At 37.8% G+C, this 111,404-nt stretch overlaps 15 protein-coding genes and 1 long non-coding RNA gene across 41 annotated transcripts; 10 read left to right on the top strand and 6 right to left on the bottom strand.

Annotated features, from left to right (window-relative positions):
• Positions 1–257: 257 nt before the first annotated feature.
• Osa (osa) lies at positions 258–40,612 on the bottom strand. Of its 7 annotated transcripts, none has more exons than XM_064073281.1 (12): positions 40,525–40,612; positions 32,114–32,389; positions 11,558–11,687; positions 7,164–8,078; positions 6,928–7,109; positions 6,424–6,468; positions 6,102–6,290; positions 5,673–6,042; positions 4,281–4,819; positions 4,068–4,215; positions 1,588–3,113; positions 258–1,455 (listed from the first exon to the last, which is right to left on the bottom strand). In XM_064073281.1, exons 1-12 carry the CDS (start codon positions 40,528–40,530, stop codon positions 685–687), a joined length of 5,097 nt encoding a protein of 1,698 aa, XP_063929351.1. In that variant the 5' UTR covers positions 40,531–40,612; the 3' UTR covers positions 258–684. The 7 variants fall into 7 exon arrangements, with proteins under 7 accessions (XP_063929351.1, XP_063929344.1, XP_063929345.1 ...); XM_064073274.1 differs by lacking the exon at positions 40,525–40,612 and adding an exon at positions 39,511–40,476; XM_064073275.1 differs by lacking the exon at positions 40,525–40,612 and adding an exon at positions 39,511–40,476 and having other exon boundaries at positions 4,068–4,212.
• A 285-nt stretch (positions 40,613–40,897) lies between these two features.
• On the bottom strand, positions 40,898–43,412 carry LOC135141628 (katanin p60 ATPase-containing subunit A-like 1). Its single transcript, XM_064072898.1, has 6 exons — positions 43,329–43,412; positions 42,987–43,209; positions 42,705–42,934; positions 42,250–42,659; positions 42,022–42,200; positions 40,898–41,966 (listed from the first exon to the last, which is right to left on the bottom strand). Exons 2-6 carry the CDS (start codon positions 43,161–43,163, stop codon positions 41,385–41,387), a joined length of 1,578 nt encoding a protein of 525 aa, XP_063928968.1. The 5' UTR covers positions 43,164–43,209; positions 43,329–43,412; the 3' UTR covers positions 40,898–41,384.
• A 62-nt stretch (positions 43,413–43,474) lies between these two features.
• Positions 43,475–44,484, top strand: LOC135141630 (RNA pseudouridylate synthase domain-containing protein 1-like). The gene is made up of 4 exons (XM_064072901.1): positions 43,475–43,666; positions 43,719–43,962; positions 44,009–44,267; positions 44,317–44,484. Exons 1-4 carry the CDS (start codon positions 43,490–43,492, stop codon positions 44,459–44,461), a joined length of 825 nt encoding a protein of 274 aa, XP_063928971.1. The 5' UTR covers positions 43,475–43,489; the 3' UTR covers positions 44,462–44,484.
• A 76-nt stretch (positions 44,485–44,560) lies between these two features.
• Positions 44,561–46,047, top strand: LOC135141631 (protein jagunal). The gene is made up of 4 exons (XM_064072902.1): positions 44,561–44,745; positions 44,855–44,996; positions 45,045–45,269; positions 45,319–46,047. Exons 1-4 carry the CDS (start codon positions 44,654–44,656, stop codon positions 45,439–45,441), a joined length of 582 nt encoding a protein of 193 aa, XP_063928972.1. The 5' UTR covers positions 44,561–44,653; the 3' UTR covers positions 45,442–46,047.
• Positions 46,048–47,001: 954 nt separating this feature from the next.
• LOC135141627 (monocarboxylate transporter 13) lies at positions 47,002–51,153 on the top strand. 4 transcript variants are annotated; one of them, XM_064072893.1, is made up of 5 exons: positions 47,002–48,068; positions 48,759–48,995; positions 49,044–49,170; positions 49,220–49,399; positions 49,448–51,153. In XM_064072893.1, the coding sequence occupies exons 1-5, from the start codon at positions 47,900–47,902 to the stop codon at positions 50,691–50,693; spliced, it is 1,959 nt and encodes a 652-aa protein (XP_063928963.1). In that variant the 5' UTR covers positions 47,002–47,899; the 3' UTR covers positions 50,694–51,153. The 4 variants fall into 4 exon arrangements, with proteins under 4 accessions (XP_063928963.1, XP_063928965.1, XP_063928967.1 ...); XM_064072895.1 differs by having other exon boundaries at positions 47,978–48,068; positions 49,044–49,121; XM_064072897.1 differs by lacking the exon at positions 47,002–48,068 and adding an exon at positions 48,127–48,621 and having other exon boundaries at positions 49,044–49,121.
• Positions 51,154–51,439: 286 nt separating this feature from the next.
• LOC135141632 (UPF0547 protein C16orf87 homolog) lies at positions 51,440–52,266 on the top strand. Its single transcript, XM_064072903.1, has 3 exons — positions 51,440–51,723; positions 51,771–51,938; positions 51,983–52,266. Exons 1-3 carry the CDS (start codon positions 51,688–51,690, stop codon positions 52,187–52,189), a joined length of 411 nt encoding a protein of 136 aa, XP_063928973.1. The 5' UTR covers positions 51,440–51,687; the 3' UTR covers positions 52,190–52,266.
• On the bottom strand, positions 52,189–53,206 carry LOC135141633 (uncharacterized). The gene is made up of 2 exons (XR_010282408.1): positions 53,119–53,206; positions 52,189–52,672 (listed from the first exon to the last, which is right to left on the bottom strand). It is a non-coding gene; the product is annotated as an uncharacterized LOC135141633 (long non-coding RNA).
• Positions 53,191–54,804, top strand: LOC135141629 (nischarin). 2 transcript variants are annotated; one of them, XM_064072900.1, is made up of 4 exons: positions 53,191–53,631; positions 53,679–53,870; positions 53,917–54,084; positions 54,141–54,804. In XM_064072900.1, the coding sequence occupies exons 1-4, from the start codon at positions 53,191–53,193 to the stop codon at positions 54,708–54,710; spliced, it is 1,371 nt and encodes a 456-aa protein (XP_063928970.1). In that variant the 3' UTR covers positions 54,711–54,804. The 2 variants fall into 2 exon arrangements, with proteins under 2 accessions (XP_063928970.1, XP_063928969.1); XM_064072899.1 differs by having other exon boundaries at positions 53,917–54,087.
• A 601-nt stretch (positions 54,805–55,405) lies between these two features.
• LOC135141720 (hrp65 protein-like) lies at positions 55,406–67,060 on the top strand. 3 transcript variants are annotated; one of them, XM_064073067.1, is made up of 7 exons: positions 55,406–55,692; positions 56,624–56,998; positions 57,055–57,225; positions 57,276–57,515; positions 57,568–58,018; positions 58,075–58,103; positions 66,901–67,060. In XM_064073067.1, exons 1-7 carry the CDS (start codon positions 55,531–55,533, stop codon positions 66,943–66,945), a joined length of 1,473 nt encoding a protein of 490 aa, XP_063929137.1. In that variant the 5' UTR covers positions 55,406–55,530; the 3' UTR covers positions 66,946–67,060. The 3 variants fall into 3 exon arrangements, with proteins under 3 accessions (XP_063929137.1, XP_063929136.1, XP_063929135.1); XM_064073066.1 differs by lacking the exon at positions 66,901–67,060 and adding an exon at positions 61,312–62,021; XM_064073065.1 differs by lacking the exon at positions 66,901–67,060 and adding an exon at positions 61,282–62,021.
• Positions 67,061–68,075: 1,015 nt separating this feature from the next.
• On the top strand, positions 68,076–71,286 carry LOC135141352 (protein MEMO1). The gene is made up of 7 exons (XM_064072389.1): positions 68,076–68,240; positions 68,323–68,404; positions 68,455–68,636; positions 70,026–70,137; positions 70,189–70,408; positions 70,537–70,641; positions 70,689–71,286. The coding sequence occupies exons 1-7, from the start codon at positions 68,192–68,194 to the stop codon at positions 70,824–70,826; spliced, it is 888 nt and encodes a 295-aa protein (XP_063928459.1). The 5' UTR covers positions 68,076–68,191; the 3' UTR covers positions 70,827–71,286.
• A 999-nt stretch (positions 71,287–72,285) lies between these two features.
• On the top strand, positions 72,286–78,982 carry LOC135141784 (BTB/POZ domain-containing protein 7). The gene is made up of 5 exons (XM_064073224.1): positions 72,286–73,018; positions 74,925–75,173; positions 75,224–76,039; positions 76,180–76,661; positions 76,714–78,982. Exons 2-5 carry the CDS (start codon positions 74,962–74,964, stop codon positions 77,835–77,837), a joined length of 2,634 nt encoding a protein of 877 aa, XP_063929294.1. The 5' UTR covers positions 72,286–73,018; positions 74,925–74,961; the 3' UTR covers positions 77,838–78,982.
• On the bottom strand, positions 78,918–80,721 carry LOC135141785 (uncharacterized). 2 transcript variants are annotated; one of them, XM_064073227.1, is made up of 5 exons: positions 80,632–80,721; positions 79,768–80,371; positions 79,671–79,712; positions 79,247–79,621; positions 78,918–79,192 (listed from the first exon to the last, which is right to left on the bottom strand). In XM_064073227.1, the coding sequence occupies exons 1-5, from the start codon at positions 80,647–80,649 to the stop codon at positions 79,011–79,013; spliced, it is 1,221 nt and encodes a 406-aa protein (XP_063929297.1). In that variant the 5' UTR covers positions 80,650–80,721; the 3' UTR covers positions 78,918–79,010. The 2 variants fall into 2 exon arrangements, with proteins under 2 accessions (XP_063929297.1, XP_063929296.1); XM_064073226.1 differs by having other exon boundaries at positions 78,918–79,621.
• Positions 80,722–80,907: 186 nt separating this feature from the next.
• LOC135141786 (actin-like protein 6B) lies at positions 80,908–83,023 on the top strand. 3 transcript variants are annotated; one of them, XM_064073230.1, is made up of 7 exons: positions 80,908–80,999; positions 81,056–81,235; positions 81,285–81,471; positions 81,744–81,957; positions 82,053–82,310; positions 82,360–82,461; positions 82,518–83,023. In XM_064073230.1, the coding sequence occupies exons 1-7, from the start codon at positions 80,975–80,977 to the stop codon at positions 82,683–82,685; spliced, it is 1,134 nt and encodes a 377-aa protein (XP_063929300.1). In that variant the 5' UTR covers positions 80,908–80,974; the 3' UTR covers positions 82,686–83,023. The 3 variants fall into 3 exon arrangements, with proteins under 3 accessions (XP_063929300.1, XP_063929299.1, XP_063929298.1); XM_064073229.1 differs by having other exon boundaries at positions 81,285–81,597; positions 82,360–82,455; XM_064073228.1 differs by having other exon boundaries at positions 81,285–81,597.
• Positions 83,024–83,141: 118 nt separating this feature from the next.
• Positions 83,142–97,495, bottom strand: LOC135141869 (battenin). Of its 11 annotated transcripts, none has more exons than XM_064073431.1 (10): positions 94,096–94,217; positions 90,715–90,761; positions 85,530–85,735; positions 85,227–85,345; positions 85,015–85,173; positions 84,831–84,968; positions 83,777–83,966; positions 83,575–83,724; positions 83,383–83,523; positions 83,142–83,330 (listed from the first exon to the last, which is right to left on the bottom strand). In XM_064073431.1, exons 2-10 carry the CDS (start codon positions 90,752–90,754, stop codon positions 83,193–83,195), a joined length of 1,281 nt encoding a protein of 426 aa, XP_063929501.1. In that variant the 5' UTR covers positions 90,755–90,761; positions 94,096–94,217; the 3' UTR covers positions 83,142–83,192. The 11 variants fall into 11 exon arrangements, with proteins under 11 accessions (XP_063929501.1, XP_063929499.1, XP_063929497.1 ...); XM_064073429.1 differs by lacking the exon at positions 94,096–94,217 and adding an exon at positions 93,367–93,392; XM_064073427.1 differs by lacking the exons at positions 90,715–90,761; positions 94,096–94,217 and adding exons at positions 87,848–87,926; positions 88,084–88,713.
• Positions 97,496–100,560: 3,065 nt separating this feature from the next.
• Positions 100,561–104,219, top strand: LOC135141575 (kinesin-like protein KIF11). Its single transcript, XM_064072798.1, has 7 exons — positions 100,561–100,732; positions 100,789–101,080; positions 101,385–101,539; positions 101,593–102,997; positions 103,046–103,345; positions 103,398–103,568; positions 103,621–104,219. The coding sequence occupies exons 1-7, from the start codon at positions 100,677–100,679 to the stop codon at positions 103,945–103,947; spliced, it is 2,706 nt and encodes a 901-aa protein (XP_063928868.1). The 5' UTR covers positions 100,561–100,676; the 3' UTR covers positions 103,948–104,219.
• Positions 104,220–108,188: 3,969 nt separating this feature from the next.
• LOC135141506 (dolichyl-diphosphooligosaccharide--protein glycosyltransferase subunit 1) lies at positions 108,189–109,755 on the bottom strand. Its single transcript, XM_064072657.1, has one exon. The coding sequence runs from the start codon at positions 109,663–109,665 to the stop codon at positions 108,286–108,288; it is 1,380 nt and encodes a 459-aa protein (XP_063928727.1). The 5' UTR covers positions 109,666–109,755; the 3' UTR covers positions 108,189–108,285.
• Between the last annotated feature and the right edge of the window lie 1,649 nt (positions 109,756–111,404).

The raw sequence follows: 111,404 nt of genomic DNA, 5'->3' as shown, positions 1-111,404 counted from the left end.
GTATTTAGCATTTACTTAATTTTTACAATATGCAATCATACATAAGATGAAATATACCTACAGCCAGAAAAATATCACCACATATTTTAAACTACATTTGAGTTCTAGAGCAAGACTGCCTTTTCTAATAACGCAAGTTTGCATTGTTTTACAGTCCATACTTGTTCATTAACAGAGTTCAATGTAACATCTAAAATGGGATGTATAAAACATTTTCTAAATATACATAGAAAATTAAAACTTGTATAAAAACACCATTTTCGGTACTTCCTTTGTACATTTATTTATTTCATTATCAGACATGTATAAAGCATTCGCACAGTAATACCAAACATGAAATAAGAGAACTGAGTGCGCAGGAAAATTAAAGGGGATGACCACCATACCAGGCAACTCGAGAGCTACAGCACTACCGTACTCTGTTATTCAAATTAATAAATACATAAGTAACATGGATGTTTGACATTTCCAGAAAGACGTATGTTGCTTAATTTACAAAATGGTACAATTATGGGTTACACTATGTGAATTCATTAGCTATCGGAGATCCGGATCTCACGGCGACTGTCGCCATTAGTCCCATCACACGCACACATACACACTGTTCATTGGTAAAGTTCAAGTATTCACGCTATACATAGGTCTGTACACCAGTCCAAGGCCGCAAGAGTATCTACAGAGGGATTAGCTGCGAGATATTTGAAATAGTACTTTGGAAAGCAGGAGGGCTACCTGCTGATCTAATATTTGACTCATGACGAGCGCCAACAGTCGGGATTCTTGTTGCACCAGCAGAGGTTTGTTATCCGGATGCCTCGCCAGAAACACTAACGTTGCCGCCGCCCTTCTCAGCATGTCCAAACTCGTCCCCATCGAATCCGGATTGTCTCGCAACGCGCCGATCCCGTGCTGGTTGGCCACCCCCAGTGCGCTTTGTTCGGCTTGCTCTATGAAGGCCACCAGCAGCGATACGCACGGAGTTTGCGACGCCACCGTCCGCGCCATGCTGCTGTCGGCCGCCGCCAGGTAGTGGAGCAGGTTGATGGAAAATTCGCGCAACACTTGATCTTCCGAGCGGCAGAGATGTTTCGTCAGCACCGCGCACAGCCGCTCCAGACGGGAGAACGGCGGCGTGGCTATCACCAGATCGACGTTATTGTTTGTTACACAGAGCTTGCACAAGGACTCCAACGCCAGCCGCTGAGGAGACAGCAGGGACGAAGGACCGACCGAGGCGAACGGGTCTTGACCGCTCGCCGACGGACAGATCGCCCAATGCAGCAGCCCGTCCAGTATAGGCCTCACTATTTCTTCTGGATACATGTTGAAGTCGATCTGACCCGAAATGTTGGCTATTGACACCAGTATGTTCTCTCGAATGTGAATCAGAAAATCCCACCACCATTCTGTTTCGCCTTGCAAACTGCTACATGAATCTGCGAAGTCCGCATCCTCCTGAAACACGCAAAAGTAACGTCAACTACGTTTAGGAACGCGCATGCGTTTGATTGATTCGAATCGTCCTCCAGTTGCGCATACCCGAACTGGAGTACGATAATTTCGTGGTGGTCGCGCGATTCGTCTTACCTCTCGGTCGTAATTTCGAGTTTTCTGGGTGCGAGGCGGATGCTCGTGATGGAGAAGCAACAACTTTCCTACTACCGCTAAGAAAGTCGAACTACGTGCGAACTCGCCCTCATTGCCGGGGACAAACGTAAGGCTCCTAAGAATATTAGATATGCAAACACATCTTTTGCCGATATTGTCCTGGCTTTCGGTGATCAGCACCAGACTCGCTTCATCTCTAGTGTATGCTTCGTCTTCGCAGTCCGACGAACGGCGACGTTTCAACGCGCCGACTGTGTCGCGCACTTGTGGTCCACTATCTTTCCCGCACTCCCCGTTCACACTACTCGCGTTCAGATCTACACTTTGTTCTTCACAGTTCGCTTTTTCACTCACTACCTCAGTCTTTACTTTATCAGTAGTCGTCTCTAAAGTGAGCACACCGTTCGCTTCCGACGAATCCTTTTTAATTCGAGATATCACATCACTTAATGTCTTTGTCCTACGTTTTTTGTCACTAGTTTTAGGAGGCGGTGGCGCTTCGTCGGGGGGCGGAGTTCGCTGCCTCTCCTCTATTGTATCCGCGACAGGTTTCTTGTCTTCTAACCGCCTATGAAACGGTATTCGGCCGAACTCCGCCTGAAACGTTGGAAGTATGTGATCGGCCCTCAATTGCCAAGGGTCGGTCGTCATATCCGCCAAAATACTAGCACCGGTAGCGTCACCCCTCACGTCCCAGTCTTTCTGATGATCCTGAATGAAGATTTCGTCGCTTCGATCTACCAACCTCACGGGATAACCTTTACGAGTTACGAATGTATAGTTGTTGGTATTCTGCAATAAAACTGATTTCAGGCTAGGATCTATCGGCGTCACCACGCCCCCTAGATCCACGTCAGTTTCGTCTGGTTTTTCCTCTCTCGGGAACGGGCCATCAAAAATATCGCTCAGTGCCCTCTGGAAGTGCTCGATCAAAATATCCAGAAGACCAGGCCACTGGTTCAACCCGAAATACCCAACGGACGAATCGTCGAACAATAAAACATTGAGTATATCTAAAGCGTAGGTGCTTTCAGATAACAGTCCCGAACGCAAACACATTATTATGCGCCAAGGATCCACTTGGCCGACGTCGGCCCTACACAATCTCTTTCGTCGGTACAAAACCGGCAACGTCGCTTCCACGCTATCCGGAGGAAAAGTTATTTCTCGTTTCGGTAACTGACTCTGCGAGTATGAGGTGTTCGACAAAGTCGCAGGTTGACTTCCCTTACCCCCTTGCGGAGGCATAATCGAGAAGGGCTTGCCGGGACGAGGACCCCCTAAAGGAGGCCTCAGCGGCGGGTTCTGACCCACACCGGGCGTCGGAATCGACGACCACTGCTGCTGACCTGACTGCGACGGCTGGTAGCCCTGATTGCCCGCAGGATAGCGATCCCACTGACCCGCCGGCCTACCGCCTCCTTGATTCCACTGCTGGCTGCCGACCTGCGGGCCCCCAGAAGCACCGTACTGGTTAGGTCGGTACTGGTTGTTGTTCGCCCACGCTGCAAACACAAAACGGTTTAAAAGTTTAAAACCTTCCTCGTTAAGTAAATCGGTAAGCGGCAAGCTATACGTTAGACGCAGTGGACTTAAGTCATGATTCAGCGCATGCGCAAACGAAGTGTGCGTGGGAAACTTTCAATACACGATAAAGTTCTAAGCGAAATTTTCAATCACGGCTGAAAAGAACTCTTAGCACTTCAATTTAGTTAGTAAAAACGTACATACGTAACATGGTTATCAAAATGAAAAGAAAAGTGATAAGTAGTTTAATGCACTTCTTCAGACAATAATCAAATAAAATACAAATAAATTACCGACTACTTTACGAGATAACATTTGGTGTTCTATCAATTGATAAACTTTAAGATTGAATCATTCATTTCCTTGTCGTACTTTCCGCGCAGAAAATATCAAAAAAGGCACAACAATACAGTCAACAATCGCACGAATGTCATCAATCTCGTATCACATAAGGTTTACTGGCATTATCGCGAATTTAACTATAAAAAGATAAGATAGACAACTAAGACGTATTTGTAGAAACCTTACTTAATTAAAACTCGCCTAATCTGAAATAGATGTTGAAAAAAATGCACAATGGACACTTACGTTTCTCGACTTTTTCTAACAAGATCTACTCGTCTTACCAAAAGAACATGTGACGTATACATTAAAACAAACGAACTACTATTTCGCTTATTTAAGACAACATACTGCGTCGAGAAGAAAAAGTCTTGTTGGAGTGAAGATGGAAAGCATTCATTCATTCTAAAGACACTTTGATGGCCGCCGCGTTTCACTTTACATTAGTTAGTTTGACGAAGCCATTCCTAATTTGGACTGCAGTACTATACATTAAGATGCCTTTACTTTATTGGATTGAACGGGTCGATGAGACATGTTTCGTGCTCAGCGCAGTATGTCAAGTCGTACGAAGCTTCCGAAATACGCACCATAAATCTGCGGTCTTTGCTGTCCATACTGATATGGCTGCTGATCTTTGGCGAAGTCTGGATGTCGCCTGGATTGCGGTGCAGGAGGAGGCATGTTCTTATTGGAAGCTGGCCCTCCTGGATAGTTCGCCGTAGCGGAAGGACCCTGCTGGTTGGAATAATCGTACGATTAGCGGATCGATCTTTTTGCGTGTGCGGAAAATATTGGCTTACTTGGTCCGGGCGGTAGTATTCCTGTTGCGTGTAGGGTCCTGCGGGAGGCTGCGACGTGGGCGGTCCCGTGTTACCCGGAGCACCGGTGTAGTTTGGCCTCGGCGTGTATGTGGATGTCGGTGCTGCGCCCATCGTATAACGATTGTATGGATCTTGTCCAGCCGCTGGTGGACCTGGAGTGTTGTTTGGATTGGGCGGCGGCGGTGCTCCTGAATCACCTGAATATGGAGGATACACTGGTCTAACGGCAGGCGGATAACCTGAACTAGCTGGGTACGAAGAATACTGATCTGGAGGAGCACCAGGAGCAGGACTTGGATACTGAGTGTATCCAGACTGTCCGGTATATCCCTGTGGTCTAGGTGGAGTGCCTGAAGGATAAGGAGGGTGCGGTCCACCTGGAAAGGGGCCACCCCGTGGTGGTGGACTGGGAGACACATCATCAAAAGGGTTTGAAACGCTTACGTTGTCGGCAGCCCCGCCTGCAGGGCTAGGACCCCCAGGGGCGGCATTGTTTAAATGATTAGCCCCTCCTGAACCTAAGAGAATATAAAATAACATGTACTACTCCGCTCCGTGCTCACTCAACACGTACAGGCTAAATCCACTAGAAGTTAACACTCGCAAATTCTCAACAACTAGCTCACCACCAAAAATTACAGCTTTTGGTGCTCAAAACCACTTCCTTGGCTACGTGCCGGTGCTGTTCTGGGGAATCGAGCATGAAAATGACATCAATGAAGTGTTCGCACGTGGAAGATGAAAACTTTCTATCGTCGCTTCGAAGTTTACGACGGTTAACACAAAAAAAAAAAAAAACAAAAAACAATAATAATAATAATTAATGTGGTACGGCACCAAAAATTATAATTCGATAATTCTTGATACTGAGATATTTACAATGTTAATTTGTAGTAGACTCATCCTGTAAAATACCAATCCACACCCACACACAATACAAGACCAAGATTCTATAACATACATATATCGCCGTAACTCTAATCGAAGCAAAAATCTGAATGAAATAGCACAACAAACTACAACAATAACTCTGCCATGAGACTTCCAATAAAACTCGACGGAATTCATTGTTTTGACTTAATCACCTACGTATTTAAATAATAGTTAATAATACATTTATGACAACGCTCGACTTTCAGATATGAATTAACAATCGATAAAGTGAAAGTAAATAAATAACAATGTATCAAAAAATAAATACCTTCAAATAGAGATAAATGATAATGCGACCATTGAAACATCACCGTCAATTAAAACAGCGCCCTTCGAAACAAACAAACACTGACCATCGAAAATACATCCAAACGTTTTTCTCAAGAGATAAGAGAATGCAACTTTTTACGTGTAAAAAGTGGCCATCGGGCAACTCACCTCCGTGTGGAGAAGGCGCGTTGGATTGTGACGAGGGCCGCTGCGGAGGGTTATATTCGGGATTTCCACCTGGTGGATAACCGTAACCGTAACCGTCCATCGAAGTTCCGCCGGATCCTGGTGGCGGAAAAGAATCCTGAGAATTGGAAGAGCCCGGTGAAGGCACCGAGGCAGCTTTAGCCGATTTCTTTTTTGAACTAGCTTCGACCTGATTGATTATAGGTTGAGGGTCGATACCGCCCCTGTCAAACTGGCATTCGTATGCTAGTAAATTTTTAGTGTAGTGTTTCCTTAAGGTGTAGGCGGCACTAGACGACGCTCCGATGCCCAACATACCGGCTATATCTTTCCACGTCTTGTTCTTTGTCACCTGAAAACGAAAATACGGTTCGGGTACAACATACGAGGAAAGTTATAGGTTGCCTATACCTCCATGAAGCCACCCCTGTCCTTGACATATACATACAAACGGAATAGATCAAGCGGATTCTTAGATATAGTAGGGCAAGTAGTGATAGGCGTTCTTCGTTCTTCCATGAAGGTGAGAAGTTTATCTAACCAAGCTCTTCTATCTGGACTGTCATCCATTTCGTATAGCTTACTGAGGCTGTCAGTTTTCTGGAAAAGCAATTTCAAGCAATGAGGAAAAATAAAGAACAGGGTTGACGGTCTAAGACAAGCACTACACAAAACATGCCTGGACATGCTACCACAAGCATTAGCACGACATTAAATAATATTATATATAAACCTTTGAGCGATACGTGTCCGGAGGAGGCACATGACTGTTAAACACCTGGAAACACCCGCCAGTTAGCTCAGTGAACACACTAAACAAACACAATTGACTTAAGCTTTTTGTTAAGTGGGAATCAAAACGGACCCACTGCAATTATTACGTTTCAAATCGACAATGAAAAATTGTATATAAATGCAGGTCCATACACAGTCATCAGTCACTAAGAACTCTGATCTACGGAAATAATGGTGGGTCTTCCAATTTTACTCAAAGATTAAAAAATTATAACAAAACAAATAAATAATAATAATAATAATAATAATTGAGTTACTTTTGCTGAATGCCACACAACTCGATCACACAATTTCAAATAATACTGTATGCATCTTAACAAAAATAACTTGTGTAGAGTGGTATACAAAACGAAATAATAATAATAATAATAAAAAAAATGTCGAAACACATATGATTGTGTGTGAACACTTACAATCCACTCGTTAGCGTCGTTGTACTTACAGGACTTGCGGGGGTCCGTGGCCAACTGGGACTGCTGAGTTCGTATTCGTCATGCATCGAGTTCATGCTTGCCGCGCCTGGCGATGGCACCGTGCTCTGTGGCGTCGTAGGGTGGCTGTAGTGGCCCATGTCATTTTTCCGATTCGATTTCGGCGTAGTACACTGGGGATCCTCGCCAGAAGCTGTAACCGAGAGTTAATAACCGTCCGACGTGAGTTGGCGGCGACCTTCATTACCTGCTGACGCGTTGGATAGGGTCGACTGCTGCGAGCCCTCGTCGATAGGCGTTCCGTCCGGCCCCGTCGTCACGACCGAAGTGACCGATCCTCCCGACGCCGTGGTCACGTGAGTGCTCATGCCCCCCTGCGCGGTGGTCGTGATGCCGTTATCCATCATTTCGGACCCCATCTGCGTGTGGGAGTTCGGTGTGGAGCTCGGTGGCGGCATGGGTCCGTCATGCGAATGGCTGTTCGGCATAAGCGGACTGCTCGCGGGCGGCATATTCGGCGGGCCCATCGTGGGAGGCGGACCCATGCCCGAGTGATGGTGGCCGGGTGGCGGCGGCCCCATGTGGTAGTTCTGCGGCGGGCTGGGGCTCGGCGGCGCCGAGCCGGACACGTTGCCGAAACCCATTTTGTGTTGCAGATGCGTTTTGAGGTAGTGCGGAGGTCTCGGCGGCCCCGGTGGGCCCGGCGACGGCGACCCGGGCGCCTGCGGAGGGCCGTTTCCCTTCGCCAGCGTGACCGGCCCCTGCCACGACTGCTGCTGGTACGGCGCGAACTGGGAGTTCGGCATGTGGTTGGACGACCGATTGGGATACTGCTGAGGGGACATGTTGTTGCTGGGCGGCGCCTGGGACGCCGGGGGGCCGTAGCCCTGGCCGGGGTACTGGATGTTGCCCTGGGGCCTCGGCGGGTAGCCGCTTTGCGGGTACTGCTGGTTGGGCTGGTAGAGCGGCATCTGCTGCCCGGTCGGGCCCGACACCATACCCGGATGGCCCTTATAACCGTGAACGTGGGCCGGATGGGGCGACGTGTGCTGCGCCGGATAGCTGCCCTGCGTTGCCATAGGCGAATGGCTCATTCGAGTTGATCCACTGCCATCGGATTGACCACTGGACGGCCGAGGAGGCATCGGAATGTTTTGCTGACCTGGAATAAGAATACACCATCTGCAACTATACCTCTGATACGGCTGACGGCTGAATGCTTCGAATTTGACACCTACGGGGAAACGCGTCGACGCCGTCGACCGCCGGCTGACAACGTTCGCATTCGCGTTTCGTTCGATCGCCCTTCGAAATGAGAAAAATTCACAACACTCCATTTTTAAAAACGCGCATGGCCTCAACTACAACGGCAAAACGAAATACGACGACTTATTTTTGGAATTCGAACCATTTAGAAAAGTGCAGCGTTAGGATTGGCGTAGGTGTGACTATACAGGTGAATGCCAGGTGACCAAGTAAACACCGATGATACAAACCTGTATCTCTTACACCATTAAAGATGTACTTATGAAGCGTCTCTAAGTCATTTAAAACCTACTTAGGTCACAGTGGTCAACATATTGACCCTGCCGTAATTAAAAAAAACACAGAACCTGCATACCTACGGTCGATCTAACGAAATGTTCAAAGTACTGACTACAATATCACAAGTTCTTTCGTACTTATTCGCATGCGAACGAACTTGAAAGACATTTTCAAAGATATTTTATTCCAGTGAAAGACGGGTGAGAAAAAAATTATCATTTTTACAACGTCGTTTTAATAACGGGGGAAACTTTGCAAACAATTCTTGTAAATATTTAGAGGCTTTACCAACTGCTTTTTGGCGTTTTGAATTCAATAAAGTTAAGTTCTTAATGGCACAAAGGAGACAAGTACGAAAGAATAAATATAATTCTCTTCAAAATCAACACGAAACAAACTTGGTCGCTGAACAACTTAAAAGACATTTTGAAATTTACCTTTATTATTCCATCCATATATATAATTACATGCAAACTGAGGTTCCCCGTGAAACGTCTAAAACAATGTATCTTTCTATAAGTGTTTGTTTCATTTTATTTCAGTAATAAAACCAGTGAATAATTTCGATTATAACCATTACAACGTACACACAACCACCCAAACAATCATTAATAATACACATTGACTTTCGTAATAAAACGGTACACTTAATCAACGAAATGTCATTCTAAAAACATAAAACGTACTGTTTCAAAAAACAATATTTAGAAGTGTGTTTTTCCACAATAAACATTTTTTGCAAACATTTTTCTTTTGGCAAAAAAATTAATTCACAAAGGTAAACTTTTTACAAAGTCAGCGTGTAAACGACAAAATAATGTTTTATTTAATTTAAAAGGGTCTCTTTGATGAGTGGACTTTATTTTCAAAAAAAGCTTTGTAAATATTTAGGCACATCACCAACTGTTCTTGACTACAATAAACTCTTTAATTACAAAGAAAAAAATGAGACAAAGATTAATATCCTTTTTTCAATTAATGTCACCAGAAACGTCGCTTTTAAATTCTTTGAAAGTACTGACTTTTTACATGTGTTGACACCTACCGCCCACGGGTTCCAACAACGCAAAGAAACTGACAAATTATAACACAGAATCCACGTATTTATGGACCCAGATGGGATAAAAAGAAATGATATGGAAGTTTTGAAAACATAGTATTTTTATCTTAATAGTACACTCTTGTGTATCCTTATACAAAATAATTTGTTTCCTACCGCACTTTCTTTTTGCAGTCTTCCCAAAGATAAAATGAAATTGCTATTTTTACTTTATTCCGAAGCCAACAACGAACGCGCGAGAAGAAAAATAATTATTTATTTAACCATGTCTTTTTAATAAAAAGGTAGACTGAACTTTAAAACACCCCTGCAAATATTTAGAGACTTTCCCAGCTCCTTTTTGATGTTTTGACTTTAATAAATGCTTTGTAACACAAAGGAGGAAACTCAGGGAAAGAATAAATCCTGTGTTCAGAATCAAAATAACCAAGGCACAAACTTTGCGTTTAAATAACTTATAAGTAATTTGGAAATTGTGTTCATTATTTTAATAACAAAGTTACGCATAGGGAAAGAATTCTAACGACGCAACGGATTAGCTAACAGCAAAAATGGCGCAGTCATATTTATAATCACACAAACGAAATAAGTTGCTTGTACGTTTATAAACGGCGAGAATATTTAGTTATTGAACGTCAATTTTCAAACAATATTCGAATACGTAAATATTAAATAGCAATGTGTTTGCGATTTTCTGCATATTTTTACAACAGCACTTATTCTAAAACGCAAGCAATCTAATCGAAATGTAGGACAAAACATATTGACTGGTGCCGAAGCTCATTTGCTACTCCAACGCAGAAATTTTCCTCTTTATCGACTCAAAAATCGACTTATTAAAAGAATCATTGTAGGCAAACAAAATTTTTTGTGGTTATAAAATATGTACTTTGCTATTACTAGAACATGAATAATAGAAACAATCACGAGCATAACAATGTTTTCCGTAAACGACAAACACATTAAATGTATGCCCTATAATTGAATATTGTTGTCAGTACGGGCAGGGAAACGTAGAAATTTAACGTTACTCCTCATAACGAGACAACATTTTTCGTGACAAACAGTACTTTGCCTCAAACTTTTTTAAATAAATGCATGGAAGAGAAATTAAGTGTCAGCACAGGCTTTTAATGTCCTTATAAAGAATTGATTTTCATTTCAAATTCAGTTGCTTAACTTTTTGTTACCGTAATTCGTTTAAAACTTTCAACGGCCAACATAATTTAAATATCAAACGGACGTTTATCGACATAATGTCGAACAAGTGAAGTTTGCGACTCGATCGATTTTCAATTGCTTGTTTGCAAAGTAAAAATCTCCACACGACTTGCCACAAATAATATAACACTCCATTTCTCAGCAAGCCGGTACGATAAGATCGTAAATCGGTTGTCGCTCGCGATCGTCTGCCTAAAAATTGCAACGACTTATTAACACCGGCGGCTGACTATAAAGTGCACTTCTAAAAAACGCGTTTCGTCTTAGTTCTAACGACGTTGTGTGAAGGTAGCGTAAAATCGACGAAACTAGAATTGAGCGGTCTACTAACACAAACGTAATGGCTAGACCGCTTAACTCAATATTGCTTTGTGAACGTTTCTTGAATAGGGTGAGGTTAAAGGTAAGACCAGCAACAATACTAAAACAAAGAGGCCACGTAACTTAATATAAATGGGTTTGAACCTCGCGGTTGTTACAAAAACAATACTGTCAAGCGAAGAAACCGACTTTGAATTCGAACGATTTCGATTTAAAATTTCAAAAAGCTGAATGCGAAAGCCGAGTTGTCGACTTGACCTCTCCACTCCAAAGTAGGTGTAAAGGGATGCAAGGAATTCATCCCAAGAAAGAGGAGATGCTGGTAAAGTGTGGTTTATTGTGCACCCGGAATGCCGGCTGAGGCAGTAAAATGTAGGTCAATGTTGAGGAGACCCGCATCCGCATTTTATCGAAGTTGCTCTCGGCAGTCAATGGGAGTGAGAGCACGTGGTTGGGGTTACACGCGAGTCACGTGGGAGAATGTATATACTGACCGACAGCAGGAGACATGGAGCGCGATCCCGTCGACCCCGTGGGAGAGGGTGTGGGCCTCATCCCTTGAGAGTTTGGGGTGCCCGGAGCTGGCCCTCCGGAACTGTCATTGCTGTTACCGCCGCTCAGGTCCTGAAACAGACAAAAATATCATTAGCACCGACGATCACGTGCCGAACAGAAAGCTAACAGGGGCGGAAGGCTGCCGCCTCCCCTCGCGGGAGGTGGACTCGGCCGCCCCGCCAGAACTCCCGGAGCAATTTGCATTCATTCAACTCATCACTCGTACATGAAATACGCGAGATGTTAAGCCTTGTTTACAATTGAAGGATAACAGATCGGTTGAATAATCCCCACAGACCCCGTTCCCAGCTTTCGAGGAGTTTTATCGTTCGTTTGATTGTTATACCAAGTTCTGGCGAAAAGCGGAATGGCGGCTCCCGACATAATCTCTTCCCTTCGCGACTTTAAACGCACTTTGTGAAAATACAGCTTATTTACAATGTGCGATCGACCAAAACGACATCAAGCGAGCAATTGATGTGCCACTATTTTCTTCGACGTATGGAACAACGGCATGTAGTTACGAAGACCAAAATAGTACTCCTTAACGTTTCTACTTCAAAAATTCCGTTCTGTTGTGGTGCGTGGCCCCAAATCTTATCGATTTTGATGGTCTGATCGTGATAATGTCGGAACCCTACCACAACGCTGCCCGCACCCTCCACGAGCTAATCCCGTTCATTTTACGACCCAATTACGACCTTGGACATAATTAATGAACCCACGTAAAAATAGAACAGAACAATCAAACAAGTGCATGTCTATTTTCATTCGTAGACGAAACGGGGTAGAAAGCATTGTTAAACACTCCCACCCACATTAACAAAAATAGCGATGTACCGTCTTATCAATTACCCCACATTATTGCCAAACCGCTGGCTTTTAGCGGTAATCGAATAACGTACTTGTCCCTGCGTTGTTTTAAAGTCAAATTATGTTGTTTACACATGAAAAAACTTACAAACATGCTAAACAAATGAAAAGATTAATTGACAAAACGTTAATTCAAATAGGTCCTATAAATCGTAAATTCAAAATGTGGTTTTAATGGATTTAAGCTTCAAGTTTACATCCTTTAATCCAGTCAAACCTCCGGCGATTCTTCAACTGAATATTCAGCGGTAGCACTAAGCTAAATTGAAATTTAACGCGTTGATAAAATAAAATTTGAGCAGCTACATGTCGATGGTGATTTAAATCAACACTCCATTGTAGCAGAAAGGTGTGCCCTAATATTACTATTTTTTCACAATTACCGTTACATATATATACTGTTATTCTCCTCCTTAACTATAGAAATTTAAAGTTCACAAATAATTAAAAACGATTGTACCTTTCTCGGGACACATAAGTTTAAATTCTCAAAGGTACCAACATGGTTGGCGAAAAGGGTTAACGTAATAGAAAAAACATGTTCTAAATTTGTTTTTGTGTCAACGATTCCAATACTTTGTAATACGGGTTTACTTTCGATAAATAAATGTACCATAATCCAGATAACCTCCTATCTGTTTTCTTGATTATTCGGTTCATTAAATGACGAGATTTAGTTTTGGGCGTGTGTGTGGAACACTAATTTCAGAGTGACAAAATAATCCGATACTTAACATTATCGTTATTATTATTATGAGTATTATTATCACATGGCCTGTCTGACAGGTAATGACACTAACTTCTGTTTTACACAACCTGTCATATTTTGTAGCCATCTATAACGATGCGATAATTTTCTGTTGTTATTTATAGAAAATGTTTTCTTTCATTTAAAAATCTCCACACTGTAATAAAAATTCTGATACTACTCTTGCAGCATCTTTAATCACACCATCAACTTCATAAAGCAATTCACTTTTATTTCCTCGGCAATAAAATGTCCAACTTCGTTCGCAGTATGTGTAATACGAAAACGCAAGTTTGGGTTAAACTTTAAGAATATAACGAAGATAAAAAATTAATGTCTTTATGCGCTGCAAAAAATTGATGACGTCATTCTAGAAAAATTATTGAACCCTGTTTTAAATAAAATAAATGTTAATACCCCAACGTCGAGTCGGTTCTTTGTAAACAATTTCGGGTGTTACTTTTTTCCATTGCGTGAACCTAAAGCAACAAAAACAACCAATTGGAAAACGGCGCAATCATGCGATCAATGTGTAATACCGCACATACTTTTGTTTCCACCCGTAATAAAAAAAATGTTAATATCGCTTGACGCTGTCTTGTGAGCGAAACTTCCAAGAACCGAGTTAAATTCCTCGTAAAATTATAAGCTGTTTTAAATTAGACCATCGTGTTTATTGCGCGAAGCTCACGTACGTCCTCGGTGTCCCTAAACAACGAGTTGAAAACCCTCCGAAAACGTGTGTCCTTTTCCAACAGCTGATTTTACGCTATTTATCCTACCCACCCCTCATCCCACAAGTCGGCCTTGCCCCTTTTAGGTCAGATTTAGAGAGGCTGCCGCTGCTGCTGGTAAATTTTCTGTTTACGGTTAACTTATTCCGACAATAAACAGGTTGTTAAGGCGGGACAAAGTGGAGAAGTCTGGATATGGAGTTTATGTCTCTATATTGTTAGATACAATCCGACGAACGATATTTATGAATATCCGATCGGATATCAAACAAAAGCACTTACTTTCGAATGGGTCGTTCCACGAATTCTTGGAAAATGTCGCGAGTGAAGATTTTACTGGAACTATATACAAAGTTTATGCTAAGCATACACAATACATTACCAAAATTGTTTTGGATAACTTCTACCATTCGATGGTTAGGAGGTCCTTAATTACCTCGTACTTGACACGACATTCTTATAATCACCCAGAAATCAGCTTTTTTGCATTATTGTAGCGGAGATAGAGGTGTACAGCCAACTGCAAACCTCAAAGTTACTGGAAAAACATTTAAAATACTGTGGAAAATCTAAAATGTTCGCCAACTATCGAACGAGTGTGTTTATTTATTTGCAAATGTCAAATTTGAATTAAATCGCACGTCGGAAACGGTAAGCGTAATTTATAGCTCGGTCAAAATAATACTCCAATTGTTTGTTGTTGTTCCGACAATTTAATGAATGAAACCAGCCAGGTTAATTAGGCTAGATAAGATTACGAATTTAAACGGCGAACGAAAAAAGAGGAGAAATCGTGTTTAATATTAATAACAAAGTCGTCATCCGATAATGGTAAGAGTGACGGTTTATCAAAAAGAATTGTAGTGTAGTGTGACGTCATAATATGAAATAAAATCGTTTATTATGCAAACAAAACAATGATTCACGTCTTGCATACAATCAAATTTATTACAAACTTAAACATACTCATTACGTACGATGAATAAACATTTCGTTATTAAAAAAAATCCGTCGAAATTCGTTACGTTGCGTTACGTCGAAACAACCTGTCCGGTGACAGCACGCCTATTTTCAATTTTCATTAACACATAAAAACTCAGTCACACTGACATCATTCCTTCTTTATTTACAATCGATAATTTTATTTTTAGATAACAACAAAATTAAATGTCAAACAAAACATAAGTTTCGTACAAGCACAAAAATTCGCTTAATAATTCATTGACCCGAAAAAAATGTTGAATAACTTTCGGTTTCGTCATTTTCCGCCAAGGTAAACAATTTGAACTGATAACATACCAGCAGCCGAGGAAAACAGTTGGCTCCGTTTCCACAGCGGGAACTAATCAAAATTCACTTACAAAACGGAACCGACCCAATATATATCATCGCAGAAAAAATCACGACAGCCTGGAATAAAACAAAAGCGCTTTGCGAAGTCAGAGCGCGGAGTCCGCTGGAAGATGTCAACTCCCGCCGCACGCCAGAGGGCGCTCGCGCCAGCGTAGATGCGACATTATGGCGTTATTGCAATATGCCATGTCATAACGTGTATTTCGATTCGGAAAATAGACGAAAACGTCCCGGACGATAAGACCAACCGAAGGTAGGTTAACAGATAACAGTCGATATGTCGTAAATGTAAATAACGAATTACGTCGGGTTAGCGGATACGTGTGGGTTAAGACGAAATCGCGTGCGGTTTTCCAATAAGAAAACGCAAGAAGAACGGCCAGGAATAATTCCAACACCGCAACTTCAATTTGTTAGAAAAAATTGCGACTTTTTGCTAACGTACAGGAAGACACGCAATGCATTACAGGAGATCGCGGCTTCCAGATCAAATTTTGCGGTGAAAAATAACCGACACTGTTGCAGATAATGATGCAGTAAACCATTAAATCCTCCGTTAGAATATGCAAAATTCCTTGTTATCGACGGAGCAATAATTAAGTCGGCCTGTAATTAAGTAGATGCAGTTTGCTGAAAAACCATGAATATGAAATTTATTACGCTTTTCCCGCGTCTTTATCTCAGCGGTAAGAAAATCGAGATAATGATGCTCGCAAGACAAATCTCAATCAGCCGGCGTCCTTGAGGATAACCGATTCCAGTTCCTGGAACTTTTACCGGCGTGCAAAAACTATGCATCCTTCGAGTTTCGCAAACAAATTAACACCACTTATATTTGAATTGTTTTTGTGGCTTTCTGAGGGGAAAAGTACACACGAGCACCGATCTCGAAGCTTATCTTGCGCCAATAATTTCGAGATAGCTCGAAATTGAAAACGATAATCTTTTCGGCAAATTCATAGAACAAGCTATTTGCTCGAGATTACATTGACAGCAATAAATGTCTACACTTTATCTAAACGGAATAAACATCTTAAAGAAATCGACATTTATGAAACAATTTGAATCGCCACATTATCGTTAGCTTTATATTTTATAAATGTTGAAGCAATTACCCCAACTGACCCTGTCATGTGTCGGCTCTTTTACATTCTATGGAACGTTTCGCTACGAGCTTACAGGAAATTATTCAATACTCGAGTAAAACATCTGCGAGTAAGGCGAGCTTGGAATACGGAAGTAATGGATTGAGGTTTAGTCAGAATAAAAACCCATCGAAACTAATTGATAACTCAAAAAGAATGGATCGGACAATCAGGAATGTCGGTTTTTGCCCGACCGAATGCCATTACAAAAGACACTATTTTAAATATGCCGCACAATTATTTCATTTTTGTATAACCGACTTGTGTTAAATTGTGGCAAAGAATTACTTTCACGTTTAATTATAAATATGACGGAACAGCTGTTACATTGCTCCAGACTACTGTAGGTTTAAATAGCAACTACGACTACACAGAAGCTTGAATGTGAATCATTATCGAAAAAACACACATTAGAGATAAGTAATTATGTAATAACAATGAACTGAGTAATAAAACATGTCATGAAGTAGACAATTAATAAAATTAACATTTTTGATAATGCATTGTCTAACAGTAAATATTTTGCAACAAAGATAACACTTTTATATTTACATTGCTTCGGTGTGTCGAGACACAAGAACTGACCCATTTCCAACCGAAACGGAATCTTTTCAAACCACAACTTATAACCAACGCCAAAAAAGATTTATTACACCCCATTCCGTCACACACGAAGGCGTAGAATCTCTAAAATAGAAGGACGTATACGATCAATCTTACAACATATACGCCACTAGGTGGTGAGAACTATTATGTCCACTGTAATTTATAACCTCCGACTACTCAAAATAAAAGTGCAACCGCACAATGTACCTTCAATTAGAATTTCAATTTACTAATTTTCCGTCGTTAGCCCGCCCTTCATTTCGGAACAAAGGAGCCAAATCTCGTTCTCCTCAAATCATAATTACCTGTACACAAACACTACCATTTCGAACTGCTTTGGTCCAATTTGGGCATTTAGCATCCCTAATCACGGTACAGTAACTATCAACAAATACATTCCGCACGATGAACTTAAAATTTAGAAACGTCAGCTTATCAAAGTCAATGACACGCATAATACAATTAACCTTAGGCGACAAGCCAACCACTTCCATAAATTGTGTACAATATTAATTCCAGCTCCTAACCAATTCCCCATAATTTCAACAAATTCCACTTACAAACAAGTAATTCCAAATTACATACAAGCATTTGCAATACGATTCCATCAAATCCAAGGAATTACTGAGAATTTAATAACAGTATTGCGATGTCTGCATAATTCAGTAACATATAATCAAATAACTATATAGGTGCGCCACCATCTTGTCGCCCATTACTGATCCAAAAAGTTGAAAAAGTAGGAAAAGTCCACATTTTGAACAAAATAGCCGGCAAATTCGCGTCGCAATTTACTAATTTTCCGTCGCTTCCTCTCTCTTCGTTCCATCGAAAATTGCGGCAATTCAAGCAAATCTGTTACATCATTCATCAAGTTTTACGAACGAGAAATAACATAAAGCTCTTCATCAACAAATACGTGACAAAAATAACCGTTTTTAAATTGGAGTGGATTAGAGAACAATTCAAAAAACACGCTCCCGGAGGGATATCGCGCTAGAAAAACGAATTAAACAAACGATTTCACCACCATCAGCAATCAATTGTGCAAGCCATGACGCGTGCACCTAAATTTCCACATTCACTTTATATCTTTTCTTGTTTTTTCGGTGCGTGTTGAAATTGAATTATTACGCCGAGTTATTTCCATGAGCAATTTTTCCCTTCTGAATAAACAGCGCCCAATGTTTAATGATAATAATAATTGTAATTTCCGGCCTGCGGCGCGCAAATATTAAAAAGGTTACCGGTGAGATAAACACCTCTTTGAGAATGTAATTCACTTTGCGTATGGCGTGTTGAAAAGCGTAAGGGCACGGTAACTCATTCCACAAGTCAGGGCCGCATTTACAAAAGTGCCGCCCCCAGGCACGAAAAAACGACGCCCCTGATGTTGACGTCGCTCGATAAATTAAACATAAAAGAACATAAACATAATTAAAATTTAGAAATTTGACCACACGAGAAAGAAAAATTTTCGGAAGCCAATACAATTCCAAACTGTGTTGTAAAATTTCGTACATTCGTAAAAGAGAAGAATAATCGGAAAAATCATGTCACAAATTGAAAGAAATGTGATCCAAATGCGGCAAGAACAAAGCAATAGAAGGCTTTCTCACAAGAGAGAATATACGTGTCATTGTTTTAGAAATATACTCTTACATACTTCCGGCTTTAACATAGTGAATATGCTAGACAAAAACATATAAATATATTAACTTTGATATATACACCTACAACCCTTCACATTTCAAATTTCGAAGTATTCGTTTCCGATAAACTAAAACGGGAAACCTGCACTCTCGTACCCTACTTGTCAACCGACGAAAAAATATGAACTCAGCCTGAATAACTTCGCTAACGCTTTGTAAATAAAGTTGTTTCCTTTATGAAAAAGACAGAGTAAAAAAACTGCAGCACATGTAATATGGTTGCAGGAATTTTTATTACGGTGTTCAGAATTTTAAGCGAATATTCTATAAATAACAACGGCAGCAAAATGTAATCGACATAGACAGTGACGACACATGACGGCTTTGTAAAAAGAGAAGTTGGTGTTATTATCTGCAATACAATGCGATAATATTCACAATGACGATAATGTTATCTATTTGATTACTATGGGATTTGTTAACGATACTATTGCGTACGGTGTGATTCTTCGCGGTGTTTTACACGCCATGAAAACGTCATTTATAATCGATCCATTAACGAATAGGTGTGAAGTAATATAATTGGAACGGACCGACGGACGGAAAAACGGCATTTTGGTATTTACAGTGAAAGGGTGTAGTGTTTACAAGCAAATACGGTCCTGTGCCGACCGCGGAGATGTAACCTTTCGGAGGAAACGGCCGCCGGTACCGGGAGGCTATTCTCGGATTCCCTTTCTTTTGTTTGTGTGTTGCGTAATCTGAATTGGCCACAAATCACCTGTTTGGCATAAATATGCAGGTTTTTCGACTCTCGCACACTAAACGGTCATTCCGGCAAACCGGATCTCTATGATAATGACTTTTGTGTGAAATGAGTGAATGGTCAGGTTGTATTGTGACGGGGGATGAGAGCCGGAGTTTGACGGTGGGTCCACGACCGGAAGTACTGGTTTATTTGTAATGCACGTTCGTCCTTAGCCCATTCACGAGGCACACGACAGGTGGTGGTGATGTTACTTATTTTATGCACAGCCGTCACAGACGACCCAGATTTAGATTAGGGTAGGTCTAGAAAGTTCATCCCGTATTATTCTGTGTAACGTCGGCCGACAACAGGACTTCATAGTCCGGACGCCTAATATAAATCATTCTGCTCTCGAGGGGTCAGCGATCTCCTACTTCACTCTTTCTTTCTAAAGGGGAGAGGAAAAACGAATCAAACGGCCGCCAATTTAACCTTACCGCCCGCCGCTCCCCGGAACACCCCGTCACATCCCGATCGATCCGACGAGGCCAAATCCAAACTAACACACATTTCAAACCCCAATAAATTAAACAGATCATATGGCCGACGGACACACGCCACCACCTACTCGTCCAATAATTAATGAATGCCGCCACTATCCCAGCGTACTCAATATTCAATCAACTTTTCAAGGCGCTACGATTTCGCCGTTTTCGACAAGGTTCGATAAATAAACGTATTTTTTGTTCGGCTGCCAGCTGTTACACGTTATTTAAGAACCGTAAACACTTTTTACGCGCAAGAACTGCTTTCATTTAAAATTTAAATGCCGACAGGTCCGAACCCCTACAACGCGATTTACGCAACGGCCAAAAATCATCACATGTTAACGCATTAAACCGCAGCATGCACGCCAACACCGGAAAACCTAGACCAGACACTCAAAATTCAACATCTTCCTCGAGTCGCACAAAAATCCACCCGAATCAAACATCAAGTTGTGGACCTACCTCATTGAGGACCTGCGATGTGACGATGTGTGAACTTGGGTACCACCTTAATATCTAAGCGTGGTCAGTGACCGTTTGTGCTAATAAGAGGTTCCTCCGACTTGCGTACAAGCCGTTTTGGGTGCGACTTGCGTACAAAATAATTCACAAATAAATTAATTTATCACGCAGTTCAGCCTGCGTGGAGCTTTTTATCTTTTATATATACATACAATTACATACAACCGCTGCGCAAACGATTTACACTTAAAAAAGCACGTAAGCGTAATTTTTGGATCCGAAATTTTTGTGATGATTTACACAAATTTTACTACAAGATCGGCACATTTGCAAAATAAATTACGTACACTGATCGGTGTCATTAAAAAGCGCGTTTTCATTAATTCAGATTCCGATGATGAGTTCGTGAAGTAATAAATTATGCAGACTCTTCTTAAGATATTTACATATTTGGCGCACTACTGATAAACACTGTTGTATCGTAGTGTTTACGAATGTCACAAGAAAAATCTACATAATTTATTACTTGATGGATCAGTTCACCGTAACTAATGAAATCGCGCCTTTAGACGTACTTTTCGGTACATTTTACAGCATGATGCATGCAAATTTAACTTTTTGCTGCATATTTTAAAACAGCTTTTAGACTAATTAGCGGGGTGCAAATTATATAATTTTAATAACAATTTACAATATTTTTCATTTTTGTTTGTCTTGCCTACAAAAATAAGCTCTAACATCGATTACTAGTGTTCTTAGAAACACTAGAAAATCAAACCAAACATAAACATTAATTGACCACATGCGGTTGATGACATCATTACAAATATTTTTACCTTTCTATATACACACGTATAATATTTGCTGCTATGACTTTCTTTAATAGATATGCCTAGTCATAAAGTCGAGAAAAAAGAATTTACAAAAATTCTCGAACAAGTAAATTAGTTTTTTATATCTTTTTTTTTAATGGAATGTTTTTTTTCTATGTTTTGTACATTATTTTTGCAAATATTTTTACTCTTTTACAAAATCCAAAAACACTTTCACATAATCATAATTAAAAGCGTTCAGGTAAAAATATTTACAAATATACACCATACAAACAATGCAATACAGCCAAATCTCATGTCAAATCTTAAACAAACATAATTTCAGAAACGTAAATAAAAAGATATATATAATTCTAGATAAAAAAAACTGCACATCACACCGTACAATTCTTAAGTAGCACCTACTGCACGTTGCACTTGCACACCTAAGCCAGATTTTTTCATAGAGAAAGCTTTTTTTCAAATGAGTGTACCATTTAAAGAGGTAAATTCCGTAAAAAACCTACAGTTGAAAGCCGCATTATCAATTCCAAATATTGAATATTTGCTGCGGTTTCGACTAAATTTATAGAGGATCGTAACAAATTAAATAAAAACCCAAATGAAGAAAATACTGAATGTTATTTAAATTTTAATCTTCAACTCAACCGCTTTTTTCTAAATCACCGGAAGTACTGCATACACGTTACCCTTATTTAATACACTTGATTAATTCTCCGTCTCCCTCTGTGTTGAACATTTAATTTGTCGGCCTATGCAATATACCTACAGTAACTAGAGACTGGTAGTTATTTGGTAATCTTTGAAAGGGAGGTTTCAATATCAAGATTACAATGAAACACGTGCTGAAGATTATTCTGGTAAACTACACCGTTTGTACCTGGAATGTGATATCGCTAAAAAAAAAAACACTCAAATCTGTCAACTTAAAAAGAAAAAAATCTGTTCTACTTCCGTATCTAAAACCTTGTTTAGCGTACGGCGCTAAATGATGTTTTATAATCCGTGGCTTTAGACTCTTTAAACACGGGTCGAAGATGTATTCAGGCTCATTAGTCACATCTTGTCTGCGTTCATGGGCACTCGTTTTTCAAATACTCGCTCCGCTCGTGCTTAAATCAACTCGTGACTAAAGAGACATTTATAAAACTTGTTACATAATATACTATTTTGTAATATAAATATAAACAATAACAGCAAATTTCAGAAGCAATCTCTGTGAAGAGTTCACGATGTCAACGTTTTCGGATCAATGTTCTCGTGTCTATAAACTAAAAAACACCATGTTCCCAAAATAACAAAATCTGAATAAGTGAGAATTAATTCAAGAGTAGAAATATGAAATGCAGATTCCCTTTTTGTGTACTTGAACCGCGAACGGAAAGCTACTCGACAATGTACAACTAAAACGTCGAAAAGCGTCATTTAGATCAAAATCTCTCAATCACTGTTTCTATAAATAAAACAGACGATAGAATTGTTATAATTTAATGATAAGCCGCTGTTACGGCACTGAAATAAAAGCCGAGTGCGTTAAACCAGAATCGATTGCAGCAAACACAAACAAAAATAAATCACGATTGGAGTGCACATTAAATCCCGGTGAAATTATGGAAAAACACGTCGTTTAGGCCGAATCTAATTTTTGTAAAATCTCCGGGGCGCGTGATTTTACACCGACGAACGGCAGGCGATTAACAAAACGCCGCAGTGTTCCAGCTCGCGCAGAGAAATCAATTTTGGAAACGTTCAAAAGAAACGAAAATTAATTTTACCAAACGATATATTTTTTAATTCCGGTTAAATAACATAAAAAAATTACACCAATATTTGACGCAAATAACGTCAAACGATTTCATACTTTTTTCCATCAATTTCCTCACACTATTCGTGCGAAAAAATACATCAAAGTGATTTGCTCAGCGGTCTAATTTATGGTATTTCAATACGAATTTCTTTATATATTTCTTGAAAATTACCAACGTATTCGCACTGCCTGAGTCGTGATTAAGAAAAAAATTGAAAAAAAACGCGTTAATAAAAATCAAACCGACAGCCTAAAAATGACTATGTATTCTTTCAATAGGTGGCAATTATCTGTTCAGTAATAAATAAGTAGAGTTTTCTTGAAATTTAAAATTTTTATCTTGGTCATGTTTTTATCATGCATTCGGTAAGATCATCACGGACGCAGAGCACTTCCATCCGATGCAATTGCACTTTTCTCTAATAAATGCGGCGAGTGTGACGTAACCTGACCTTGCCACACATCCGAGCCAATTATGCCGGTTTATTGTGTATTCAACTTCCAGCATCGGAATTCCACTCGATTCCTGATCATTTTATTTGATCATCTTCCCATGAAAGAAACGGCGAGCATTCATTCTTCTGTCGCATTAAATGTCCCAGACGGCATAATTCAACCGGTTGTTTATTCCGAACCCGTGCGATCAATGCCTATTTAAAAACAATCATTATTCAAGAAAATTACAGTGTTTAATAGCACGACCGCCCGAAAACGCATCAACGAATATGAAAAACCGCCCCTAATTGATAAAGGAATAAATTATGTACGACTCCATGGAAGCGCACCCCAGTTGGTCTCTTCTACTCCCTCATAATACGTGGATAATTGATAATTCGCTTCAAGGCCTGACCCCGCTTTTTTCCTACCCGAGCGAGCGAAGAATACCCCAATTTAATTTCGGTTGTATGAAGAGGATGATGACGTATTTCAAATCTAATTGCGACAAAAACATCCCGGATAATACAGTTCCGAGCCAACTGCGGCACAAATCGAACGAACGTCTCACAAAACGAACTAAATCTTCGCTGAATCGAAACACCAAACGCGACAATAACCAATCTAATGAATGTAATAATTGTCCGAGAAGTTGAAAATCGAACAAAAGATATTAATTAACTCTCACGTTGGTATTGTTTTGTACCACAAATTGCTTAACGTAGGTTTCGGATCGTTTTTACCATTACTGAAAATCTCATTGCTGTGATTCCCTTAATCGGCGGAACCTTTATCGCTTGAATATTTTTTAGCTAGAAGCCGAAATGGGTGCTACACTCATAATATCTACACTTCTATAAAAACATAAACTATCTACAAAATTTCCAGCAGCTCGTTGGTTACGAAAATGCAAATTTCCCATTCCCATTTGTCGGTGGTAACTTTACTAACGTTTCTATGAAACAATCAAAGCCAAGTTTATGCCAAATTTCAGAAAGTAAATCTCATTTGACATGTGCAATATGGCGTGCTGCATTGTGGGGTTTAATAATCCACCCCTACGTTTAGCTTTGCGAGTGAAGATCATCTTAAATAATAAATATTTGTAAATTAAATTTTAAATTTATCTCACACTAACTCATTTGTAATTTAAAATTTTAGTACACTTCATCTACAAAAATTGACAATGATTTCCACTGGTCTAAAAATCACTTCAGGAAATATAAATAACTTTTTTATTTGCTTAAAATGCAAAATTTTATAGTTTACTACAACCGGATATGGACCCAGGTCAGAACTGTTGCCCGACAAGGCACCTCAACTCCGTATCAAAATATTCAAAGAGGTACTAGGTGTATAACTAAATTTAACTCCCGAACGATTTATACCCGATACAACGTTTTGTGCCTTAATTATAAGTATTTAACAATAAATCATGAAATCAAAAATATAATAAATTATTCAAACAATCTTCCAAAGGGTAAACTGACTTGGGAGAGTTGGATGAGGCACACCGAAATTTCTGTATCTGTCAAGGCATTTTTGAGAAGTTTTTATTAATATGTATGGAAATTTTAATGTTGTATTTTCTTGCTTTTGTTACGGAGTTGTAATTGAATTTCCGAACTATGACAGATTTAAATTTAAATATTAAACCTATTCCCATTAGGATCCCAAGATGATTTATGTACACATATTAGTAATGAGACATTTGAGTTTTTTGCCTATTTTTAATAATTTTTATCTTCACGTGAAGTGCATTAGATTAAAAGATCCATCCGTTTTTTTATTTAGTTACAATTCGATGAAATGTTCCTCTTGAAGGTAAGAGTGTAGAAAATTAATAAAAAATGTCTTTGCCCAGTTCCACACCCTTATCACTTTGACGTGAAGTTGGGCGAAATTTTTGAAAACGTTGAATAATTGAGTAGTTCCCCGTTTCTTACGAAACAAGCTAAAACAAAAAATCTATAGCGTGTTTGGCACAATAACATTCATTAATGGTCGTAGCAGAACCGAAAAGCATTAAGTATACGTTTGCTACTCAATCACTAATTTAAAAACCGGCTCTCGGGTTAAATAACTGTATACCTCTTAAAAGAGAGTTTAAAAGCCGTTCGCCGGCAAAATTTGACAATTGTCCAACTTTCACAGACCGGCTATTACCAAACAGTCGGAGTTCCCACCACGCCGAAAAAATCGCAATCCCATTATGAAAGCTTAATCGTTTTAGATTGTCCGTTTTTGAAATTCCCGTTTTGTGTAAAAATCGTAAATTCGTTTTGTCCGGGCAATATTGTTTCGATTATGTAAATCTTGTTTTCCGAAGCAAGAAGGTTATTCAATAGGAATGTGTTTTATCCATAGATTTTATTTTAAAATGATGTATGGACAGGATAGACCATAAAAGCGAATAAGAAAGGAATCGTTTCCAGGTAAATTTGTAAATTGTTGACGCTCTGTTTTCCGAGTTAACCGAAATGAATAGTTGATGACTTTCACTCGGGTAAATATTTAACCGATAAACGCTGGTCCGAAAATCGATGTATGATGAATTCCAAAAACGAAAGTTGACGAGAAGTCGATAAAAAGGCCGAATTCGCCGCTCCGCTGCTCCAGCGGGGAAATGTGGCGAGTCGGTCCCCTGAATGAATCTCCTTGTATATGGTTCCGAGCGCGAGGGGACTCGGAATTGCAGCAGCTAGCTGTGGCAGTAACGCAAGCAGCAAGCAGGGCAGCGAGAGGTTATAAGAGTGCAACGTCACCAGAACGATCGAGAGGGCCGAGCCCGAGCAAAATGCAGTGCAGCGTACTGTAGCAAGCGGCGTTGCCGGCTCCACCAGAACCAATCAATACCGAGCGGCACTTAGCGGGTTAGATGGCAGTCGGCAACGCGGCAACGCTTCGCCAACACGACAGCGAGAGGCCTAGACGTAGGCCGAGGCACGCGGTGTGCTTATACGCAGGCCATGGCGGCGGCAAACAACTCCAACTACGTCGCCACATCAACTTGCCAACTCCCATTCCCATCAACGCAACGCATCAACGGACAAAAACGACGATACGGCACGACACCGCAACATAAATTCATTTCGCCCTCGGCCCGCCGATCCCCTAAGCGGCAAACTTCGACTTTAAATTCGAACGGCTCGCATCGCGGCGTCTGCTCCTAATGTCGACTGTCCGAACGAAACGTCACCCCATCAATCAAACCACTTAGACGGAAACGCAACTTTCTATAACGTCATCTCGCACAAATAAACGCCGACTCGATCGAATGACAAGATCAAAAATTAATTACGCGAACGTCAAGCGCGGCTTACGCCAATACGGCCTCCCGGCCGATGGATCGCTTAATCAAAACTTTAAACGCGTGTTATTGGACGCTCTGACGTTAAATTAAAGACCACACGGGCTTGGACGGCCATGCGAGTTTCCAACTCTACGGTCATGCGAATTTTCTCAACTAGGGATTGATTCGTGGTGAACCGTTTTAACTTGTAATGACACTACAATACATTCCGTGTTCATCGGTGGATGACGAAAATGCCAGAATGCAAATATCGTAACACCGTCGTCAAGATTTATTACTTTCCGGACGTACGCGGCAAACACAAGACAAATGTAATCGCAACTTAACAAACTACGTGCACCCTACGAGACAAATACCACAGATTCCGAGCAATATTAATTGGGAAAAGATTAAATTAATACCACTTCAGTTTACTCTAACCCCACTCCCACTATTCCACAAACTATAAATCTTAAAGGTCTTCTGAATTTAGAAACATTTCATTGTAGAAGTTCCCCGTTGTCAGTAAGTGCAAAAAGTCCATATACTCTGAAATTTTGAAAATACAAGTCTCAAAATCCAAAATAATCAGATTTCCAAAGTATCCAAGTCCTCAAAAAACTAGAATTTTTATATTCATTTTAAGTTAAAGAATATCAGATGTTCCATGCAATATTATACACAACGTTAAAACATTTCCAAAATCAGATATTGAACAACCTATGAATTTGACGAAAATGTCACTTGTGGACTAAATTTGAAAATATTTGTCAAATGATGACGTAATTATCTTAAAGTAACCACACTCCCGTTGTTCGACAAGTTCTACAAATGTTTAACGTCTTGAAAGTTCCATATATTCTCAAATTTTGAAAATCCGAATTTCAAAAACCAAAATATTTTGATTCCCATTTTAACAATTGTTCACTTTCGTGTCAAGATCAAAATAAAAATTCTGCAATTTCAAACATACGAAGTCAAAAGTTCCATATATTTGAATATCAATTTCTGCGTTGTCATTGACCTGATCCAAGAAATGTAATAATTCTCAATTGCATGTACGTTATGTACGGTCGTAAACACCCAACTTCCACTTCAACAAAACCTGCAAGAGCTTAAATAGCAATGCAAATATCATCAAATCGAAAAAAAAGAGCTTTTATCGAGTAACTAGTCTGACTAGACCGTGTAAAATCAGCCTCATCCAATCGAATCGAGTCAATACATACTATACCTTTCACAGTAAAATTATACAGTGTGTACAGCATTTACAGAAACACGTCTTCTAATTACCGTCGTCGTCAAATGCACAGTCTGCGAGCTTAAATGGCAAAGCGATTAACATATTAGAACAAACCTAAAATGGAAGTGTCGGCAAACAACTGTGTAAACACTTTTACGAGACATCTACACAAAATCGCCTTATACGAACCTTATCTGCGGATAAGCTCACAAACTTAATTAATCAGAAAAACCGTTTCAATTCGCCGCGTATTTTCCTCTTAGAACTTTATCTCGAAGCGACAACAAAGCGAGAGGGTGACACTTTTCAATGAAAAAAATTAAACGTGATGTCACCGAATCGTGCGTTTTGAATTATTCACTGTACGTAGTATTTGTGGGACAAACAACGAAAAACACTGAATGGATTGATGACGACAATATTAAAAAGTTTCGGGCTAGTCACGACTACCTAATCGCATATTAAAAAAAAAAAAGTTTCCTCATATACGAGTGTGAGAACCGTTAGGCATACACAAACGATGGCTTGTACAAAGCGAAGAGCTTATTTTCCAACGTTTTACATTGATTTTTCCAGCCGTGTGCCTCAAGCTATACAATTCTTTAATTTATATTTGTAAATTATACACGCTGGATGATTTCATTAAAGCCTACTCGGTTAAATCGGTTAAATATCTGGAAAAATCCTCAAACGTTATATTGCGCTGTCATCCACAGCTATAAACAGTGAAATGGAAAGCAAAAGCGAACCATCTTTCAAAAAAACTCAATAAACAGAATTATCAAATTTGGCAAGGAAACCGCTTGTTTCTCTACAGAAAAAAATATATAAATTATGGTTTTACCAGATAACCGGCACTTATTCTTTTGATTTATTGGATGAGTTTAACAAAAAAGGACCTTTTTCCACATATTATGTAGCCAATATATCGCGGAAATCACATCGATGTTACATTTAAAAAGTGACTTAAAGCTCGTCGCGTAACTATTACGTTATTTTTCAACCGAAAATTAATCAATAGCAATGCGGATAATTGACCACTTAGTTGTCCATTAAACGTTGAACGTGTCACTTCATAATACCATTTGACATGCATTACCACGAGACGTCACTGTCCTAAACTCATTACTTTCGACGAATTTTATTCATGTGACGTGTCACCGAAAACCAAACAAAACTAACGCGGATGACAAAAACAAGCCAAGTAATCGAGCCATTTCCGATAAACTTTATTCCCATAAATTAATATACCCTAAACCCTACCATTTATTTCGCGCAATTTAACTTTCATCATCTTATTCTTATTCACTTAGTGTCGGAAGTCTTCTAAATCGAAAACTTTCCTGAAGATTGACTTCAAACACCAATATAAATAAATTATCCCGAAATTCATCCAAAGAGATAAAACTTAATCAACTCCTTTAATAATGCAAACAACTCAACAGTTATTACTGGAATAATTACATTACACAAATCCGACACGAAATTTACTCGCTCTATATTTTTATACTTCTTTTTTACAGAATAAGCAATCAATATGGGAGATAACTCTGGACTTTCACCTTTTAAATATGGAACTCATGTTTAATAAACCCTCCAAAAACAAAATAATGTGATAAAGGTTTTGTCGTGTGAACTCGTGAACAAAGCACCTAACACATTCAAAAAAGACTAACCCTCGTTATATGGTTTATTGCTGATATGAAACTTCTCCTTTTTAAGCGATGTTTATGGATTTATGATCAAACCCCGGACTGGCAACTGCACGATACAAGCTTTGTCTGGAAAAAGGTTGATGAAAATTAATAAATTAACGAAGAGAAAACAAACTTCACTTGAGTGCTATCCCTAATTAACATTTATCATTCGATTAACTTTCAATGAAGTTTAAAGAAAATAGATCGCCTAATTTGAACAAACAATAACACTGAATTACGTAGTAATCTGAATTTTAAAATCATTAATTTACATTAATTACTCGTCAAATTTATTTAGAGAATTGTTTTATCGCGCATTCAGAAATTGAATATCGATGCTATAATTACCAAATACGAGTGGAGCTAAAATTGTTCCTTGACAAGTTCCACCCAACAGTTTTCATCTCAATAATAAATAAAATGCGAGTTAATTATTCACTAAATCTCCAATTCCAATATTGTCCACCTAATGAATAATATATTCTAGCAGTGTCAAATAACTTAGAAGGTCACGTGAAACAAATGCACATAATTTTCGATAATCTGAATGCATATTAATTTTTGGAAAAGATCGTAACTCTTGTATTTGTTATTTTTTCACGACAAAGAAAACAAAAGATTATACTTACACTTACATATACACATAAACTTTTTTCTTAAATGCACGTCACTCAAGTTTGACCAAAAATGTAAAACAACCACGAGAAAAAACCTTACTTATCTCTTATCATACTCAATCTATCAAAAACCGGTATCTCGATAAAGGAACCAGGAAAAATATAAAATGATTCTAAAACACCGAATTAAACACAACTACTCTACTATACTTTTTGCGTTATTCTGACGGACGATGCCAACCTTTGTCGTGACAATTAAGATAAGTTTTAGGGTAAATAGGAGTAAAATGCGATATTCACCGCCACAACAACAATAATAACAGTTCCTGTAGGACTTTAGATAACAAAGCTAAAATTATTATTTACGCAAATTACGCACACAAGTTAATCAATACTAACACTAAACAGAGCGGCGTAGATAATGCGAGCGAGTACGTTTAGAATTTTCGCTGCCATTTTTTAAACTTTCTTCATTGTTATTTCATTTAATAAATTTACGTCGTTATTTATTTGGTCAAAGATTAGATCTAAACTTTATGTTAGCTGTTGGCTAACAATGAAACATCATGAACGGGCACAATACAAGTTTTCCGTTGTACTGTAAATCAAGAAGCGAAATAAATGTTACTTACATCGTTACTACGCCTGGTTTATTGACAATGCTGACGTTTCACTCATCTAACCAATGAAAATTAATTGTACACTGATTTACGATTTCGTTAATCGTTGGCATCCTTAATCGCGGTGCAATATTAGTTTTTATAAAAATTCAATTCAAGTTTGTTGGAAGCTGGTGAAAAAAAATTATGGAAGTGATTCGTATTTTCGTGGAGTGTTAATCGTAGTGGACAGTCGTAACCGTAAAAATGAGAGCGCGCCTTTATATGGCCGGCGTCAGTGAACTTTTTATAAATCGGTTCTTGAATACTACCGGCGTTTACTAGTAGGTAATAAAATGAGTAATGAAACGGGTTATTTGAAAATGTTTTTCTTGAAAGTGATATAATGTCCATGTTTGTAATTGTCTTTATTGAAGTTTGTATTAGCCCACAAGTTGTATGTTTTATTTTTGTGAGTGTTTATTTTGAAAGCACAACGATGTATAACGATAGTATAGGAATGTCATTAAAAGTAGATTACGGCAGATGAGTGTAGATAAGTAAGTAGTAAGTGATAATATCCATCTGGATTGTGTATTTGAATTGTAAATGACGTAGATGAAAAATGTGAAGGAAAGTAAATTCGAGTGTAAATAGAGAGAGAAAGAGAGAGAGTACATACCGAATCGGTGCACTTGTTTATTTATTACGTTGTATTCGGGTAAATTCTCGAGCGCGTCACTAATTGAGATATTATGCATATAATTGGAGTCCCCACCATCGGGAGACCCACCCCACCCACAACAAAAACACGTGCTGTCTACATCGTCGGATCATAAAGGTCAAGAGCGCGGTTAATTATATCGCTCTGTTACGTAAGAGTTTATCACAATCAGCGGCGGCCGCTCAGGGGTGGCAGGGTGTGCGGCGAAAATCTCGCGTACGAGTACTACTTTACGTGCATGTCACTAAGCAACAAACGCGCTGAAACCAGACCTTGCTTGCAATTTTCTGGCTCGGGTAGAAAACGGCTCCGCCACCCGGTCGAAGTGCACGAGCCGCCACTGAGTGGCGCGCGAATGGAGGCGAGAAGGGCGACTTACCGCTGCATCGGGTGCGTGTGCGTTGGGGGTGGTCGGCTGCGCCGGCCTGCTCGGGAACGCCTGGTGCTGGGCCTGCTGGTGCTGGGGGCTCGGCGGCAGGCCGGGGCCGGGCGAGTGGCTGGGGGGCTGCGGCGAGGGCTGGCTGGCGGGGGCCGTGGTGTTCGGCGGGCCGGGGCTGCCGGGGCCGTGCTGCCCCGAGACCGGAGGGGCGGCCCAGCCCGCGCGGCTCTCCCCGTAGCCGGGGCTGGGCGCCGAGCCGCTGTACGCCGGCGAGAGCTGCAAAAAAGGGGCGTTCAGTCGGGGCACGCTAGCGTGGACGGAGCACCACCACGCTAGCGTGCACTTAGCGCCGGCACGTGGGCGCGGGGGTGACGCGATTGTTGCTAAACACGAGGGGTCGGAAACGCACAATAGCTCCCGTTGACCTACCGCAACACATTCCGCAATACAAGTTCGACTTTCTGACGCTCATAAATCACCACGGTATTCGGAGGACAAAGTGCACATTTAAATTATCACACTCTATTTCCCGACTAACCATTAAATGTCGCATTATTAGCACACTAAAACTGACGTCAGGAAACGTAACTGCGCGCTGTTCCTTAAAAGCCTTCCCTCGTAACGCGAATTACAACTATTGCATACCGACAATAAAGTAAATTTACGCCGACGATCACTACAATAAAACCAAAGGAAAACGACCAAAATACCGACCTAAAATTCGGCCTTCCACGGCCCGCCCACTTGCGATTCTCATCCCGACTCAACAACCGAACTCGCCTATTTATTATTATTATTATTATTATTAGATGTTAGTCTATAAATGTGAACCTAAATATACTAGTCTAAAACCAAAAATCGAGAAAAAGAATAGGACTTCACAAGTTGCACAAGCTAATTCTAAATCTGCAATCTTTTTTTCTGGCAAAAATGTAACCTCGTCAACCAATTACATGAAATTTTACAAATTGGATTTTAGATAACAATTTTTCTTTAAGTAAATGTCTTATTTTGTATGATTTTCTGCAAAAGAAACTATACAAAACTCACTTGACATACACCTTGTAAATTTTTTTTGACTTAAGCGGCTTAAGCCAAACCACCCATAAGTCAAACTGGCTATTGTAAGCTTTATGAACCCCCCATTGTTGCCATAATGGAGCTGTAAAGTTTTACTAAGAATATGTGAACTGAGTTAAGTTATACAATAGCTAGTTTGACTTACAAATTCTTTGGCTGAAGCCGCTCTAGTCATAGAATTTTTATAAGATGTATGTCAAGTGAGTTTTGTATATATTGGGCATTTTCACTTTTGATGATCACAAAAACTTAATTTTGTAGACCAGAATTACAGACCAACGATAAATTGGCAACCTTAAGTCAATAACAAGAAATTACTGCTTTACTTAGACTGAACGAAAAACTTACAGTACGAAAGGAAAGAAAACAATCCGTACAGCAGCGGACAGACAGACGGAAACGGAAGACCTATTTCTTCGGTACTCTAGGGGTCATGAAAGGTCGAGAAAACGTAAAAGTAGAGTCGGTCGACGGACTCGATTACAATTCGTCCTTCGCTTACGCTCGGGAAGTAAAAAGACCAAGAATAAAAGTAAAAAATACTTTTCTAGATTTGAAAAACGTAACACTTCAGAATAAAGGCGAGTGTTAGCAGATAAAAACGGGTGAGAGCGACTGAAGGATCTTGGAATGAAAAATCATGATTTAGTAAGAAGATCGGAAAAGCCTTTTTCGCCTCGTGTTCAATCGTATCTCGTATCTTGCAGGAAGTCCAGAATGAAGTGACAGCTACTTCAGGTGTACCACAAGGTTCCCACTTGGGTCCCCTATTATTAGCTTTTCAAAAATAACCTCCTGTGTCATCATGTCCTGTTTTAGCATATAACAACATACTACTATTGTAAAAAATTGGATCTCCTTGCAAGATGGTGTACTAGACACAATAAAATTCTTAATATTGCAAAATGTTTTGTTATATTTCAGGAGATCTTGTATCTTTTACAGACTTAATACTCGATATTTATTTAACCGACCAAAAAAAAAAAAAAGAGGACAGAATGAGTTATTTTTCCTCAAGTTCAACTTTTGTGGAACACTAGAACAGTGTACTGCATGTTTTTCTGCATTAAACTCCTTTTGGTCATTTTGGTTTGGTTTCCATTGTAAACACCACATGCTTTAAAACTGGCCACAATCCAACGACGTTTTATGAATATCCATCCTAAAGACTTGATGGTCCTTATCCGGAAGTGGGTGTAAGCCAGGATTCCTCATAACTCATAAATCGAATTCCGTTTAATGTTCCCAGAATTTCACCAAGATCCGTCGCCAGTTTCCACCTACCTATCATGAAAATCAACATTTTACATCGGCCACCATTTTTTTTTTTTTTTTTTAATATAGAAGTCACTGATTGGCATTTTTTGTTTATAATTAGTGAATAGAAAAACCTTTAAGCAAAGTATATAATGTGGACAATGAGCGCCCTATATGTGAGTGGTGCGATTTGACTTCAGTCCACGTCTGTCCAACAATTTCTTCGATGATGTTACATGAATAGGGATATTTAGGACTTTCTGGGACACACGGTAAAACCATTGTGTCCGACACAGTTTTTTCGAGGCCTCGACCCGCATCGGTGTCGATGGTATAGTTTTGGAAATTTCATTGTACCCTATAAAATTTTATTGACAATAACGAGACGGACAGTAGTACAATGGTAAGAAATATTTATGGCTCACACCAGTGCATCCGAATTTGCAGGAGAACATTTAGCAGGTAGTTGTACTCATAAAACAATGGTCATTTTCGTTCGTGAGTAACGATGGTCCCTGTCCGGACCCGGATTATTCTGGTTTCTAACATCTGGGGATTACCGGCACGCGACAAATTTAAGTTGTAAATATATCTTGCTATTGTACTACTATTCGCCTCGTTATTGCCAATAAAATTTTATCGGGTAGAAAGAAATTTCCAAAAACTTATATACAAAATTATATCATCTGCATTGGCATCCAAAATTTTTTACGGATGTACCATCATAATAAATTATATGAAGACTTAAATTAATGATTATAACCATGCTTTTCCTCTGAATCATATCGAAAGGACTTTAAAACCTGGAAATATTAAAACTACTAGAAATTTTAATGAGATACAAAAGTTACTATTATCAGTACTTGTATGTTTGACTTATAAATCAGCCGTAGCAACAATTTTTTATAAATTAATCATACAAGGCTTTATATACATAGATTTATCTGTTTCCTGTGAAATGTACGTACAAAAATGTAATTTAGATAATTGGTTTTCCAACAGTATTATTCTTAACTTTATCAAATTTACGGCTTCTTTGTAAAAAACACTCTTTGATGTTTCGCACCTAAAATGTCAACGGCAAATAACTTTTATTTTTAGAAGCCGACTTACAACATTATATGGAAACCGTAAAAACTAGAGATTTCGAATTTACTTTCAACAGCGTTTCGCAGTTTTCCTATTTTAAACAAAATGTCACCAAACACCATTTCACTCTAAAGACAAATATTTCACTGTCTTCGTACGAAAAATTACCACTTAGTTGAGTCAAAAATGGACAGTCTGCAACTGTTAATGATGAAAAAAGCCTGTTCGCAATCCCCAATATTTCTTTGATAAATGGTTATGACCGAACTGCGGTCGAATTTGGAGTACGAGTGTTACACGCCGACAATAAAATAAATTTATGCCGGGAATGATAAAAATAAAACGAAACGAAACTTCAGATGCACGAATGCAGAACGGAGAACAAGCCGGGAAAAGTACACGTCAAACTTTTCACATGTACATATAAAAGCCGCTCTCAACTCGGAATTCAACACCTTCACGTGTCAAACCGTCCAAATCAATAAACTATAAGAGACAGAAACAACTTCTGAAACATTCGAGAGTTCCGGGATAACTCTAACCGACAAAACCACCGTCGAGTTACGGATCTGCTGTTTGAAGATACACGTGAATGGAACAAATTTGATTTGCATTTCAACTAGAAATGTGCCAGTCTCAAGCAATTCCCCATACTACGACAAACCACCGGTTAAAGTGTCATAACCTGTTCAGAACGCGTGCTACAACTTATCGCTTTTCAAACTCTATTGTATTTTATTCCTTTGGGAAGCTCATTCTCGATTAGGGCTCAATTTATAAATACATTCCTACAGACAACTTCTGTATTGTAACTGACAGAAAACATTTTACGTTTCAAACTTTCTTAACACAACAATTCCTTTTTACCAGCATTCAGCGAATACTTCGAGCTTACACAAGGGTTTATACGAACCCACAAATATTTCGGAAATTTTATATAAAATAATCATTTTCAAATTGTTTTTGCAACTCTTGATTCAAATGAAGACCAAAGAAAAATCCTACAAGAATTTCCATGCTGAACGTGCACTTGAGTCAAACGTAGGAAGCCTTTGTAATCAAAAGTCTACTGTAGTTCAAAATTTATTCAGCTACACCAACTCCGCACTTCCACTCAATAAATAATTAAAAATGCTTTGCCTCAACTTTACTTTTCAATAAATATTTTAATATTGCGAGAAGTTTTCAAATTCATTTGCAAAAATTAATTTTAAATCCGCAGAATGTGACTAATTAATCTCATGTTGTTCAACTTCTTCCAACTTTTAAGACAAAATGTAAAATCATTATATCTCATTATATGAAGTTCCCAAACCTAAAGTTACATTTTTTTTTTTTAAATTTCTACTTCCGGAAAATACACAAAATTTGAGTTATGCACAGATTGTATTTTCCGCTAAACAAGGAGTCAACTTTAATAATAACCGCTTGTAAAACTGAATGGCATAGAAAGGGGATTGTTTACCAAAATGGTTATGTCAAAGAACAGGTGTCTCTATGTAAGAGATTTAGATAAGTAATCCTTTTGTCACGTTATTGGTCCCTGCAGTTTTACAACAGGTTGTTCCAGTTGAGTTGGTCACGACTATTAATGACACTCTAATATGCATTGGAAACATGGAAACGAATTTTCAAGTTTACTTGTACCAAAAAAAAATACTCCAAAATTTATAAATCTGAAACTTGAAACAAGGATATTTTGAACCATAAACTTTTTTTATAGTTTTGCGCTGTATTCCCTACGGTGAACATTTCAAGCCGCACTGAGAAACAAAAAAGGAAACATTCCAGTTTTATGGCGTGAAACCTTTGAAATGAAATTTAACTTCCTTGAGATTCAACGTCAATTTAATGGCGCAAAACGTACAATCGGTTTTAAATTATAATCAATTATGAGAATGGTGTCAACACAAGTATAAATCAATTATTTATTTGTTGACTTAACGGGAAAACGCGGAGTTTTAGATATGTGATTTATCAATTCTACAATGTTTAACTTGGCTCAAGTGACAATCAGGTGAAACAAACCGACAAACCGCGCCTGTTTTCGACGAGTTAAATACCGATAATGAAAAAGGCTCCTGGTGAGTGCTCGTTTGACGATTAATGAAAAATAAAACAGTGAGTAATTTTTCGAATGCAACTTCGTACTTCATGCGTAATAATAACTGACATGTCGACACGAATGCGACAAATTAAACATACACAGTACAAAGTTAAACAACTTAGCACTCAAACTCTTTATTTATGTTGCACGTAATTTTCGCTCTCTTCTTGTTTATAAATAAATACTCCACAAATTAATAAACATGTTGTTTAACACGAAACTTCACAACTGTGAAAATAAAAACAGCAACCGTTCGACATTTCAGTTATGAAAGTATCCAAAGCAAATAAACCAAATCGCGTAGAAATCATTGATGCCAAAATCGGAGCATCAAAGCCTCACACACATATAGGTTCATCGATGATTTAAGCAAATCGCTGTTAGAGTAACTCGGAAACTCGTAACTTGAATCGTTGTTCTGCACGTGGTGTTAAATAAACGCGTCGGATTCTGTACCCCCAATTATATTACACAAACGAAAGCTACTACGAGATCAAAAGTTTTATCAATGAAATCGTAGTACTCGCAATACAGTTGTTGTTTTCACTTGTGTTAAAAAATAGTAAGTGTTCGAGGTTGATTACTGAACTGGGTGATCTTCCGTCCGTAACTCAATACTATATTTAAAGGAGTGGACGGCGATAAATAACCATAAATGTGCTGATTCCCTTTTGTCGGCTTCCAGTTCTCAGCTGATAGAAATACACTGAACCAACCAGGACATTAATGAGACAGAGGAAAAAAGGCGGCAAGTTAAGAATCAAAAGACCACTACAATAACAAATAAATGTTTTTTTTTGTTTTTTAGTTTGACGAGATCGTTTGGTGTTATTGACACATTTTACGCATGGTCGTGGAAGAAAAAGATGCAAAATGAGAAACTTAATTTGGCTTATATGTATATTTGGGGAAAATTATACAGAGTGGATGAATTAACATACGTTCGTAGTAAGAGATTAAATATATCTAGTCGTCTGGGTGAAATTTATTAACGAATTATGATAATTTCATTTTTATGGTGGGTCTATCTTTCTTAATTGGTATTGTAATTAAAAAATAAAAACGTGTGTACACACAAAGAAAGCTCATTAAATGTTAAATTTAAACACGTTATTGTGGTGAATAACCTAAAATAGTAGAAAAGTAAACAAATACTTTTGGAATGTGTTATTTATTGCAAATGAAATTTCTAGTACTTCCTATTTACGATATCATTATTGAATAAGTATTGTTAAAGCAAGCTATAAATAACGTGTTGAGTCAGGTCGTTAATAAATTTCGTCTGATATTAGAGTTCGACCTGTAAAATAATAGCGCAGTTTCGTCGGTGTTTTAAGCCCCACACGTACGCATAAATTTAACAATGTAACGAAGAAAATAAACAAAAACGATCGTGTCGCGGTTTCGGTAAATATATATGTATCGGTGCGATTGTGAGAATCGATTTAGTCGAAATTTGCGAAAAACGCACGTAGAAGAGTCCGATCCCGGTCGGAAGGCGGAAAAGGGCAAGGAGCGACCCGAAAGCGTCCAACTTAAGGGGGTCGAAGGGCGGGCATATGTGGGAGTACGGGAACCGTTTGACGTCACATTTGCGACACGTCAGCTGATTGCATAATAACAAAGTGGGCGGTGCGGTAATCGTATGTCAGAGCAAGTTCAAGGACGGACTTAGCATGTTTAGATACACTTGAACAATTAACAAATGTATGCACCACCGAGGGTGCCGGCGACCGGCGGCCGTGCGACGGGTGCTCACGTGGAGACGTTCGCGGGGTCCGCGAGGTCTGAGACGCTCTCGACGCTTTTCCTGCCATGGGTCAGTTTAGGGAAAGCGGCGTCGGGCTCGCGGGCTGGGACTTACCGTGGGCTGGCTGCGGTAGGGCGCCGGCGGGACTCCCGGCGCCGCGGCAGGGGGCGTCCCGTAGGTGGGCAGCGCCTTCTGGGGCCAACCCTGGTTGTAGGGCTGGTCGGGGTGGCCGTAGCTGTTCTGGTAGCGATTGGGGGGCATCGGGTTGGAGCTCTGCAGCAGCTGGTTGAGCGTGGGGGTCGGGCCGGTGGGCTGCGAGAGGGCCTGCCCCGAGACGAACCGCTGCGTGTAGGGCGCCCCGGGGACCTTGGGGCCGAACGCCTGCCGCGGGCCGAACGCGTGGCCCTCGCTGTTGTGCACGTCGCGGCCGTAGAAGTAGTGGCCGTCGGCGGGGGGCTCGGCCGGGAAGGCGTCGGGGGGCGCGCCGGGCCCCGGCTCGGCGTCGGGTGCCTCGGGGGCCGCGGGCGCGGGGGCCCCGGCGGCGGCGGCCGGGCCGCCGCTGCCGTCCGGGCGATATTGACTCATTTCTGTGACGAGGTTCTTGCCGCCGGTGTTTTTCGCCTTGGCGACCGCTACACCGCCGCCTCCGCGAACTCCACTCTTATCGGTCCCATTTTGCAACAAGGAATTCCGCACGTTCAGATGCTGATCCGGCTGCACTTTCTCACAATTCACGTCATTTTGCTGCTTTTCGGCCTGCGTTGCAGCCATGTTAAGAAAAACGGCTGCGATCTAGCACGGCCGATCGTTGCCAACACCCCGCCGTTATAGTCAGCAGCGGATGCTTTCCTTCATTTTGGGAGCCCGATTCGCACCCGGGTCCTAGCAAACACATACTAGATTACTCACTTTAGCACTTTTCCGATTCTGTAAATAAATAACGCCACCAAACTTTTTGAATAATCCAAAATGATGGACACATCTGACACACACAACTTAATTCCGTATCTACTCCAATAACACGAAAGGAGGTTATGGGTAAAGCTCCGATTCCTACGCCAACATATTATCATGTAATTAACGCATTTCTAACACACACCCAATACAACTACGTCAAACATAACTCACCGACATTATTTATCAGCCATTTTTACTACAAAATTCTTCCTATCGTCGAATAAAACCCACACAAAAATCACAAAAACTCAGATCTACTTTTCGCCATCTTTAAGCTTACTCCATTGTGGCGCTGACTTCCACAGCCGACTTAGAAACGCGCGGATTTTTCACAGTCGACAGAACGAGCGCCAAATTTAAAAACACCATACAACCGAATTAACCTTAACCCATTCCTTTTCATCAATCAACGACCCCAAATCGATATCATAACTACCAATTAACAAGAATCCGACACTATCCCCCAACCGACACTGAATTAGACATTCATTCAAAATTTATCGCCCCAATAACATAAACGGGTCACCTAATAAAAACGCTCACATTTTACTGCATGTTTATTTCGTTAAATTGTATTCAAATGAATTGTTTATAAAATATACAATACACTGTTACTTAATAAAACATTTTTTTTTAAATCAAACAAACACCTGAACCACTCAAAACAAACGTAACATATGGCAATACTTTAATTATGACAAAACAACCAACTCGACCACTAACTGTATTTAAAAAACCTAACAAGTACATAAATGCAAAATTTTGTGGATTAATGGCATTTTATAATTCTACAAAGTGCAAAACATTTACTTGAATATATCAATAAATCTCGATGTCAATACAATAATAATAACAGTTATTAAAAAACTATATCAATAAAATTTCGATTTAATGAATCATTAAATAATTTTAAACACATGAACTCTAACCATAAGATTTTAGTAAGTAAAACTATAAAGCATTCAATAATATCACACAATTTTCAAAATCGCGCTTCAAACAACAAAAGGTTTCTCCAGAAGACGCGATCATCATGATGACCCAAACTCATTCATCCACTTCTCATACTTATCCAAGTCTTCTTTAGAAACACTTTTATTATTCTTAAGCAACGCTTCTTCAAAATCCCTATTAGTAACAGGCAGATCCAACTCTTCTTTAGGCAACTGTTTAATCTGATCAGGTCTTAAACCATAAATTTTTCTTCTCATCGACATCATGGAAGCATCTCTACAAACATTTGTTATATCAGCACCAGAAAAACCATCCAACTTTTCAGCAATGTCGTTCAAATTCACGTCAGGATCCAGCTTGACTTCTCTGAGATTTATTTTTAAAAGAGCCTCTCGACCCTCTTGAGTCGGTAAAGGTATGTATATACGTTTTTCCAAACGACGGCGAAGAGCCTCGTCTATGTCCCACGGGAAGTTAGTAGCAGCCAAAACCATCACCACCTTTCCAGGTTCATCATTATTAGCCGTTATTCCGTCCATTTGGACCAGTAGCTCAGATTTCACTCTTCTTGACGCTTCATGTTCAGATTCTGATCCTCGTCGCGAGCACAAAGAGTCAATTTCGTCAATAAATATTGTACTGGGGGCATAAAACCTAGCCTAAAGATTGTAATGTATAGTAAAAGTTTCCAGAAATTATTACAACCCTACTAACCATTTCAAACAAAAGTCTAACCATTTTCTCAGATTCGCCACGGTATTTTGATGTTAAAGTTGATGATGAAACGTTAAAAAACGTCGTGCCGCATTCTGTAGCCACAGCTTTAGCCAACATGGTTTTTCCAGTACCAGGTGGACCTACCATTAGAACTCCTTTCCAAGGCCTTCTTATACCTGAATGAATACATTATTGAATGCTAAATATAGTGTGTTAACGTCGTACCTGTAAAAAATTCTGGCATCCACATGGGAAGCACCACAGCTTCTTCAAGCAAACGTTTAGCTTCATGCAGATCTGCTATATCATCCCAATGAATGTTTGGGTTCTTTTGGACAATATCTCTTTCAAGAACGTCTGCTAATTCTCTTTCCATGCCGTGACATTCAAACTTCTTCTCTTCCTCTGGTTCCACTTTCTCATTTTTATCATTATTCTCTGCATCTTTTTCTTTATCAACCTTAGTAGCATCTGGGTTTCTTTCAGACTTTGATGAAGAAGGTCTGTCTTCCTTCTTTGCTGTTCTAGTTGGTCGAACTTCTGATCTTCTAGCAGTGTTTGAGGAGCTAGCTCTGGAAGTTCCTTTCTTGACTTCTGGTTTCTTCACATTGGACTGTCTCGGTTTATAGTTGTTTCTAAAATTCTTAATTATTGAAAGAAGTGAAATTTAGATTGACAACCTCTGGGTGTATCCATGATCTACAGGAGTTGGAGGAGGCCACACATCAGGATCATTCTGTTGCATTATAAAAGGATCTTCTGGTAAAATATCACCATAGTCTCTCACTGGTTCGTCTCTCAATCTTCTCGCTCCCAAAGGCACTTCTACATTAGTGTCTAAACGTAACGTTTGCAACATTGCTTTCAGAACTTTAATTTCATCATATTCCGAAGCAACTTTTTTCTGAACCTAGAAAGACTTGTTTAGTTGAAGATTGAATTGACAAGTATATTGTGCATACTTGTTGCCATTTACTCTTTCTTAATGGTTCTGGTATCATAAGAATTAATCTACTTATCATCTGAATGGACCCTTCATAATACACTTCAGCACTTTCGTAGTTCCCAAGCATTGTCATTTCTCGCGCCAGCGTTACATTATCACATATATCCCTAACAGTAACAGCCATCACTACCATGCCTGTATGTGGTCGAGGAATTTCTCGAAGAAATGTTCCCTGGAAACTGAAATGTGAGCATTCAACACATGTTCGATTTTTCCGCGGAAAATCAATCCACTCGAAAAAGCGTGACCGCAGCTTTAAGGCTCGGCCTCAACACTAAAGAAATGAAGTTTTTCTTACTTTATTTTCTTTCGAGTGCTAAATATAAATTTCTACAACAATTTTAGTCCGTGTTTGACACATTAGATTGACGTTTGACTTATACGATTAGAAAGTTTATTGATAAGAAAGCTACCAACTCATCTACATATTCCCCTAGATGTGACAACATAACCTCATAAATGTCACACTTTAAAATATTTTTTACAATAATAAAATTTTACAGCGTAATTTTAAATTTTTTATCGAAGTTATTTTATACGAATTACAAAAACACGAAAATCGTCCAAAAAAGCAACAATTTCATTATCGTGGATAAAGCGTACGATTTAAAAATCAACAGCAACAATAAAAATGAAGTACGCAGCGAGCACGAAACTTTCTTTTCGGAATAACCTGGTTTTATTTCAGCTAACACTTCAAACTTACATGAAAAAAAAACTTCCTTTACTAGCCTCGAACCATTTACATCATGAGTACTACTTTGTGCATCGTTTGGATTATTCCACAAGTGGCTTAATGTGCATACCAATACACAAAGAAGCATGTCAAGTGGCATCTAGAGCCATTCAAGAACGCCAGTGTAAAAAGTATTATGTGGCGCTAGTAAGGGGTTATCTATCTTCAAATTTACTTGACCTCAATTTCCCAATAGGTCTCTTTGTGGATAGCTGAGGCACCATTTGATATCTATTTTCTAGGAAGGGATGACAGCGTGACGGAAATTGAGAAAATGTGTGTACAGAACAATGGTAGAAGCGCTAGAACGCTTATTGTGACACTTGAAAGTGGACTGTTTGACTGTTATCCTACCACAAAAGTACTAGTGAGGCCTATTACTGGGCGCAGACATCAAATTAGGGTACATTGCTCAAATATAGGGCACACAATAGTAGGCGACTATACATATAGTAATAAAAAAGATGTAAAACCGGCGAGAATGTACCTACACGCATTGAGGTACTTTCCAAGTCTAAAATGAGTGTTGATGCTTATCCAGTTGTTTCAGATTGGTTATTCCTAATCAAATTGAAAATATAAACGTGCATACCTGCGATCCGTTTACTGAGAATGAAGTCCGTCTTTGGAACCCGCTTTTTCGACGTTATAGCGTCGCCGAAGGTTTAGAAAAAATCGACGCGTTTTTAAAGTAGACGTAAATATACTTTTAAACCATTGTTATTGTCTTATTTGAATTTGGTGTTGTTGGGGTTTTTGTCGGTGTGGGTTGGTATTGAGATTTCGCTCTCCTTGAAGTTGCATCTGGTACTTTCTGCCATCCGAGATGGAGAAAGACTAAAATTTATTATTAGGTTATTTGCTGCTGAATGTGTAAATAGTGAATAATGGCTACAAAGGGGCTGTATTACACCCCTCCGGGAACGGACGGGACAGATCATGCTTTTAGGCAACGCGTAGCACCCCAATATGCTTTAAGGTAAAAATATTCTAACCTAAAATTTAAGGCTACAAGTTCTATGCCAACATATTTGAGAGTGTGCCAAATTTTAAAATTGTTGAATAAATGCTAATGAGGATTGTTTTAGTGCTTTAAATAAATCGAGACTCAAATATTGTATATTTTTCCATTACCTGTTGTTTTTTGCAATGCTGGCAAAACTATCGGCTGATATTTTAGATAAATTAGATATTTTCATTTTAGAAATCGAAGAACTTAGCATTCCTCAGGTAAACGGTGTATTAGCAACTGCCGATTATACATAAAAACATTTGCAGCCTCTTTGGTGGGAATACATTTGGTGCATTAGTTTGTTACTCTCTTTCTTGGGTTTAACAGCAATCAAAGAAAACAGAGTTTCAATCATGAAACAATATGTGTCAGGGTTATGTCTTTTTGGATTCTTGCCATTATTCTATGCCATTATTTACTATTTTGGAGATGTATGGACGTATCTCACTTCAGACGATGAAGATGAACTGGAAGACATCCACATCTGGCAAGTAGGCGTGCTGACAACGTTCCAAACGCAGGCACAACGTTATGTTTTAGGGCTACCCATATGGATTGTTATGGTATGCATTTATTTTACTGGCCCTTCAAGTTCACACGTTTTCTGTTTACTTTGCCTGGAATCTGATTACTGCCTGGTCTAAGGGCGCGAAAAAATCCTAATCTCTGACAATCCCTTTGGTCAATTGTTTGATGCAAACAATACAATTGAAAAAGACAAAAATTTTCATCATTTTAAATTGATACAATACATTGTGTTCATGTTCTGTATTTACAGTGAAATCACTCTAAATGGAAAGTTTACATGTTATTTATTTGTAAAAGCTTGTTTATCTTTAGGGTAAAAGTGAAACTTTGTTGTCTAGTCAGTATTGACTTTTTTGTTTGATAAAAATTATATAATACGTTGTGCTTACATATTTTGTTATCACTTTGTTATCCCACTTTTTAGATATATATATATATATATATAATATGTATGTACGTACATGTATAGTAGACGATTTGTATATACACTGTCTGTCTTTTATAAAAATGTCTAACTTTGATAGCACCTTCTACAGATTTTGATTATATACAGTCTGTTTTTATATGAATATTCTATAAACGTAACGATGCAATAATAAGGGATAAGGTGTAGCTTATTTTTGAGATGATTTGGAGATTTCACTGTATTTTGTTCTGTACATTTCATTTTGGGGATAAGTATTTATGGAAAGGTGTGATTGTTGCAATATTTTCCTAATAATAAATATATTTTTAAATTAACTTGTTTTTTTCCTCGGGCTAACAAGACTTCAGATAACATTGATAGGTGACTGTCAATTTAAAGCCGACATATACTTGAGTAATCAACAAGTGGAGATATCGCTCTATTAGTACTTCCAATAACCCACCTAAAAGTAGAATGTAATAAATAATAAATATTGAACCTCCAATTTGAGCTGCCGAGATGTGTACACTCACATATTTATATAATTAATTCCGAACCTATATCTTTATTTGAGCGTCATTATCGAAGTTCTGTGAATATGTATAGGAAAACGATAACTGGGACCTATAATAATTACCTGACGAGATAAGATGGTTCTATTTATACCCTAATTACGTCGCATGCAAAAATCCAGTCAATGTCAATGCTCACCTTTGAACTTTTTCGCCAAATACCCCACTGTCAATGACCCCGCTTACGTTCCGGTTTAAACCGGCGAACTTGATTTTTGCACCTTTTTAAAAATTTATCAAGCGCTATCATCACCATAAATTATTGTTAAGACTACCAACAATTTCCGGCAACACCAGGACCTGGAAAATTTCGATCCCAAGGACGAAAATATTGATTCAAAAAATTCGACGCCTAAATCGCGTTTAACTCTCGCTAACGATTTCGTAACAAAAGAAAAAATTCCAGGTAATTAGCGCTTATACTATTAAGATGTAACTCAGAAACGCAAGAGGAATAACAATATTTGCGATAGTCGAGTATGTGATAATTCTTAAAAATAGTATAATTTTTATTTGCAATTTAATAACGTGTCATCCCACTTTATTATAATGGAACGAACATGTGATTATTTGCACATTATGTGCGAAGTGTGTCTGTGTATTAATTTACTAATAAAACTGCCTGACGCATTTTAAATTTGAGCATGGATTGTCCGAGTGACTAGAATTATGTAATTAAAAAAATGATAAAAAAGAGGGAACGTACGTAGTTGAATCAGCTTGAACCGCTGTAAAAATTACACGAAGGCATTATAGCTTTCTAAATTAATAATAATTGATCGTTCCTAGAAGAGGCTTTTTGGGTCCAGTTATTAAGAGCTGCGGGCAGTCCCGAATGACGTAATGAATTAGTAACGAAGCGCAGATAGTGATAAAACGCGTTGCTTAATTCAGTACTGAATTTACGAAACGAAATGTAAAAAACGATAAGAGCGTATTGTTTGGTGAAAGTCCCGGGGCAAAAGGGCTAAAATCGCGGTCATAGAAAGGAAAACAAATGAAATTGAGTGACGAAATGCGTAAGAGAGTTACGCAGAAATCCATCGCCGTTACATTTTATGGAATTTAGGAGTCGGCCGATAAACAGAATAATTAATGGTGATGCATGTGATGTTACTTTTAATTAAAGGCTATTTGCATTGCGAAAAGTGTCGGTGGTGCGGTGCGGCCGATAAACCGTGTAGATCGTGTGATAAATCTGTTTGTTTGAAAAGATCGCGATAATAGTGTTGTCGAATGTTCTAAGAATCGCACAAGGTAATATTAATGAGAGCATTGTGTAACGTAAAATAAATACTCCAATTGTGGCCTTCGTTCTATGTGCATAATCGGAATTCAGTTATCTGTTCAAAAACTCAATGACCAGCTGTTTGTGTTCGAAATAATTGTCCACTTACCGCCGCCCGCTTTGAGCGGAGCCATAAAATAACAGTGTATTTTTTGTGTGCGTTTTCAATAGGATTCAAGTCGGTTTGTGTTCTTACGATGATAAGTTTTTATCTGTAAATCATCAGCTGTTCGCGTACCGTTTCAGACTTTCAGGCACGTGTTCGTGCCTAACAGATCAGTCTAGTTGAACTTTTCTCCGGGACACTGTTAACAATAAACCGTAAAAATGTCCAACGAAAACAAACACGTGAACATCGACGTGCAAGAACCACTGCTCGAAAATTCCGGAAAAAAAACGCCACAGCCGCAAAGTGAAAATTCGCCAAAAATTGACGGCGAAACGAACAATTCACGCAAACAAAAACCACACGAAATGGAAAGAAAACGGACAAAAAGTACGTATTATCAGCTTTTATCGCTCTACAAACGTTGTATAAATCCTTTTCGCGATATATTCGCATTCGCCGTTTAAAATTTCTCAAAAACACCACGCGTACATCAAGTTCAATGTTATGCATAAATTAACCTACATTATCGATAAAGTCGCCTTTATCGATTGTCTGTATTTTCAGAAATCCTTTGACATCCCATAAATCGCTGATTACGAGCAAAATTAACGGAAAAAACGTTGCAGTAAATCATGCGAAATTCAATATACTCGCGCAAACCAGATTCAACCAGAAAAAAACACAAAAGTACGAAGTAATCAAACCCAAAGTGTAATTAATTCTATTTTTAACGTGTACGCTATACACCCCTTTGTAATTGTGTTGTGTGTCACAACGCAAGAACAAAGAACTGATTCACCAGTTTCGTACACACCATGATTGTCACGTCATCACCTCGCCGAGTTAAATTTGGCGCCAAATTCGTTATTGATTATTTAACAGCAAGATGTTTAGTTGCAAAATGTTCGCATTTCAACAATCTCGATGAGCTGATAAGCACGTAAGTTAATCGATGTTATCACAACTTTGAAAATCACTGCTAAAAAATCAAATTTCGAGTACTCGGTTATCGGGCCAAATAAAAATCCACCACTTTCCGTCACGTTTAAGATAATGACGATTAACAATGCAAAATAGGTGTGGCTATTATAGCCGAAGAGAATGAGAAAAAAATGGATAAGTGGAAGCTCGTTCCACCCGACGGTGGATGGGGTTGGTTAGTCCTCTTCGGCTCCACTCTAGTCAACGTCCTGGTGCCAGGTACAGTAAAATCATTCGGTGTTCTCTTCGTCGAATTCTTGGAGGCTTTCGAGGCTTCACCGGCAGCGGCGGCATGGATTCCGGCCCTCTGCTACTTCCTATACAGCTCTCTAGGTAGCCCCAAAACGCACACCTGCTTCACCACTAACCCAAATTTTTAAGGTCCCGTGTCCAGCCTCTTGTCCGTAAAGTATTCGTATCGAACGGTAACCCTAATCGGAGGAAGCTTCGCTGCGACAGGTATGATTTTAAGTTATTTCGCGGATTCGGTGGCATTTCTTTGTATAAGGTGAGTAGAATACTATTAGAAAATAATTTTTTTGACGTCGTGTTTCCAGCTATGGGGTCTTCGTCGGTACAGGTGCAGGTCTCTCTTTTCCTCCGACAGTGTACATCGTCACGAGCTACTTCTTGAGACTCCGCGGAGTAGCAAACGGGCTTTGCATTTCAGGCTCGGCTCTAGGCTCCATCATCCTACCGCCGATCCTTCGAGTCCTTCTCGAATTATACGGCTACAGGTAACACCTCACTTTTCCCATACACCAAATTACCTTTATTAACAACAGAGGCGCTGTATTACTCATGGGAGGTGTAACCCTAAACGTTTGGGTAGCCGCTTTGTTTTACGACCCAGTCGAAAAACACATGAAGAAAGTTCCAATCGAAACGCAAGAATCAGATTCCGAAGAACTAAGCCCTCTGAAGCCCAAATTCGTAATCAGTACAGAGGACAGCATGGCGTCGTTACCGCAAATCCCTCACAACGACTCCTTCTTGGAAAACTTGGACATCTCGTCGAACAACTTCAACAGGAGTGTTTCCAGTGCGGCGATGCAAAATTTCAAGACACCCACCAGTCGCGAAAGGAAGATCAGCATGCCCACTGGTCGTAACGAGCTCATCAAAGCCAAAGCCGGTGCCACAGGGTCACGTACTAACATGAATAGTTCATCAGCGCTACACGCGGTACCAGAGACTGGGAACGGTGCCATGGACTTGCAGTCCCAAGGGCGGCTGACGAGTTCAAGACGTCCGCGAGTTCCTCGCAGAAGCCCTTCTACGAGTTCCTTTCAGTATATAAGTACTCCGTATCACGGTAGCACTCTCACTCTGCAGCCCGAGACCTTCGCTAGTTCTTTCAGCTTAAGGTCCGCGCGCAAATCCGACGGGAAAGAACCCGAATCCAAGAAAAACAAATTCTTTGACATAACTCTCTTGAAGGATCCTCTCTATTTGGTCATCTTAATCTCGAACGCTACCAATGCCGTTAGCTACACGAATTTTATAATTCTTCTACCGTCTTTTGCACTTACTCTAGGTTATGACAAGAACGACGGGGCGTTGCTGCTTTCGATAGTGTCCGCTTTGGATCTCGTGGGAAGGATTGGCGGTTCGGCTTTGTCGGACTTGCAGCTGTGTCCGAAGGCTGCATATTTCATCGGCGGGCTCTTCGTATCGGGCATATCGCTCGCGGTCATGCCTTTTTTCACCGGATACGGCATGATCAGCGTGTGCTCTGCAATCTTTGGTTTAGCTTCTGGTATTTACGTGGGCGTTACTGCTGTGATAATGGCCGATATGCTGGGGGAGGAACGTTTACAGTCCACTTACGGTATATCGCTATTCGTTAACGGTATTTTACAATTAGTGGGGCCACCCATTTGTGGTATTTGGTTTGAAACGACTAAGTCCTACATTTCATTGTTTTGTACTTTAGGTGTCATTCTGGTCGTAGGTGCTGTTATTTGGGGTATCGTGCCCTTCATAAAAAAACCTCAAACCGAGGACAACGACGATGATGATTCGTCGTAATATTTTAGATAATTTCTTAATGTTCTAGTTTTTATTATTACACTTCTAAATGTGCAGTCCTTTTTTCTCGCATGTTAGGGAATTTTAGGAAATATTTAGTTCATGCGTATTTTGTACGTGAGTGTCGGCAAATCAAACAGGATCCGTTCTAACTGAGATTGCTAATTAAGCTCAAGTCATTTAAATGTATTATATTTGAGGTCTTCCTGACGCATTTTCTGACGCCCATGTTACAATCCATTATACCCCAGTAAATATTTATGTATTTATTAAGGAACATTAACAACTTTCCATATCAAAGAAGGTGCTGTCAAGTTTCGAGTATTTGTATTTTTATATCGTTATTTATATGAAAATATAAATTCAATTTACTTAATATAATAATTACATTGTGATATGAAAACATCTTAAGCGTTCTCTGTAGTTAAACGCATAATAAAATGTACACAATCAAAACCTACACCTGCACTATCTAAATCCTCACTTAACTAGCTGACGCGACACTGTCAAGGCCAAGAAATTTTGTCAAGATTTTCATTAATCCGAACTTAAGCGTTTTCAAAATAGAGTTAATATCACCTAGTTAATCCATTTATTATCGATAAACTTGCACTTGTATCACAACTCGTGCCGCCATTATCAAATTTCAAATTCTCGGCATGACATAAGCGCGTGCAACATAATCACGGTGAAAAATAAAAATCCCTAACATTTTTAGTCAACAATAACGAATCATTATTAAATTAACAAACAACTTTTACAACATCAATAATAAATCAACCTTGTGAAAATTATTTTGTTTTGAAGTAAAAAATTTCGTGTGGGGGAGTTGGCGGCAGTTGTTCTTTGACATTGACAGACGTTAATTAACGTCACAAAGCTAAACAAATTAATTTTTTCATTATATAAATACAGATTAATTTATTCGAGTTTTAATTTCAAAAACGGAAATGTATGTATTCAGTCACCATAAACATATGTAACCTTCAAAATAATGATTGCCAAAAATTGTCCAAAATGTGATCAGCAGGTAAAAACTATGAGCACCGTTTTCCGCTATTATTGAAATTTTATTAGGTACCGGTTGCATGTAAAGCTTGTCCATGTGGCCACTCATTTTTTAATTCGAGGAGAACAACGCGTGTGTTATCTCCAGGAGCAGACATACGAAGGCGCACCCAAAGAGTTCGCAGAGAAAAACCAAATTATTATGACGCCTTAGAGTACGACAAACAAATACGAAAGGTAAACGCAATTTTTAACGTTCTGTGCTCACACTATGGTTGTAGATAAAAACGCGGAATAGCGAATGTGAAAACGATGACGACGCCAGTAAAAAAGATCCAAATAAAATAAAACGAAAAAAAGTAAAAAAGGAAGACGACGAGGATGATGACGTTATCACTAATCTCTCGTCAGAAAAGCAAGTACAATGTTCGATTATCTTGGAAGAGTTGAATAGGAAGATGCAGTTAGTTACCTGGAAACCAACGTGAAGCAACATCACAATTGTTTATTTTCGACTGAGCCACATATTAGAGTAATTTACAATAATATACTGTATATAGAATGACTACTGTGTGTTTATTTTCTATATGTCTATTTTCGTCCCCTTCCAGTGAAATGCGGCAGCCACGTCTTCAGTTTTGTTAAAATTACTTTCCCGGTTTTTCCCCTTTTTCAGTCACTATCAAATTCCTCATCTATATCCTGTTTGATTACTACTGCGGGGTTTAAGTCTAATTTGGGTAAACCTGCTTGGTGTTTTTCATCAGGTACTTCGTGCGGTTTTCCCTCAAAGACAGAATCCGGACTCGTTTCTGGTTTCTCCGTTTTTTCTAAAGTTTTAGACAGTGTGGTTAAATTCATCCATTCGACGTCAGTTTGCATTATTTCTTTATTGATAGAATTACAAACTTTGGTTAAGTTTTTTCTCAGTACTAACAGTTTTATGTATTCACTGCGTGTTTGCTTCGGCCCTAGAAAATAACTCATGTTGTGTTATTAATTAACAAAGCTTAACCGTATCAAAAAAACAATTTAAAATTCATAAACCAGCAAGTCCAACAACAAACAACAATCGTGAACGTAGCTGAACAGTATAAACAACATTGAGGATAAATAAAATAATAAAATTTGACAAAATGCATGCTTTATTGTTTTCATATTTCAAGTAGGAGACTTTAGTATGTATTAAATCTGACTTAAAACATATTCAGTTGCTAAATATAACGAATTTTGAACTATTTTTTGCTGTATTTGTCAATCATTTACATTTTACGGTGTTGGCTACTTTGTATAGCAACACCCGTCAAAAGTGACATAAATGACATTTCATTTATAATTTATTACCGTGATGATTCTAACCTCCTAACTTACAAAAATTCATCGAATTTTGGGAGTGCTTTAATATGTTTTAATTTACCTTGATTCAGTAAGCAGTGGCACGAATTTCCTCCTCTTGTTACTAATGTAAATTTTCCAGATTTTCATCATTATGGCATGTTTCTGGTTTAATCAAAATGACACCCGAATTGAAATTCCGAGTGCAGAGGAAGTTAACAATGTTACCTATTATAAAATTATCGTCACTGTGGGAGAGATTAAGTGGCATGTCCTGCATCGTTACAGCGAATTTTTTGACCTGCACAATCAACTAGTTACCGATCATGGAGTGTCAAAAGATATTTTACCCTCAAAGAAAGTTATCAGAAACAAATGCCCTATTTTTATTGAGAGTCGACGTAAAGGTCTCGAGGAGTATTGTCAAAAAATTTTGAATTATTTAAAAAGGACCATGCCTAGAATATTTATTGAATTTTTTCATTTTCACATTTATGATATATTTTTTCTTTTACAAAATTTAGCATTGAGATTCTTTCTAGAAGCGGATCTTTTGCTATCATCAAGTAAGAGTTACGCTTTGACCCCGTTGGAAGTAAGAAGGTAACAATTAATTGCAGTTCAAACAGGAATTTGTTGTAGTTACATGCAGCAAGTGAGTGTTTAAAAAAGCCATTTCCTGCTGTTGAAAATACGGATAGTAGATATGATTTCACCCATGTGTTGGATTTGTACTCCCAGTTGAAGATTTTAACGATAAACGGAAGCGGCAGCCCATATCGGAATAGTAGCGTTATTCCAAATCAGTTACCATTTGATTTAGCGTCATTTAAGGTAAATTAATGATAATGTCAATATTTCTAGTGAGTTATTTTTTCAGGAATTGACTTCTCTGGTATTAATCAAAGTCTCCCTGGACAAGATTTTGTCTCTAGGGAATTTAAGGACCACATTACAAAAACTCTATGTACATAACACAAACATGAGTAGTATTAGCCAAATTTTGCAATGTGATGTCTTACACAAATGCAGTATAGATTCTAGTCAAGTAGTATAAAAATCCGTTTCTTTTGTAATAGAAATATTCATATTTTTATTTTTTAGATTTGGACCAATGTTACTGTAGTCAATTTCACCAACAATAATTTAATTGAAATCGACAAAACAATAAGTCTGGTGCCTAACTTGAAAACTTTAATACTTGACTCTAACAAAATTTCGTGTATATCAGGTCTAGCGGAATTATCAAATCTATCACACTTGAGTCTATCTAATAACTTAATATCAATGTGTAACCAATTGCACACGAAAATTGGTAACATTCTAACCTTGAACTTGTCACAAAACAGTATTTCTTCTCTTAAAGGTTTTAGAAAATTGTATTCCTTAGTTAATTTAGATTTAAGTTGTAACAAAATTGATGAAATTGAAGAAATCACACACCTGGGAGATCTACCTTGTTTAGAAAATTTGGTCCTGACTGGTAACTGCTTGGCAACGACCGTTGACTACAGAATTAAGGTCCTTGAACATTTTAAAGATAGAGCTAAAGATATATGTCTTGACAATGAAAAACCCACTCAAAACGAGATCGATAAAGTTTCCGTTTTGAGAGCTTTGAGAATTGTTAAAGAAGGCAAAGCTCCAGATCTGACAAACAACGCATATACCTGAGATAAGATATAGGTGTTTCTGTGTATTTATCGTTCCATTATTTTGATTGTATTATTGATTAATGATGTGATTAATAGAGATTATATATTACTCATATGTGATATTATTTTCAAGTTTTACCGTTTGAGAAGAACTTAATTTAATCTAGGCATATAATTTTAAAGTTCGATTTAAGTACCAGAAGTTTTACCGAAAAGGGTACACCTCGCAATAGAAACATGACAAGTTTTACAAATTCAGGAACAGAGTTGGAACTACAAGAAGACTATGCCAATTTATAACGACCTTAAGATTCATCGTTTTATTTATTTATATAAATGTATTAAATGTTTATAAACAATGATATGAATTGATTGACGATTATTCTTTAATTCTCAACCGTTGAACTGTAACCTAATTCTAAAAAAAAACTTACCGTAGTGTATTGTGTGTTGCCTAGTTTTACTTTTGTGATAACCATAGAGGTGATATCGGTAGTCATATTACCTCCATGCTTGTAACAGTAATCTCTGTGAATTTGTTTGTTTTCGACGTTCCAATAAAAACTTAGCCTCTCTTTTATAAATTGTGAATTAAAAGAAATCAACTGGAATTTCTACCCCAGACAATAAAGTTAATTTCAAATTTTCCGCCCCTCTTCATTCTCAGTTGCACCAATCAACTTCGTACGATTGGCACTACGGTTGGTATACCTGGTGCCGCCATTTGTCCGCGACGATTGCAACCGACGCGCAGATTCAGTCGAAGTCCTAGAAAACAAAATTTTGTTTTCTCTTTTGCTTTGTGTAGAATACGTGTTTTGTTAGTGAAAGAAAACGCAATGGCGAATCCGAAGCCTGAACCTGTAGCGGCGAAAGAGGAAAATGACGCTGATGCCCAACACGAACAGCCGGATAATCAACAGACCGGTCAACAAAACTTCGGTGGTCCCAAGCGTGGGGGCCACAACAACAGGTTCGGAAATCGGCGCCCTGGACCATACGTAAGTTTATTGAACTTAATAGGGTTATTTATGGTTTGTCGTAAAATACGGATTAAAACAAGATGGCCGTATGCGAAATTAAGAATGGCGAATTGAGATCATGGCCCTCTTGTGAATGATGAATGTTTTTGGTCAAAGGAGGGCTTTAATTAATTCATTAGAGAATTTAATTCAATTTGGTGCGGCTAATTCGCTGGAAACGAAGTTTGTGGTCACGTGGACATGGGCGGCTCGTCGGGGTTGGCGGCGGTTACAGTGGCCATAAAACCAAAATTTTATTTGGCGGATTTTGTGTGCTCGTTTTGTATGGACTCGCCTACTATGTTCGATTTATTAATAATTTACAGAGCGTATTTAATATTTACCAAGATAGGGTATCTTTAATAGAGGATTTTTAAAAACTGTTAAAATATTTAAATCAATCAATAGGTTGCTGTTGAATCTGTTTTAAGTAGGATTTATTTACCCCACGAACGTGTAGATCGTGATTGTGTTGTTTGATTTATGCTAAAATATTATCAGATGTCAGGAGAGATTATCAACCTACCTCACGCTATTTTTGTATAACAATAAAATTTTACAACCCACGAAGGTAAAAAGGTTCGTAAAACTTTTAAGTACATAACAGTTGGTTACCAAAGAGAACTTCATCCTATAGTGACTTTAACTGAGGTGTGAGAATTTCGTTTACAGTAACAGAATGTTGGCTTGTTTGTATTTGTATGCAGATATGTAGTTGACCTCCCAACATGATTTAATTATTTGATGAACAACGGTTTTCCTGAATACAAGACTCAGATTCCGTAGATTTCTATAGTATGTATGTATATTCGGGAGGGTCTTTACTATGGAATTAGTCTGAGCATTATTACTATTGAAACAAATTGAGTCTTAAATATGTTTATAATATGGCATTTTAATTGACTTGCAGCCTCAGCGCGGCGGCGGTCACGGCGGGGACAATTTCGGTAGACGCAGGGGTGGTGGTGCTGGCCCTCATGGCGGTCCAGGTCCTCATGGAGGTCACGGCGGCCATGGCGGTCCAAATCATAACGATCAGGGACCCATGGGACCACGTGGACCCATTGATAAAATCAATGATAAGCTTTCCAATATGGGTGGACCAACATTTGACTTACCTCCGCTAGAACAATCCGAGAAGAAATTTTCCGGGCGAACGCGTTTGTACGTCGGGAATATAGGAAATGAAGTAGATGAAAGCGAACTGAAAGAATTGTTTAGTCCGTATGGCGAGACAAGTGAATACTTCATCAACAAAGAAAAGAATTTTGCATTTGTTAGGGTGGTAAGTGTCGCTTGAAAGAAAAATTCAGTCGTTTGTATTGTGTTTGTTGTGTGTAGGATTATCGTATCAATGCCGAAAAGGCTAAAAGGGAACTGGATGGGATCCTCTTCAAAGGGAAAAATTTGAAAATCCGCTTTGCTCCAAATGGATCCACCATCAAAGTGAAGAATTTGACGAATTTCGTTTCAAATGAGTTGCTGTATTACGCTTTCTCTGTTTTTGGAGAGGTAATTAGGAAGTTCGAGTGGTTTTTGGAAATGAGTTTGTTGTTTAATAGGTGGAACGCTCATACGTCGTCGTCGACGAGCGTGGAAAACCTACTGGTGAAGGCGTCGTTGAATTCGCCCGCAAAGGGTGCGCTCTGCACGCAGTGCGCAAGTGTTCAGAAGGATGCTTCTTCTTGACCTCTTCACTTCGTCCCTGTATTGTCGAGAGTTATGAACCAAGTGACGATACAGACGGTTACCCGGAGAAGTATCTCCCTAAAAAGAATCCCGAATACTCCAAACACCGCGAAGTAATTTCGTCACTCACAATTTGCGGACTTCCCTCACCTCGCACTGTTTTAGGTCGGTCCTCGCTTCGCTGGTGTTAGTAGCTTCGAGCACGAGTATGGAATGCGTTGGAAGCAACTCCACGAGCTCTACGCTCAGAAAGAACAAGCCATGAAGAAAGAGTACGAGATGGAGAAAGAGAAATTGGAAGCTCAGATGGAGTTCGCGCGGTATGAACACGAAACTGAGATGTTACGTGACCAATTGCGTGCTCGCGAGATGGATAGAGACCGCCAAAAGCACGAATGGGAGATGAAGGAAAGAATGGCTGAAGAGCAGCGTCAGAGGAACGAAGAACAGATGCGTAGGCAGCAGGAGGAGATGCAGAATCGCATAATTCACCAAGAAGAGGAGTTGCGCAGACGCCAACAAGAGAATAACTTGTTCATGCAAGCCCATCAATTGGACAACATGCTTGAACAACAAGAGCAAGCTTATGACCAGCCTGCTGGAATGTACAACAACAGTAAGTTTGTTTTTGAATTCGTGACGATTTTAATTGATTGTTGATGTTTGTTGCAGTGAATCAAGATGGCGACGCTCCAGTTGTGGTAAGCATTAAACTGAATTTCTTTTTGTTAATGTTTTGGTTGGCTTTTATTATGAGTAATATCACAGCAAGTCAATTTTTTATGAAGAGAAATTTTTTGTTCTGTTCAAAATGTAGTTATATGGTTTTAGATTTATATTGACTTTTGTACACTCTGGGATTTTTCTCATTCTTCAAATGAATAATTGGGAAAAATTGCTCGGGTGGGTTTCGTTTGGCAGTTGATGGTAAAATTGTACGTGGCTACAATTTCTGAAGGTTGTTGTAAGTATGCGGATGCTTACTTTTTTTATGAAAAAACTGTTTGCTGTTGCGGTGAAATTCGATGTTGACTTTTGATAGAGTTATGACGTTACAAAAATTGTTACTTGTTTGATTAATTTTGTGTTCTTTTTTTTTGAAATAAACAGAAAAACGACATATATGAAGCTGTTTCTATTCTTATGGAATTATATTGCGCTTCGTGTCTAGTAATTTTGCTAATGTATTAGATAATTGTAAACGTATTTTTTTATTTTTTGGATTTTACCGTGTTTCAAATTCTGTATCAATATTTTCGAGTATAGACAGTCGTTAAATATGGGACAAACCCATTTTCTGTCTAATTTGATTTTCTTATACTTTTTTTACGTAAACAAACCGTAGTTGCTTTCGTTGTGTACCTGATTTTAGTGTAAATCAATTCACGAAATTGTTTTGAGATTTGTTCTCGCTTGATTTGACGTTAAAATGATCAGCAAAATGCAATTAAGCAATTTTTTGACAATGCGACAGCAACTACTGGATATTTGTAATAGACCAAAATTTAAACAATCAAGATATATTTGAACAAGAAGAAATGACAAGTTCCTGTTTTGAAGGTTAGTGCATATTAAATTTATTATTTTATATAAGACATTATCTTACTCAGCTTGATCGTTTGATGATGATAATAATAAAACAATCGTAATATGTCGTGCTTCTTCGGCGTTACCATGTCTTATTATTTATTTTGTCGTTTTCTTCAGTGAAAGTACGGTGTTAAATTGAAAACAAAGCATTTCTTTTCTTTTTTCTTTTTGTATTAACAAGGTCTCAATAAAGGTCTATATTGTCGTTACAATTAAAGGAAATTTTGAATTGAGATTTTAACATTTCATAATTGTTGGCTGAACAAACCCGATTATTTTTGGTTTCTATTATGTGGTTTTTAACTTCTGTCAGAATCATTTGATGTTTTCCTATTTACTATTTTTAAATCTGGAATATAAAGTTATGGTCCATTTCAGTTTTACACCAGCAAACTTTGGTACTAATTAAATTAAAACTTAATGAACAACAAATCTAGTGTTATTATTGGTTCGATAACACATGTTGTAGTCTCAATTAAGCTTCCGAGTGTAGTGTGTAATACAGTTGTTGCATCAATATGCACAAGAAGGCTAGAATAATGTGTACAATCATGTTTAAAGTTGGCAGGAAGTCGCATTCATTTGAAATGGACTATAACTAATTTTTCCTATTATTCTATATTAGTGTTTAACTTTAAATCGGAATTTGAGATCTTTTTAGCTATATAACGTACGTCCGTGTTTCAGTATAACCATACTGTTGGTGGAATTATAGACTCCTTCTTCAGACATTTATTCTTGTATCTAGAAAAGGAAGATAATGTTCATTTTTCGAGTCTTAATTACCAATAGTTAGTATTCAGCATAATTTGATGATATTCTGCGTATCGTCATCATTTTTCTAGCTGTGAACACTAAATCAAAAAGTGTTCAGTTGTAGATAATGACGCAAAAGACGTTTATTGTTGTATGAAATATGTTGAATTCCATACAAACTGAGTTGTATGTTATCGTTATCGTGTATGTTGCTCATTGCAAAGTTTGTGAATACGTCAATGAGTTATAAATCGAAAATACACAAACAGAAGGAAAGTTTCCATACGTTTTGCGTTCTAGCTGCACTAGGTAATATTTCGTATGCTTGAAATATCTGCACTACAGGTTGTGCTCTGCAGATACACCTTTGACTTTTATTCTGATACAATTGTTTTACTTCCATTATAAATTTTGAGCTGCACTTGAGCTAATGTAAATCTGTACGTGTAGCTATGTCTTGAACAGAAAAATTTTTATTCTAATATTGTCGCATTGATTGTATTACTATATATTTTATTAGAAGAACTACTTCTCTTTATTTTTATTTACATCTGTTTTAATCTGACCTAAATTGTTGTGTTCATTGAAACAAGTGTGGGCCGCTGTGTTTGGCTTATCGGGATATGTTTAATTTATTGTTGATCTGATTATCTTTTATAAATATTGTGATGCAACTCAACTTGATACCACTTATTAGAACTGCATTGCTTGCGTCGATATTCTTGCTGCGTGGGTCAGCACTAACACTTATTTTGTAACATCTGATTAAATAATTATAGAAACTAAAATAGTGAAAAATTTATTCAATAACAATGGATTATAAAAGGCATATATGTGGATATTTACTTTTTTCTGTTTTTATTTTTGTTATTGAAACTAAGCTCGGAATACGTTCGACAGTTTTTCTCCAAAAACAAGCTTCTCAATGTTCATCCATGCCCCATGGACACTGGTTACTCAATTCCCGACTTCTGGTTGTTTTGGTCTAGGTTTTTGGATGTGCTTCAGTTAGTTTTGAATGTTTTTCAGGTATGCAGCGTTTCTCATCTTCGGACTATTCACATTCACACAGGTCATAATATAAATTTTTTGAGATATTCTCAACGGTTTTTGAATTAGAAAATGGACTTTTTCAGTGTGAGGTCGTTTCACGAACTGGTCCAACTTACGTACAAATTTTTAATCGTGGATATTCTTGTCTCTCTATATGAAAATAATAGTGGATATTAAAAATTTCACGTTTGAAGTTGGCTATGTATTTTCAAATGTTGTTTGTGTTGCGGTTTTATTTTTATAACTGTGAAATATCTAGTCAAAGCCGGCTTCAAATGGATTTGTTAATAAATACATTAGTATTTGTGTCTATAATATTAGGCTACAACATTATAAAGACTTCCGAATCAGATCAATGATAAATTATTCATTTGAGTCAAAAACTGTAATAAAAAATGTCGAAGTAGTCTTCTAATTAATGAATATGATCGTATGTATGCGTTGCTTTATTGTTCTATCTGTAATATTATATTATATTAGGAACCAAAAGCTTTCATGAATTCTTACAAGCGCAACAACCACCGTTTCGAGGGACGTGGTGACATGGGCCCAACAGGGCCTCGTAATGGTGGCGGTGGTGGTAGAGGCCACTGGGTCAGCAACGATAATCGCCGTGACGATTTTCCACCTAAAAGGCGACGTTACTAGTTCACTTCACCATTCTCAAGAATTTTTTCTTCAAAACAATGAATCGATGACATAATTGTCATTCAGCAAATTTAAGTCGTTTCAAGTTTTCCTATGTTTATCAATATGACAATGTATGTGCGAATTTATGTTCAGTTGTGTTTTTCTCCGCACACTAAAGTCTAGTTTCACATACTCGTTTTCGTCCTCATCAAAAAATTCGGTTCATCTTACGAATAGATGGGTAAGTAGTGGAAGTTTTCGTTTTCGTTCGTTTTTATGCTCACGCGTTCCGTGTAGTTAATCGCTCGACGAAAAATGCCAGAAAATGTCAGAGCGGACACAAAATGCTTGCTGCAAGCTTGTTGTCGAAGCGCGTAAGGATTTTTTGTTTGGTTTGGTGTTTTTGGGGTGTTTTTCGCCGCAAGAATGTTTTCTGCTTTGAAAACGACACTCGTTATTCATCTATTTTTTGTATGGGCGGGGATGGACGGGATTTTTTGTGTTGAGCGATTTTTAATATAAGACTTCAAACGTAGGTTTTGAGTAATTTGTCAGTTTTAATATGTAGAATTAAAGCAAATTTAAAATAATGTGTTTTAAGTATGTCCTAATATATACCCAAAAACTCTATGTTTAGTCGCCGCCATTTTGAATGACTAACTTAAACAGAACCTGCATTTTGTCTTACTAGTAAACAGTGTTTAAGTTACGTCATTCTTAAGCTATATCTTAAGAAAACTTAGTCTCGCGTTATTTACCGAAGTTAGTACATTTTGTATAATAGTTAAAACTGCGGGGTTACAAGCTTCTAAGTGCATGCAATATTTAGTTGTAATGTGTTGCAGTGTACTAAATCTTAAATTCAAATTCAGTAACATCGATCAGTTTATCATGAGTCATGCAGAATAATTAACAGTCAAGTTTCGTGTTTATATCTATTTAGTAATGATGTACAAATCCATAAAAAGACATAATATACATTGTAAAAAAAGTTACTGTGTGATTTATAAAACCGTATCTGTCGCATTTTCTCGATATTAAAGCGTGCACTTAAATGACCACTTTTAAAACAACAAGTTTTAGCATTTAATCAAAATTGAATGTCGCTAATTCCATATTAAAAATTATTTCTGTGAAATTTCGACGAGCCAAGTGTTTATTGAGAAATTCCCATTTAAACTTTGCGTATCCTGCAAAGTGCTTTTCCAAATTAAAATTCAAGTGATCGTTGACTTTTCGCCGAACTCGTGGCTGAAATAATCAAAAGTATTACACGCTGTGAAGTTTTTTAATATCGGTCGTTCTGAACAATTTTTTTGTCAAACTTCCAGGCGATGGATGATTTCATAAATTCTGGAAATTATACACTTCTGGACCTTGTTTCAGTTTCCAATTGAAATCGTTAAATATATTTTCTAAGTTTGTTTTTTGATTTTTTTGACCTTTTTGTTTGTAAATAGATTAAAACAATGGTGTACAACTTCGTTGAAATAAAAAAAAAAATGGTTTCCAATTGTCTCCACTCTTCGTAAACGTAATGTGCGCAATTAATGTCTAATAAAGCTGTGTACAGACCACATTATCAACGGTTATAGTTACTGTGGGTCAGCGGCACTAAATTGAAAAAAAATTCTAAAATTTTCGTAATTATTAATTAACCAATCGATTTGAATTGTTGATAACGGAAAAATATGTTGGCAAAAACATGTTGATTGCATTTTTCCATTGGTCATGGGCATTGCGATACCCGGCCAATTTTCCAAGGTACCCTAATTATCCATAACATTAAATATTATGTTAAAACGGACAAAGTCGATACAATTGGCTTCGTCGGTTGCGGTCGCAGTAAAAGCGCGTGAACAACGAACATAGGGTTCCTATTGATTAGATTAAACATTGCCAAAGTTACAATAAAAAACGCGCAGCCGACAAAGTCACTTAAATGGACACGAGTAAAAATATAATTAATTTCGTTAGTAATTAGTTTAATTGGCTATAGTGTCATCATTCAAACAATTATATTGATATTTTTCTGCTTCTAATGAGAAAAATTTTGAGTTTTCGTAAGATTTGGTCAGGTTCGCGTGATTGTATTGCCATGAGGAATATTTTAAGCAGAATGGACATTAACGTCAGTCGTTTCTTCATTATTGCATTCATCTTCATATCCGCATCATGACTGAAGTACACCCGAAGAATCATCATTTAATAAATTATATGTACACTCCCCAATTCCGATAGTTTGAATGGTGTCCCAACTAACATTGTAGCCCATTTTATTTTATTCCTTTTTTTGTGGTTTCGGTTAATTTAGTATCATTTGTTTCTTTTAACGTTTCTCACTTTTAACATACATTTCTGGTACCCTGCATGAAATATTCTAATTTTCTTTTTTTTTAAATAGATTTAGTACCTAATATCAATCCTTTTTATTTAATTTCTAACAATTAACTAATGGATCAAGAAAATTATTATCAAATTCTACAGCAAAAGGTAAGATACTGACATTTTTTAACAACGCCTTAACGTATATTCTTTCGATTTCGAAGAACAAGGAAAGTTCGAACAAAACTGCTATTAATGGTTACATCACTAAAACATTTGAATTTGTTCAAAGGTGAAGGTTAAACTTGAATCCGTTTACTAACATTGCATCAAAACGACATCTTTCTTTCATTATTCCTTTTTTAACATCTTCCGCTTCTAATACCGAACCTACAAATGTTTTAGTGATTTTATCACATCGCATAAATATAAAGTCTGAGTAAGTTGTGTAAAGCAAATTGTATAACTAGTTCGTTCACTTATTTTGAAATGATATAAAATAGAGCACATCGTATTTATTTGTGTTTTTTTTTTTAATAGATTTGCGTGTCCAACAGTTGTTGTTTTCTGTTTTAAAATGTGATGCGTTCTTCTGTTTCAGTATCATTGTTGTAACGAATACGAAGTCTCCGACGACTCGAACAAAAATACGTGGCCGTGTTTTATGTATATGATAGATCATTCGAACCCGTATTTGCTCGATTTCGACGATTTTATGCAATCGCTTCAAAAATTTGCGCGATCGGACAATTTTTTGTACGATGTTTTCGTACGAAATTTTAAAAGAATTTTCTAACTGTTTTTCAATCAATAAATTACACGAATTGTTTGTTTTGTTTTGTAGCTTTCGTGGAAAATAAAGTTTGCGTTTTTGGAAAGATGTTTTCATTTTTGTACGTGGAGAAAATACAGTCGGTTGGGTTTCGCTGCCGGTGTATTAGTGGCATGGATTAAGCGACTTAAAAAAGAATAAAGAACGTGACTTTCCTCTGGTTTTTTTAATGTATAAATAAAATCGAAAGCCGTTTCTCGCTCAAGTTTTTTGTATCTGGAAATTCGGGGCAAAATCTCATTTTATGAGGATTACTTGGCTTCTTTCCGGCTATTTGTGGACTAATACTTGAATGAATTACACCAGTTGGAAGATCCTATCTATATCCATTTCTTCTTGTGGCTTTATATAAATTGTAATTCTTATTCCAATCACATTTCCTCAACTGGATGTTCCACTAAATAAATTGCGACACGAATTCTCCAATTTATGTGACTACTTACAAGAGGATTTCGTTGTATCGAAACAATCTCGTATGGTTTTGGTTTTTCCACACAAAAAAAAAAAATAAGATCTCGGCTCGTTGAGCTAATTTTAGGTCCCAAATGAACATTGAAACATGAAGACCGTGCCCTAATTATAAATGTCGACAGCCTCGGGGAAAGAAGATTTTTTAATTCCTTGAACAAACATTTACCTTAAAAAGTCCTGTAATTGATCGAGGACAGGAGTAAGTTTCGCTGTATTTTAAAATAGCCAGAAGTACGTGAACGTTTCGGAAACTTTATTTATAATGACCAGGTTTGTATTTTTTTGTTCAATTTTTAACTAAGTTATATGTAGAAATTTTATTTAGATATGACACTGTACGCAGAATTTGGTTGAAAGTTCGCATTTAATTATATATTGTCTCTTGTCTTCCTCCAAACACCGGTTCTCTAACATAACCTCTAAGAATATAGACAAGTTGAACGAGACCCAGAACTACGTGGATCCAAATTTACAATTTATTATTAAATGTATTCATGTCACGTACTGCTGGGTCGTCGCTACCAACTCAACTTCACAGAATTACGAGTCCGTTGATTTCGTATAGTTTGATAAAATTATTATTTATGTGATACGACGGTCGTTTAAACCCGTAGAAATAAATCGTGACAACTTAGCACAAATCGGCATTCTTTTATAATATTTTGATTAGCACCAATTGCTTAAATTTATAGTCAAACTTTGATTGTATGTCACATAATGTATTTATCATCGATATCTGCGTAGGATATAGTGGTTACTATAAAACTAGGACAATATATTTTATTCACTCGTTATTTATACTAATGTCTGTAGATGTTGGAATCAACCGTACAAAACTGAAGTATTCCTAAGTTTTCTCATATATATTTTAATGGAAATTTCCATAATATATACATTATCGCTTTTGAAATGGTAATTTCCATGAATTTTTTTCCTCGAAAATAAGTATCTTGAAGGGTATAAGCTGTTTAGAAACACATTTTTATAAGAGGGTTTATTTAAAAAATATAGACTACACCATTGTGATCTTTATGTGGTGATTTACTAAGACTTCTTATATACATTAGTAACACCAATGCTCATTGTGAAATCCTACTGTTATATCAGGCAATTTGTCATAAGTCATATAAAATACGAAAAAACGTCATTTCCTTCATTGGGTAAAGAGTTTTTCAACATGGAAGTGTCTCCAACCCCACGAATAATTCAACTGGTGAAACGTGTGTTAAATTATGAAAATTATTTTTTAATATAGTGTTTTTTAAATGACATTGAATACGTGAGTAAGATTTGGGGATGTTTGTTTTGAGTTTCTGCCATTACTGTTTATATTTTAAAAACGTACCGACATAATATGTCTCGTATTTCTCTGGTATCCTACATACAATCCGTAAATCTGATCCGTTGGGCCTTTGGGCATTTAAACTCGAAGCTTAACCGTTTGTACATGTTTGTGGAATGAAGGAAATGACGTCAGACGCTATATTATTTTATCGTTTTACAGCACCGCCAATGTTTTAAGATTGGTTTTAACTTTTCTGTTTCGTGTAATCAAAATTTTGATTGCTCCGGTGACTTAAAATAGTTTATAGAGAAGTCATAACGAGTGAATAGATCGTTTCACTTAAACTACATATATATAGTTCTTTTTCAAGGTATTGATTTGTATTTCATTCTTTTCTGAGATAACTTAAGCTAGTTTTAAAAATGACCAATTGGGATATCATCTAAATTTGATGTTTACATTTTCAACCAAAAGTATTTGATACTTTTTGTTTGTTCTTTTTTTTTGTATTCAATGTTGTTTAAAAAATGTACTAACTGTTGTTTGATGTTCACAGGTTTTGAAAATTTCTCATCCACAACGATGTGGACGGAAGGGTTGAAGAAAAACCGGATTTTCTAACGAAGCTGTGATTTTACTACTGTGATAATTTTGAAACGAAGTACCTGATGTTTGGAATTTATTTTATTTATTCAAATAAAAGTTTATGTACGTAATTGTGTGTTCCTTGATCCTTAACCCCCAACTGACCTTAGAGCGATTAAAATAAGCAAAACGAAGAACTAACCTCGAAAGGTAAGTGTAAGACAACGAAAAGCGATCAATTCTCAGCTAAATTGTAAAATTTTTGTACGCGATTTTGAATTTTTTCCAAAAAATCGTCAGTTTTTTTAAAGATTTATTAATTTCACAACAATCGGTAGGAGATTATGTGTCAAATATAATCCCCAACAGATGACAGAGATAAACAGATGTACTTTTTTATATTCTCGGAGCTATGAAACGTCCAAAAGGTGAAATTTGTCGTAAGAAAATAAAAATTGGTGACGTCATTTTACTTAAAAAGAAATTAAATATGTAAATGTAACTTCAGGACAAGTATGTGTTCTTTATTAGACAATTTAATGTTGCGTGACTAGTATGTAATAACCTGAAACAAAAATATTAAGTTATTTATGTATTTTTTTGATCATCACGAAATCTTGATGTATAATACATCACAGACACTGGCGAGGAGTTTTTTCAAATAGCACTTAAATAAAAGATGACCGAAATGATTGAAAAAAGCCAGTATGACAAAGTTACGTAACAAAAGTAGCGTTAAGAAGAGGCACAGTATTGTTTCTAAAAATAAAAAGTAGGAGTTTTGTTCCGTCTTCGTGTCTATAATAGTTATCTGTAGATAAAAAAGTGAAAGTTGCCTCGCCAAACAGCAATTTTGTAGATCGTAAAACGAATGAGCATCGACATGACATGGGTAGGGCATATAATATGAGAGTATGACTGTAATTACGTACTCCTCAATCCCACCCAAATCAACGTAATGACCTTGGAGTACCTCTAAAAACAACAATACACCAATTACCCTATTCCCCAGCAAATCCCCGTTCCCCACGGTGTAAAAAAAGCGAAAAAACCCATCGAGGGCAAACTTTGAAAGCAATTTATTTTGAACGGCAATAAAAATAACGCGTAGGCGCATGCGTGTTCGCAATTAGCTTCTCGTGTGCTCATGCGTATTATTGACGAATTTTCATGAAAAGTGTTGTCTATTTTAGCGAGTAATCTAGTATTAAAAATTGATCTGTTAGTTTGATTTCACGTTCGCGATTGCAGGCCACGAAAAAATGCCCGTTAGAAAGGCCATACATGCCGGTAGCTGGTACACGGATTCTGGTAAGTGTTGTCAAACATTGATCAGCTGTTTGTAGCTTATTGTTCACTTGGACATCGTGCCAATGACCTCTGTTTTGCTCAGGCCCCGAGCTGTCGAGACAACTGGAATACTGGCTCCACCAAGCTGACTTGATTCACGGGCCTGCTAGGGCCATCATCGCTCCGTGAGTTCTTCCCGACTCGAGTTAAAAATTATTTTCAACTTGTGTTTTAGACATGCTGGCTACCAGTACTGCGGGGCCTGCGGGGGGCACGCTTATAGGCAAGTGAGTCCTGTCGTGGTAAGGCGAATATTTATTTTAGGACCTTCTCACCATGTCCGTTTATCAGGATGTGCCTTGTCTACTGCAAGAAAATACAAAACTCCTCTTTACGACTTACATGTAGATTCACAAGGTAATAGAAACTTTCTTAATTTTTTTACCGTTGATAACATTCATTGGCGGGATTTTCGACTCCGAGTTAAGACCTAAAGCACTAACGGCTTATTTATCTCATCAGTAGCAATAATAATAAATACTTGCGGTAATCATGGATAATCCTTTGTGGTTTTACCTTGACGTCTGTTGATTATGACAGGTGTTAATCAAGGCACACTGGATTTCGAAACACCGGGATGATGTGATAACAACTTTCCAAAACATACGTACGTTATTATCATAGTTTCCGTTAATACAAAGTTAACTATTTTTTTTTTTACAATAGTAGACATTTTCTTTCATTTTGAATGACATTTAGTCATAGATTACTTGATGCAAAATTATTCTTGTTAAGACGTGCCACAGCATCCTAGATTTAAAAATAAATAAAACATCTGAGTCTGGTTATACTTTCATTGTCTTGTTTCTTTCTTACGTCCTCCTAAATTTAAATAAAGCAAATACTTCAGTATAAAATGGTGTTTGTTCACTTGGTACTGGTGTTTGCTAAGCTAATTCTTATTCTCATTTGAGATTAAAACGCGTTCAAAAACGTCCTATTTATTTGAAATTTTGCCGAACCCCCGTTAAAATTCGCAAACGGACGCCAATGGCCGCGGTATTTCCTTCCTTCGAAAAATGTGTAATAATCATGCACATATTTACAGCATGAGTCGGCAGTAATTACTTACGCTCGAGATCATCCAAGGTTGCAAAATATAGGGTGTCGCAAAGCACGTTTGCGACACTTTTAAATCCAAACTGTCACAAAATATTAACCAATTACGATCGAGCATTCAACCGCGAAAATTTAAATTTCGCATATATGTATACGGTTTGCGAAAAGAGCATCGTGGGTGACAGATCTTCCACATATTTGTTTTCGCATTTCGTGCTGCTGTTGAGCAATACTTTTTATGTAGGTCACATATCGCTTCCGCTGTCATGGTTAGAATTTTCATTAAAACTGAGATACACGTTTCGACGTCGCAATGTTTAATCTGGTAATAGAACCACCCAGTATTTTGAGATGAAATATTCATCGCCGTGTCACATCCAAGCTTAGTAATAAGCGTCTAGATTTCGAAATCAATCAGATGCAGTGTTTTTCGTCTCGCTCGAATAAACCCGGTGTATATTTCTATCGCTGTTTAATTCCTCTATATGTACATTCGTATACCTTTCAGTTTCAGTTGAGCTGAAATTTGAAATTCACGTCACCTGTCACGTTGTCTGATGTTTAATTTACTTCCCTCGAAATGTTCACGTATCCTCGTCCAAACAAAAAATCGATATGTGTTCATATCACACAATTTTGTGTTTTTAAATTAGTGTCTGAATCCCACTCAGTTTGTATGTTTTCCAGTAAACGGCGAACTAGAAATGACAGGTCAATTCGAATGGATGGATTTAGATACCGACGAAAACGAACACAGTATTGAAATGCATTTACCTTATATAGCGAAAGTTATGGAAAAGTGAGTGTTCGTATCGACACACGCATATAGATTACATTTTTTCCCCTTTAGTTACAAACACCAATTCACCATAGTACCTATACTCGTCGGATCTCTTAGTCCAGAACGGGAAGCTTGCTATGGAAGAATACTATCAAGTTATTTAGGAGACCCACAAAATCTTTTTATTATATCGTCAGACTTCTGCCACTGGGGCCACCGGTTTCGATACACGTACTACGACCGCTCGTACGGAAACATTTATCAGTCAATAGAAGAATTGGACCGTTTGGTACGTATCCTTCACGCTAAAACCTTTCGCATTAATAGATATTGTGTGACTCGGGCGGATGGATAGGTTTTGGCGTGCGACGCTTCCGCTTCGTTTGACTTAATAAATTGAGTGTATTTGTTTGACAGGGGATGAATATCATCGAAAATTTAAACCCGACGGATTTTACGAATTATTTGAAAAAATTCGGAAACACGATTTGCGGTAGGCACCCTATTGGAATACTTCTGCAGGTACGGTAGGCAGGTGGTGTATTCGTGTATGCTTTTTTTTCTTGCAGGCGGTGCAGGAGCTCCTGCGAAACGACAGTAGGCGAAACGCGAATTTAAAATTCCTAAAATATGCTCAGTCAAGTCAGTGTCGTAACATGAATGATTCGTCAGTGAGTTACGCATCGGCTGCCCTTGTGTTCGAGTAGTCAGTGGCCTTACAGCTATCACATGCATTGACTGTTATTAAAAGGAACACCTTCGATTTTCATTATTAAACGATAATGTGCAGAGCGAAGTTTGGTATCTACTAGGGTAATTCCGAAGGATTTGTTTACACAAGTATATTTTAACTCATTTAAGTTTTTGCGAGTAGTCGTAAGGGAACACCTAGCTTTATTTTCTAGATTGTAAAAATTGAGATGAATTTTATTGAAAATTCGTTCTCTGTAAAGCTAAATTCTAAAAATCGTTAGTTTAGTTGATTGTCTTAATTTACGCTTACCTGCCGTTTATACTAGTAAGTAAGGTTTTTTACTAAACGATTCCACTAAGTGACAATTGCATCACAGTGCTTGGATCAAAGTGGATGGTAGGGTATTGTTAATTTTGGTATTGTGTTTTGGGTGTATGTATCTATTTGAATAAATAAAAAACGTCAAAAATTAAGTTTATATGTTAGTTAATAAGTCATATTTGGCTTAACTCTATTTTTTATAACGATCTTGTGCAAGTTTATATTCGAACTCGGTCCAGAATTTTAATTTTAGAGAAAACCCAGGAAAGTGCATATGGTTCACTTATAGTCGTTAATTTTTCATATTTTAATCTCATTGTGATAATTTAATTCAGTGTTAATATTTGTTAAATGTGATGCTCGTTACTTTGTGACATGCATTTTAATTATATAAACATTGAAATTTCGCAATATTATAAGTATGTGTAGAACTAAGGAAGGTTGTGAAATTTTACACTGTAGGGCTTTCCCGAATTTAGGTTTATATACAGTGATGTCGCAACATTCATTTGTGCTTACAAGTCATAATTATCAGAAAACTGGATGTCGATTGCTTGGTAGTTGTATTTAAGAGTACCAAAATGTTAGCTACTAAATTCTGTATAGAGGGATACGGATGTGGGGAGTTTTGCTGTATAATTATTGACACTTCAGAAATATATATATATCATTTATAGGGCCAAAATTAGACGTTTGTGTTAAGTCGTCATAGGTTTTTGCATAATTAGCTTGAATTTTTGTAGGGATCGAAAGCGAATGAATTTCTATTTCGTTCATAATTAACTATATTTTCACCTTTACGTATGTTCGGATAGATTTTATGCTAAAATTAGGTATATAACGATATACAATAAATTTGTCCTGCTGTAGGCCTACTGTTTGTAAGCCTAAAGACTGTAAATTTACAATATGAAGTACATATGCCTTTAATCAATCAATCTATTGGATGTATAAACTGTGAATGCAATTTTATATCATTCTTGTAACACGAAATATATGTGAAAAATATTTTAACTGGTGTTTTTTTTCCGGCGTGACGTCAGACTCGTCGATTATCGACGAGTCGAGGGAAAGGCGGCTTAAGCCCGACGTCATCGCGTCGATGACGTCATATGTCCGCGTCTTATTAGCAAAAACACCCTATCGAGAAAACTCCTACTAATTTTGTACTTATTCCATTACCGTCTTTCCTTTTTTTGACAGGTGTCGATCGGTAGGCGGGGTGAAAGTGGGCGGAGCGTTTTTTTCAAATTTTTGCAAATTAGTTTTCGAGGTCAAAAAACGGATTTTAATATTTGCGTAAAATTTTCGAGCATATTTCGTAACGGTGCACGTTTTGCTTATGCGTTCAAATTTTTGGGTGTAAACGGGAGATGGGGAAATTCACTCCCCGGAAAATGACAGATCCGCGTTCTTCCGACTCGAATAAAATCATTCGAAATAATAATAGCGTCGATAAATAGCCGCAATAATAAAATTTTCTTGCAAATATTGACATGAATGATCGTGGCGAGTGGCGACCCAGTTTGGAGTTTGTGTAGCCGGTGTCAATGTAGGTGAAATGAAGTTGCTCCAAACAAGAGAAATCGTCGTCTGTGTTTCCCTATGTCTTAAGAAAACCGTAAATACAGTGCGTTTTCTGTGATAAAAAAACAAGTGTTGTGTTTATTGAGACGGTACAAGATGTAGGAAGTGCTGGTTCGGTCAAAATAAAACATTTCCAGTGTTTATGTGGCACAGATAATTGTTTTCCACTTGGACGATATAAACATGGCTACTACTCAGACTCTTAGAACTCTTTCGTTTTAAAAACACGCTGTATGGACGTTAATGGTACAAATACACAAGTACACGAAGAAATCAGTATGATTATGACATGCCCAGGTAAATAACCTCAGCGTCACTGGCAGCCCCCTTATATAACCTCAATCGCCTCTTTCGATTCGGATGCATGCACCTCGTGTTTACGAAGTCTTTTTTATTAAGTGTGTTAACCCCCGCAGCCCCAATGAACGATAATTTTTTTCGTTTTAGCCAAATCTAGCAACCCGACCTGTCACTCAAAATTTAAAGTGGCCACAGCACTCTTGATGTTTTTGATCCGGGCATACTATATTGGCAGAAATTGTGATACATTTTGATATTTACGATTTTTGTAATCGCATGCTACCAAAAATAGTGTCCTAGCTTCTGTTATGTTGTAACGTGTTTGTTTATACTGTGAAAATATTATGAATATGATAAAGTGTCATTTGACATACTTTTGATGTGGTGAGTGTAAGAAAATTTCAGTTGTTTTATCAAGATTCTTGCGTATTATTGAACATTCATTAATATGTGAGTCGACAATTATTCCTTTTTTGGCAGTAAACTTACACAGAACCTTGAATTTTTAATGACCGCTTTTGCAACGAGGGTTGTGCTTAATACCTTCCCAGTAACATATGTCAAAAGGTGCTCGTTTCGTATCGTATCAGTCGCTATCGTTACAATATGAACGAATATCGTAAATCCGAGGATTATATTAAAATTGAGTCTCTCGTTTCCGAGTCGAGGTTGGTCGTCGGTGGTGAAAACATACGTAGCGTATGTTTGTTTCCTCATTTAGCGCTTATTGGTTACCGCTAAGTGTAAAATGTACACAGTAACATTAAATTTGCTCAAGATAAGAAAATTTCACGCCTCTTGTGTACCCTTTTAATCATCAAACTTTCGGCGAGGCTAATAACAATAACCAAATGAGAGCCGTCACATCAGGAAAGTTTAATTTCGGTTGACACTACAGAGATTCTCGTAAAAAGCACATGTAGCATCAGTGTGGCGGTCACTGTGAGTTAATTAAGTCATTTATATTCATATTAAAATCTGAGAGTAAAATCGATGCAAAGTAAGGTTTTTTGTTTTATTTAATTACGATTCTTTGTGTTCACAACGTACGCCCGAGGTGACAAGTTGGTTGTCGATTCAAATTTAAAATTTTCCTTTTATATTTTTTTTGCCGACTCTCTGTACTCAAAGTCGCTAAAGCGCAATAGCAGAAAAATGGGGAAAAATAAATTTATCGCGGCAGGTTATTGCGTTTCTTTTGTTGTGTGAGTTTTTATGTAGTCAAGTTTGGAAACTGTTGAAATAGCTTTTGAGATGTTCAGGTTATTAACTTACGTGTTTTTGGCATAAAGAGGGAGCCTTTGAAGGGGTTACTGTTTTACGCACCACTCGGAGCTCGCGAATACGATATTCGCTCTTATTAACGCAAATTGTAAGTAAATATATTTACTTGCATGGGGATGTGTTGCGATGTGGTTGCGATTCCTGCTAACAACCGCAGCCGTAGATGCTGAAACATACATATACATCTAGCACGCCAATATAAGCAGCCCTCTTACTTGTTTCTCGGCTATTAATGTAGTCTGTTTTAAAGTGCCGTACAGATTATTACTCTAATTAGCGAAGTGTCGGAGTACGCTAGCAAACACTAAAAATCAGGTATGATCGTCGTTTTTTTTATTTTATTCGTGTTTATTGTGTGGTATTTAAAGTGCACTCGAACCGCCCGTAAAAATTTTCCTAAGTTTCAGTGCCTCTTCGGGTATCGAGGCAAATAGACGTTGGTAGGGATGCTAATTTAGAGTTTGTGAAGAAGCCGTCGGTGCGTGGACGACTACATCAAATAATTTCCCCCGTAATAACGATGTCCAACGAACGTTTTCTAGTGTCGTTCTGAGTAAATATAAGCGACTAAAAATTGGCCGTTCGTAAATCGATGTTATTTGTCTTGTTTGTTGTGTAGGCTGTGTCTGCATGTCAGGCTGTAGTCTGGGCAAAATATGAACTTATTTGGCTGCCTCTTTCCGTGTGCACTGCAGCACAGTTGGTGGAGTGTTGGAAACGAGCAGTGCATGACTGAAGAGTTTGTACACAGAATGGGCGTGAACGCTTCCACGGCACCCGGTGTCGAGGCTGTCCCCGTGCCAAACGGCATGGGAGTCGCGGACCCATGCACGCCTCCTTTCAGAGACACTATCGGAGTCATAGTCAGGTAAACCCTACCCGCCCTCACGCAACCCCCGCTCAAACTCGTCTTGCTAGGGAGCGCAAGAAGAAGGTTACCGGGTTCGCGACGCTAAAGAAGAAATTCATCCGCCGGAGGCGATCCTCGAAGGCCTGCGACCATGGCCGCATGCTCCGCGAACTGGTGGCCGACTGGAGCCCCTTGGAAGTGGCGGCTTTGCTGGAGGAGTACGAGGCCTTGGCCGCGTTGAAGGACCTCTGCGTGCAGGCGGAGCTGGCGCGTCCGCCCGCCGCCACTTTCAAGCAGGACCTCTCGGCCTTGTACGACTTCAAGTACTGCACCGACGCCGACCTGGTGTACCGAGGGGCCTGCTTCCCCATACACCGGGCACTGCTCTCCGCCAGGTGCCCGTACTTCAGGGACCTGCTGGCCGGCTGCCCTGGCTACGGGGCTCGAATATGTCTCGAACTGAGAACGGCCACCGTCGACGTGCAGCTGTTCTCGGCGCTGCTGCGGTATCTGTACACCGGAGATATATGTCCGCACGACACGAACATAGACATCAACCTGCTGAGGCGACTACGCGAGGAATTCGGAACGCCCAACGCGCTGGAAGCCGATCTGCGTTACTTACTCGAAAGCGGCGACTATGGCGACGCTGCGCTAGTGTTCACTTCCGACGGTTCTGACTGCCAGAGGCCCGATTCCGGTAGTTCGGAGTACGGATTCAGGCCAAAACTAGAATTACCATGCCATAAAGCGATCTTATCGGCGAGGTCGCCCTTTTTCCGCAACCTGCTGCAAAGGCGATCTCGAAGCGGAGAAGAACACACGGAAAGGGCTCTGCATATACCCACCAGGATCGTTCTCGACGAATCCGTCATACCGAAGCGGTAAGTCACGATCGGGGTTCAAGTCACGTTCCTTTAATATCTTCACTTAACCGCTGATGAAATAGCGGCATTTTGCTTCTTTAATTACTCCATTAACCATTACACTCTATTAAATCCTATCCGTTTTGAATTTTTTTTAGGTACGCTCGCGTTTTGTTGCACGCTATATACCTGGATCAAGTAGATCTGTCTCTGATATCGCGCGGCGGATGCGGCGGTGGCTTAGGAGAAGCCCAAGCGTTGACACACACAGGCCGAGCTCGCCCCTCACCACTCGAAGAAGCAATGGAACTGTATCAAATCGGACGATTCTTGGAATTAGATATTCTATCACAAGGCTGTGAAGATTTAATTTTAGAATGGTTGTCTCTAGAAACGCTTCCGACTGTACTCCAGTGGGCCAAACAACCGCACGGATCTGCCTGGGTCCACCGACAAGCACTGCATTTCCTCCGAGAAGAGTTCCAACCGGTCGCGCAATCGCCAGTGTTGCATCAATTGGACAAGGCTCACCTGATCGAAGTACTGAAAAGCCCGTTTCTACAAGCGAGCGAGCTCGAAATCCTCCACGCCGTGCTAAAATGGGGAGAGAACGAATTGGTCCGTAGAATGGAAGATCGAGGTAAGTGCCTGCCGCTTGTACCCCTCACCTCGCTAACCTCTTTGTTTTAAAGAACCGAATATAGTGAGCCACACTGCTCACTCCGTAGCCCGGAAGGGCGTGAAAAAGCGCGATTTGAGCGACGTGGAACTTCGCGAAATCCTGTCCGACTTGCTTCCTCTCGTCCGCATGGACCACGTATTACCTCCCAACAGCGATATACTAAATCAGGCTATTCGACGCGGTTTGGTCAGCACCCCTCCGAGTCACATGATCGGGGGCGATCGAGAGAACCTCCGCGTGAACGCGTGGATCCGGGGCGACAAAAACAACGGGCTCTTCGTCCAACCGCGGCTCTTCATGCCGTACTACGACGAAGTGAAGGTGTTGGTCGAGGACCAGTTGGTCCAAGAAGTAGAGATGATGCGTTTAAGACGGGCGAGGTACATGCCGGACATCCCGGATACGTTGTACATGGTCGAGGATAAGCCGCGCGTTCACGGTCCCGCTGGCGTCGACGTTTTGGCGTCGGTCCTGCCGGTGCCGGACCCAGCGGTGATGAACGCCATGTTGAAGCGGGAACAAAAACTGCGCCAATCGCCGAGTTGTCAACGTGCTCTTAACATGCCTTTATCGTCGCGGCACGAGATCAACCGCCAGATCAGGTTAAGAGTAGTAAGGGAGTTCAACTTACCCGATCCGGTAGCGGATATGCTTGAGAACTGCTACTGCGTACCGGATCCCAGCGACAGCGATATGGGAAACGTGAACGAGGGCCTGCAAATTTCGCCAAACAAAGGTCTAGCTCGAGCTTGCTATGGCCGCAATATGACTTTCCCCAGGCCCGGAGCGTATTCGCAGCGTCACGAATTACCGGCGATTATTCCGGAGGGAGAGTTTCGTTTTTCCAACGAGCCGGAGAGCAGTTCATGCAGCGACGGCCACTTGTCGGACATCATGCCGGATGTCGCAATGGCCACGGCTACGTTAGGTCAGATGCAGCTGCAGGAGCAGCAAGAGATGGAGCTGGATTTGGGCGACGGAGCCACGCACTTGCACGGTTCGATGGGGACCGCACCAGGGTTGCCGGGGTCTCTGCACCACCCACTTTCTTATCGTCGTTATCAACCTTCTACTTATCCTCATCTGAGGTCTGATTCGCAATCTTACCACACTCCTATGCCGCGATTTTTATAGTTTTAATTGTAATTCTTTGTTTCGCTTTCGTGTCTTGTACATAAAATGGAAAAGCATTCTTATCGGGAATAATATACATCTGTGATTTTCTGTGACGAGACATCTCTAGTTTAAAAATATTTATTAGATCTTTTTTTCCGAGACTGATTCGAGATTTTTGTTTACGATTGCAGATGATTAATGCCCGAGTAATACTAACGGTTGATTGTTTCATTGATCAACAAATTCCGTTAATTCTGTATTCATGTACCTGTGCGTGTCTTGTCTTAGATGTTGCTGTGTTGCTGTTACATGTAAATATATTTAGAGTCCAAGTGACGTCTCTTATACGGTGCGATTTTATCCACTACTAAGTGCAATGTGTACTTAAAACACTCTCATAACGACTATCATTAACTGTTTCAACAACGAACATTTCATTCTACAGTTTGCTTTCTTATTACGACTACAGTCAACGGTTATTTATTTTTTTATGCGACGCATTTTAATCTTCCAATTCTTAACGGAACTAAATTCTGAGTTACGGTCCAGTTGTTTACTGCATATCATCTTCTCGGAGAAAGCCGTGAACGTAACCTAAAACACTCACCCTTTATTGTTAGCGGAGGTGTTCGTGATGGGCTAAATGCGTAAATTGTTGACGAAAAATGCAAAAATGCCGACGAGGGTTACTTCGTATCTTTCCCTTTTAATTTAGTTCATAAATTGTCTGTGATTAATGTTTCTTTGAAGTTGCTATATATATAACATTTCTTGATTGGTTGATGTTGCAGATCACCATTTTGTGATATGTATTGTAATCTACGTTGATGTAATCACATTATTGTTATACATACATGTTAGCTTAGAACTGTATGGTTTATAGGCTTCTATGGGTAATTATTATTTAATAGAATCCTAAATGTACTCAATCGGATAATTCATGCGATTCAGGGTATCCACATAAACATAAAAAATGTTTATTTGTGATATGTAATTTGTATTTATTATTTCGATTATGTTGCTACGTTTTTAAAATACTTTTTGCAAACTGCAGTATGTTATATTTCAATATAAATATTAACACAAATACGAAAGACATTATAGCTTATTACATAATTTATTTGAAAATGTAAATATATTAAATACAAAAAATTATAATTAAACGTTGTTTTAGTAAAATAAAGATCACGATCAAATCCAAATTTCGTCAGTTTGAGTAGCCTTATCTACGAATTGCGGCTTGGCAAGACGAATCATGTACGTCGGACTTATCGCTCTAATGGGTCTCCTGCACTTCAGTTCTGTCAATTTCATACGTTTCACAGTTGGCGCTTCTAGTTCGTCTGGCTGGGGCCGCTTAGTACTAGCGCTTGCTAAAAAAGATAAATTATGTGAGTTGTTCCAGTAACGCATATTCAAATACACACTGAAACTACTCTGGGCTGTCATAGATATATTGCTTACGACCGACTTCACTATGTTCGTCACTGAAGACCAAATATTCGTGGGTTTATTAAGTAAAGGTGCATTTTCTGGACTCTTTGCATTTAAACTGGAACCATTATCACTGTTGAATACGTTAATTTGCAGCGATACGTTAATTTTGTTACTCCTGTCAAAGGAGTCAGCGACATTGGATCCGCTAAACTCCACTGTAGTCAAGGCACTCTCCCATAATGTCCTGTCTATCTTAGATTTGTCAAAAGCTATAAGTTCGTTGTTAATGTTTTCTTTTTCTTCGAGTTTCGTGCTGGTGGGTGCCGTTTTGAATATTTCCTCCTCTACACTTGCGTATGAATCGTCTAAAAAAAAAACTAAACAGTAGATCACACCAACCACAGTCCAATATACCTGCAGATGCCTCAATTTCATCTTCGAGTTTATCCTCTATTTCTAAAACAACAAAGACATTTTAGCAATTATTTTTGCGAATAATCTGTCTCTTTACGTTTTGGCAAAGAGAAACACTTTGGTTTTTTGGGACAGTCGGAGAATGATGGCGTTTCCGAAAAAGTGACCCTCCTGTCACTTCTCTTTGAGTCGCTCAAGTTAGATGATCCTGTCAACTTCAAATTAGACTTGTGGATATTCAGACTTTGATTATCTGGAGTTATTTTCTGTTTTGTGTTGATTTCTTCTTTGTGAAATAAAGGAGTACTTGAAGCGGCCATAGCAATTGAAGTAGGACCATTTTGATGAGTTCCGTTTTTAGTAGTCTTATAAAACGGCGTGATTTCAGGAGATGGTTCTTCCTTATCTGCGACAGGAGTAACAGGAGTTTTGGGAGTTCCACACATCTTTTCGACTTTCAGCGGACACTTGTCGTGAGGTACCAGCTCGTCAAGAGAACTAAAGACCTTTTTGCAGAAGACGCAGTGTAGCGGCCAGTGGGCACTTTTGATGTGACTGAGTAAAGACACTGAAGCCTCCTTAATGGTAGTACGACCATAAATGCAGAGTTCGCACTCCGGGTTTACGTTGTGGAAATCTTCCTCATGGTGGGCGCGGCATTTTTCACAACAAAAGGTTTTATGGCAGAGGCGACAGTTATTCTGAAAAGGTAAAGCCAAAATTAGTCAGTAGTTCAATACCTTTGTAAAACAGAAAGATTTATTTTTATGCAAGAAACCCCGTTAGCCCGCCACTGTTTACTTGAGTTGAATAGAAGTACAAGGGGCGGAACAAATTTAACACGACGAACGTAGGGCGCAGAGGTCACGTGATACGTATTTCTTTGAGTAGGGATAATCGCGTTAAAAAAATAAGATAACAATAAATGTTACTAATATTAATGTATAAATATGTGCATTACCTGTTTAAACGATTCCATTATTTAAAAGCCCGCCAAAATAATTACACGAACTGATTAGCCAAGAACACAGCTTTATGTCACAAAATTGAATCACACAACACATAATATTTAATAAAAAAAAATCGCACTACATGTTTTATTTCACCTAGAACTCAAAATTTATTTTAAAAGTGTAGTTTTTTCGCCGCAAAACTCGATTGGCTGCTTCTGTGATTGGCTGCCATGTTTGTTTTTATAAACAGCCGGTAATCCCGTTTTTTGTAGTTTTCTTAATAAAATACTTATCTTTTACGGCGATATGTATTAACCGAAGTGTTTTTAAACATTTTAGTACAAGGTAGAGATGAGTGGGGCTGTTTATGGGGGAGGTAACGAAAATAAGTCAATAAGTTCATTGTTTGGTAAACATAACCTCAAATTGTAGATGAAGTCGGGGCCCTCGTCTTCGACATTGGTCACAACACAACCAGGGCCGGCTTCGGGGGCGAGGACAGCCCGAAATTGGACATACCGTCAACCATCGGTGTGTGGTTGGATTCTCACGACGATGTTACTCAAAAGCGGTACAATATTGGAATCACTTCCATCAACGTTCGAAGATCTGGTAATTACGATTTTCGCGTTGTAATTGTGAAACGTCGTTTTCGTTGCAGAAATGGAACTGACAACTTTTTTAAAAGACGGGATGGTGGAAAACTGGGAGATTTTTGAAAATTTCCTGGATTATATATACACTAACGCTTTGAGGGCGATTCCGAATGACCACCCTTTACTTATCACAGAGCCGCCATGGGTAACCCATCCTAAAAGGGAGCAATTAACCGAGTTAATGTTTGAGAAGTACAATGTTCCTGCTCTTTATTTAGCTAAGAACGCATCCCTCGCTGCCTTCGCCAATGGGCGTCCGACCTGCCTTGTTGTTGATAGTGGAGCCACTCATACATCCGCTGTTCCTGTTCATGACGGGTACCCATTCCACCACTAATTAGTCCATTGCTTGCCCGTTGTGATTGTGTTGCTGCTTGTATGATTTTTCTTTTAGCTTTTTTCGCTTCTTATTGGCTTTGTGATCATATTATCATTGATAATAATTAAATCTAAACCCCTCACAGGTTTGTGCTGACACAAGCTGTGGTTAAGTCGCCAGCAGGCGGAGATTATTTAAGCGCACAATGTCGCAATTATTTAAACGAAAAAGGAATTGAAATTGTCCCTCCTTGCATGGTAGCCTCTAAGGAAATTACCAAATCTGAAGAAGCAGCTAATTTCAAGCGGAGGGTGTACCAAGCCAAGCTGACTGACTCCTGGCACAATTACATGGTTAGAGTAAGTACTATAAACACTGTATTTGTATACTAATAAAATTTTGTAACATAAAAGTGAGGTTAGAGTACTAATTTTTTTTTTTTTTTAAATCACAGCAAGTGATGCAAGACTTCCAAGCTTCAGTCCTCCAGGTCTCGGACAATTTGTACGACGAAGAGGTGGTTAAAACAATGCCGGCCATTCACTACGAATTTCCAAATGGCTTCCATAAAGATTTTGGAGTTGAGCGGTTCAAAATACCCGAACCCCTTTTTAACCCCGTCGCTGGGATTAAATCTGGTATTCAGCCGACTCTGGGGGTTGGCCCGTTAGTCACCACCAGCGTGGGGATGTGTGACATAGACATCCGACCCGTAAGACTTAAAGTAATTGGCGCATGCGCACTACAATACCAGTTTATAGGCAATGTATGGTAGTGTGGTCGTCACCGGCGGGAATTCGAATCTCCAGGGCTTCACAGAGCGGTTGAATCGTGACTTGGCTGCTAAGACGCCACCGGTAATAGTTGAGAACCCGTTTTCTGGGTTTTGAACCATTTCTGTTAATTTTTGTGTTTACAGAGTATGAGGTTGAAGATAATCAGCGCCCCCGGCGCGACTGAGCGGAAATTTGGAGCGTGGTCCGGAGGTTCGATTTTGACGTCTCTGGGTTCGTTCCAACAGCTATGGGTGTCTAAGCAAGAGTACGACGATGGCGGGAAAGCTATAGTGCAATCAAAATGTTTGTAACTTGCCTAAGTAATTTTTACATGTTCGTTACAGTATTATTGTTTACGTTCGATTTGTTTGGTGTGATAAAATTGCAGTATTTAAGGCCTAGTTGATAGGGTTCGACTGTTGCGGTCGTAGTGATGAAAATTTTTTTGGAGATTTTTTTTCAAACATTTGTGATATATTTGTTAAAATACTTGTGGCAATATTTTTGTACTGTCATGTTCCTATTAGTGTTCATTTGATTAAGTTTTTGTAAGTCTGAGTGATTAGTCACGCTAATCTATAATACTCGATTTGATAATTTGTGATTTTTTCTCGATGTGCCAATAAAATTTGCCAAATTAATCGTATAAGTTTATTTATTGCATATGGAGAAGTACAGGGGGCGGGGCCTAATCTGTATTAAAAAACATGTGTAGGGGATGACGTACGACGTACTTGTGAATTGTGGGGTTTATAATAAAACAACAATTGGGCGTAAACTTCTATAATAAATATAAAATTACAAACTTCAGAAATTAGTTAAGAAGCTCTCAGTGGCATGGGTAGCGAGCAGATGGCGTTGTGAGCGTAAATGGCTACCACTCCCGCCAACGTGATACCAATACTGTCTGCAAAACTGGTAATGGCCATAGAAAATTGTTTGTGTTCTTCTTTGACCTGAAAATTAAAAATTAGTTTAAAAATCAAATTTCACAATTTTGTAACGAACCTCTGTGGAAATTCTGTAAAACGTGTTCACATAGGCTGCCCCTCCCAATAAACCCTCCCAGAGGGTCAACACAGCTATAATCCAAAAACTTGGCATATAATAATAAATTACTTCAGTGGTAAAAATAACCACATTAACAGCCTGCAAAAAAATACTCACAACCTTTATAAGATTTACCATATACTGACCTACCTGCAATACTGACATCACCCATATGTATCTAATATGGAAGAAATTAACTGAAGATCTTGAGAAAAATACACCTACTTGATAGAGCACCTGTAGCCATCTGTACTGGTCGCTAGGTTTTAAGAAGGTATTGTCGAAATTAATCAACTCAAACTAAACCAAAACATGTAACTAATAAGGTAAAAATTAAAACCAAAGTACTCACAGTTCCTTGGTTTATAAAATATTCTAGAAAATACACCAAACCGAACGGAATCATATACTTGAGCAAAGAAGGAACCTGCTTGAATTTTTTCTTAAGTGCTTCTTTCGGATTCTTAATTTCTTCCGCGTTGACGTTATTTTGCACATCTGTGTCATCCTGAACTTCAGGTGTAGGTAAAATAATATAAAATCTAAAAAAACATGCAAACGATTGGTTAAAACTAAAAAACTAAATTTAGCACGATAATTGTTGGTTGCATAAGTCGGCTATTTAATAAAAAGTGCAACGAAAAGCGAAATGTCACTAAAGTCACGTTACCTTTAACATTTAGCATAATTTTTTTTAATTATTTCGTTGCACAGATAACGTGTGGGTCAAAACCCTGCCGCGCGGACGCACATGGAAAGTTGATAACCTTTGAAATTTGATAGCGATTAAAAAAATATTCCCCGTGGCCGAAATAAATTTCCTGACCTAGCTCTTCCTGTTAAAAATACACACTGTTTATGTAATTGTCGATAAAATTAAATAAATTTATGCAAAATTAATACGTGCTGTGGTACACTGGATGTCCAAAATATGTATTTGATTTACAATAGATAAATAAAAATAAAGTATGCGTAATTGTCACATCAAAACAATTTTAACATACCTACGTGAAACTGGAATTTTCAATGTTATTGTTAGCTAGAAACATAAATATTTTAAAGTAGTAGGTGGCTATAATCACAACAATTCTTAGAATGCAATTAAAAAGTGCTGCAAAACAAGTTTATGGACTTTATTTTAACTGGGAAAAACCTGCAGACATATTTCATATCGATGAAATGTACGACGTCACGCGCTGTAACATTTTATCAAATTTAAATAAATTTTGATATTTTCAAGTGAAAAATCTGAAATTTAATTGATGATAATGATGTTGCGTGCCTAATTACAACATCAGTCAAACATTTTTTTTTATTTAAATAAAAAATTAGCTATAGTTATTACTATTAACACTCCGTACGCATAAACATGGGTTAGTTGTTCGCTTAAAAATTTTGGTACTTACGTCACAGCCATGATACCAGGAACTATTAACATCACTAATAAAGTAGTTTTAAAGCCTAATTGTTGTAACAGAGAGTAGGAAAGGGCCCCTATGACACCAGCACCTCCAGTGCCTGAGCTCCACGTCGATACGACGTTTCTACGAAGCGGCATTAAAAACGAAAAAGTCAAAATCTGACACTTACTTGTCAAAAAATGAACTATATTGGAGATATGTCACTTCTCCAAGTCCGGAACAGAAGGAAGTGGCGACCACCCCTAGCAACGACATAGTAATGCTTTGGCTGAACGCCACTAAAAGAAATCCTGCTGAAGAACACAATATACAAATGGCGACCCTCACACTGAAAATGTTTGTTTAAATTTTTCGAAATTTTCGAAAATGTCATAGACTTACTTAACAAAAAATGGAAAGAAGGGCGCTAGTAATTTAACTACTAAACTGGGAATAATGTCAGCTAATAGAATGGCGCCTGTAGACATATATGTACAGTTTCGTTCTTTGCTTTTTGAACCCTATAAAAAATCTCAATTTTTAATTTTGAAAAATTACTAGAAAAAATCTGTTGATCTGGAATTACGTCCGATAGATGTTTCGTTTGTAGCATTGTCTGCCTGAAAACATCTACCTACAACTAACACGGATTGGAAAAAAAAAATGTGATGGCAGTTATGTATGAAAAATAAACAGGGTTATTACTTCGCTTTCTCCTATGATATCGCTGGCGGCTGTCAACATCACAACGTATCCATAATTGTTACACAGTCCTAAAATCCAGTAGGATATTAACGCTCGCCACGGTTTCTTCTTCTTGACAGTCCGACTATCCGGTGGTAAAATTTTATCACTGCTCTGGTACTCTGCCATGCTTTCGTAGTTATATTTGGGTTTTCGCTTATTGGACCCTGCAACATACCCCATGCTAGAATCTAAATTTACTTTACCCAATGCGATTGATTTATTGGTGCATATACCTGGCGCAGGCTAACTTATTATTTATTAATTTACATAGAGCAACCACTAGCACGAACAAGCAAATCGCATTTGGTTCGTTATCAATTCATATCAACAGAAATTTTGCATGTGTGTTAATACTAACGGGAGATGCGCTCTGACACTGACAATGTGATAAATTTATAAGAAGGGTTACTTAAATACAATTGTCCGAATAATTATACCTAAACATTTAATGAATATTTATTAACTTTAACAACACTTGATTAACTACATCTATTGGGAAAGCAACCCATTTGTATTATTGTGCACGATCGTGACTACATTACGATTAAATTATATCCCGCTTAATCACTCTGTCGTCAACACATTACAAAACAATCAAGGGCAAAGTAAACAGATGTCAGTACCGATTACCGCACTCTTTCAACCGAAGAACTTCAAAAACAATAATCTGTAATTTTGTCAGGTTCAAAATTTTGACGTCGGTTGGCGGGCATTTACGAGGTCATTAAATGACCTTGTCAATCAGTGGCGTTCAGAGTTCTAGAAATATAACTAAATAATAAATATCTAGTTACTCCAATTTAAAGCTTATTGACTCTTAGCACATCTGGCACCCAAGCGAATTTGCTCTAGGACATGTCCATTGTCCTATCAATTTAGCAATTACTAAACAGCGTGCTTCAAATTTTACCTCTCGGACCCTTATTACACAACACAAATCTTGAATTTCGCGGTTTTTCTATTTTGCAAAATTCCAGTTGTGAATGGCTGAGCTTTAAAAAGTATAGAACTGTGACGTTGGTTTGATTATTAACCTACTCGGTAAAAAGGTGTTTGTTTAAAAATGAAACTTCCTGTTTCAACAAGCGACTCGCCTTTACGTAAATAAGACCCTAGACATTTGGTGAAAGTTTGGTATTTGAGCGACAAGAAGTAATTAAAAATAAATTCAACTTTCAAAAACCCAGTCAAAAACAACTACAAAGTCAGTACGAAATATCTCAATAATAAAAATTTTGTTATTCCGGAAAAAAGAGCAAATAAATAAATTACTTTTTGACATTAAGCATACGTTGTTGGAGAGACAACATTTTTTCTACGTCTGGCTACAGAACATTTGATAATGGTAAAATTCGATTTCAGCATAGGCCGAATTATTTGATTACGACGGAATTTTCATATCATCAATTTCAGGATGTTATCAACATACTAAAAATATAGTAATTACACCGCAGACAGATACGTATCGCTAATCTACCAGAGATCATCAGCAATTTTAATAAAAATGTGGCCAGGTCAAAATTTGCTCATCACTGTAACAGATTTTATTACATTAGTTGAGATGTTAATCTGCGATAGAAGTTAATTTAATGACAAGTTGCGTTATAGACTAAAAAAAATGTCACGGTTACTAGCAACTTGTACTTTTTGATACTTTTTTTTTTAATTTAGCACGCAGTGCAAAAGGGTGGAAGTTTGTCTAAAATAAAGCAAAAACGGCATGGCTTTGTACTTATTTCATGCCGGATCGCATAAATCACTACTGTAAAGTTTTATCCATAGCGAATCATTCTATATTTGGCAATAGTACACAAATCAATCAAAACGGTTAAATAATTGAGCGTTAAAAGTTGGCGCCGCATTCATTTGGAATGAGACACAACTGAGACGCAGGAAACAGATTCCGCGACTTTGAGGATGTTTTTGTAAGTGTGTCAGGCTCCTTCATACTTGAACGTTGTTTTTGCGCTAGTATTTTCCCAAACGGATTTAACTGTTTGCACTTACGTAATTTACCACAATGATAAAATAATATGTACTTCAAATGTGAAGTGCAAGATAAACAATTAGCTTGTATCATTAAAAAAAACCGGTGGTAAATTTCGGACCGAAAAATTTCCAGCTAATTTTTTTGAACTTTGCTCAAAATATCGTTTGCGTAAATGTATAGATAACTCACGCTTCTGTAAAATGACGCGACAGTTAAACTACGATATCAGTAATATGGAAATTTTAAGTGAAAAACATCAACACAAACATTTAGAGACCAATCTTACTTCGTGGGTACCGTCTACCTAGAGATCTAAGTCCGGCGACCCTAGTTATACGTCGTACGCTCCGGATCATTCTGAGATCCTGAAATAAAACCTTTGAATTTTGAATAAAGAATTCAAGCGACTACGGAAAACATTTTTTAACGAAAACAAACAGAGAACAATCAATAACAACACCACAAAACGATAAGCACTATCGACGGAAACGATAAAATTTCGCTTAAGACAAACTTTCTGACCTGTACTTAAGGTGTGTAAGTAGCTGAAGCTGAAATTGTTTTTTGAAAGTGGCTACAGTCACTGTTCACTTCCACCAAAAATGGTGGAATAAAGAATAACAAATGCGATGTTTCACAGGAAACATACCTGTTATCTAGTTTGAAATCCTTTTGATAAGATTTTTTATTCGTTTACAGCGTTACAGCAGTGCTAAAACGGTGGCACGAAATGACCTGTTGCGGTCTAATGATACACCAATAACTATAATGCCAACCTTGACTATTACAGTAAAAAGCAGAAATTGCAAACAAATAGAAAGTACTATGAAAATATTTGTTGTTTTGGAAATTACACGTGCGTCGGACGCAATTCAAAATGTGTCGTTTTTAATAATGATGCAACGTTGTACTGACGTCTGCTTATTTTTTTCGCATTAATGCAAAATACTGCGGAATTAGCGTTTTTCTAAATGATAAGAAACATAGTTCGTGCTGGTTGCGAAACGACATTCTCAAGCGCATAATAATCGTTTAATACTTTTTTTCCAACCGACGACCTGTGAAATCGTGACGCATGTCCAAAGGTGACGTAACAATTAATGCCCAGTGCTATATATAATTTCAGATGTACCTATTTTTAAATAACCGTATCAGTAAACTTAGGGTTTATCAAAACCCAAATACGATTTTCCGGTTCGTTGAAAACAAGGCACAATCAGTGATGAAATATAAAAATGCATGGAATGTTTTGTAAAATGGCGCGTTTTTTGACTTACCAGAAATCCAGTATAGTGGGTATTTAGGGCAGGAATGGCAGCCGTAAAATTTGTCGTTTGGACTTCGTGGTGTACATGCACTAAATTAGTTGTACGAATAAGCGACCGAAAGAAATAATTTACACAAACGACTTAAAAGTAACCGTGAAGTTAGACTTTGTAATGAATTTTCTAAAAATATGTCAAATATTTTACTAGTTTTAAATATTAAAACCGAACTACATTTTAGTTTATTTTAATTTGACCCTGATATCAATGCAATATGTTGATTACCTTACACAACACTCTCTTCGTTGGTACTGAGAAAGTAATTCAAATCTTTATTAACGCCACCAATCGAAAATGCACATGTGAAGTTAAAAATATCCTGATGCCGAAATCAATGAAATATTCCAGACGGTCCTCGAATACTGACAGACACCGGACTCGATAATTTTAAATCGCACTGCTTCCTGCTTGAAGTCAAACCAACTATTGATCGCTTCAGATTAAAAAACAATTGTCATAGTTTAAATAAGCACTTAAAATTAATAACCGCCAAAGATAGCACCAATACGTTAAGGACAATTAATCCGGTCATTGTCACTCCTTTTTTCAATATCAATATCAAATCATAGTTTTTCCCTCCTTGGTTTTTCCCTTGCGACAGGTTAATGCGATTTTAAAGTGACCAAAATAGTATTTACATACCGGTATTGTTGGTTGCATAAACTTGACTTTTTTTATAAGCAAGAGAAATTTGACAAACCGGATTAAAATAAGAACAAAAAATTAAAAAAAAAAATGTAGGCAACTTAATCGTGTGTAAATACCATATTAAAAAACTTCGAGATGCTAAAATTATCTCGGAATGCCAAACAACTGCACGATAAATGAAACACTTCTCCATTTATAACTGTCACATTACATAAAAACGTCCCCTTTTAAAGTTTGCTAACGGTTTTTAATTCGCTGCAGTACGTGATACTAATTGATCGCAAAATCAAAAATTACAACACAGTATTAATCTTTGTCCCTCAACGATAATTTTATTCACCGTTGCACACATTTTTTTTTCAGTGTTTTTTAGATTTATATTTACTTTGGTGGGTCGGGGTAACACTTGTTCGTATACACTGCTTTAGTCAACCACGCTGGGAATATTACTTAATTTAATCCTTCCTCACACTAAATACCCAAATATTGATACATTAACTTTATGGATGCATGGTATGCAAATCCCGTTGACCGAATCACTAAAAATATAAATATTCATGGCTTTTATTAAATCATTTAAGTTGTCAGAGTTTTCCATTTAGTGGAAAAGCGGTTGCACATGTCGCATCGAACTGTAGATTACCCTTAATTGACTTTCCGCTAATCAAATTATACATTTAGAGCAGTTCGGTGGTAAATTTTAGCTACCGTGATGCAGCGTCTGGGTTAAAATGTGAAATTCCCGTTGTGATAAAATAAGCCATAATAAACTCATCGTCAATACATCACAAGACATGACAAGTTTTATAATTCATTAGGAGACGCTTGCATTTTTATATATTCATCGATTGTTGACACTGACACTTAATCAATCGAGTGGAAAATTGTCACAGATAAGATTTTTATCACGTTCTAGAACCACACTGTATTTTGACCTGGAGGTCGTTATTTTTTCAAATCGTTAACTCAAAAATAACTGTCAGCTCAAGGTCATCTCCCGTATTACATTTCATTTGTGCCAACTGCACAACGATAATTAAGTCAATTGAAAACTATTCCATTTTCATGCATAATTAATGAATACAGCGCAACTCTAAAACTAAGTGATAAATATATCTCTGTTTTAATGAAGCACTAGAAATATGTTAGTAGAGGTTTAAAATTTATTGTGATACTGTACCGAATACGGGTGCGAAAAAATCGAACGGCATCAAATCCATGTTTGACCTAAAAACAGAAAACATCTTGTCAGTACAAATTTTACAAAACTATTTTCCAGTGTCTGAAAGTTACATATTTAAATATGGCAGACACTCAATCAACTGTCATGTTTAAATAAACTGATATGAATTAATAACATGATTGCTCTGTTAGTTCTACGTTAATTTTACAATTTAGGCACTTTTTACGAAATCAATGAAACAGAATTTATTTTTATGATTCCAAACCACCGTTTCGTGACAATTTTTGAAAAAAGGAAAGAGTGAGAGAGGAAAAAAGAACGAGAGAGAGAAAAACTGTGTCTTTGTCTAATGCATAAAAAATGAATAGATTTAAGTAGTCTTAAATTCCACACTAAGTCAATCACGCACAGGTGGCACACCTGCGCCATCTAAAAAAAATCAAAAATTTTGAAATGTGTGCCACATTCGTGTCGGTTTGGCTTGGCAAGAGATAGAGGGGTGGCATCAGCGAGACAGACGGCGGATTCTGTCCCGGTGACGGTTAGAAGCTGATTGCAGCATCATCGCGTATGAAAAGGGTGAGTTAGGGGTAGGTCGGCGCGTCTCAGATTCCATTATTCTACCCCATTGACAAAGGCTCCCCAAATATCCTATTCGAGCCGGTTTTTTACGGAACGGATGCGTGAGAGGGGTGAGGCCCAGGTGCGACATTGAACGCATTTGATGCACGGCGATTCTTGCAAACAAAGATCGCAATCAGCAGCCCACGGCAATGGGTTGGAGCCCGAAAGTACCAAACAGTATCGCGGCGCGCTCCCGAAGTCCAAGACATACCGCGAACGCGACATCTACACGCGAGTACGAGCACCTGTTCGCGGTACGCCTACACGTGACCCGCACGAGCGTGGGGAAGACTCCCGGCAAGATGCGGCGAAAATTTTACCAAAGGAGGTTCGGGATACTTTGTGTTGTTACCACAGGTAGTACTATTATTATTTTTTTATTCTGTTTCCAAGTGTGGATCAAAAAACAAAAGTTTAAAATTTCTAAAAATCTTGAAGTTTGAGTGTAGAAAATTTAGTTTTATGTTGGGTACAAAAAAAAGTGTACGCGGTATTAGTGCAGTTTCTACGAATGACGACATAACTTTTCAGTTTTAGGTTACCTGTGGTTTATTCTGATATTTTACACATGATTCTATATATATAGCATGGATGCATTTTCATTTTTGGTTCCAGTTAAGAAAAGTGACGCCATTACTTTGGCGTGAAACGTGACAACAATGCCATTTTAAAAACGTACTTGAAACTATTATTTATTTAGTTTATAGTGTTTAACTAAACAAAGATTTTTTTTGCAGCCCTAATATTTATAGTCTCAAAAATTTTAAAAGATAGACACGACATGGCATATGTGCAAATATGGCGGCATTGTGGCGTTCAAATTCGTAAAATTTCGTAAGCTGACATTCTGCGTTTTTTTTTTTTTCGTTTGAGACTATCTTTTCTATATTTCATTCAAAATTAATGTTTTTCTCAAAAGTTTTCTTATAAGCTTCGTTATCCAAGACTTTCAAATATTTCTTTTATCTAGTGACCTGTGAAATTTAGAAATGTTGCAGATTTGCCACTTCTTAGTGATGGTAGATATTTTTTGTATTAATTAATGTACTTAAAACACCATCTGTTACAGTAATATGACATTTGAACTTTCGTTGTTGTTATAGTTACACACAAGAAAAGAGGCGGAACAAATTACTGCCCACTATGATGTTAGAATCACTTATGGAATATATATGTTGTATGCAACAATTTTCATAGTACATGTCATACGAGTAATAATATTTAATATAGAATGCTTTAAGTTGTGTCTGCAACTGAAGTTGGTGTATATATTTAACACAGTGCACACTTATTAGACGTATGAGCGTATGACACTTCAGATTGATATTAATTTTAGCCCTACTTTATGAATCTGCAATTAAAAAGAACTTAAAAAGTGTAGAACTTTTCTCCTATTCCTTCTATTGTTAGCCAAAATAATAAAACGCACTCAGCATTGAAGTACGACATTGATACGATTATGCCGCATTTATGCATCATCCGACCTTAACCCTACCTCCGTAAATAATCAATTACGTTTGAAAAAATGTATTAGCCACGGTGTACCTACATTTTTTTAAAAACAATCAAACTACAACCTTGAAGAAAAAACCCTACAATTTTAAAACCGAAAATGACTAAATCGCAGTCGTGCCAAAACAATCAAAATAGTTTTGCCAACTACAAACAGATGCATTCACCCTTACATCAAATTAAACACTCGACTGTAAATTGACAAGTCTTCAGGTAAAAGGTTTTAGTGGGAAAACACAATTGTGATCCCCTACCCCATGTACAACCCTACTCTATATTGTGAAATTCTAAAAAAAATAGATCAAGGGAAACGTTTCCAATGGCATGCTTCCTTTATGCGGGATTAATTATTGTTGGAAATAGTACCCTATAGACTTACACGTCAAAATTTGCGGTGTATTATTGAAATAATCACAAGTTTATAAAACGCAGCTGTAGGATTTTTGTTTTTGGGTTGGTAGGCGTGAGGAAGTGGGTGGAGTTTTTTTAATAAGAGAAAAGTGTAATACTTACGGCACATACATAACATGTGTATGTTATATATGTATATGAAACTATGATGTTTCCAGATGACAACCTAAAACAGTCTAATTTTGCGATAACGGGCGAAATTTTAAAATTGAGATTATTATACATACATTTCTTGGAACTAATTACAGATACTTGATGATTTTCATTCGGGCGTATGATCAAATCAGGTTAAATTAATTTCAAAAATAAAAATTTTTTGATCATACGAAAATATGTAAAAAGAACGCTGACGTTTGTAGCCACTGATAAACGTACAATTCTTATCAGTTCATTATAAACGTCAGCAGTATACAATGCTGAACAGTGAAGATATGTTACAATGCCTTTCTGAATTAAAATTTAGTCTAGTCTCTAGTTTTAGTAGTATACATGTTTTGGAAATCGGAATTGCAACGTTATTACATATTTTTAACATACTAATAATATTCTAGAACATTCCACTAACTGTCAAACTAAGGAACATATCTGTCACTTTTTTGAAACGTTGTCATTTTAATACCGTATTAAAATCCATATAATCAACTGAACTAATTAGCATATTTATTAACTGTCATATTTACAGAAAAGTATATGGTATATGGAAAAATACAAAAAAATCTAATTAAACCGAGACGTAGTTCCTGAAAATCAGCCACTTGTATAAATTACAAGTACTAAACCTAAATTTCAAAGAAATTTTAATAAAACAGAAAATAACTCAAAATAACTTACGTCTTCAACCACAAGTCACCCACAAAATTTGCCACACTTGCAAGACTGCTGGTCAGAACTCTCGGCTGAGGAATGCCAAGTACAGTCCGTCTCAGACGATATGTACGGATTTATGGTGTGAAGCTTAACGAGCCGAAAAAGACCGAGCTTTTGTTGCGGGTTGAACTGAATTTGCGTTTACCACGTGTGGATAATTTATCCCTAGGTCGCGATCTATGAGTGACGGGTGCTTATTATGTTTGTTTATCTGCATAATTAGCAGCCTTGACGGACAAACTATACGCCGTTTCCAGTTTTGTAAAATATGCGCAACGAAAAAAACTCGACAAATTCGTGAAAGATTAATGATGGACAGATTTCGTAATCGGGTCGAAATTGAATAATAGAGGAAGATCAAACGAATCGAGAACCAGTTCCTAATATTTAAATGGGCGAAAGCCAGACCGTGGCTCATTGGTTGTCACTCACGCGGATGATTGGTAGATTGGTTGTTAGACACAAATTAGTTTATGTTGGTATTAGTATAACAAACTTATTATTATGGTTAAGTGGGGCACATGGGCACGAACTCATTGATTTTGTCGCGAACTGTACATTATTGATGCAGTTTGCACTACGATGTACATTTAAATAGTAGACAGGTAATAAATAGTGATCACATAGAGCTCTAGTCTATAATATACCTATCGAAAATATTTATGGGCAGATTTGAAACATACAAAATACATACTAGAGGAAAAAATGGGACATACATTTCGATTTATTTAACTACTGACAAAATAATACTACATAAAGTCAATACGAATAAAACTTGAGCGCTAGTTTTAACTGTCTAATTGAAAAAAATGTTATCATTTATTAACGAACTGTCGATAATTTAATTGCAGTTCCAAAAATTGAATCAACAATTTATAATATGGAATAATTAAAACGTTATTTAAGTTATCATTCAGTATCGATCCTTGCTCCATTTTCATTCTACCATTTCATCTAAAAAACAGTCGTCTAGTAAACCGTGTAACGTATTTTTAAGATAATTGTGTTCGTACTGCAATTATTTGACACTAATTTGATGTGTTAGTATTGCCAATATAATTTTTTTAACATCAAATTTCAAAGGTTGCTAGATGACTTTTTTTCTGAATTCGTGAACCGAACCACATATCGTAATCATGGTTACGCAATTTAAAATATTTTTAATAAAACTGAAAAGGGTTTTCGTTACTTGACGTCCAATTGGAAGGGTGCTTCACCTTAAGAAACGTTTTTTTTTTTTAATTAACTTTTTCTGTCAGCTACTACTTCATTATTACTACTACACCTTGGTGGCTACCGAACAGAAATTCCTATTCGTAGTCAATGTGACTGGAAATCGACGCAAGCGCGTCAAGGGGTTGTATAAATTCAACAAAAGTCTTGTAGTAAGCATGACATTTATTTTTATAATAATGAATGAATGATGTTGGTAGGACCAACGAGTTCTTTGTTCGGTTTGACAGTTACGGTCAAATAAGTGTCAAATAACTGTCATTATTTTAAAAATAACTTTCATGGCCTACTAGAGGTTTTTTTTTCGATCACAGAGTATTGTCTAAATACACAAAATAACAAATAAAATTACTTATTTTTGAAATAATTTGGACACAACACAGTAACACAATTATTGATTTAGGAAGGATTTGTAAAATATTTACACTACAAAAACACCTAGCTTAAATTTGACATCAGATCTGTACTGAGCAAACTGAAATTGTGTCAATTATTTTCAACGTCACGCCTTCTTGCAAGAAAATTCTATGCTTGGTATCACATTCAAAGTTTTCTCATAACTTATACCTTTTCGAGGCTACTCCTCCCTTCCAAAATTTGATGACGTCTTTTCAAAATTTCTTAAGTAAATTTTGCTTTCAGTGCACGTGATCACATTCTTCTTCTCTGTAACCGTCAAACTAAACAAAAAAGGCGTTGGTGTTGCCAACGTCATAATTTTAAACCCATTAATTTAAATGGTTAAGATTTTTTTATGGAAATTTTGTGATCAGTGTCGTACTTGCGGTTGAAAATATCAAATTACCACAGTATAACTACGATTAGTAACGAAATTGATGCTTATTGTCACATGTCAGTTTTTAACCTTTTCAAAAATATGACATTTACGTGGTAAGAAAAAGCGCGAAAGTAAGTCACTTACTGACACAAAAAAATGTTTTTTAGGCACAGTTGGACGTAAAATTTATTTAATCGATAATTTAGAAAGGAGAGACGTGGAAAGATTACTCGATTTCAAATTTCCTTGCTCGTAAGGTAAAAAGCTGTATTAGTAGATATATACTATAGTGAGGGGTTGTGCAAAGTGCTGTCGTTTTGCTGCAAAATTATGTAATTTTAAACACCACAATATTGATAACACGCACCTTAGAACGATACTTAAGTAAGTAACGAAATTAACCTATCATTAAATTCAAAATAAGTTCTGAGACACAAGGTAAATTGTGGAAAACAATGTCTTAATGGATCTAAAATTATATTCACTGCTTATGATGCACACAACTTGACAAATAAGTTGAAAATAAAGTGCATCTCGGTTCAAATTGTTATCATAGGGGATAAGATAACCACAGATAAGTTCATGTAGACAAAGTTCACATTTTAAATTATGAAATTATATGCACTTTGGAAAAAAGTGCAACATCACATTCTTGAATAGACGACGAAAATTTTGCTGATCAGTTTTTAATTACTTAGACCGAAAATAATGATAAATCCGTCTTGCGTCAGCGTCTGTTTGTATGACATGATGAGCTAATAAATGTTGAAAATGGCGTCAATTTTCCAAATGTACTAACGATTTTTCTTTAGGAGGAGTAAATAATGCAACTGGTGCAATGCAGATATCCCGAAATAACGATGCAAGCCCCTGTCAGGCAGCCGTCGGACGTTTGATGGCGAAGAAGTGTCAAGAAACGAGGCAAATTAAAAATGACTGGGGGCACGGAAGGGTAAATATTTTGATATGGGTGTGATTCCCTAATTAATGTTTAATGGGCATAGGTCTCCATTTTGGCGTAGGTGTCAAAGGGAGGAGCTTCCGAGGGCTGATGGAGGGAACGGCCAGTCAGGAGGGTTAAAAGCCAGACTAACGCCCTTTTGTCGCGCACATCGTAGCGAGTGCCGAAAGCGCAATTACCTTCCTGTACCATCGCACCACCGGAACCGACGAGTCTTAACCGGAACATCGGGCAGTCAAGTTCAGTGCTAACTACAGTGCTAACCAGTGCCACTACTAGTATCTCGTGACGCCGCGCACTTATATCCAAATTCGCTATCGCAGATATCCAAGGCAAACAAATCGACTTTCGACGCAAACTGTGCCTATCGAAATTTTCCAAAGGGCTAATGGAAATTGACGCCGCATTAGCCCTTATGTATAATTAAGCAGCCCTCGCGTCGACGCTTCAAATTTAACGCGCGTAAATTGGACTTGATAGAGAACGGACAGGTGACAACGGTCTGTCTTATTATATATTCACGATTTGCATTTGTGAATATTTAAAGATTGGCACGTCAACAGACGTATTATCCGTTTTTCGAACAGACCCTGTCGCATCGATTGTATTTACAATGTATCTATATGTTTAATAGTTTATAGTAGATTTTAACGATAGCACCAGCGACGAGAAGTTCTTTTTGCTTTTGATTGTTGCTCAGAAAGCCGTTTATCGACAGGCTTTCGGGCAATAATCATTTCCAAAGGGAGCTTACTTCTTCTGCGACGTTGTTTTCAACTGTTTGTAATAAAGATCTTTTTCGCACTAAGAGTTTTATTCCCTGTTTCAGTTTACACAAAAAAAAAAATTGACAGTTACGAACTTCCATACGCTACGATGAGTAAACTCACTAGAGCATAAAAACTGGTTTGACAAACTTGTTTAACTGACAATAATAAGAACAACTTGTAAAGCGTAACCCCTTCGAGTTGTTTCAAAAGACACTACTGCCATATCAGTTTAGTAACTGACTTATTTTATCACCTGTAGACAATATAGTTAACAATAAGTGAGAACAATTTCTACTCTTAAAGTCATTCAATCAGTTAATAGAACTGTCAATTCAAAAAATTATTGACAACAAATAAAGACACCATAGTATATTCAAGCCGTGTATTTTTGGCTCTTCGGCTTATTTCACCCTAATGCAAAATCAATACTAAAAACAAAATTTATTGCTTAATATATATTTGCAGTCAAAATTAAAATTTAACTGAGGATTTAAAACAATATTTAAAAATACGCATCAACAATTGTGCATTTTTGCGTTTCATATAGTAAACATACAAGTGTGATAAACTATTATACGAATCTGACAACAAAGATCAAAAATAAAGCGATAAAAACATGCGCGACACTCGGAGTATGTGACGTCAGTCTGGTTCTTAGTTCAAGTTCCACCGTCGTTGCTCAAAATCCACTTTCAGATTTGAACGATTGATCTAATTTAAAAGTCCAAATATTCAAGCTCTTATTGAAAAGGATACTTTAGACACGGGCGTAAAATTACAAACGTTAGGTATAGAAATTTTCTAAAATTACAGTGGACGTTGACTTGGCCGCCTTGTCCAAATATGAACCATAATCAAATGTTAGTGTGTGACGGATACTGTCAGAGTGAGTGATGGATTTTAATTTTTCCACGGTAAACTGATATGTCATTTATACAGACTCCGTAAATGTAAATGAGATGTAGCTTAGAATCACGTCACGTATTATTTCCTTTTTATAGCCAATATTTTATTTACAGTGAAGAGATTAAATAAAAACCCAGCATAACATTTTATAACGGTGAAATTATTAAAACTTGCTTATATGATTCTGGACTTTTTTTACTGACTGTATATAGTAGAATTCAATATCATAATGAAACGCATTTTACTATGTCCTTGGTTGAAAATGAGCTCTAATTTTTAAGAGCGTGTATTAAGTAATTCCGCTTAACAAGTAGTTTGTATAACCGTATGATATGGAAGCTACCGTAATATGAAGATAATTTTAAAGCATGCCAAAATTTGGAAAAATAAATTCTAAAACCAGAAACCACACAGGATTAGCGTTAATCAAGCAGCAAAGTTGTGTCTACCTCTATTTTATTTTAATAAGGCGGTGTTTATAATTAAAAAAATTTGAGTAACGGTGTGCCTCTCAAAAGTCTTGTTATTTCGTGTAATCAACATAACTGGTTGTCAAAATTATTACTAAATAATTTAAAACTTGTTTAGAGTTTCTGTTTGTTGTTATAGATAAATATTTGTACATAAAAACGTGACCAAGCTACTTAAAAATAAATCAGAAGTTTACATATAATTTAGTTGTCATATATTAGTCTAATTTTAGTTTTGTGAAATGTGAGCAACATTTTTGTACTACGATTTTCAAAATTTTAATTCTTATGTGTGGAAGTAATGCAACAAGAATAACCACGACCAACTGATGTGTGAAAAAGGGATGACAAAAGTAATGGAATTAACGATACATCTCTAAGAGTTGAATAAATGTCAGTTTGCTAAATATCTCTATTACATTTTCGAGAATTCAAAACAAATCCAAAACCCAAAATTTATCTGTCGCCACAAATAGTTCAGTTATGGATAAAACATATTTATAAAATATGATACATTAAGTTGGCTGTGAAATTTCGTGACTTTGCCGCCTCTTTGTGATAACTGATGACTACGCCTGTTAAAAGTGTCAACAATTTTTCAGTGTATTTGCTACTTAGATTTATAACATAAGCGAAGATTTTTTTGTAAATAAGAAGCACTTTCAACAAACTAAATATTTTTAACGAGTTTTATATTCTCCGGAGTTTTACACGTATGAACAGGTATGTTAGCACATACACAGTGTTGCATAGTGGGTTGCCTATACAAAAAATTATGCAACGTATAAAAAAATTATTATTGTTTTTATATTTACGACAGTTCTGTTTGAAAAAAAAAATGTTCATTTAAAATCATGTGTCTGGCTGATTTCGTTTTTCAATTTTTTGACATCGGCAACAATGTTGCAAAAATTTAAATCGTCGGTGAGGTGGATATTCCGTCACATGATTAGTGGTTTGTTTGCAGAATTATTACGGTGTAACAACGATTTCCTATTTAATGTTTCCAAGTATTAATTTCTAATATTAATCCTGACGAATATGTTCGTTTTAAATGAAATCTCTCATTTTAAATTTCTCCTTGTAACGGTCAGTGGCTAGTTCCACGTGATACCAACCTAACATGAAATTCCCCATCTCGAAAACTAGGAATAAAAAATTAAGGGCGTGGCGAACGGGACTTTTAAGCATTCCTTAAATAAAACCAGTCGCGCTATTTCGCCAGATTTGTATGTTTAACTTTGAAAATTCGCCTCGAACTATTTATCGTGTAGAAATTTTCATTCTATTCGGTTGGCCTCGGCTGTCATTTATTTTAAACACCCCCTCCTGTCACCTTTAAATTTTAAACACCGAACGTTGATCAGTCTCACACAACCAGACCATTATTTCGAAAACGAGTGCAACATTAATGATATTTCACAAACATGAGTCCACCAGACAAGAAGGCCCATTCCCCTGTGAAGGTGTATCTACTCCAAAGGTAAGTGTGACAATTCGTAAAAAGTAACTTATCGAAATGAAAACAAAAAACTTCAGGCCTCTCAACGCACGTGAAAAGGAGCAAAAATGCTTCAACGTTGTTCATGCAGCACAGGCCCGTGAAGTAGTGCTGAAAAATGGGGTGACGAAAAGAAAGTTCACGTGTGACCACTTTTTTGGACCGGAGACCACTCAGTCGGAGCTATACAATGCCACAATCGCCCCCATGATTAACAACGTAGTTGCGGGCAATAATTGCACCCTTTTTGCTTATGGGCCGACCGGGACTGGCAAAACCCACGCGATGTTTGGTGAGATGAAGCCGGGTGAGGAGATCAATTCCAGAATGGTAGGTTCATTGTTGTCGACAGAATTGTAGACGTTATGGGTACTGATAAAAAATGTTGTCAATATGTTTGATCCGTTAGTAGACGCAAAATTTTTATTAACGCAAAGTTTTGGTTTTGGTCATTCTTAATTTTTTAATGCATGAGGAATTTTGAGTGATTAATCAAAGTGAAAACGCTGTAATTCTAATTAGAATAGTAACAAATGCACGCTAAACTCGTTTGATGAATTTTGTGGTTGTGGGCGGTATATTCTCAATCACAAGATAAGAAGTTGAAAAGTTAAAACGTTTTTTCGCACTTCAGGACGAATCAGTGGGTTTAATCTTACGGGCTTCCCATAATCTTTTTGCTGAGTTGAGCAAACTCAGCATTCGGACTGAGTACACCGTCAGAACATCGTTTGTAGAAATCCACAATGAAGAAGTTCATGATTTATTCAGAGATAATGTAGCTTTGAGGTTCGTTCGTCATAACTTGATTAGTGTTCACCGTTTTATTCGCGTTGTTTTAGGATGTACGACGACCCACTTCTTAAAGGATCTGTTTGTTTGAAAGAGTTGAGGACAGTCACGGTATTCAATACGGCAAATGTTGTAGAGTGGATTACTATAGGTCTTCAAGCTCGTCAAAAAAATGCGGCTAATCACAATATTCGGAATTTGCGTTCGCACGTTATTTTCACGTTTTTAGTAAGCGTACGGGAAATCGACGGTAGAGGTGATGAGATTATTCGAAGCGGAAGACTGCGACTGCTGGATTTAGCAGGTAGCGAAAGCGTTGGACGGGAACGAGCCCGCGATTCCGGCAACGTCAACCGTTCTATCCATACTTTACCAAGAATGATTAAAGCTATAGCCCAAAAAATGCAGTACGTGCCTTATAGGGAGTCCAAACTGACCAGAATCCTACAAGATAGTTTGAGCGGTAACACCAAAACCGCGATGCTTGCCACATTCTCGCCAAGCTCGGGCTCTTGGGAGGACACCATAGCCACGCTGGAACTAGGACAGCTCGCTAAAACTATAGTCACAAACACTTACGTCAACGTTGACAAAAAACAGGTCAATTTATTGAAAGAGTTGGATGATGAGTTGGACAGATTGAAGTCTGAACTGGCCGCTGCCAAAAGACGCGAAGGAGTTTTCGTCAGCAACCAAGCCTTCAAACAAATGACCGACGATACTAACAACAACAATCAAAAAGTTCTTGAACTGGTGGGTAAAATCGCCGAATTGGCGAACCACAAAAGTTCGATCGATTTGCAGTATCGCTCCCTAGAACTCTCCTTCCACAAAACCAAAGATTTTCTAGAAACCGTCCAACAAAGGATTGTCGAAACACGAAAGGCTTTATTGAACCAAGAAGTAACGTTGAATGCCGTCACGGAAAAACATAAAGACACGGCCGACTTTACCAAGACTCTGTTAGATGTTTGTAAACGCTCCACGCGGAACGAAGAAATTTATTATCGAAAGTATCAACAGACAACTGCTACGAATAAAGAGAACGCGCAAAAGTCGAAAGAAATGCTTTCGATTTTGAACAGCTGTCTTCAGGATATAGCTGATGAGACCCAGCGTACTTCCGCGGAGAATTTAGCTGCGATAAACCAAACACAGGAAGATTTGGTTGCTCTGAGCAAAGACACGTCGGATGGCGCATGTTGCATGGATTTAATTGCGTCTGATATGCGCAGCTACGCTGACAACTATAACTTGACGTTGAACGAACTGGCACAAAACGATTCAAATTGTCGTTTAAAGACGCTTCAGGATGTAACAAGCGGCACATTTGAGCACGATCTTGCCCATCTTGGCACACAGAAGGAAATTAGAGACACAATGGAAGCCATAAAGCTAGAGTATGAGACGGACCTGCGCGATATGGCGCTCCATTCAGAGAATACTTCTCACAATGTAAGTAAAACCCAGTTTTAAGTTCGACAATCAACATCGTCGCTTTAGGTACAGAAGCTAGCTGAAGAAAATGAAGCTCTAATAAAAATAGCAAGGACGCATTTTTCAAAAAAGAAGTCGCAGCTTCGTGAGAGAAGAGAAGCCATTTACGAAGAAAAACGCAAGAATGATGCTGCGATTCGTCACGCGAAGGAAGAAATTGCAAGAGCCGACAAAGAAAAACAAGCTTTATTAGAAAGGGCCGCCATTCTAGAAGCAAACATCGCTAAAGTGAAAGCTATAAAAGAGCAAAACGCGAATATGGTCCTAGTACCAGTACGACAATCCGTCAATGATTACTTGGAGCAAGTAAGTTACATCATTTTACTAGTATTTGGTTACATGTTCATATTAATTTTAGCCGCGCAAAATCGTGAATACCTCAATGGCGAAAATAGAAAATGTTTTGCAAGAAGTCGAGTCTAATCAAAGTCTCGTGCACACTCAAGCAGAGTCAGATCGGAGCGCTGTACATCAAGCCGTCAAGGAAATGGAAGCAACAGTCAAGGAAAATCTAACTCAGAGAAATGAGGTAAGTCGGATTAAACTGTGGTATGTGGTTAAGTAAGTCGTTTGTTATTTAGGAACTTCGCGATGTGTTGCAAACCGGCCGATCGTCACTGGTCAACACAGCTCGACACAACGTAGCCGAAAAAACATTGCCGACTTTGGGTCGAGTAGATGACACTTTCACGCAGTTGTCGGGGAATCTAGTGCAACGAAACGTTAATCTACAGACGCGTTCGGCCGATGCAGCGCAAGAACTTAACGAATGTTATGAAGGCATTCAGAGCGTTGGACATGCCGGGGATACACCCGCTAAACAAACATATAAGTATCCCAAAGGAATCTCTGTCCCAAGACTGAATATGAACGGCGACGCCCATTCACCCAATGGAAGTGATAAATAAAGGTGGTATTTGTTTGAGGACTGATGACCATTTCTATATCAAATTATTTGTAGTTGTAATTATTATTTCACAATTTTATTGCAATCGAAAAATTCTATGCTTTATTATTACTATTCGTTATAAAAATGTCCAGAGTTCATCACTACTCACTTAATTTTTCTTTTTTCTGTAAACCAACACGAATAAAATTGTGAAATAAAAAAATTATTATCGAAATAAAAAAAGTCGTATTACATTTTGATTCGTCAGTTTGTAAAGTACGAGTAGGTATTTTTTTACGGTAAAAAATGTACTATATTGTGTAAAATTTAAGTTTATTTATTTATGTTTAATTACAGTTTATTAAAATCTTTATTACAACCCCCACTTCGTAGTTTTTCTTCAAAAAAATGTGACAGTTAAGGTCGATTTATAAACTTGTTGCGGACGTTGATGTTGCCGTTGTAAATTAAATACGCAGCGAAGGTATGCGTCGTTTATATCATCCGTTGAAAGTTGGCACGCCGTTGGGGTGACGTTCGAGATGATCAACTTTTAACTTTCGTCTGTACGTTGCTGTTGACGTTGGGTTTTCAGGGGGACACAATTTGATTGATGACTTAAACATGAAGGTATAAAACAGGTTGGTATTGCCAATTAATAGACGAAATTTTACCTTGATGGCATCTAAAAACTCATTTTGGACAGTTTTAGACGTTCCTTTAAAAATCATTGCTTCTTTCAAATGATCTGATAAAGCAGAGTCCAATTCAACCGTAAAATCAATCAGACCTCGAAATATACCTGGATTTTGTGGTTCCTACTTTTATCATGCCCACGTAATGCAAGTTCAAATACTCCGCAAAATTTTATGCACATTATCAATCTGCGTAATAAATATATGGCGATTTTTTTCGACCCTTTACCTGTTTTACGTCTATCTCACGCAGCATGAAAATTAAAATCCGCGATTGAGTTACTCCTGCCGAGCGCTGTCAGAACGGGACCGCAGTCCCGTTGACTGAAATGGCTAGGACGTGTGGTTTCTATGGCAACGGTGGAAACAACGTTTAAATCAGCCGTGATTCCGGTCTCTGTGCCCGGTTTTTATCAGTAATAACATTTCCAAGACACACATCTTTAGATGCAAGTGGATGTAAGCTTTGATACATTTTATACAAGTGGAGCGAGATAAAAAATTAGTTTTGATAATTATGACACAAATTTCCGGATAATTGTTTAAATATTGAAAATTACTATTTTGCTATGTCCAGTGTGTTTGTTGACGTTTAAGGGGGGGGGGGGGGCACGTGCCCTTGGGCCCCTCAGCACCAGCCGCCCCTGAATTGCGGCAGCGTGCAGTGCTGCCAACTTGAAGGAAAATCCCGTGAAGTAGGGGGGACATTTTTGATAGAGTTAACGAGGTCCAGTAATATTAAGCCATTTAATCACCTGTTCACCGAAACCCTCATATTTTAAATAGCTACCATCAGTTTCTACTCTGTAGCTTTCTGTCAGTACTTATGCATTGTTAAAGATAGTTCTCGACGTTTATCAACAAGATTTATCTTGTCTCAAAAAGATTACGTATTATAACTATAAGCGCTTACATTTTGCTCTTTTTTTCTTAATATGTGTAGTAACAAGGAAGGTAAAACATGTTTAAATTTTTGTAGAAAGTATCGATTTTGCAATTAGGCTCCGTCCCTCGATCGAACAACGAATGAAAAATTTATCACAAATGAGCTTGTGAAGGACATGGATGGGTTTTAATTTTTGGCTTGCTTTTTCTTAATATACATAGTATATAAGGATTTTGCAAGTAAACTCCGCCTCTTTGGCTCACGACGAATAAAAAAAATCATCAGAATGGAAATAGGGTGGGTGGGCGGGGCTTACATTATGCCTTTTTTTTTCTTAATATACATAGCCATCTTTTCACAACAAGAAACTTAAAACATGGTTAAAATGGTACAGTACAGCCTAATTGCAAAATCGATATTTCCTTATACAAATTTTTCATTTTAAACATGTTTTAAGTATCATGTTGTGACAAGAAACAAAAAGACAATATATAGGCCCGCCCACCCGCCCTATCTCAATTGTGATGCCTACATTTTGCCTTTTTGTTTTAATATCTGCGTAAACTTCTTTTCACAAGATGACACTAAAATGATTTCCTTGTAAAGATGCACCACTTTAACCATGTTTTAAGTTTCTCGTTGTGAAAAGATGGACACGTATGCTAAGACAAAAAAAGGCAAAATATATGCCCCGCCCACCCGCCCTATCTCAATTCTGATGATTTTTTTATTCGTTGTGAACCAAAGGGGTGGAGTTTAATTGCAAAATCCTTATTTCTCTACAAAAAATAAAAAACATGTTTTTGAGTTCAAAGAATACTATGTATATTAAGAAAAAAAAAAAAAAAAAAGGCAAAATATAAACACCACCCACACACCCCATCTCAATTGTGATGATTTTTTTTATTCTTAGAAACTTAAAACACGTTTAAAATGGTAAATTTTTGGAAGGAAATATGGATTTTGCAATTAGGCGCCACCCCTATGTCTACCAACGAATGAAAACTTCATTACTATTTAGATCAGGGCAGGACGGTATGGGTGGCTTTAATCTTTTCTTCAAATACATAGTATTCTTTGAATAACACGATACTCAAAAAAATGTCTTACATCGTAGAAGAAATCAAGGATTTTGCAATTAAATGTCGCTCCTTTGGCTCTCGACGACTAAAAAAAATCATCGTAATTGAAATAGGGTGGGTGGGCGGAGTTTGTAGTTTGTTTGTTTTTTTAATATACGTAGCCTTTTCAGAACAATCCACTTAAAACATGTCTCAAATGGCAAATTCTTGATGATAAATATGGATCTTGCAATTAAGCCCTGCCCCTCGACTTGACAACGAATGAAAAATTAATCACAATTGAGAACTGAGGTTGGGGCGAGTATGGCTGGGGCTTAATCTTTGGCTTTATTTTTTTCTTAATATACATAATCTTCTTTGAACATGATACTCAAAACCGTATTTTAATTTCTCGTAGAGAAGTAAGGATTTGCAGTTAAACTTCGCCCTCTTGGCTAACGACGAATAAAAAAAAAATCATCCCAATTGAGATAGGGCGGGTGGGCGGGCTACATTTTGCCTTTTTTCTTAATATGTGTAGACTTATCTCGAGAACAAGAAACCTAAAACATGTCTAAAATGGTAAATTTTTGTAGTAATGAACTTAAATCCTCCACTTTTCTTAAACAACTCGTTTAAATATGACAAAAGTTGAACATCAAAATTACTACTTGACAACGGAGTTTATAAATGACAATTTTCAGGTCTAAAAGCAACTTCAACGTCAACAGCAAGTTTATAAATCCCACTTTAGAACATCCTTGTTTTTTTTTCAAATTTCGTGCGCTTTTTTCCCTTCTGCTTTTGCCAATTCAGTCGTCAGAGGTCGCAGGAGCGCGCCAAATTTGAAAGGTGCAAATTTCCTAAAATCAACTTGTTTCTTGGGTCAACTGTTAATTTTATTTTAGTTCCAACTTTGAATACAAATATGTTAAAATATCACTGAGTGTGCTTGAAGTGAGATTTCGTTAAAAAATTTTTGTCCACGATACTCGTTTGACAAAATCACCAACAAACGACAGACAAACAAACACAAACTGGGAACCCATGTTTTCACATTCTATTTATACTTATGGAAAGTGAAAAACTGTACTTGAAATTAATTTTGTTTAACCTGACATCATCAAATTTTTGTTGCAATAAGGTCGATTTAATTAATGGCTAATTTCATGCTTTTTCTCGCACAATAAGAAAATATCGGGTTCCCACTTGTGTCTGTCTGATTTTAGGAAGAGTCGAAGTTTATCTGTCTAATAAAAATCTGGACAGACGACAGACAGACAAACGGACACAAGAAACCTATTGTTTCGTACTTTACGGGTCATGACACGTCCAGAACACTTGACACTAGCCAAGTTTACGCTCGGGAAGTAAAAATAGTGTCAAACTTTTTAGGGGACGTATAGGTCGTTAGAAATAGAGATGGCGACATCAAAATTTTGATGGATCTTATAAAATCATAAAATTTTGGCACAAGTTCGATAGTTACGGAAATTATATATCAAACCTTGATATTTTCCAAAATTGCTTTGTAACAACACGTTAGCTATCGTCTAATAAAACGTAAAAAATCTCGGACTTCTTTACTTTTATCCTAACTTATCCAAAAGAAAACAAGTAGTAGAAAACATTTATTTTTGTAATCAAATGCACAATCGCAACTATGAACAAACAAGTGAACAAAATGAAAAATGAAGGAACAACCTATCAATTAATCATTCTTTCTTACTGTGATCAGGTTTGTGAATAGAGAAGTCAAGTCTTACGTAAATGATAACAAAAATAAACAAGATATACAAAGCAGTAGCTAGCAAGGCAGGCTCGTGCAGCAGCATAAGTGTAGACCAATTATAAACGATCTCCACATCCTGGATATGTTGCTCCACTAAATTAGTTTTCCTCAACGTAATAACGGCCCTTCCCATGTTATCCAAGTACTTGTAAGACAACTGATCTGTGAGTCTTTCCATTTCGTACGGGGGCGAAATGACTACGTCACGCACCCCAACAGGTAGCACGATCTTCGTCTCCAACTCCTCAACGTGCATATCGTCGAAAACGTGATCAAGGAGCCGCATATTGAGAACATAACTGGCGCCAGTTCGCCGGAACAAGTACTGGTAGCTGGGTACGCTGTACCCGAGTGTGTATGAACTGCGCCAACCTCCAAAAAGTGGGAACCGCGGCCTCAATTCTAGCTCAATCCAGTCCTTGCGGGTGCGGACCTGGGAAGTGGAAATGTTCCCATTGCTGTCTCTGTAGTAGATATTGTAGGCAGCTGCTGGAAGGATGGTCCGGTATGACTTTATGCTGTGGTGGCTGCTGCTGCTGTCTCTCTGATAGTCATAACGCGAGAAGGATCCTTTCAGTTTAGCTCCGGTGTGTAAAATTTCGATGTTTTCTTCAACCGCGATGTTACCCCAGTGGGAGATCTCGATGAGGCGCTCCAGACGAGTGACTGTCAAAAATGGGGAGTTGTTCTCATAGTGAACTATCATCGGGTCTTGACTGTAAGCTGGAATGTCGTTGTAAGGTCCATATGTCAGAGTCGAATCAGACTGCGCCACCGGCTTCAACTTAGTGTAGTTTTCCGGGCTTCGCGAACTCAAAGTTACACTTGTTGTTTGCTTAGTAGTTAAGTACGGACTGTAGAAGTAATGATTGCCGAAATAGCGAACTAGTTGCTTCTCCTTCTGGCTTATGCTACTAGGATATGGCACTAAACCCTTCGTAATGACAGTTTCGAGAGTCACGACGTTGCTTCGGCCGGCAGCAAGGGGTTGTTTCAGCTGCACACTAAACATTTGATTAGGCCGATTTTCCACTTTCGTCGCGCTCAGTTTCAGTTCTTCCTTTAGGGTATCCTTCACGGAAATGTAAGACAGGTTTCCAACATTGTCGGGCTCCACAACCACTAGAAATGTGCGAACTGATTCTTTACCGGTGTTTTCTAAGGTTATGGTTGTGGTTATTTTGACTAGTTGTGATGTTAAATCGATCGTTCTTTCAACATTCCTGTTTATTAATTGCTGGTTGACTTGTTCTGCACAATTTACAAACCACACGCTAACCAAGATAAATAGGAATTTGTACATTTTTACTCGCTTTAAGTAATCAGACTTCCAGCATCACCAAAATTGTCACTTGAAGGAAGACACATCAGTGAACGACACATGTCACTCGCACGAGCGCCATCTGATGACACCGACCGTTGTAACCAATCAAAATCGTCCATGTAATAAAAACCAGTGACGGCACGTTACACCAAGCGACTATTAATATTTGTGATTGTTTTGTCAGGTTGGCAACCCATGTATTTAATGACGGCATACGTCATTCCCAAAGTAATATTTATGACAGCTGTCTCAACCAATCAACACATCAAAATTGACAACTCTGAATTGACCTACTCTTATTACAGAGTAATAACAGTAGCCAGAAGGAGTATAAAGCTAGTCATGGTACATGTCTTATTGTACCATGGTGCGGTAAAATTGGCAACAGAGGCGTCAAGGGAAAGCGCCTATATTTATGCAACCTCTAATACACGATGATCACTTTATTCCTCTAGCCTATTGCCAATCTCATACAGATAACTCAACAAATAAGTCTCTTAAATCATCGTCAAATATTAACGCAAGAATAACGCAATCAATATTCCAAATCACTTAAACGGCAAGTTGCCTATTTCCACTCTTGTCTCCTTCAAATTTGCGCTGTGCTCCCTCCGGCTTTTATTATTCATTAATCATGACTCTAAGAATAATTCAGAATCGCCAACACAAATATTTGGTTAAACCCTTAATAGTCACTCGGTGTTTATATTATGAATACCAGAGCTTAAAATTTATTTATTTCTGAAGCTCGAAGTATCCCCCAGAAAGAAAGACGTGACATTTGACATTACCAAACAAGGTTGTACTCTTTTACACCACAAAAACAGGAACAAAAATTAAACATTTTTCCATTTCTTATAAGAACGTTGTAACATGGTTGTAAATTTGTTGATTTCGTTGTTAATTTCAACAAGATGGACACAGGTTTACACATAATGTTGATATTTAGAATATCTTCCTGGTGTTGTTGCAGAAGATATGCTAGAGTCTTGTCTAAAGACCAACGTTGAGTCTTGATATGCTAGAGTCTTGTCTAAAGACCAACGTTGAGTCTGACCCTATTTGAATAATCTAGTACGTCCTAATTCACAAAGTTTGCCCTCCGATTTGTACAATTGAGGTCTTTTTATCGTACAAACTCTTCCAAACCGGTGAAAGCCTCACGATATACTAATAGAGCTTTAGTATCATTTCAGATTTGTAGCTTAGTTATGCTAAGAGAATAAATAAACCCCACATTATCAAAAAACATAATTAGTATATATTCATTTTTAAGTAACGCATGATACAAACATTTTCAAAAAACAATACATAAGAACACAAGAACATAATAATATGAGAACAGAAAACTTCGGCATCTGGCAGGTACATTTTAATATCTTTGGCGTTAGGTGCCATGGCTGGGACACTCAGGTGTGCATTTGACAACCGTAAAATGCCAATAAGGGCATATCATGAAACAGGATTTTGGTCCCGCGACCTCATGATCGACTATTGTCATCCCTTTGTATGAAACGTTTTGCTCAAGAAATATGTTATTCGAACGGGCTTGAAACAATAAAGTTTTGGGTGTTTTTTTAACCGGGGTACTCTTGACACGGACCATTTTTGCACCTTTTACCTGAAATGCTTGGTTTAGTCACGCTAAACAATACAAAACCAGTAATTTTTGCCTTTTATTGTAGCAAAAAAAGTTAAATCAAACGTTATATTTTTAG

This window comes from Zophobas morio, unplaced genomic scaffold (assembly GCF_036711695.1).
Source record: "Zophobas morio isolate AGI-343-1 ecotype UQ-CSIRO unplaced genomic scaffold, CSIRO_AGI_Zmor_V1 ptg000044l, whole genome shotgun sequence".
Lineage (NCBI taxonomy): Eukaryota > Metazoa > Arthropoda > Insecta > Coleoptera > Tenebrionidae > Zophobas > Zophobas morio.
The sequence above is the reverse complement of the archived record's forward strand: the minus strand, read 5'-3'. Positions and strand labels throughout refer to the sequence as shown.

Coding starts and splice junctions, on each gene's coding strand:
- Osa (XM_064073274.1), bottom strand. CDS start 40,167: ATGGCTGCAACGCAGGCCGAAAAGCAGCAAAATGACGTGAATTGTGAG. Junction 7,110..7,163: donor CCTATCCAACGCGTCAGCAG/GTAATGAAGGTC, acceptor TCTCGGTTACAG/CTTCTGGCGAGGATCCCCAG. Junction 4,820..5,672: donor CGCGCCTTCTCCACACGGAG/GTGAGTTGCCCG, acceptor ATATTCTCTTAG/GTTCAGGAGGGGCTAATCAT.
- LOC135141628 (XM_064072898.1), bottom strand. CDS start 43,163: ATGGTAGTGATGGCTGTTACTGTTAGGGATATATGTGATAATGTAACG. Junction 42,660..42,704: donor GATCATGGATACACCCAGAG/GTTGTCAATCTA, acceptor TAAGAATTTTAG/AAACAACTATAAACCGAGAC. Junction 42,201..42,249: donor GATGCCAGAATTTTTTACAG/GTACGACGTTAA, acceptor GTATTCATTCAG/GTATAAGAAGGCCTTGGAAA.
- LOC135141630 (XM_064072901.1), top strand. CDS start 43,490: ATGTCACACTTTAAAATATTTTTTACAATAATAAAATTTTACAGCGTA. Junction 43,667..43,718: donor ACAGCAACAATAAAAATGAA/GTACGCAGCGAG, acceptor GTTTTATTTCAG/CTAACACTTCAAACTTACAT. Junction 44,268..44,316: donor ATGTACCTACACGCATTGAG/GTACTTTCCAAG, acceptor CAGTTGTTTCAG/ATTGGTTATTCCTAATCAAA.
- LOC135141631 (XM_064072902.1), top strand. CDS start 44,654: ATGGCTACAAAGGGGCTGTATTACACCCCTCCGGGAACGGACGGGACA. Junction 44,997..45,044: donor AAGAACTTAGCATTCCTCAG/GTAAACGGTGTA, acceptor AAACATTTGCAG/CCTCTTTGGTGGGAATACAT. Junction 45,270..45,318: donor AAGACATCCACATCTGGCAA/GTAGGCGTGCTG, acceptor GTTATGTTTTAG/GGCTACCCATATGGATTGTT.
- LOC135141627 (XM_064072893.1), top strand. CDS start 47,900: ATGTCCAACGAAAACAAACACGTGAACATCGACGTGCAAGAACCACTG. Junction 48,069..48,758: donor GGAAAGAAAACGGACAAAAA/GTACGTATTATC, acceptor AATGCAAAATAG/GTGTGGCTATTATAGCCGAA. Junction 48,996..49,043: donor CTTCCTATACAGCTCTCTAG/GTAGCCCCAAAA, acceptor CAAATTTTTAAG/GTCCCGTGTCCAGCCTCTTG.
- LOC135141632 (XM_064072903.1), top strand. CDS start 51,688: ATGATTGCCAAAAATTGTCCAAAATGTGATCAGCAG. Junction 51,724..51,770: donor GTCCAAAATGTGATCAGCAG/GTAAAAACTATG, acceptor AAATTTTATTAG/GTACCGGTTGCATGTAAAGC. Junction 51,939..51,982: donor ACGACAAACAAATACGAAAG/GTAAACGCAATT, acceptor CTATGGTTGTAG/ATAAAAACGCGGAATAGCGA.
- LOC135141629 (XM_064072899.1), top strand. CDS start 53,191: ATGGCATGTTTCTGGTTTAATCAAAATGACACCCGAATTGAAATTCCG. Junction 53,632..53,678: donor ACGCTTTGACCCCGTTGGAA/GTAAGAAGGTAA, acceptor AATTTGTTGTAG/TTACATGCAGCAAGTGAGTG. Junction 53,871..53,916: donor TTGATTTAGCGTCATTTAAG/GTAAATTAATGA, acceptor TTATTTTTTCAG/GAATTGACTTCTCTGGTATT.
- LOC135141720 (XM_064073065.1), top strand. CDS start 55,531: ATGGCGAATCCGAAGCCTGAACCTGTAGCGGCGAAAGAGGAAAATGAC. Junction 55,693..56,623: donor ATCGGCGCCCTGGACCATAC/GTAAGTTTATTG, acceptor ATTGACTTGCAG/CCTCAGCGCGGCGGCGGTCA. Junction 57,226..57,275: donor CTTTCTCTGTTTTTGGAGAG/GTAATTAGGAAG, acceptor GTTGTTTAATAG/GTGGAACGCTCATACGTCGT.
- LOC135141352 (XM_064072389.1), top strand. CDS start 68,192: ATGCCCGTTAGAAAGGCCATACATGCCGGTAGCTGGTACACGGATTCT. Junction 68,637..70,025: donor CTTACATGTAGATTCACAAG/GTAATAGAAACT, acceptor TATGTTTTCCAG/TAAACGGCGAACTAGAAATG. Junction 70,138..70,188: donor ATAGCGAAAGTTATGGAAAA/GTGAGTGTTCGT, acceptor TTTCCCCTTTAG/TTACAAACACCAATTCACCA.
- LOC135141784 (XM_064073224.1), top strand. CDS start 74,962: ATGAACTTATTTGGCTGCCTCTTTCCGTGTGCACTGCAGCACAGTTGG. Junction 75,174..75,223: donor ACTATCGGAGTCATAGTCAG/GTAAACCCTACC, acceptor TCGTCTTGCTAG/GGAGCGCAAGAAGAAGGTTA. Junction 76,040..76,179: donor GAATCCGTCATACCGAAGCG/GTAAGTCACGAT, acceptor AATTTTTTTTAG/GTACGCTCGCGTTTTGTTGC.
- LOC135141785 (XM_064073226.1), bottom strand. Junction 79,713..79,767: donor GTGTTTCTCTTTGCCAAAAC/GTAAAGAGACAG, acceptor TTGTTGTTTTAG/AAATAGAGGATAAACTCGAA. Junction 79,622..79,670: donor TGAAATTGAGGCATCTGCAG/GTATATTGGACT, acceptor TTTTTTTTTTAG/ACGATTCATACGCAAGTGTA.
- LOC135141786 (XM_064073228.1), top strand. CDS start 80,975: ATGAGTGGGGCTGTTTATGGGGGAG. Junction 81,598..81,743: donor GCTGTTCCTGTTCATGACGG/GTACCCATTCCA, acceptor AACCCCTCACAG/GTTTGTGCTGACACAAGCTG. Junction 81,958..82,052: donor GGCACAATTACATGGTTAGA/GTAAGTACTATA, acceptor TTTAAATCACAG/CAAGTGATGCAAGACTTCCA.
- LOC135141869 (XM_064073427.1), bottom strand. CDS start 87,917: ATGATCCGGAGCGTACGACGTATAACTAGGGTCGCCGGACTTAGATCT. Junction 85,736..87,847: donor AGGTAGACGGTACCCACGAA/GTAAGATTGGTC, acceptor GGTATGTTGCAG/GGTCCAATAAGCGAAAACCC. Junction 85,174..85,226: donor TTCTTTCCATTTTTTGTTAA/GTAAGTCTATGA, acceptor AAACATTTTCAG/TGTGAGGGTCGCCATTTGTA.
- LOC135141575 (XM_064072798.1), top strand. CDS start 100,677: ATGAGTCCACCAGACAAGAAGGCCCATTCCCCTGTGAAGGTGTATCTA. Junction 100,733..100,788: donor AAGGTGTATCTACTCCAAAG/GTAAGTGTGACA, acceptor AAAAAACTTCAG/GCCTCTCAACGCACGTGAAA. Junction 103,569..103,620: donor ATCTAACTCAGAGAAATGAG/GTAAGTCGGATT, acceptor TTTGTTATTTAG/GAACTTCGCGATGTGTTGCA.
- LOC135141506 (XM_064072657.1), bottom strand. CDS start 109,665: ATGTACAAATTCCTATTTATCTTGGTTAGCGTGTGGTTTGTAAATTGT.